The following is a 139,373-nucleotide window of genomic DNA, read 5'->3' as shown; positions in this document are numbered from 1 at the left end:
CATGAGAGGATCTAATTCATAACTAGATGCCCAAAAATCAAGGTTGTGTTTGGCTGAACTAGCAGATGATTTTGGCCTTTTGTTCAAAAACAATGAAATCAGTGTGAAATATTTGTATTTAGAAAATTTAAAAGATAAACCCCAATACTAAAGCAGACTCTAAACTAAATACTTGTTTACTTTAAACAAACTCACCCTGGGCCTGGTTTTTGGGTAGAGAGATGTGAAGTACTCCAAGAAGGAAATTGATGAGTTCTGGTACAAATCTTCTGGAGAAAGATACATATTCCAGGAACAAACAGCATACAAATAACCCTTTAATAACATCTTGCAATGTTGTAATCCGACACTGAAAGAAATAAAAAGAACAGAATATTCCTAATTAAAAGTCTATACATCACAAATACAGGATCTCCCAAAAAATATAAATTATTAACTACATTGTAAGCATTTGAAGTCTCTCTATAAAATTACAGCCTTTGATCTTTGATGACAACCACACTGGCTTTCCCTGGTCCTCAACTGAAGAATATCTGCAGAACTGAGTAACAGGTTTATCAGAACTCATTTAGCCACTAGAAGGTGCTAAACCACAAACAATAAATTCTTCAGAAATGAACCAGTGAAATAGAAGGCAACTTGGCAGCAATAGAACAATTAGCTCAAGACTTTTGAAACATATAAACAGGATATTAGGATAGAAAAATAAGGACATATTTTAACTCAATGCACTGCATTAGGTACATTTTCAAGGAAAACAAATACTGCCAATTTTTAAGTGAATAACCTCTCAAGTAAGAAGAAATGCAATATATGGAAAACAAACCACTAATGAATGATTTCAGATTGTATTCAGTCTGTTCTATTAGTCCCATGCAATTTACCATAGAAGGAATTCTTTTGTGACAGCTTGAAAATTTTAAGAGATATGGTTTTGTGAGTTGGACTATAGCCTGCTAGGGTGTTTTCCTCTTCACCCTTTCTTTCAATTACTATTGGTGGCTATACCAAACACAAAGCTGTCTTTGCAAGTACATTTCCACTATATACGTTAATGCTAACATACATCTTTGGAGCCTGAGGAAATAATAATAATAATAAAGAAATAATATATGTGATATTATATACTGAGGTACAACATCACAGACATACCTTAGTAAGTAGCTGACTCATGTACATAAAAGCAGGTGTTACAACAGGGTGCCAGAAGTCAGAAGTTGGAAACAGTAGAGATACAATTTTCAAATAAATAAGCTGAGAGCACATAAAACAGAATAAGGCAAAATATTGTTAAGACATCATTCCCAGGATCTTGACTTTATACATATGTAACTTTCGAATTAATAACTGCCACACAATAGTCAAAATATTCAAAAATACTACAATATACATAATTTTGAGAAATACAGTATGATACATGACCTATTTATTGAGACAACGGTTTAATTTAAGTGAAAAAAAGGAATATCCATTATGAGATACCCATTATAAGTCTAACACTGGATTGAGTGAGGCAGCTGAAAGAAGAACTAAGAAGGAACCCTGCCTACCAACCTCATTTACTCCATGAGACACCTGATCCCCTTCAGCTCAGCACAATCACACACTCTCACAAACACAGGAGCAAGTGGCCACACAGGACCAACAACACTTTTCAATCAGTGCTCAACACAGACAATGAAGTGACCAGAATCCTCAGGCACTGGCACACAAACAATTGCAGCCAAAAGAACTAAGCAGTAATTAGGTACACTTTTACTGAAGGGGACTTCAGAAAGCTACAAGTGACCTGCCAAGACCATATGGAAATGAAACATCAGCTGCAAGGTAATTATGAAAATTATTTAAGTGGATATTTACACAGTAAAGCATGGAAGTAAAGTTTTACTGCTTCCTCTCTGTTCCTCTTCAATTGTAAACAAATATTCTCCTGAAGTGTTTTGGTTACTAAACACTCTGAATTGCAGGCTAAGATAACAGTAGGCATATGAAAAGCCAACTAAGACAGCTGATCCATGGAATATTCATTCAAACAAGTGCTTTGAGAATACAAAGTGATATAATTCCACCCTAAAAGATAATGATGGCCTGAAACCTGGAAAAGTCCAGTGAAGGGAATGAAAGCCATAAGTGTGACTGGTGTTGTAAGGGTGACTGGTGTTGTAAGGGTGACAGTGACAAATTAAAAATAGAAGTTAAAAGTTCTCTACAATACATTTCCTGCAAAACCCAAAATATCCTGAATAAAGGCTCTTCAAAAGAACTCAATATATCTTCCAAGCTGTAAGAACCAAACCTCCAGTCTATTTTATATCAACAGTCTAATTATTCCATTAGGCAGCAGCAATTCATTAAGCTGACAGAAAACGAGTAGCTCCCTCTGAATTAGATTTATGGTTTGTCTTTGAAACTTTATTACTCCTTAAAAAATACTCATTTTCCATATGCTCCCTTCTTGAATTCTCCAACAGCCATTTACCTAAACACTGTAAAAGGAATCTGTTCACATTTAACATGGCAAGTGAGAATGGGATATTACCAATACAACAAGTCACTAATTTGGCCATTATCATATATAAAGTACTAAAAAATGTTGTATTTTTATATCCATAAAAATATTTCCTTGATTGGGTGTTTTTTGCTTTTGCTTTTTTAACCTAAGAGATATTGCAGAGATACTGCATTTCTATGGAGCACATTTTTAAAACATTTAAAACTTAACACAATTAAAGAAGTCACAACATAACTGGTAACATCACTTCTTCCTAAAACTACCTATTTAAGTTTCATCAGGAAAACAGTGTTCTGCTATGAAGACAGGAGGGACAATTTGAAGATCTTTTCCCCTTGTTAATTCCACAGTCAGACTTCTATTCTGAAAAATGTGTGCGTGTATTGTTTGTTTCTTAGGCATGGGTTTTTTTTGTTTTTGTGGGGGGTTTTGTAACAACTTATCTCCAGAAAGGCAATTTAAGATATTGAAAAGCCTAGAAAGTGATAGATGCTAATAATTTACTACATAATGTCATCTTGCCCTTATTACCATTCTGTACTAATGCAAACAGATTATCCCAGCAATATGTATTTGTTACCGTGTCTAAACCTGGAAATGTTGCACGGCCTTTGACTTCAATTACTTCTTCCAGATCATGTGCAGCATCTCGAAGGATAAACTTGATACTGTCACTGGCTGCCTCAGGAAACATCTGGCAAAGATTGTACAATGGCCTATTAACAAGAAACTTAAGTCATAATCAAGTTACACCACTGATGTTAGTAAAAAATTGATTTTTAAGCACCCATAGGAAGATTTCTTGTGTTCCACCTACATTGTAACAATAACAAATTGCCTGCAACAAATGTTTCTTTTTTAGAATATATACTATTACTGTAATACTTTAGTTTACAGAGACAGATAATTTTCATTAGGCCTTGTGAGAATCCTTGAGCTGTAGGTTTCTAAATCTTAGATAAAAAATAATGTTAGACTTTAAAATACACTCCTGTCTTGGTTTAGGGCAAATTTGGGAGGAAATTTCCAAAGAGATCCCTCCAGAAAGCAGATTCAAGCAGCCCCTCCCCCTACTGGTTTGGGAAAAGATTTCATAAATCCTTTGCTATGGTTATGACGTATCCTGCTGAATCTCCTAACTTCAGATATTACTGCAGTGAAGTATGCTGGCTTACACTAGACAGTCCACTATTCTAAACACTCTTAGGCAATATTAAACAACATGTAAGGCAGCAATGTGTTTAGCAAAATTATTACTGCAAACAAGAAAAAAAAAACCCAAACACAAAGTTAGATTAGTTCCCGGCCTATGGTTAGTGCCTACAGGCATATGCAGTCTGGAGCCTGCATCTGTTTGGTCTTCCAGTATTTTCAGTGAGATTTGTCTGCAGTGATATTAATCTATTCCAGCTGTAAAAGACAACCAAAACATATTTACTCTTTGGTACAAACCATGTGTGACAGTATCAATGGGTCATTCCTGATGAATGCAACAGAGCAATGAATGCTAATGCTGCATATAACAGATTTTTAAAAACTTACTGACTTTAGCATGAAATAAAAAACATATGCTGAAAACTACATGAAAGTAACTTCTTGAAAGAAAGCTATCCTCCAAAGTCAGACCAATCTTGTCTGGATGGAATCTCCAAGACCATCTGATGCAGCCCCCTGCTCAAAGCATGGCTAACTTCAAAGCTGGATCAGGCTGCTCATAGCTTGGTTGAGTTTTGTCCACCTTCATAACTTCTCTGGGAAATTAATTTTATTGTTCAGTACCTTTTCTGAGAAGGATTTTTTTCTTTACATCTAATTGCAATTTCCCTTGTTGCAGTCCTTGCCATTGACTCTTGTCCTTTGCTGTATACCTCTGAGACAAACTTGGCTCTTTTCACAGCCTAACTGCCTGTCAAGTACTTGAAGACAACAATGCCTGACAACTTCCTGCAAGGTGTTTAGTTGGAATTCCATATGAGCTTTCTATAACACTTTTAATTCCATTTTCATCTAGCTCCCTGAGTGAATTCACAGAACTACAACCTATGGAAAATACAGAGCTTGCAATAGAAGCTGCATTGTGTCACTGCAAAGCTGAAAATCCTTTATCAGCTGTCTAAATAACCTCCTATACAGAAATTTCATGTGTATATAGTATTACTTATCCACTACCCACAAAAAACATTTTGCAGATCAAAAAATACATTCTGAGGTTTCAAAAATCTTTTGGTACAATTAATAACAATTAATAATTAAAGTAACACATGAAACCAAGTTAAAGGCTGAGAGTTACCAGCTGCCAACAAGTTCTACAGAATATTTGAAACAAGCAACAAGTTAAATGCTTTACTCTAGGTAGATTTTCTCTTTAAACCCTGAAGAAGCCAAAGTCCACAGGATTTAATACTTACAGGACCAGTTTGTCAATTGCTCTGAGCTCTGGTAAATCCAGAGCTGCTAACTCTCCAATATATTCCAAAAGGAAGCCAAACAATTTCTGCAAGAAGCATAGTATGTTAAAATTATTAAGTATTTCTTCATTGTACATATTCTTAAACAGTAATACAGAGTAAAAAAATGAAGATTATCATGTTAATTCTACTGTTACTGACAACATAGAAGCATGTATATTTTATGCAGCTCCCTGAATACTTACTAAAACTTACTCTAGAATGAAAAGTTATTTTAAACATAAAACAAAACATACTTCCAACTTTGCTTTGTTTCCCACTGCAAGGCTTGGATGATTGCATTTTTGAATCCTCTCCAGTATAATAAGTTGTTGTTCTATTGTTCTTCCAGCCAATAAAGACTTAAATGTCTCACAGGACTCAGGAACTAGAAAATAAAAACAATACAAAAATCTCAAACTTACATCTTTAATTCAAGTGAATGTGCAACAGATTTCCAATCTGAAAATGCTATTGTTCAGAAAAAAGGAAACCATATATCTTTTAAATAATTACCTTTTAAACAGTAATAATATATCATATATGTAGCATTATTTCTATGAACACAAGTCATAAAATAACGTTTTTCAATGCTTAAAACTAATCTTAATCTTCTATTTACCACATATGCTGAGCAGCACAACTATGTTGACACAAAGCAGAATTAAACCTACACACATTTGCCAAAAATTTACCATAATACAGTTAGCTTTACCTTTAATTCACACCTAATTAGCTTTTGTATGACGAATATTAGAAAAAGTAACAATATGGCCACAAACAGAAAATTATTTTTAAAAAACCCCAAAAACCCAACAACCCTGGCATATATTTAGCCAACATGCTAAAAGACATCGTAACTAGCTGTGTTTCCTTGAGTTATTCTAGTATGACTGCTTTCTGGTTAAAGCAAATCTTGAATTCAATTCAAAAGGCTTTGAGTAGTAAATCATCTTCTGATGGAAGAACACAAGCACTTAAGGAAGTTGTTTGAAAGATTGTTTAATCTTGCAACAGATACTTTTGTTAGAGAAATCTACACTAGGACAATAGTTAGATGAATTATGTACTTAATATAAATGGATGTTTTGTGTACTACTTGAAACTTGTCTCCTCCTTCCTGCTAGGCCTGGACCCAAGACCAGTCAAATTTTGAGTGTCTCTACAATAATGCAATGTTACTTCACAGGGATTAAACTTCAGAATCCTGTCTCTCCAAGCATCTTCTGACAAAAATGTCAGCCCAAACACCAGAGAAACTGTAATATAGACCACAGAACACTGTTCTGGCTTCTTTTAGGTAAAACAGTAGCACTTTGGATGAGATAAACTGGTTACCTTCAAAAAGGAACACAGGTATTTTTATTTTACTTCCCTGTTTTTATCTTCCAATTCTGGTGCTGCTCAGAGGCACAGAAACTGCTCTGAGATGAAACAGATCTGGTTCCTACTTCTCCAAGCACAATTAGGTTTCCTCACTAAGAACAGTAGTTACTGGCTGCTCTTCAAATAGTAGAGGACAACTTTGAAGCACAACTTCATGAATGAATGTAAGGCCTACAGGACAGAGAAACTGACTAGTTGTTACAAGCCCCATGACAACAAGGGATCTCTGCATCAGTCAGTCCTTTACTTACCAGCAAATGTATAGGGAAGCTCTGATTTGGCAGCTTCTCTCTTTGGATCTAATTTCTCCACATTCTGTGGCTCATTTTCATTTGCCTTGTGTTTCTTCTCTTTTTTATTCCCTGCAGCTTCTTCTTCACTCTCAAGATCAGATTCAAGATCAGAGTGGCTATCTGCAGCACCATCCTCATCTTCACTTGCAGATTCTTCCTGACTTTCTTCTTCATTCTCATTATCTTCTTCCTCTCCTTCCCGCTCTTCTTCTTCCTCTCCTTCCTCCTCTTCTTCTTCCTCTCCTTCCTCCTCTTCTTTCTCCTCCTCAGTTTCAATATTAATTTTTCCATCCTGTCCATAGAGAAAACAAGCTAGTTAAAACACTGATAATGTGGCAGCACCCCACCACAATCACTATGCAAAGTTATTTTAAACATGCATGAAGAGAATTTGAGTCTTACTACCCTGACCAGGCAGCGAATGCCTGCAGTGCCAGCCAAGAAGGGATATCAGGGAGAGAACATACATATAGATATAAAAACGTTGGATATTTTCAAGAGGCTGTAAGAAACTGGAAGAAGAAGAGGGAGTATATGAGGAATAAAAGAAACCACACAGAAGGAAAACTAGCAGATAGAAACATTCTTTCTTTAAACATATTCCTTCTATCTGCTAAAACAGCATATCAGATACATATTTGGTCCCATCCTGACTTTATTAAACATCAGTTTAAATTCACATTCACAAATGGTATTCTCCCCTTCAAGGATAACAGCAGTTTCCTTGTTACTAGTGTATGAGAGGACAGAATCAGCACACATGTGCACCACAGTCAGGGTGACTTGTAATATCAGCTTTAAGGTTATGGTGCTCTGCCACCTTAATCAAATATATGTCAGAAATCTACTTATCTTTAGACTGAAATTTGGTGGAAGCTGTATCAATACAGTGAAAATTAAAAAACAAAACAAAAACACAAACCAATCCAGAGATGCTAAAGAGCCTCCTCTTCAACCCAGCAGGCCACTGGCAGAGAAGGCTACTCTAATACCAAGAATACCATCAGAAGACTTGACACTTCTAAGGCCACACAGAACACAGCATCCAGTTTTGAGTCTTCAAATACAATAAAAGAATTGATAAACTGCAGCAAGTTCAGCAGAAAGCCACCAAGACTACTGGGGGCTGGGGCACCTGCACTGTGAAGAGAGGGAGACCTGGGCTTATTTCGCCTGGATATGAAAAAAATGTCTTCACAGTAAGGGCAGTCATTGCACATCTCTCTGAGCAGCCTCCATTCTTGGAGATTTTCCAACAACAGACTGGATCTGAGTAAACTGGTGAATTCTGCAGTAAACTGCTGCTCAGAGCAGGAGGTTGGACTACATGTCTCCACAGAGACAACTTGCCAATTGTTTTCCCTAATCTTCTTTACAGAACTCTGAAAATTCAGAAATTTTAAATCTCACCTTGTAAGACAATAAACGTCTGTCATCTTTATCCAGGATAAAGCCATCAGCTAAATCATCCGCTGACATGTGGCTGGGCCTCTTTTTATTTGCCTCCTCATCTATTCCACGCATTCGACGTAATCGATCTGCCTGTGTTTCACAAGAATTACCACACACAGATGTGAGATATTTAGATCAATCAGGTAACTACACCAAAATGTAAGGCCTCTCAAACACAATAGCTAAGAAAACACAAGGAAAAAACAGTTAATTTGGATAACTCAAAAAGTAGGTGAAAAGAAAGAACCCAGCAATACGAGAAATTGTGGGCAAAAGCCGACAATGCTTTTTTTTTTTTTTTTTTTTTTTTTTTTTTGTTTGTTTGTTTGTTTGTTTGTTTGTTTGTTTTTTGTAGGGAGTACAGTCTGGTAAAAGCACACAGTCAATTGAATTAGCTTATTTAAAAGGCTTTTAAACTGGGTTAACCAGAAGCATTGTGTTCTCTTATTTTAAAATTTATGTCTTTTGCTTATGGGATATCATTACTAGAAAATAAAAGCTTCTAAAGTGTTTCAGGATTCTGCAGTGTTTATCTGTTTCACGCATGTGTAAAAGCTTGTAGTGAATGCAATCATATCCTAAAATTTTTGGGATACAGATAGAGCATCAAACTCCAAGACTGTAAGAGCAGAAAAGAAAAAAGTATCTCTCTGTTCTGCTATTAGATACTGAGCTGCTCTGATGTAATTTGAAGTACTGAATTCCCTACAGTCTTAAATGTGTTCTTAGTATATCAAAACAAAAAGAAAGAAAAAAAGAGTGAGACATTTACCAAATTATTCCATCTTCCCATAAGACTCAGAACTCCATGTAACAGAAATTCCATGTAACATTTCCCAAGACATTCCTAGCAAAGTAAAGCTATGCACATGCTACCACTGAAAGGCTCTTGCAACAGCAGAAGAAAACAATAAACGACTTGACCAGTGTATTAATTCTAATGCTGTGCAACATGATACGCCACTAACTTAGAAGCACCTCTCAACTCTGAATAATTTAAAACATTTAAAGGGTAATCAAAGTAACATTACATTTTTATTAAGGAAGATTGCCTCATTTCATAAACCTCCACAGTCACATATTAGGCCTATGGGGTTTCTTTTTTGTTTTAATATCAGATTACAAACACAAACAGAAGATTTCCTGAATTCACCTTCTGATGAACTGAGGTTTAGTACAGCCACTTACAATCTAAGGTCAAGCAATGAATTTCAGCAGTCACTCCCAAAAGACAGGCCCCAAACAAGCTCAGCCATAAATGGTATACCTCGAGCCTCTGGAGTCGGGCCTGCTCCTCTTTGGCCAATTCTTCTTCTGTCTTCAGCCTTTCTGAAGGTTTTGCTTTCATCTCAAATCCAAGTTCTCGAACAATCATATCATATTCATCAGGCTAAAGAAATATTTATGCAATTGTTTATTATCTTAAGTTTCATTATTCTGCTTTGCAGCTATCCCTCTGCCAGACTAACAGCTGAGCAATCAGACTGTTAAGATAAAAGGAAAGGATTGCTTCCAAAGCAAGCTGCAAGAACACTCAGAATTAAGACAAGGAATGATAAGAACAGTTGAAGAGAAATTCTCCTGGAATTTCCCCCTTCTTTACTTCAGTTACTCAGAACTGAAAAATGTGAGTATCTTAAATAATAACTCGATTACTTATTATTTAAAAAACCTTTCAAAATATTGTTTATTAACAAAACATAAACAGAAGTAATAAATTAATTAATTTATAATTTACAATTTACTTTACACATGAGATAAGCCTTTGCTAGTTCCCCACATAGAAGTCTAGATTAAAGAAAATAAAAAAGGATGCTGATATTCAATGAGCTTCAACATGCCAAGGAGCAACTTAAACACAAAAATCAATATACCAGTTTTAGTCCAGTATCTTCTGTTGTACTTTGAGATCAGTTTTAATGCTAATTAACTGATCTAATCACATGAAATTAATTAACTAAATAACTGAATTAATTAACTGAACTAATTAACTGATGTTATAAAATCTGGATTCTACTGCAAAACAACAAATGGAAATTCAAGATATTCTGCAAGATAATACACATTCCTAGAAGAAAAATAAAGAAGCTCAATACAATGCCTATTCTTAGATATTAAAGTTTATTTTCCTTAGTATAGAATATAAATGATAGAAAAACCATGAGACCATAAGATATCTGCTCTAAAGTAAATTATTTTCATTCCCTTTTTGAAAGGGACAGAGCCCAGTTTCAACAAGGAAATGTCTGCTGTCAAGTACAAGTTGTTTTAGCAAAGAAACGCTCCAAAGGCACTCAAAATAAGTCAGTGTTCCCAAAAATACTAACTTTTCAAGAAAATTTATTTGTGCTACAAATAAGCTGGAATCAAGAGTGTTGTTCAGTCTGCAACCTCCCTCTCACTTGGTAATTAAGGGAAAGCAATAACTAATTAAAATAAGAGAAATCATACAAAACTCTGTATTCCTCCAACTAATCAGTCTTTCCTAAAACTGGAGCACTCCTTCAATGTCAACTGAAGCAGCAAACATTTTGTTTTATGAAGTGATGAACTTGGCCTTATACCTCAGCAACCACAAGTCAAAACTACAAGTTACTAGAACCAAGGAAATTGATCTAGTCAAAACCTCACCTTGGGTTTTTCTACTTCTTTGTCTTTTCTCTCTGATTTTGGGGGTTTGCGAGTAATAAGGGTTTGGATTTCCTTCCAGTCTTTGTCAAGTTTTTCTGTCAGTTCTAAGGTACTTTCTCTCCGAGTTTGCCTCTCTTGCTAGAAAAATAAAACAAAAACAAATCAGCAGTTATCTTCAGGTGGACATGACATAGCATTAACAACTTACAACCAAAATGCTGTCTTTAACAAATGAATAATCTCAAATATTTAACATTTTGAACATTTTTTGTGGAAGAAGCAGTACAGACCTATGTTGAATGGCACAAGGGTTGGATTCAGAAACAGGTGTGAACACAACTGGAGATTTGGGGACACAAAAGAATAGTAGATATACGAGTTATATCTAAAATGCCTACAAAGTCAAGACTTATTCAAGGAGCTTGGAGTCCTCTCAGCTTCTTCCTTTGTTTTCTATGCCACTGTTATTCTATTCTGTAAATAGAGGAATGATGACAGCTTCTTAGTCATGCTTACTTATACTTCAGGGCTAAAAACTCACCTTTTCTTGTTTAGATTTGGCTATCATCTCTTCAATGAGTTCTTTCCTAGACTTAGGTTTTTCCTCTTCTTCATCTTGCTGCTCACTTGATACTTTTTTACGAAGGAGGCCTCCACCCCCTCCAAAGTGAGCAGCAGTTAATTCAGCTAGAAAAGAAAAAAGTAAGATGGGAATCTTTCAAATCCACACATGACTGCAAGAGTGCTGCTTGCTGCTGGGACAGTATCTCCCTATTCTTTCAGAATGGGAGCAATTTTAACTATTGAACCAATCATACATTAGTCCCATCCCTATGGGAATGGCCATACCAAAATAGATTCTGTCAGACACATAATTTACACTGACAAATACTTGGTATGAGGTAGGATCATGCTTTTTTCCAGTATTTATCCAACAGGAAGGTCCAAAGATGCAAGAAAGCAATCAGAAAACTCACACTTCACATTCTGGCCAAAGGGCTCAAAATCCAGTTACCTGTTTATACAGAAAAGCTCACAGAGTAAAGAAGCTTGCCAGCAGTATGTCTCATTTAACCCCTGCTAAAATCCAGGGAGCTGGTCTGTGTGTAGCTAAGAAGTAATTAAATCTGGTTTAAACATTCCAACTAAACATGATAATCTCTCTCACTGAGAGACAGTACTGAACAAATCATGTACATATTTACCAGTAATAAAATTACCAGTGAAACACCAGCTGGTACTTCTTACCTGATAGTGTTCCTCTTTCTTCTGTGTCACTGTCACTATCAACAATATCATTTAGTTTTTCAATTTCTGCCAAAGATTGGCCATAGTGAGTCAATTCCTCATCTTCATTAAGATTATAGATATTCTTCTTTCCATAATTTTGCTAAGAACAGTAAAACAAATCCATGAAATATCAAAAGATCTTTAGTTCCCAACAAAATAATACAGCCTTTAATTTTAGTGCTAGTTGAGGAGATTCTTATTCCAGTGTTTTGCTGAAACTTAACACTGGAATAAGAGCACTGCCAGACAAATATTTTCAGTCAAATGCATTTTAAGAGAAAGTGCGTCATGTCTCTCTTATACTAATGTACAAATGGACTAACTCAGGAAACCCAGGAAAGCTGAAGTTTTATCTATGTATCAGTGACATCCATTTTTAATTACTGCATTTCAGGCCTAATGAAACCTAGACTTCAACCTATAAAAATTGATGAGGCAGAAAGGATAGTACTGCACATTCAATTCACAGTACAGAATGACAGCAAGTCAGAGTTCTACTCAGCTACTGAATATACTTGATGGTAACCACCTTTTCCTACTGAAACTCCTAAAACAAAGCAGTCAAAGAAAACCAACTAATCAATGAATCTGCTTATCACTAGCTTTCTTGCATGTCAGTGCTCAAAGAAGTCTCTGCTTCTCTGTCTTGCAAAACTAAAAAGATTTAATGAAAAAATTTCTATTTCCACAAAAAGTTTCTTTTTTGTAAGTTCCAAACCTATAAAATCAAAAATTAAGCATTACTCTGCAAAACCCTTGATTAAGGGGGCGGTCCCAACCTAAAAATTCAATTCAAGTGTGCCTTGAGGTTATGTGTTTAGCTTTCTTTTGTTTGTCTTTTTTTTTTCTTTTTCAAATTGTTTACCTGTCTTTCCAGAGCAAATCGTCTGATCATCTTTTCCTCGGGAGTTATTTTGGTGTTATATTCACCAAAACGTTTATCTTTAAATACATTTGTCTTTTCTCTTTCTTTATATTCTTTCAGTAATGTTTGATTGCGCTAGAAGAAAAAAGACAAAAGGAGATAAAGTTAAAAGAACAGTATCTACTTCCAAAGTCAATGTAAAAAAGACTACATGGTATCCTGTAAACACAATAATCTTTATATTGCAAACACATCATAAATAATAATTTACCAGAATGCAATGAAAGAGAAAGAAAAATTAACATGAAACAAAGATGGGAACTCATACAATACATTCAGATTAAGTTCTCCTATAAGAACCCATCTGAAGATGAATTACATGGCATTTCACCTTAATTTTATCACATGCAAAACCTGTGCATTTACACTGAAGAATGGTGATACATCTCAAGCTTAGTAAACTAAAAATAACATATTAAAGAAAGCCAAAGAAGCCAGCAAAAGTCAGCTGAACTATTTTTGGTCATTTCATCCAAGACATAAAACCGCTGAGTGGATCCACACATCTAGCCCTGCGTCACTGTTGAGCATGGGAGGTCAAGCATCAAGTCAGTGAAAAGAAGCTTATCACAAGTATATGAGGCACTTACTATGTGCCCTACTTTTGGGACAGGTAAGGAGACAGGTTTACTTTCCAATGCCAGTGACATAACTCATGTCAAACATCTGATTTATCTTATAAAACAAACCTCCAATCCTAAAATATGATGTACAACATCAATGAAGTTTTCTAAAATCTTGACTAATAGTAATAAAATCTGAAAGCTAATTTATAATTTTATGCTGAAGATAGTATATAGTTTCTAAAGAAAGAAAATGTTGGCTCTGTTTGGGCTGAAGAAATATTCATTTAAAGCACATTAACTGATCCTTGCAGAAAGATACTGTGCCATTCATATTACCAGAAATTCACAAAGTGCTTCACTAAAGGAAAGGCTGTGTTTCCTACTCTAGACCTCTGCAGCCTCACTGAGCATTCACAATTTTCAGATGCTGCTGTAAATGACACTAAAACTCAGGCTTCATCTAATATTGTGCCAGTTCTACCTTCTATTTACTTCTTAAAGTAACCATATAAATATCATACAGTTGAGACACTGTATATGAACATTAATACCTCTTAACGCGTTTGGTACCAAAAAGCATTTCCGTGCTTTTTTTTTCTACTCAATTATTTGATTACTTCTCCTATTGATATAAAAGAAAATACTTAATACACCCCCTTTCACAATACACATAAAATCATAGACTCTCTCTTTGCTTTTGCTGCACTTGCTCTTCCAGTAAGTGTTTAAACAGTATGCATGTAGCATGTCAGAGAATCTCACAGATGTACTTTCAAATTACACTTTTTCTGCTTTAACTTATTTTACAGAGGTCTTAAATTCTTTGCTGATTTGTCTGAAGTGAAAGACCACTAAAAAGTCCAGTGTTTCACCCAAAAAAATGGTAGGCTGCTGGAATCCCAGCATAGTATGCATAGTATGACCCACTCTCCCTTATACATCACAGATTTTGGTCAAGTAGCTACTGATGACAACAGAGAAAGAAAAAGAGGCATTTTGAAAACGTCACAAGAGCTGAAGGTACAAAATTTACTCTTCTTAAATTGTATGGTCATACTCATGACAGCAGGGGAGAGATCCCAGCGTACTTCGACATTTAACCAGTGCACAAAAAAATCACACGCGTTTGTTTTCCAGATCAACAGCAGTTTCTTTGTAGCTACGCATTTCTCATTGCATCCCGACCTTATGCCCTTTCAATCTTTCACTATTACACCACCTACACAACATTAACGAGAAGCTTAACATCCTGTGACCACCAGAACTGACCAATGTGATGAACACGAACTCTGGTCCAGTACTTACTCGCCCGCACCACGGGCCCTTGTATTCTGGACCTGGGTAACTCGAGAAGAGAACCATTCCCACACAAGCAATAAGGAACACGTGTACTGCTGAACCCTGTGGGCTGCCCTGGCCGGAGCCATCCCCGAGCTCTCCATCACCCCCTGAGCATCCAGAGGTGACCGGCCATTCCTCCCGTGCTCAACAGAGGTGGCCGCTTATTCCACCTGAGAGGGCTCCGGCCTCATCATCTCCCCACATCCACAGACACCCTCCTTCCTCCCTGCTTCGGATGTCCTCTTACCTTCTTGATGGCCTTGGACCGTGACACACCAGGCAGCCCCACATCATTTTTGGTCTTCCTCCCCAGGATGTCAAACTTCTGCCTGTTGACTTTCACCTCAAAGGGGTTGCTCTTGACCACGGCCATCGCTGACTTCACGGGGCCCTTTGCTGTGGAGGGCACTGACACCTTTTTCTTCCGTTTCGCCGCCTTCCCCATCTCTGCTCCGGCCGCCAGTGGAGACGCGGTGGGGAGGCAGCGGCTCAGCCCTCAGTGTGCGGGGCAAAGACTGGAGGTGCGAACGGGGCGAGCAAAATGGCTCCCGGGGGGGCGCAAAACCCCCCGAATTCCCTCTTGGCCTGACACCTGCCCTCTGTGAGAGCCAGAGGGGCGTGGAGCGGAGGAGAGACCGCAAGAGAGGAGGAAGAGACAGAAAAAAGCAGCGCAGCCCCAACGCGCCCCTCAACCCTCCATGACCAGCAGCCCCACATGCGCACCGGCACCTTGGCACCTCTCGCGAGAGCTTTGCCCAAGTACCGCGATAGTTACCGCTCTGCTTCCCGCCCGCTTTGGGACAAGGCCGGGGAAGGTGTGGCGCACTACATATCCCAGCAGGCCCAGCGGACATCGCGCGCGTGTCCCCAGCGCACGCCACGCTCTGCCTGCTGGGACTTGCAGTCCCCGTAGCTGTGAGGGGGTGGCAGCGCAGGGGCGGTGCTGCCTGAGGCGGGCGGAGGAGCCATGGTCGGGGCGGGCGGGCGCTGCCTGCTCTCCGTCTCCGCCCTCGGGGAGGGGGAGCGCGGTGCCGGGGCGAGCAGCGGGTGATGGGGAAGAGGCGAGCGCAGTGCTGAGGTCCTCCGGGGCCGGATGAGCCGAGGCTTGGCGCCGCGGCGGTGGCGGGGCTGGAGGAGGGGGCGAAGGAGGCTGTAGGGGCGGCCCCCGCTCCGGCTGCCCTGAGGGGAAGGAGCCCCCGACCATGGAAATCGAGAACATCGTGGCCAACACGGTGCTGCTGAAAGCCCGGGAGGGTGAGAGCCGCGGGCGAGGCGAAGAGGGAGGAGAAGCGGGAGTTCGAGGCGGGGCGGGCTAAGGACGTATATCGGGGGAGGAAAAGGGTCTGAGGTGAGGGGGAAAGGGGCCCGCGAGGAGGGGGAGAGGAAGTGATGGAGGAGGAGAGGCTGGGAGGGAGGAGAGGCTGCCGGGCAGGGGGTCCGGGCGGGGCAGGGACCCTCGAGGGGGCGGCAGGAGCTCTCCCGGGGCGGCAGTGAGTCCCGGGCAGTGCCCTGAGGCACCTGCCCTGCTCCTCCCGCGGGATCTGTTCGGAGTTACTGCCTTGTGGCTTTGCTTCTGAAAAATCCGCCCCTTCCTCCCTTCCCTCTTGATTCTAATAGTGTTTTTACCGGATGTTTTAAAAAGGTCGTTAATCTGTAGTTCTCAGTTTGTTTATAAATATAAATGCGTATGGATATAAACGATAAAGTGACATAAATCTTCTCTGGAAAAACCTTGCACTCCATCTTGCTGAAATTCCTGCCTGCCTGTGAAAAACGTAGCTGTTGAATGCGACCTGTACTTTGTATTATCCTAATACATAAGTGTGCTGTTTTCCATTAGATTAGTATTTACAGTTTGACTCCCCAGAACACCTTGAGTTGAAGATTGCTCCCCCCAGCTAACAAACGTTTTGGGTAACGTTTAGATAATTAGTTTTAGTATAGCACGTGGTTGCTGTTTAAAAAAACATCCTGAACTAAGATCGTTCTACTGCTTTTCGTGTATATAACAGTCCATTAAATGGCCACTTGAAAGTCTCCCTGGATTACCAATGTACTTTGTGCAGAGTATATTTTTCAACTATGAAATGTGCATATTCTTTTTGGATTGGATCCTGCTTGTCTTAATTGCGTTGAGAAGTCCCATTAGTTAAGCTGGAGATGTTTAAAGTGAGTAAGAACAGCAGAATCTGCCTCTGTATGTTTTGCAAGTTCCTCCAACTCTAAATGGGTTTGGCACTTGCGCCATATGTGTATCCAGTTAAATTTGCCTTAAGCAGCAAGAGAGGAAAATCAGCTTTTTGACTTTGAAGTGGGGTTTAAAAAACAGAACAGTGATCACAATTTTGGGCCATTTTCCAACCGTAGCTGAAGAGACCACCTCAGACTAGAGGACATGTTTTGGCTGGTTTCACTGACAGTAACATGTCTGTGGTGGTGCTGCCTGAATTTGGAATTTGCATTGAAGTGATCTGAGAAATGAAGGGAAAGTGGAATCTGGCTCAAAACTTTACTGTGCCCAAACCCTCACCACAAAGAGCGGAGTGGTAATCTGCAGAGGCTTTTAAGTGGCTGCTTAATGTCAGGCTGCCTCTTTAGTTAAGGTTTCACTATGTTTAAAATAAATTATAGTGGTAGAACTGACCAAACAAGATATTTTAATGAACTAAACAAAAGTCTGAGAGCAGCTGATGTGAAGATCAGGTCTACCTGACGTGAAACTTAAAGGTGTAATGGGAATAATCTGTTTTTCTCTTTGTACCTTCAATTGGCCTGGGCTCTGTTGCGTAAGCATGCACAAAAATGTGAATTCTGGCTTTGAAACTCTAGAACCCCATTGATCAATTGGTAGAAGGTCATTTACCTTTTCATGTCTCAATCCCATGCATGGGGTACTTTTTATGTCACATTTTTCAAAACACTCATTAAAATGAAAGTAGTTTCTGTCTGTTGCATGCTCTGGCTGGTCTGGGAATGTCTGGTTTACTCCATCTGTCAAGACCATTCCATAAAATCCGTATCCCAGCTCTATTCTTATGTGCCTGAGAGATTGCAAGGCGATGGAATTTGCAAAGTTAAAGTGTGAGATAGATGCTTTCATATCTTCTTTGCTAAAAGGGCCTCACAACTGGGACAAAAGAGCAGACTTTCAAATTACTTTCCTTCCCACATTTCTATTATCACACTCTATAGTGTATGGAGAGGTGGGTTAGCATGGAAAAATGCAGAATTATTTCTTGTGGAAGAAAGTAATATCCAAAGCCAGTATACGCTAGCAGCTTCACTTATTTTCATGCATAGACTTTAGCCATGTCAGTAATCCTTTTTCTCAATGTGGGTGAGAGAAGGTGTTCACCTGGATAAACATGTGAGTTGTACAACCAAAGAAAATAACATGTAAACTACTGTGCTCTTATTCTTTCTATACAGTGCCTGTCAAAAGAAATCGGTGAGGCTTAATTATGGCTTGCATGGGTCAGTCTAACTTGAGACTCTTTCTGATGAAGATGAGGTAGTAAAAGGTTGCACCCTTGAACACATCTTACAAAGTCTTTTAATCCCTGAGATATGTCATTTTCATTTTGTAAATATAGAAACAATAAAAGATGAGTACCTGTCCACTTCTGGTGAAAGAGTATGGCACGTGCCTAATGGAAATTCAGAAATTCCCAATAAATAACACCAAATCTTACCTGAGCACGTAAACCAGCATTAACAATCAAAATCATGATCCCAGATTTGTACACATAATTATCTTCTAATTTTAGGTACTATAATACTTCTGGATGAGGATGTTGTTAGGATGTGAATATCATTGGGGTTTTACATTTGTAGGTGTGCAGAATCAGCACACCTTGAACAGTGAGGTTCATGTCTACCATTTAAATCTGATTTGATGCATAGAAAGTAAATTTGAACTGTGTTATTAGAGAGCAAGGAACTCAGATAAAATGAATCTTTTCTTGCTACTTTCTTCTCCTATACAATAAAAATAAGGTGCTATTGCTGTCTGTTTCTAGACTATCTACGTTGTTACTCAGTCGTACTGTTGATTTATTTCATTAGAGGTGTGAATTTTCTAATTCAATTTGCATGAGGATAACATCTGTTTATAGGAGTTCGCTAATGCAACTTTTCAGGTCATATGAAACCCCAGCTTCCCCCAGCCTCAAAACTTTTAAATTTTGTCTCTAAGAGGGTGTTCATAGCTTTTAATAAAACACTGTTTTAATAGAAGCCTGTCTCTTTTCATTGAAGACCTGTAGTGTCTCTGTAGCAACTGCAACACTTCTTCATGAAAAGAAGGGATCAGTATTCTTTATCTTTTTAAAGCCACTTGGTAAATAATCAAATGCCAGTTCTTTGCACATGTGGGTGTTGGTAACAACATAAGGTTCTTGAATGTAGCTACAACTAGAACATGATATGATAGCACAAAGTACCCTTTGGTATTTCATGGATGAAAGATTTAGGAGTCAGGAGCTGTACTGGGAGTTTTTCTCTCCTTGCCCAGTTTCTCAGTTGACCTGCTTGTGCTGAAAGCTGGCCTGTCCGTGGAGGGATTTGCCTTCAGATGAAATCTGCAGTGCACAGTGTTAACCCACAGGTTCCCTGTCCCTGGGCCCTGGATTAAGTGGCCTTCTGTGTCAGTCTTGCTCTTTCGTCTTGTACATATGTTACTTTTTGAGAGAAATTTGTATGTGGCAAAGAAAAAGTAAAAACTTCCTCTTAAGGTGAACCCAATGGTGGAACAAGCACTGGTGACTCAGTAGAAAAACAAGAGATTATAAAGCAAACTCAGAGTTGATCTTAAGAGTGCTGGAGTGCAGGAACTGAGATACAAAACCAGGTAAGTGTTAAGTGATAGTGTTGTATGAACTGAGATTGGAAGCTTTCACACCAGCTAGTCCATGTTCTTACTCAATTTGTGTGAAAGAGTAGTGTACAACAATATGTTTTCTAGTTGTGTACGAGAGCAGAGAAATTAACACATTCTTTTTTTTCCGGCAGAAAAATATTTGAAATTAGTTTCACTTGAAGGACATTGAAGAATTTGTCCCATAAATTGAGAGAAATAATAAATATAAACAAGGTTATTGTGAAAAACAAAAAAAAGTTCCCCCTCAATTTTTATTTTATATTCACTTTTCTCTTTATGTCTTCTGTTTTTACATCAGTCACTCTCAGTAAATCCTTTATCTCACATATAGTCTGTGATGTTGAGAAGGAAAGATATTAATCCCTGAATGTTTTAAACTGCTTAGGTGTCTTTCTTTTTTCATTACCTAAGGTAATAGTCTCAAAAAATACACCCAAAGGGTAGATGCATCATTCCTTTGAAGTCAGTAGCAGTTTTCTCCAGGTGAGGATCTATGCCAAGAGTATATTTTAAACATACCTGGTCCATTTGCATCCACTTTAAAATTCATTTATACTGCTATGACAGGAGCAGTTTGGGAATGAGAATTGGGTCTGCTGTTAGGCATATAATATTCTCTGTGTCGTGACTGATTTTGGCTAAATTATGGTCATGCCTCAAATAAATTTTCCCCCAGCTCTTGGTTGTATGGTTCTAGCCTGTGGTTGCAGAGTGGGTGAGGTAGTTTCCAGCTGGATCCATTAGCCAATATAGGCTATGAGGGTTTTTTAGTTGGTTTTTTTCTTATGTTGCTGGGTGTTTTGGGTTTGGGGTTTGCTTCCCAAACTTAGTTTTCGAAAGGATGGGTAAGCTTGTGCAGATTTGATAATTGCTAAGTGCTGTCCAAGGATGGGTTTAGAAGGAAGGAACCTTTCAGTAGCAGAATGTAATCACAGTTTGGCCTAAGTAATCCTGTAAGATACTTGTTTCGGAATAATTATCTTGATGATGTATTCTTCACAGAAAATAAGCAGTCTACTCAAATAGTGAGTTTTATCTGTCTGAACTTGAAAGCAATTGGAATAATTCTGCAAGCAAAATAAATCCTACTTTTGCTTGCAATATAAGATACTTCAGTGTAGTGTTGATGATTTTGTGTGTGTTTATAACTAGGAAGATAAGTCTATGGAGATTGCTCAAATCACTGTAGTTTGGCTATTGAACTAAACTAAATTCTTTAAATATTTCAGGGGTAGATTGAGTGGGAAAGTAAGGCACACTCATACCGAGAAAGTCCACCAGCAGCAAATATGAATTTTAACATGAGGGTGCTGAGAGTTTTTGTAGTTGCTTTCAATTGTTGTCAGTTCTTCCCTCGTTTTTCTCCTATGTTCTCTTGCACTCTTATTGCATTGTGCTTTAAATTGCCTGTAAACTCATTGTGGCAGGAAACATGTCTTCCTGTGTTTGTACAGAATTATGCACAATGCCTGCCTTTTTTGTCCTTTATTTAATGAACTGTAAGGAGAATGCATGTGGGCAAGTTGGATTCTTAAATAATTACATTTACTAAATAAACACATCATGAGAGGTCTAGTAATTGATACACACTGCTGCTTTGCTTATTTCAAATATGGCAATATTTGACAATAGAGGTTTCACAATGAGCTTAAAGGAATTTTATTTCTTTAATACTGTTGCACTCTTAGTGTACTATCATGTGAAAAAAAATCCTTGTTTGTTGACTGTAAAATTGCGGTGTTGGTGTTTTTTTCCCCTCCTAAACCCTGTTCATTGGCTGGTTGTAGATATCTCGAACTGTATACAGAGATGTTACATTGTTTGACTGTGAGAACAGATAAATAAACTTTAGTTCATATCGGTTAGAGTTACTTGAGTTGATACAAGCTTTCCATTCCACACCTAATTGGTGAAGTGCAGAGGCTGTGCAGAGCGTGTGCACTGGCATTCCTACTTGTGCACATGATCACTGGAGCTGCATAGAGAGCCCATGTGAAGAACCAGTTGTTCGAGTGGCTATAGCTGTGGGAACAATAAATGATTGTGCACATAAACGGCACAAATGTTCACGTAGAGAGCTGGCCTTTTAACTGCTTGCTGTGTTACTGCCTTAATAGTCAGATGAGCAAGAGCACTTGAGTATTACCTTGCTGAAGTCCAACTGCATGTACTTGAATCCAGGAGTGTGAGGACTATTATCTTATAAATGCCGTAACGATCTGTAATCTATAGATATCTTTTGTTTATTTATTGTAGTACTTGCATTTTTCTTTTGTTTGCATTCAGAAGTACCTTGGCCTTTGTAATGCTGGTGAGTTAGGTGCTAACCTTGTGCTGAAACCTGAGTTTCCAGCCAGGTGATTCTCCCAAGTTTACTGAAAACCGACCAGATTGTATTTATCATATGTCTGGGAAAAAAAACCCAACCCAAACAAACAACCTCCATAGAAAATGTTGCCACTCTGTTTAATGTCGTTGTTAAACTGTGGCCAGGCTTGAATTGATACAAGCTTGTACTTGTTGAAACTTGATACAAGTTGTATTTTGTCAAAAAAGACATCTGACATGCAGAATGGAGAAGGTTGTTGCGCATCCCCACAGCAGTACCTTGTGAGCTGTCTCTAGAACTAGAAGCATGACAGCCTTCCTCAAGTGATGGTATGTGTAAGCTTGTCTTCTAGTCTGAACTTGGTACTATTCCAGTGTTATGGTCTGATCTGAGGAGCTGAGGTATTAATTCCACACTGTTTTGTGTCTTGAAGGTGAATCTTACCCAATAAGGGCATAAAATCAAAATTTGTTACTCAATGGGCAATGTTTATAAATGTCTGTATAGCATAAGGCCATAGTTAAACAGGATTGTTTTGGGGTTTTTTTAGTGAAAGGTTTTAATCCTTATTGTGAGCGGTTTGAAGGAAAATATTCTGGAACTAGGAGAAGATTTGAATTCATGTGAGTTTTAAATCTATTAGGAAACTTGCCTGCTACTGCCTCTGCTGTGGGAAAGACATATTTTAAGGTAGTTTATGTACCTGGCTTTTTTTCATGTGTCTCAGTGTAGGTGACGTACAGCACGTGTATCAATTGTTTTGCATTTTTCCTTGAACCAATTGGTTTGATTTATACAATGAAAGCGTGCTGTAGGTTGTCATCTTGTTTCAGTCTTAGAGTTTCAGAGCTTATCTGGGTGTGGTCTAGTATGAATTTCTCAGCTGGTATCTGACAATCTGGTTTGTGGAATCAGTTTTGCAAGAATGAAGTTGTAGCAATCGTGCACCTTAGTGCTACAGAGTTGTGTGCTGTTCAGCCTCCCAGTGCTTCTCAGCCTCACATACACGATGCTTGCCCTGCACAGGCAGAAGAGCTGAGGCACAGAGGTCCCCAATAAACTCCATACCAGAATCTCAGTGTCAGTGCAGCAGCCAGTTAAGTAGGATTCTGCATGACAGAATCCACATTTTTTGTCTCAAGGAAAACTGATTTAATAATGTTTGGTGAACATTGTGCTCACTGAAATGACAGTCGGTCTGCAGATCAAGTCCACTAGGAAGACCTCTGTGCCTTGTGAGAAGTGCATCTGAGGACTTAAATCATATTCTTATTTCTTGACATAGGTTGTGGCCACAGCAATTTCAGTTTTTGCAATTAGTTGTGGTTTTACTGATGAATAAGCCAACTGCATTGCCTTACATAATTTTTTCAAATATTTCTCTGAAGATTAGAAAAAAAAAGTTGAAATAAAATATCTAAGTATTTTGCCTGTACAATATTCTAGTGCAGTGATCTAACTGAATTTAGTATGTATCTTTTTAAGAAGCAAAAATGGAGAAGGAGTTAAATGTTGAAATTGTTACTCTAAGAAGTAATTTGGGAAGAAGCAAAAGGTAAGGTTCTTGTGCACCTGAAAATGCAATTGAAATTTCTCCTCACTGTGATGGTGTATTGCTGCATTTACCCTTCTCTTTGTACAAAATGAGTCCCTTCAAGCTGGACATTTCTTTCAGCCATGATTCCATCTGAAAGAGGCAAAAGCATTAATTCATCTGAGCCCCAGAGGTCAACCAGAAAGCACCTTAACCTAATGGTTTTCTGGCTTTTCTGTTGGAAAGTGAACTGTTGGTCATTCTGAAAGAATTTTATCTGTAGTGTTTTAGAATGAGATTTTGAATAGAAGCTCTGAAATCAATATTAAGACACTTTCAAACCACAACTGTTATAATTTGATTTGATACTTCTTTTAAACTGCCTCAAATGGAAAAGGATTTTGCAATTAGAGAATAACATGACAAACAAATTGGCCTCTTGTCATAACTTTTACCAGAAATGGCTCTTTACATTACAGGGACCTACAGACTTTTACAGTGCATTTGCTGTAAATACAAGAACATTCAGTTCAGAGTTCAGAGTTTAGTTGATACTGCTAAGCACTTGATTCTTGTGTATCATTAATAAATTATATGTAGCCCTTATTGACTTCTGTAGGATGGTGAATGCAGTTGCACTCTAGCATGTGTTCTCTTTTTGTAAAATGAAGTTCATAATGGTCTCACTGTAAGTAACTGGCCAAATATTTGGGCAAAATATAGCACTTTTTGTGATGGACTTGAAGTAAAATGCACTAGTGATCCTCTCCTTGTTTTTTGGGTTGGGATGGGTTGGGTTTTTTCTTTGGCAGGGCTTCAGAACATGGTATTTTTTATATATATCACAGTCCATTTTGCATTTTCCAAACAGCATTGTGATATGAGTTTGGGATCAGTTTATCATTCTTGATCAGTACTGATTGTATGGTGTCTTGCACAAGTGACTCTTTCTGGGCAGTTTCTAACAGAAGAAATTTAACTTCTATGGACCTTGTAGCTTAGTGTAATGTTTGGTTACGTGGCTAAATGTGACACTTCTATGCGTTGTTTTTCATGATCACTAATCCATGCCCAGGCCTTGTTATTTAATGTATGTTATAGGCTATCTATGTTAATACTCCTTGATTTTCTTTGTGTTCAATTCTCTTAGAAGGGCTCTATGCTTTGTGTGATTTGATTTTTTTTCAAGCATATATTCATCTTCTTTTAAGATCAAAAGTATTTTGTTAAAATAGTGACAGGTTTTTTTTTTTTTTTAATGATGCTGGTAATTACAGCCTCATTGTTAGTTCTGGTACTGCTTGAAATATGGGATGGGAAGAAGATTCCATATTTTGTGTTCTAAAACTTTATAGAAGTCAAATGACCTCTAGAATGATTATTAAGGAAACAAAGTGCATAAGAAGTTTGGGGTTTTTTTAGAGAGTAGGTGTCAGTTCAAAGAATGTCCACACGCCAACATTTATAGGTGTTTTATTCCTTTTTTTTTTTACCTTTTTAGGGATACTAGAGTGTTTTGTTGCAGCAACCTAGTAAGATGTCAATATTCCTGTAAGCAAGGATAGTGTAAATTTGGTATGAACCAAAGTGCACTAAGCTGGGCCTAGTCTAACTGCATTGGTGGAATGGTTCAAGAAACTGTGTGTTTGAGTAAAGAGGCACTTTAAAAAATAGATATTTTGTTATTCTGAAGATGTTAGTTCCTTTTACCCTAACGATTTAATTCTGAAAGATTTGGTACCCATTGCTGCTTAGTTTCTATTCAGGTTACATTGGGTAACTCCCTTCCTTTTTGTCCCATTGTGGTTAGCAGTGTGTACTGCTTTGGTATGGTGAGAAAGCTTCTGTGCAGATTTTCTGCTGCTCTGTCATGTGGAAGTGCATCTGATTATATCACTTAAAAATCTTTTAAAATCTTTTGCAGCAATAAATTACTCTTCCACAGGAATGTTTTGGATCTGAAAGTGTATATATGTTCCTGTCTATCTGTGCTTTTTTGATAAGTATGCATATCTTCTGTAAATGAAATTGGCTAAGGTAATGTGCTGAAAGTCCAATGTAACAGAAAATGTTACAGATATATTTTTTTAGAAACTGATAAAAATACTGTGGTAGTTTTTTAGAGTTAATACTAATTCAACACCAGTGCCGTGAAATCTGAAGCAATGAAAATATCTAAATTTTATAACAGCTAAGTTCTTCCTGGTATGGCCTAGAGTAAATAGTGTGTATTTGGGCTATGCCCTCTCATTTATTAGTGGGGTCTACTCTTACTGTTATTACTGCCCTTAAAGAGAGAATATTTATGTATAACTTCATTATAAAAAATGTGTTTAACAACTTTGTTCCCCGTATTTTGTTACTCAACTTTCTTTTCTTCCATTCTTTGCCATAGTTGAGATAATTATCAAAAATTTTTTTTTGTTCCAATTTCAGTGTTCCAGTTTTGTTTGTGATTTTCAAAATACCTAGATATTTGTCTTTTCTCTGCAGAGACATTCTACATACACAGCCAAAATGTGAAATATTTGGCTTGGAAAAGACTTTACATGAAACATGAAAAAATGCACAAAAGTTCTTCTATATCACATTTGTTATTGGTTTGGATATTCTTGTAGATGGATTTCTTTCTAGGCATGAAAAGTTGTCTGACACATCTGTGTAGAACTGACCTAATTTCATGCTGCTCATGTTATGTTCTACTTTACTCTGACAGTATTGTGTTTTACATTATTCATATTTTCTTCTAGGCAAACGGAGTGGGCGTAGTAAAAAATGGAAAGAGATGCTGAAGTTGCCTCCTGTCAGTCACTGTGAGGGTATTCGGTGCTCCATTGGTGAGTGTCCTGTAGCATAAAGCTTCTCCTTTGAGAGAGAAGGGTAAGAGTTTTGTGCTGTTAATGGAAAGGATTCTGTCTTGCTTCTAAATGCTAAATAGCAAAAAAGAAAGTTATTAAACTTCTATTATGATAGAGAACTTATGAGAAAATAAAATTTATGAGATTAAAAACTGTATCACAACTCCTGGTTTGTTAAAGGAAACTGTTCCTAAAGAATATATTTACCTTGAATTAGAAAAAGAAATCACATTATAAATTGATGGTAATATATTTTATCCTTTTCCTTAATGTCTTGTAATAGTGTTTTTAACCTTTTGTGTTATCTTGTATACCCTCTTTCCAAACAATTTTGTTTGTTTTGGTATTGCAGTTTCACAGTATGGGGGCTTTCTGCACCCTAACCTAAATTAACCTCAAACATATATTTCAGTGTGTTTTTGGTAAATGGGATAGTCAATAGAACACAGATTTGATGAAGAGTGTTTCATTAGTCTTTGAGATTATTGCATATTTATAGTATCTTTGATAAATATGTTAATATAATTTCTTCATGTTTTAGTGATGTTTTTCTGACCTCAAATGGGAGTAATGACTATCCTACTAGAAAAATTAAAATAAAGATATTTAAATATATTTTTTTTTCCCCAGAAAGAGACTATAACCAGCTTTGTGACAAACAGCCAATAGGAAGACTTCTCTTCAGACAGTTCTGTGATTCCAGACCAGATTTGAAAAGATGCATTGAATTTCTGGATTCAGTGGTAAGCAGTGAGAAGTGAATGATGGTGATCAGTAGGCATTTGTTTATATATTCTTGTATGTAAATATTTGCTTTTTGTGCTGGTTTTACTAGGATAATTTTCTTCATTGTAGCTCATTTTGTGCTATATTTTGGATTTTAGACTGAGATTATGTTGGTAACAACGATGTTTTATTTCTTGGTGAACAGTGATTGCACAGTGTTAAAGCCTTTGTGTTCCTCATGCTGCCCTAAAAGTGAGGAGGTTGATGGTGCACAAGAAGATGGGAGTGGACACAGCCAGGACAGCTGAGTCCAAGGGATAGCCTATACCATACGGTGCTGTACTCAGCAATAAAAGCTGGGGAAAGAAAGAGGCAGGGGGGAAGTTACAATTTGCCAGCTAGCTGTTATATATGAGAATGAAGCCCTGCTTTTCTGGAAATGACTAAATATCTCCCTAGCAATGGGAAGAAATGAATGAATTTCTTACTTTGCTTTGCCTGTCAAACTGTCTTTATTTCAAGCTGCAAGATTTCTCACTTCTGACCTTCTGGTTATTAGTAGGGGGAATTGAGTGAGTGCCTGTATGGGGTTTAGCTGCCTGCTTGGTTTAAGAACCAACCATTTTATTAATTTTCTCTATACACCTCTGTTTCCTAATGCTGTGTACTTGAAAACAGTGTGATCTACTCTTTGCTGACTGTAAGGCTGTGATTTGTGGTCCATCCATGGGATGGATGTCATAAAACTGTCTCTGTTACTTAGAGGAAAATGTTTAGTGTTTACTGTAAAGTCTTTGCCATCTTGGTATGGTCAGAGCTACAGAAATGGGCATGATGGGAAAGAGAGAAGCAATTTTAGGAAGACGTGCTGCTTGGCTTCTAGAGCCTGAAAGGATGCCTGTATTATGAGTATTACTTGCTATACTCAGGCTTCAAAATGTTACAAACATAGACTTAAAAGTGTTGCAACTTGCATAGAAGCCCTAGGCTACACAGCATGTGTTAATTAAAAAAAATACAATGGAGATGGAAATTTAGAGAACCATTTATGGAAGGAGAAAAAACAATTTTTTGAGACTAATGGAAAAGATCTTGAAATATTTGCATCTTGATATCTAATGCTGAAGAACAAGGGGAGGAAGGAAGTGTGCCCACAGCTATATTTTGCAAAAAATCCTCAGCCCAAAACCCTTTGGGGAGGGGGAAAGTAATGAGAAGATTAGGCAGGCACAAAACAGCCCTTAAGAGGAGTGAATAAAAGCTCAGAGCTTTTGTTTCATTGTCCCTCACAGTTAATCCAAGAGCAATAAGATACAGTCTCAAACTGAGGTTACTGCTGAAAGAACAGGTTTTCTCATTCCAGCCATTTTTGCTCTTACATGCAGAGAACAAATGACCAAAGAAGATAGAAGTAGGGTAGTGCTGCTGCTTGCATGCATCCCAAACTACAATACTGGAATGCAAGATGGCTCTGGAAGAGGCAAGGTGTAAGGAACGTACATGGGATTATTGCTGTGCCTCCCATTTCACTCTATCTTCCCCTGTTGGAGTAAAAACTGAGGCACTAGATCAGCTAAAAAAGGAATTTGAGTGTCAAATAAGTGGAATTGTTTATATTTGTCAATGAATCTGGCATGCAATTGGGCTTATTCCCCAGGTGTGTTTCACTTTTGTGACTCTCAGGAGCTGTTTGAGCACCAAATTCCAGAGACTAGATTGACAGTTGGAGACTGAATTGATTGATAGGAAATCCAGAACAGTGGAGCTTTCATTCCTGAAGTGAATATAAACCAGAACCCTTAATGAGCGCCCTGCACTGACAGCTGTGGATGTGCCCTTAATGGTTACAACTTCTGCACACATTTCAATCCTTATATCTTAGATAAGGCGTAGCAGAATCTTTGGCAGCACAAAAGATAATGAATCTTAGACATGACTGTAAGGCAGGTGTGTCCTTGCTCTACAGGTGTCATTTTCAGGTAAAACTGCCTCTGATAAGTAGCTGTTTTTCACTAACTGAAAAATTTGAATTGTTTTGAAGTATGCAACCTATAATGTTGTGTGGATTGCAACACTTCTGTGAATTAACGAAGACTGGTGTAACTGAGATGATCTGATGTAAGGGATGGTTTCACAATTCATTTTTATTTTTTGTTTAACCTCCATTTGAAAAATCAGGGTGAAGAATTATTCTTGGGAATCATTGAAGCAAGATAACCTTTATTTAGTGTCTCTTATGATCTGAAACTAGCATCCTGTCTTGATCAAGGATGTGAGATAAAATATCTACTATCTCTTACAGATGGTTCCTGAGTTAGCCTGATTCCCTTTTGTGCACTTTAGCAAGCTTGTTCTTTTGGGGGCTGAGGGTTTTTTTTGTTGATATTCTTTGTAAGGCAATACAGGAAGCAAAAGCTGAGGCTATGTTTTCACCTTGTCTTTTACCAAGTTTAAAATTTTAAACTTTTAAATTTTTTTAAATTTTTTTAAATTGTTAAAGAAATTTTAGACTTTTGGAGAAAAAAAAACAATACCCCAAATGAAATGTCATAGCCTTAAAAACCTTGCATCTTAGTTAATAAAGTTTTATCATTCTTTTACATGAAGCAATGTGATGTCAGCAGTGTGGTTATTTCAGGAATCCAAAATCAAGTTAGTACCAGTACAATGTTGTCTACTGGTACTGAATACTGAGTCTGGTAAGCTCCAGTTCTTGGGAAGGTGTGACCTAAAAGTCTGGAGTCAGCTTGGTTTTACAGAAAGAAGAGTTGTGAAATAACTGAATGTAAGTGATGGAAGTTAAAGTGAGGAATTAGAGTTATCCGATCTAGTGACTCATTTCGCTAGCTAGGGACAGGGTTAGTCACATATGAAGGGAAATGGGTGAGAGCTCAAACTTCCCTGTAACTAACAGAATTATTTGGAAAGGCCTTCTCTCAAAATTCCTTTTAAATTACACTATCCACTTAAAATAGCATGCCTAACTATTTGTATTAAATTAGTGTTAAAGGTGCTAAGTACACTGCTAAACTTTATGTTGATAAACTTTTCTGACTTGCTCAGGTTGCTTTGCAGTTGCAGAAGAATTCCTTACCATAAGATTTTTTTTTTTTTTTTTTTTTTTTTTTTTTTTTTTTTTTTTTTTTTTTTTTGTGAAATTGAACAGCAGAAATAGTGGCTTGCATTTGGATTGGTGGATTTGAGTAGCATGCTGAAGTGGGTGATACCATAATGTCTAAGTAGAAAAAGTTGATGACTTAGTAGTGAGTCAGTGTGGATTAGTTGTCATTAATGGCAGAACTGGAAATCAGGGATTCTGTTATTTCCAGTACTCTGTGTGTGTGTTTGGTTCTTGAACTGGCATTTTTAGTGTTCTAGTTTTCTTTATAAAGATAAATAACTTCTGATCAGATCAATTACTTGTAATTTCCAATGATATTTCTAATGATTGTTGTCCCAATATGCCCAACTGTTGTTTGTTTGATACAGTCCTCCATTCTGGAAATCTGCCATGTATTCTTTATTCCTAGGTGCATGCATTTTCATCCTGAAATATGAAATAAGCTTTGATTGAGTTGGCTCAGCTAACAAACCTAATACGCGTTGCAGTTTGAGATTGCTCTCTTTTAATTCATCTTTCCCCAGATTTTGTGTTGTCTTTAACTGCTGTAACTTCTGATGTCTGCTTCTAGATTATTCCATAAAATTATTATTAGTAAGCAGTTCTTGGAGTTTTTCAGTAGTAGTATCTCTGTGGTGATTTGTTGGTTGTGGGTTTTTTCCATAAGTAGTGAGTTCTGGAGCTCCATTCAGCTGCCAGTTGTTTATCTGCAAAACACACTGTGTTGCACAATTCTTTTTCTACATCTCCGTACCAGATGTTACTAAGTCAAAAACTTTCAAAATTTATATCTACTTAGTTTTATTTTTTAACAAGAATGATGTTTTGTTTAGATCTCATTTATTATCTTGTAGAAAGTAGTCTTATCCTGTTTTTACCCAAAACTGTAGCAAAGAATAATACATGAAGGGAAAAAAGTACAGTGAAGAAAAAGCTGATTACTATACTCTTAATTATTTTCCATCTGGGTCATTCTGTCCTACAGTACCACATAAATACTATTTCATTGTAATTCATCTAGTTTAACCTCAAGGATGCAGTTTCTGTAATTGCATTTATACTAATTGTTAGGTTTTGTATGTTTTCCAAAGATTAACTTCCATATTCTTTGTTTTTTTTCCTTAGGACTGACTGTTCTTCATACGTTTCACTATATAGTCTTCTGTTCCTTTTACATTAGGAGTTTTGTATTATTCTTGATAAAATTTACCTATCATCATGTAAAAGATGCCAAGTGGCTCTGAACATAATATAATTTTCAATTCCATTCTCCAGGCAGAGTATGAGGTATCTTCAGATGAAAAGCGCATAGACTGTGGCCTCAAAGTTTTAGAGACGTACTTCACTAATGGGGTAAATATATTGCAAAAGATTTTCTCAAGTGTTTTGTAAGTGTCAGATAAATAGAGAGATCTAAGTGGTTGCATTGTTTTTAGTAAAGTGACTTTCAAACTTCATTGATCCCATTTTTTTCTTTCTGAGAGGTGTGCTGCCTTCTAAAATTCTGCTCAATCAACTTGAGCAGAAAACTTGACTGAGCTCTGCTTTTATAACAACTACAATTACAATTTTTTCTCCATTAAACACCTAAAGAAAACTTAAAAACAAATTAACTCAGGTTATTGTAGTCTGAAGTCTTTTAAACTCCTGCATAGAGTTTGCTGTAAATCTTCAAAATTGCTATAGGTTTTCACAAAGTGAAATGCTATTTTCTTCTGAAGCATTACTTTCAGTTTTCCCTGGTAATCATTAATAGCTGGTTTTTTTCATTTATCAAGAGTCTTTTTTTTGATATCCAGTGGAAGCTTTTCTGTGGGTATATAATTAGATATTTGCTTTTTATGAATAGATGCTCCTTCTGCTTCTCTTGCTTTGGCCATCTTATACAGAAGGTCTTGAAGGTGCCTTAAAACAGAATCTAAATTTGCCACATCTTTTTGAGAATTTCTTTGTGACTACCATAAATCACGTACATTTTTTAAAACACCCCAAATTTTTTTGGTCTGGTTTGAAATAGTTTCCTAGCCTGTGTTTGTGTCTTTCTCCTTTCCATCCTGCCAAGCCAAAGACGTGACTTGTTTTTTTGGTGATAGACTTATGGAAAGAAAAAGAAATTTGACTTATTGCCAAGTTTGTCCCCCCAGATACTGAAATAGTAGATAACTGAAAAAACTTTCAGTGCATTGTTCTGTAACAGGAAATAAATAAAAATTTCACTCAAATACAACTTTCTTGATTTTCTTAGTCAAACCATTCCTTTCTTTTTCCTGTATTAAAAATTTTAATTTATCTTTGAATACAAAACTTTTAGTTTTTCTGTTGATTTACATGCTTTCATTGTTGCTTTCCTTTCTTTTTTATTATGTTAAGTCTGCAGCACACTTGCCAGAAATACCTCAGGAAACAGTAAATGAATGTAAAGCAAGACTGGAAAAGAACCCTTCTAAGGATCTTTTCATGGACTGTACTAGGTAAGTTAAAATTGCCTAGTGCTAAATTAGAGAATTACAAGAGAAATTTGTGTGTTTCTAAGGAAAGTGAAAGATGAAATTGTTATACCCAGGAGTACCGAGTCTATGAAAGGAGTAAAGTAAAAAACTTGGAACAGATTTATTAAATCACATCCTTCAGTTGTGATTTAGATGTTTGACTTTTAAGAGCTTTAATGCTGCTTTTGCATAAAATCACACTGTTGTCTGCCACCAAGAACTCTGTAAGATAAATGGTATTTCTCTTTATTGTATTCTTTTTGAGTGACTCTCTTTCATGATGAAGGTACTCAGAAAAATATGAAGTTATAAGTTGAAACTTCAAAGGTTTCTGAGCAATGTTAGGTGTCTAAGGTTCTTGAAAATGGCTTTAACCGAGGCCGACACTTACGTGCCATTAAGATGGCTGATTAGAGGATCACTTGTGATAGTTAATATAAAACAGTACAACTTGGTTTTCTTCTGCAGTCATGAAGGGATATTTCACACAGTAGTAGGAAGGCTTTTCTTGGAGGGATGGTACATGTTTATGAGTGTTGAATGTTTTCTAAAGCCTTTATGTTTCTAATATTTCTGGTTCTTCGAGGCATGCTTGATCATGTCTGAAGGATGACTACAGGTTTTGTCACTGCTTGGGTCATCTCCCTGGCAACAGAAATAAGCATGCTATGTAACAAGCTGAGATTATGAGATTGAAAGGGCTGTGTGAGAACACCTTGTAAAACATGTCTCAAATGGAGTGTCTCATGTCGGTGATTCCCTTTCCCTTGTCCAATAAATACCTGACTACAGTTTGAATTACTTGTTTCTCTCCCTACCTCCATCTTGGTGTGTTTCTTTTAAGGGAATGATAAAGTGCTTGGTGTTCAAGGTTTGGTTATGGCATTTAGTACTTCAATTTCAAATCCTAGAAAAAACAATTATTTACCAGTCTCCAAAGAATGCATAAAACCTTGTAGATACTTTGAGGTCATATTTGCATGGTCATACATGCATAAAATAGCTGCTGAGAAGCTGATGTTTAAATGGGTTTGAAGATAATAAAAATGCAGAGGTCAAAGTGTCTAGTTCCTATAAGCAGCAGTAGTTTGGCCTTCACAAACGCATTGACAGAAACAGTTTTCTAGAACAGGCACTCACTCTGTGAGACATGTAGGTTAAAACCATTATAGAGCACACTGGCTATGTTTTTCTGCCTTTGTCTTCATCAATGTGTTTAAATATATGTCTGTAGATTGATAGCCCCTCCTGCTTCAACAACCTTTTCCAGAATAAGATGGATTTTATTTTTCTGTTTATTTTCCTGCTAGAATTGTCCATGAGTACCTAAGCAAAAGACCTTTTGAAGCTTACCAGGAGAGTATGTATTTTTCCCGTTTTTTACAGTGGAAATGGCTGGAAAAGTAAGTTTGTTTATAATGTTTGCATTGTAATTTAGCTTTGTTTTGTGGCAAATTTTGATTTTCATGCTGGAAATGCTGTAGACCTGAATGCTAAATGAGGCTGCCTGTCTAAGGAATCATGATCTGAAAGACAAGATGTAAAGGGTGGTGTTGATGGACAGCTAGAGAACCAATACTCCAATGGAACTGTGTCTGTAGCCTTAAGTAGTAATCTTAAGTCTTTAAGTGGTATATATGCAAATTCAGAAATGTTTGGCTGTCAGCTGTGCAGTGGAATACCAATCTTTCTTGGGACTACTATCAGCCCTTAGTTTCAAACTTGGTCTAGTTAGTGGTTAATAAGCAGATTAATCTAGTATTACAACCCACTGGGTGATTGTATAACTACTAGGTTTTTTAGGGTGTTACAGATATAGATCTAGTAACTACAAGATAGCAAGACTTATATATATACACACACACACACACACACATATATATATATATATATATATAAGAATCTAGTTTGGACTTTTAAATCAATACTAGATGAATGTCCAGACTCTTTCAGAAGGCTGAAATTGTTATAAATTGATTCAAATTCAGACCCCTGAGTAATGTGATCACATATTCAAACATGAAGGTGCTTGAGCACTGATCTTGTTGTAAGTTCCAATTATCCAATATCTTCATTTTATTGAAATGTAAAAGCCAATAAGAAAACTAGGGAAGTTACTCAAATTTTCAACTAAATGAACCTCCACTGTTGTCCTGAGAACAAAGCTGGAGTAACAGTGAGTGCTCATTTAAAGCAAAACACAGGAAACACTACCTTGTAATAGCCCTGCTCTGACACATTTAAGAGAGTTTTAGCACAGTGATCGACTTCCAGTTATCTGTTACTCCTCTTCTGCATCAATACCTTAACCGTTTGGCTCTTGAACTGCTCTTGCATGCCACAACTCTTTCTTTTGTGAAAAAAGTGAAATCAGAAGTGGTTTACCTTTTAAATGCCACGTTGTAAGCATGATCCCATTGAAATGCAGTCTGCATGTCAGCTAAGGGAGGCAATAGGAGGTGATAAATGGCCTGTGATGAGAACTCCTGAGGCTCTAAGTGGGTAGCAAAGGGCCGAGCTGACCAGCTTTTCTTCCTGCTATCGGCAGTGCCTGGTGACCACATGAGGGAGCCCATGTTTCTTAGCAGAAGAAATTAATTTGAAATTCAGCTTGTTATAGTGCCTCTGTCGTACTTCTACATGAAGTTAATGCAGCATTTGTTCAGAAATATGTCAGAACAGAGAGGAGAAAATGAAGACAAGATATCATGGTGGGGAAGGATTACTAACGTGTAATTCCTGTTGTAGTAATTGTTTCTTTCTGTTAATCAGGCAGCCAGTAACTAAACACACGTTTAGGCATTACCGAGTACTAGGCAAAGGTGGATTTGGAGAGGTGAGTACGGAAGTATCTTTCTGCGAGGCAGTTCTTAAGGAATTTTAGAAAAAGGAGAGTCTGTTTAACTCTTGTCTCTATGAATCTACATTTGACACATCACCTGGCAAGCTGTTGTCGATATAAACTGCTTTACTTTGTTAGTTTAAGCATTGTAGATCATGCACAAAGCTGCAGAGAACTTGTACTGACTGACAACAGTTGCTGCTATTTAGAAATTTCTTTTGGAAATGAGAATTTAGTTGCGATTTGCTAATTATGTAGAATATTCATGAACCGAATTTAAAATCTATAGATTTTATTAATTCTGTTTATAATTCATTGTACTGCCCAATACATATTTTAACCAGAGCCCTATATGGAAGGAGAGGGCGTGCTACTAAATTACTATTATGTTTCTCCTGTTCGATTGTGATGTGAATATTTGCCCTTAACACATACTAGGACACTTAACAGTGTTACTGGAGGCACTAACACAGGATCCACAGTTTGACTAGACTATTCAACCCCTGAAAGAAATGTGTTTGCCTCTGCATAATCACTTTTTATACTCCTGTTACAGTTTTTATGAACCTTTAAAGTTTTTCATGAGCAAAGGCTCTGTATTGATACTCACAGATGATAATTTTCTTAAAGCAGTTATGAGTTTGAAAACAAAATTAAATTTAATCTTCTGTAAAATAAAAATTCCAAAAAACCTCAAGCATCTGACACGCCATCCTTTTTGTAGGTGTGTGCCTGTCAAGTACGAGCAACAGGAAAAATGTATGCTTGCAAAAAGCTAGAAAAAAAGAGAATAAAGAAGAGGAAAGGAGAATCAATGGCTCTAAATGAAAAAAGAATTCTAGAAAAAGTGAATAGTAGGTTTGTAGTAAGTATCTGCTTCCAATCTATTTTCAGAAATTTATCTCATTTTGTTTGCCTCATTTCAGTCTCTTCCAGGAGTTTGTGGGCAAGACCCTTTGAGAACAATACTCTTGTTAAAAGTGATTTAGGTAGTGCATGACTGTAGAGAGAAATGATTGATAGAATAATAAATAAATTTTGTGTGTGATTGGGAATATTTCTGTGCACAGGGATTTTTCTTTGGTCTACCTTCATTCCTCGTAGCCAGAACATTAGGCTGTGTTTCAGCTTCCTAATGCCACTGAATCTTTGTCCTCTGTTTAATAATTGAGTTTTTATATTCTGAGGTATTTTCATAACATTTGTTACTCTGTTGCTGATATATTTTAAGATAAATATGACATTATAATAGTGTATTGGTTATGTTATATTGCTTTGTTGTGTACCAAGGCTTAAAAGAGGGATCTTGCATGTGAAACAATTAACTTTTTAATGGAATTTCCATGTAGTTGCAATCTTAGTTTTAATACCTAAACCTGATGATGTTTTTTAAATTATGGTCTGTTAGTAGCTCTAATTACTAAGCAGTGAAAGAAGTTAAAATGTTCAAAGATATACTAAGTAAAACTTCCAGGTAATATTTACTTTTTAATTGAAAAGTTATTTAAATGTTTTTTTCAAATACATTTTGCTTTGGTTTGACATCCATTTACTTTGAAATTTTGTATTGCTGTTCAGAGGATTTTAAAATAGCTGTTTTAGAGGATTGAGAAAGTTATTTATAAATACATATGTGTAAAATATGTATGTATGTATTTTCTGATAAGTTTTATGTATTAAAAAAACCCCTACTGTAGAATGCTTAAGAAGGAAGAAAAATTAAGAAAAAAATAAAATTCTAGAAAAATTAAGAACCTGCTGGCCAGATACATTAATATTTTAAACTATAGTAAATTGTGGTTTTTGTACAAATTTGCTGATGTTATTTTTTCACAAGGCTTCTGGGCTTAAATTGATTGAAACTGAATCCAGAGAGTATCTGAATTTATCCATAAATTACTAAAACAGTGAAATTTCTATTTTTCAGTAACATTTTTTTCAGCATATATAAACACTGTAAATCAATAATTGATCCAAGTTGAATTTGAAATTGCTTTATAAAATTGAGCATGAGTTATTCTCCTCTTGCTATCCAACGACGGTTTTTTATGCAACAGAGAAGATCTAGGTCTAGCATTTGCAGTAATCCTGGTTTTAAAGTGGGTAGATAACTTGTCATGCCACTGTCACAAGTACAGTCATAAATAGCTGAACACATCAGTTAAAACCACCAAATGGGAATCTATGCCTCGAGTAGCTGATTTCTATATTTATTTAGTTTTATTATTTGATATTGTGTTTACACTTCTGAAGGACGAGTTTGGATCTATCACTGAATTAAAGCAATTATTTACTTGTACTGCTCTAAAAATGCATTTAATTAGTAAAAAAAAAAAATCCTACTGATTTTTTTTTTAACCTAGCTTGCTTACCTAATGTAAGCTAAATACATATTTGAGTTCCATTGCTCTTAGTACAAGTTAGGTAATTTTGAAAATCCTGCCAGATGACCATCTATGTAGCATAGCTTTTACTGTTGAAAATTAATTTGTAACTGAAGCAGTTGAATTTGTAGTATATTACATTCTGTTAAATGGGAAGGGTTTTTTAAAATTCACAAGTCTACTTTAAAACTATAAATGCACTTTAAAAACTTTTACCTAAAATCTGAAAAAAAATTTGCTGCTTTGTCTTTGTCTATCAGCACCACACTTCAAGTACGGTGAGAAGAAAGGCTGTAAGGAGACGTACTGAATCTTTGCTGTTAGCAAGTTCTCAATCAGGGAAATATGCAGTTACTTGGGGTGGAGGCAGGGGTAGTACATATTTGATTTAAAATAATTTAAAATAATTCTCTAGAGCAGTTTTGGGTCTCATAGTTCAGGGAGGTGGTTTGGCAGTGCATAATTCCTGAGATACTAATAAAATAAGGAATATGCCTATACAACTGGACAAAGAGTATTACAGGTAACATGCAGCTGAGGACCATCACCAGTAATTGTATTTTCTGGGTGGAGCTCTGTGATATCTAAACAGATCTGCCACTAAGCTTTTGTGTTGTTTGTGTGGTTTGTGTACACAGGCTAACTACTCTGAATTCCTTTGTGTCTTCCAGTACTCTGCAAGAGTGATTTTCCACTTGTGTGTTTTGTTCTTTTTTGAAAAAGGATTCATAAGTTGATTGTACTGGAAAAAAGAGCTGTGAATTATTTTGAGGTTTATGAATGAATAATGGTTGTGTTCTCACCCTACCCTTTCTAGGTTAGTTTATCCTATACATATGAGACAAAAGATGCCCTGTGTTTAGTATTAACCATAATGAATGGAGGGGATCTAAAGTTTCACATATACAACATGGGAAATCCTGGCTTTGATGAAGAAAGGGCTATTTTCTATGCTGCAGAACTGTGCTGTGGTCTGGAGGATTTGCAGAGAGAGAGAATTGTTTACAGGTGAGTGTGATCTACAATTACCTGTACTTCTCCATGTTTCTTCAGCATTGAACATATTGTTTCCTACTAAAACAAGTTTGTATTTTAACTTTATAGGAAAGGAATAAGAAAAAATTGTTTAGTTGTCCTTTTCATGGCATATCCCTAGGAATATATCTTATGTCTTCTTGCTGTTGATTTAAGTCTTGATGCTTGATATATTTTAAAACAGCATAAAGTTGATTCAAAGTTTGTTTGTAAAATGAAATTAAACTATGATTTACATAGCAAATTAATTTATAATTTTGATAAATAAGTTTCAGTATGGGAGTATGGGGTTGTATTCCTGCCCATTCTAAAGTGATTCACAACAGGCTCTTAAAGTCCCTGGCTTGCATTGCATGTTACTCTCACAAGGGTAACAGCATAGTCATAGCCCATGTGAAAAGCTCCTTCTTCTGTTTTAATTTCAGATTCCTCCAACAAACTTATTATTGCCTTTGAATTAATGAAACTATCAGAAGCTTTGTGCGTGGCAATTGAGATTGTATGATTTTAATAACCCCTGGTATGCATTAATATTACAGAACTAGCAAAACAAACTTAGTTGTGGACCAAGAATTCTTTCTTTCTATTTCTGCTGTGTGACACCAAGTACCACTTGTTTCAAAGAATATTTAAAGTACAACTTCAGTATAATGAGTCTTAGTCTTTTCCCTTCCCAGCGTGGAAGACCAACACAGACACACAGAGTGGGAAGTGGCAGAACCAGTGTGAATCAGGCTTATGCTGGTGGTTGGGTATGGTTCCCTAGAGAATTTGGCCAATCTTGCAATATTACACAGTGTGTTTTGGCAGATACGTAGGAGGGAAGCAGGGGTGAGAGATTTCATCAGCTGCAAGCAGGTCATTTTATATTGCCCAAGTGAAAACAAAACTCATTGTTTAAAATACAAAATAACAACAACAACAAAAAAACAACACCAAACCAAATAAAAGACCCCAAACCACAGGCCTGTGTTTAGGCCCAACTTGTTAGCTGTTTACCTACAAGATGGCCTTCAAACATATGTCAAATCCTAGTGCTCTCCGGTTTTTTTAGCTCTGATCTCTCCTGTTTTCTCTGCTATTGTAATCTTACATTTAATGTCCATTTATTAACATTATGGGAATTGTCAAGACTTAAAAGCATGAGAAGCAGAGCATTTATGTGACTTATGCATACGGTTAATCTCCTAAGATAATGAAACTTTACCATGAATGCACATAATACATAACATCAATTTACCAATATTTGGGGAAAAAACCCTACTTAGATTTCTTCATGAACAGTTGTCTCTCATTTAGAATGTCAACTCTAGAGTCATTCTTCCTAAAATTTTTTCTTTCATGTTATTTAGTCTCTTCTTTTTTGTCACAACTGTATGTATAGATAAATAAATAAATAAATATATATATATGTATTGTTTTTAGTAATCTATTCCAATAACTTGTTCTTTTGCCAACTACTTGGTTTTGCATGTATATTTTGAGCTTATATTTATGGTAGAATAAATGTAAGAGACCATCTCAGTCCACATTCTTACTGATGCATACCACAAACACATATATATATAAAATAACATAAATTTTAAAAAAATTAACACTATACATTATAACTAACTATAGTGCACTATTATAAATAATATACATTATGCATTTCATACAGATTTTCATGCCTATTTATATGTATGTGTATCCTCAGGAGAATCTGCTAGGGGATAAATCCTAGAACAACTTTTGATTTATCTTCAATGACTCCCCAAATTTTCCTTGAGCAGGGGAAAATTCAAACATTCCGTTCAGTATTTTCTTTTGTTCTCAAAGCAAAAATGCACAAGGTGAAAAATTGCAATGCTGAATTTATTGCTCTTTTAATATTTCCTGAGTATTGTTATCATCTAGTAGTTATAAAATGTTGTTTGTGAAACTTGGATTTTTACAGTAAAGTATTAGGAAACTTCCAGAAAGTTATTGCAAAAAATTCTAACTAGGTGAAGTGTCTAGGAAGCTTTAAAAGTTGCATGTCCAAGTTAAAGAAATTGAGTTTGAATGGATGATATTAAGCCTGTGCTTAGTCTTGGGATTATTACTCTTTGTTGATTTCTGATACTTTGGGGTAAAATATAGGAAGGGGTCAGCATCAAACTGCAGCAAGCACTTGTGTTTTACCACTGGGGAGTTGTAAAGCTGATACTTCTCAGGAGAAATATTTTTCACTAATGAGCACAAATTTGAGTGTAAATGCTGGTTCTTTATATAAAAATTTTAGTGTTGTGTTGCCTTTGTTAATGTACATGGATTAAAGAGGTCAGGGAAAGTGGATCTTGAGTTTTGTGGTTAAACTATTTATATTGTAAGCTATCAACTTCACAGCTTTTTTTTTTGTTTATAGATGGAACTGGAAAAATTGCTTCAGTCAGAACCAAGAAGTCTTCTGTTGAATCTGTTGCACTTGAGGGCTAATAGTTTTGTCTTTGTTTAATTCACATTTCTGTTGTTTAATTTGTAGAGACTTGAAGCCTGAGAATATACTTCTTGATGACTGTGGTAAGTAAAAATAATTTTGAAATCAGGAATTACATCTCTAATTATTACCGTGCCAGAAATGTAAGGGATTTCTTCATGATGAAAGAGAACTCATTGATGAATCTTAATTTAGCAAAGAAAATACTGCGTTCCTTTTTAGAAAGTAGGGCGGATCTTTGGGGGTCCAACCATGATTAAGTTTGAAGGGTCAATTTTCTATCTTCAAATGGCTACTTTTCCCCTTTTGCTCTTCCTTTTCCCCCTCCTCTTGATTTAAGATCACTGAAACTTTTATTATGGATTTGTTTTGTTGGATTTTTCTTCTACTATGGAAACATGATTTGTTAGATGGAGGGGCAAGAATTTTACTTAGTAAACCAGAATGTTTATACAGTAAGAAGAAATCTGAAGTATTTCTGTTTTAACTTTTCAACTAAAAGAGATCTGATGGTCACTGATGTATATGTGGCTGGAAGAAATCAAGGAAGTACAAACAATATGAAGAAATGTTTGTAGTCTTCTGTTTGTCAAAAGCCAAATTAATTCTCTTTAATGACTTTGTATGCAAGTCATTACCAGAATCTTTTGAATTGGCTGGGGAACATGTGCAGGAATCCTCTTCTAAGCTGTGGATGAATATTACAAGTTTGTTCTTGTAACTGGTGAGCATTTTAGTTGAGGAAAAACTGTTTTTGAAGTCATTAAACACAGTAATTTTTTTCAAAGTCAGCATGTTCTGACTGATACATTTCAAAAAAGATTATGCTTGAGAGAAGTCACTTTCCATGAGCTAAAGCTTTGCTAGACATCAAATGCATTCTTTAATTTTTCTCTCCAGCAATGTCTTGGAAAAGCCGAAGGCTTCTTTGAGGAAAAATATACCCTTGCAGGACTGCATTAGAATGCTTCCTCTCTGCCAGGCATATTTTGATCTGGTTCCAGAGAGCACAGGATGCTAATTAGAAAATCGCTTCAGGAGCTCAGATCTTGCACTTGAAAAGGGGTTCATCAGATGTCAGGCAATACAAGAGCATCTGAATGTGTTTAAAATAGCATTTGCTGCTCCAAAGCATTTACTTATTTCTAACCAGTATATAGAGTGGTACTTGACTTTCTCCACTCTCTTTCTCTCTCTCTCCATCTCCTGATTATCTAACACATGTACATAAGAAATTAATGTGCTGTTAACTAATATTGATATTACAGAGGTTTTTGAATGTACAAAGGTTAATTGGGCACTGGAATGAGCTACCCAGAGAGGTGATGCAGTGTCCGCCCTTGGAGGCTTTCTAAATAAATATTTAAAAAGCCTTTGATACCTTGGGCTGCCTGCTTGCTCAGAAGGTTTTACTGGAGGCCTTCTGAAGTCCCTTTCAGCCTGAATAATTCTGTGAGTCTCTGCTGTTTCTGTAGACAACAGTATCTCTGTCCTTATAACCAGTATTAAAATAAGCATGGGTTTTGCTCTTTTTTTCTTTTTTGGCAATGAATGTTTCTACAAAATTGTTTTAGAATTGAATTGAAAATGTAATTGTCCTTCTGTCTAGACTTCCACATTTTTATTAAGAAATGTGTTTTAAAATACAATTCTTGCCTTGAAATGTACTGAATGTGCTTGAAACTGTTCATGAGTTTATCCAACAAAAATCTATAGGTGTCCATGGAAATGTGAGGGAGAGTAGGGTGGATTTATTCCCATTGCCCTGCTTGGACTGTGCATGACAAACTAGTCTATTGTCAGATGATCCTTCCGTTAGAGGTACAGCTGTAAAGACCATGTGTGATAGGGGAAGGTCATCAACTCAAGAAATTTAGCTGACAAAGTGCAATAGAGGCCGTTTTCCACTTAGGATTGATTCACGAGAAGAGGAAATCTCAGAATTGAACTGAGATGTTACAATATAAATAATTCTGAGTAGGTTATTGACTGGGCTGCTGTGGGTTTGGGGTGGGAGTGGGGTTATCAATTCCAAGTACTGGTGTTTAGCATTATGGGGGTACTTCATTGCAGGAAAACACCTCTCTCATTACAGGCTATAGTTTTCTCACATTTGGAATAAATTAGTTTAATTTTGAGGTTTCATTAAGAAGTCAGAAAGATAAGTGCTTGTGGTGGGCATAGAGAATGGAAAACCACTAGTATCTGATGCATAGATACAGCATCTGAAATGAGCATTTCTATTTGTCCAAGAACAGCAGCTTATGCCAAAGCTAAAAAATTAGAGTGCTTAAGAGCAATTTATTTTTGCATGACCTTCAGAAAATCAGTTATATCTATGCCTCTATTTCTTCACAATTTTAAGGAGGAGCTGAATAAAACACTTTTCTAGTTAAGTTAAAATGTTTTGATACTTTCCAGTGGGTTTTTTAATGAGCTGTACAATATAAATTTTTTTGTTTTAAAAGTTCTAATATTCCTTATTTTATTTTAACATAAATAGGACATATCAGGATTTCAGATCTTGGATTAGCTGTGCAGATTCCAGAAGGTGAAACTGTCCGAGGACGTGTTGGGACTGTTGGTTACATGGGTATGTAAAACATCCTTTGCTAGTTACATTTTACCAGAAAATTTGCTTCTGTGAATATAAGAACTGTATTAGCCTGGATTAGTTACTAGACATGTTATGGGAAGAAGAAAGGTTATAATATACATTTGTAGATGTTATTACTTAATTATAAGCCTACTGATAAACTTGAAAATTTAACTGAAAATTCTAGTTTTAGGCAGAACTTTAAGAAAGTACCTAATTTTTTCTGAGATGAAAAGAGGTTTATAGTCACAGGTAAACAGAGAAATTACTGTAACAATACATTTCTTTCCATGCTTTGTAAAACTTCATTCTCAGGGTTTTTTTTTTTTTTTCATTCTCTAAAGAATATTGGTTTTAAAGATTAAAGAAATTAAGTTTTTCTGTTGGATATAAACAGAGTTCTCACTGTAGAAATTAGTTTCTTCAAGGTACAGAGGAGTCACATAAACATGTCTGTACAGAGCCCAAAGAGAGTACCTGAGAGTTCTTCCAACCTACACAATTAGTCAATTTAAAGTGAAATGTTGTGGGTTTTTGTTTTGTAGCTCCAGAAGTGATCAAAAATGAAAAGTACACATTCAGTCCAGATTGGTGGGGTCTTGGCTGTTTGATTTATGAAATGATTGAAGGACAGTCTCCATTCAGGAAGCACAAGGAAAGAGTTAAACGGGATGAGATTGACCGGAGAGTAAAGGAAGACCAGGAAACATACTCGGACAAGTTTTCAGAGGAGGCAAAATCCATCTGCAGGATGGTGGGTGAAGAGACGTAGAGGTTTGAAAATTAAATTTCTAATCCTTTTAAAGAGACCAACTACTTTATTTTAAAATCTTGAAAATTTTTCAAAACTGGATTTCTTGAACCTTTCTTTAGCTCACATGAAAGTTTATGATTGTTCATGAACTGTTCAGTTATCAAACTTCAAGAATTCAGAACTTTTATCAAGATGAAGGAAAGCTGAACAAGTTGATTATTCATCACATGAATGAAATGGTCTAGTACTGCTTGGACCACTCGTAGTTATAGATGGAGTACAATAGCATGCTCAGCTTGGACACTGCATGGGAGCAAGTGGCTGAGTAGTACACCAGTTTCTTCACCTAAAACATTATCTACAAGATAATGGCTTTTTATTTTTTTCTATCTTGTCTGTTCTCAAATTTATACAGAAAACTTCACAAGTTTTCTATACTAGTTCGTGCAAGATATGTGCATTACTTAAGCCCATAGGAAAATATAGAAGTCTGTATTTCCTGAAAGAAAAGCCTGCTGCAGAGTCTGTACTGTAAAGTCTTCTCAACATGGCATCAATTAACATATTTTCTTATAACTTTGGGTATCGTGTGCTTTCACACAAATTATGTGCTTTCAGGGATTCTTTTCTCTATTGAAAATGTATTTGTTCCCAGAATGTTGTTTGGGTTTCCAGTTAATTTTGATACATGATAAATTTATCTAATAAGAGGCCAAGTAGTAAAATAAACTGATTGAAAGACATTTTATGTAGATATTTTGCTTTTAGTTGTGGGATTGTATCATGGATCAGCTTTTTTTCCATGTATCTGCAGTTACTTGCAAAGAATCCAGGGGAACGACTGGGTTGCACTGAAGGAGGAGCTGCTGTTGTAAAACAACATCCTATTTTCAAGAACATCAACTTCAAGAGGCTGGAAGCTAACATGTTAGAACCTCCATTCTTGCCAGATGTAAGTAGGTGAGACAGATTTGATTAGTATCTAAAGAGGCAAGAACTGTCATAATTCTATATTAGTAACCATATGAACTCCAGAGAAACCTTTAAAATTAGTTACATTGGTGGGAGAATGCCATTGGAGCTATTGATGACAACTAATTGTTTTGTGGTATTTCAACTGAGATCACAGAACAATTTAAAATAGTGATATTTCCCTAGGGAGCTTTGTAGCTGATTTCTTAGCCCTTAAAAGTCCACTTCCATTGCTCAGAGGCAGAAGAAATGAGGAATAGCTTTGAAGAAAGTACAGAGTTGAAAGGAAGGTGACAGAAATAAGTGAATTATGATAACCATTAAGAGATCCAGACAAGCTATTTCTGGCTTTGATATTTTTTTTCTGTTACTAGCAGGATGGATAGAATTGCTCAGGGGCCTTATGAAGAGAGTCTTTGTATTTCTGCTCCATAGAATAGTGTAATTTGGTGATCAGCAATGTGAAATGTAGAATTGCAGACATTTTGCTCCCTTTTGCTCATCTAGGAAAAGTAAAACCGAACTAAAAGTCCCCAAATCCAAAACTTTAATGAAGCAATCTTGTATTGTACTGCAGCCACGTGCCGTTTATTGTAAAGATGTCCTGGACATTGAGCAGTTCTCAACAGTAAAAGGAGTGAACCTGGATACCACAGATGATGACTTCTATTCCAAATTTGTGACGGGTTGTGTCTCAATCCCTTGGCAAAATGAGGTATGTCACATTTCATAGAAGATTATTTTCTTTAGTACAGCAGTATAGAATATTTAATAAAAGATATGATTTTCTCTAGGAGATATAAAGAGGTTTTTGCTTTAAACTTCTTTGCTGAGAGACTTCAGATTTTTTTTTTTTTCCCAAAAACATAAGCAACTCGCTAGAAACTGAGATCTATGGTAAATCTGCATAAACAAAGTCTGGCATCTTGTCATCATAGGCACAGCTTACAAAACAGTATTAGTATCAGTAGGACCACCTTTCCTTGTTTTTCAGTCACATGCTATTCAGTATTGCTGTTCACAGGAGAGGGATGGAATGGTATTCCAAGTGTTCAAAAGCAAATAGGTGCAGTGCAAGCTGTTTGTGTACGGCCTGTGTGTGTATCAATAGAGTATCCAAGTGACAGTAATACAGAATTGCAGACTCATCTTTTTCAAGGTTTTCAAAACAAACAGTTCAATATCAATTGAGTCAGACTTTCCCTTAAAAGTTTTTTTGTGTGCCTAGTGAATGAATATTCTAGTAGTCTGCATAGAGTACTAGAATTTTTCTGCCTCTGCATGGAATTCAAATCCTCTTTACTGTTTCAGCAAGAGCACTTAGTAACAATTACTTGAAATTGTAGTTCTTGTTGTGAATGCCTTCCCCCCCATTATAATTCTGAAATTACTATTGTCTTGAATTCTACTAGTGTCGTTTCTCTCCCAGTATGATTGCATTTTATTTAAAACTTGAACACAAAAAATGAGCAATTTTGGAACAATTTGGAGGAAGTAAAAAATACATCCCCTTTTGTTTTCCTTTTGCTTTTTTGCATAACATTTAGAAGGATATTTGAAAAGGTGTCATTTGACAGAAAATTTTCTCTGAGAAACAGTGAATCTTGGAGAAAGAAGTATTTCCTTTACTATGTTGTAATTCTGAACTTCAGAATATGATCTAGTCATTAAAAAATGCACTGCAGCTTAATAACTAACCCTGCAGAGAGGGATAAAGTTGGAAGTAGTTGTGGGATTCTTGTGATAGCAGTTCCTTCAAGAAAATACTGCAGATTTCATTGCACATTTGTGCTTATTTTTTCCTTTAATTCATGTTACTGAACTTTCCCTGAAATTTTTGTCTCTCAAGACTTTCTCTCACTAATCCCTAATTTACCCAGCGTCATGGTTTACAACAAAAGCAGGCTGCATTTCTTCTTACTGGTCTTTATGCCCTCTCTCCCTCTACAAGGTATATTCATTTGCCTGCCTACTGTTGTCACAGATGTGTACCACTTACTGGTAAATGCCAGCTGTACTTGGGCATTAGCCACTCCCTCCCTTCCGACCCTGCCTGTTGGTTACATTTTGGCATTCAGTCTTCCTGCTGTCCTTACTGTACCCAGTAATTGTGGTTTTATTTCTTTTGTTTCTGTGTACACAAAGATTATTTCAAAATCCCTTGCCTTCTCTCCAGAGACCCATATTCATTATATCTTCTTTTTTTCCTCCCATGTCATATTTATTAATTAACTTCAGTTCAAGGCATAGAGATATTACATTTTTTTGGCTGGACTGCTCTAAAATGAACAGAATACTGAAAATCTGTCTCTGGTTCTAAAAACTTCTCTTTATTGCATTATGAGCAGAAGAAAGGCAAGAATGAAAAAAAATCAAGGGAGCACCTGACACCTGTGTGAGTGCTCTCCTTGCTATTCTTGAGTTGGTTGAGTGCACAAGGAGAGTCAGTGTCAGCTTTGTGCTCCTTTTGGAGACAGTGTTGTAGTTTGGCTGATGAATTTTTCAGTGTTAGGAGTACCCAGCCAGAGTAAATAGATATTACCTGGAACTTGTTTGAGAGGCTTTTATGGATATTTCATTTATATTTCATATGTTTTGAAGATGATTGAAACGGGATGCTTTGAAGATATCAATGCATGTGAAACTGATGGTACTGTGTCACCAGACAGAGAGAAGTCTCCTAAGCCAAAGAGAGGCTTCTTTCACAGACTTTTTAGTGGAGAGGTAAGAGCATTTCTGTTCTTTCATAAGAAAATTAACTTCCATTCTTTTTTTAAAATCTGTGATAGGAAAACCAAGTTGTTCACTGCATAATAAAACTAATGAAATCTCTTTTGTTATGGCTTTGCCCCTCCACTGCCTTTCAGAAATTATGGCAATCCTTTATAATGCCAGGAAGCTTTCCTACCTCAGCATTCTCTCCTCCTCTAGTTACCTGGGAAAAAGGTAGTGGGTTCTGTTAAAAGCTGTGCTATAGATCTTCCTTTGCTAAAGAGGTTAATTTGGGTCTTGCTTTTTATATATTTTATCATCTTTTAATGAAAACTGTCTTCAGATAATAGAGGCCCTATGTAAAAACTAGTAATAAATGAGTTTATAAGCAAAAACATGCATATATCCAATAAATAAGTAAATAAGTAGAAATAGCCCCAAAATAAATGAGAAGCATCATGAAATAAAATATATTTGGCCATTTAATGCCTTCACCAAAACAAGCTAATAGATCTTTACATAGCTGGTAATGCACAGCCTTTTCTTACACACAGACTTCTACTCTTTAGTAAAATAATTTCTTGGTCAGAGAATTGAGTATTTACCACCTAGAAGACACATCATGTATTGTAATTGTCTATAGGATGTAAGAAATACACTGTTTGTAAAGGTTTGCAGTTGACAAATACAATTCTGCTTGCTCAGCGTGCCTGCACTTAGGGAGGAATTATCTAGAGGAACTATTTATGTAGTGAACACTTGGGTAGAAATTACTTTTGCTTTCAAGCAGAAATGGGATTTTAGAATTGCTAGGTGCATGTCATTAAGTAGCCACAGCAAGGCTGTGTATTAAAATTGCATGAAGAAATTTTTTGTCTTCAGCTGGCAGTTCACCTTTCTAAAATGGTACAATGCTAATGGAATGTATAATAGTACTGTCATTTTTAGTTCACCTTTTCAAATACACTTTTCCCCCACTTTGAATAATGGAATAGAAGGGATGGTTGAGTGTACTAATATTCTCACATAGCTAAAGTTAAAGCTTGTGTCTTTTCCAGCCAAAAATCAGCAATATTCATACTGTCCCAAGATATGGTTCTATGTATTGAGAAGAAATCCTAAAAAATTAATATGGTGTGAGAGTTTTCAGTTGGTTTTGAACTAATAGGACTGCAGTTAATTGTCTTGTGAAGTTAAAAGAAGGAAAGAACGTTAATTAAATTTTAACAACTTGAGATTTGGGGTTGAGATTGTGGATTCTTTTGAGTTTCCCAAAGCATTTAGTTAGGATGGAATAAAATGTGCTGGAAAAAGACTCATCCTCCCAGCCTTTCTGTGCCTCATATAACACACAAATAAACAATAGTGTTAGTTCTGCAGCTGAGTGGTCTGTTTGTCTTCTCTTGCAGGTCTGCTTTAAATCTGATTGCAGTGATGATGAGCAGGAGTCCTCCAGACTTTAAATCATTTTATGCTCCTCAGAAAGGATGAGCAAATGTTAAATGTTTTATATCTCTGTAGCAAATTGTATTATATATATTTTTTATCTGAGTTCAAGGATTTTTGTACATTTGTACTTCATTTGTTTTAAGATGTATATTTTCACTAAAGCTTAATTGTACAAAAAGCAATGAGTGCCATTTGAGTGAGTGTGTTTCTGTATGTATTTGATTTATCTTGATTTTTTTTTTCCCAGTGGAACGAATCTAGAAATACTAAAAGGATTTTAAAGCACAGAGATAACATCTATGGCATCACTGTAACTTGACTTTGTATGCTCCTGGTAAAACTCTTCTTGATCATTAGGATCTTTATTAGCAGTTTTCTTAACTGTAAAATTGCTATACTGATAAATTTGATAATTCTGGTATTATCCCGCAGCATGGCAGTGCTATTACCTAATGTATCTCTCAAGCAACTGCTAAGTAAAAAAAGGGATTCAGTGCACTGCACAGTGGTCATCTTTTAGGAATTGCTCTTTATTATCAGGCGCTGTAGAATCTCTTTCTGTGTTTCTGTATAAAGAGAACTTTCAACATTTTGCTTAATCCTGTAACAAGCTGAAGAATCCCATTCTTCTCTTTTCTACCCATCTTACACATCCTCTCCATAGACTGTCTCAGCATGAACCATACATGTCGACCTATCCCAAAATTTTATAATTATATTTTGAAAACTTTGTCTTTACTGAAAGGATTTCTTTTTATCTGTGGGGACACTGTTTTATTCTATTTTCTGTAAATTAAATTGTTTTAGGATGTTACATTTTTATAATAGGTTAAAAAACAAAGCATAGGCTCTTCTTACTTATGTCCTCTCTGCTTATGTTGTATAATATGCAATGTTCTAGGGTTGACAGTGATCACTGCCACTGGGGAAAGGGAAAGGTAGCATTAAGTATTGAATTTAATTATGTAAATATTTTTTTTCTTATAGTCTTTTAAAACAGAAACATTAAAACATGCCTTTAATGATTGCTTACTATAGATGTGGAGCTGGTATTGAAGTTTGTTATGATTACCTGATGTCCATTAGTAAAACTGACAAAAGCTGTTTGAGAGCTAGGCAAGCTTCCATTCATCTGGACTCACAGTAGGTCAGACCCTTCATTTTGTAAAGTTTCTAGTAAAACTATTAATCTGGGTATGAGAGCCAATTTAAAGAGCACATTTCATTAAGAGCCTCTTCTGTTTTCAAAATTGAATTGGGTACTTGAAATATAATGGAATGCCATTTGAGTTGGAGACATGATTTTAGTTTCATATTTTGTTGTGCAATCTGAATATTTGTCTCAATTGTGCATGCCTTTTTTTTTTCTTTCAAATTTCTGGGGCACCAACCAGACCACATATGTATTGTACACATAGAGCAACCGCACAGCCCTCCACCTCAAAAAGGCCTCTTTTGTTATCTGCAGACCCACTGCAAGAAACTTCAGCTGCTTCTGAGAAACTCACAAGATATATTTGATATTCAAGCCTATCATCAGGTTTTAATTCACAGTCTTTGGTCTCTAAAGACAAAGTTTTAATGGATTAGAATTTGAAAAAATTGGAAAACCAGTATGTTGCAGAACCCTGCTGGGCCTCATCTGGTGTCTCTCTGAAATTGTTCCTCTTGGCTACTGTGCCACAGAAATGAGGAATTAGACTGTTTTTCTGTGTTTTCAGTGCATTTTTCCTCCAGTCTAAAGCAGTACACAAGACAGCAAAATTACTCTTTTGGAGAGTACAAAGGGAGAAATTGGCAGAGGGTGAGAGAGTGTGAATGAATTACTGGAAGATGGTCTGATGTAATATTGAAGGGATGGGAGGCTTGACAGAAATATCTGAAGTGAGGGTGTTGGCTAGAACCATTATGTGTGAGACAATGAGCTGGCAGTCTGACCTGACTCTATTTTGTACTACAGCAATAGAAGAAGTCTAAAAAGATGGGAATGGAAAAATGGGGAAGTAACAAAAGTATTTTATAAATACCTATGTGATTGGAGAAGTCATAGTTTCTCTGATTAAGGGTTTGAATTTTTAAGGTCTTAGGTTTGCTATTCTGAGGCAAAGGTGTCTGTATAAACACCAGACATATAGGGTGACCAGCTGGATTTAATGTCTGTGTAGAGTAACAAAATTTGGGCAATAATACCACGGACACAAGCTGAATAATTTTTATGAAGAAAATACAGGAATTAGTTTTAATGAATCAGAAAAAAAATCTGAAAGTATTTATCATGTATTTCAAGTTTTCTTTCTGTATTGGATGGAGAGGAATCTTAACTTTAAAAAAAATAAAATCAACTTCTCTATTTTGGAGTGTTGAGACTTTACACATATTTTCCAGGAATCTGTGAAGAAAGAGGGCTAAATGAAGAGAAAAGGCAAATTGTTCCTAAGAAGTGGTTATTTATGTCTGCTTCTTTGGATGAAGGAGCTCCTTGTAAAAAAGTGAGGATTTGTTTGTTTTTATGAAGTCTTCCTTAGTTTAATTTCACAAGTTTTTTCTTAAGTTCAGAATAGTACTATTGAATTGTTTTTGAATGAGTACATGTTTGCAGAATTATGACCTAAATATTACGACCTAAATTCCATTGGGTTTGGGGTTTGATTTTTTATTTATTTTTTTTTTTGGTCAGTAGATTGGTTATTCCCCAGAAGGCTCAAGATGGCATTATTGTACTATAAATTTGTCCCTTTTGGTTACAAATACAAGCACATAATAATGACTAGATCTTATCTTATGTGGATCCCCTGAAAAGTTAGAAAAACCACGGAACTGGAAGGAGCAGCAATCAGCATAACTTAGGTCTTGAATTTTTTTAGGACAAAACTGGGACAAAGAAAGGGGGAAATAGCAGGTTATGTTTACTGATTATGTAGCCTTTTACTTCCAGGAAACTGTTGGGGTGGGATGGGGGAAGACAATGTAATTTATAGCAATTCAGCATGACTTCATTCTCTAGCCCCATGTGTTAGAAGGCTTTAATAACAGTGAGACAATCCAATGTTCTACTGGTGCAAGATTTGGAAAGACCTATGGAATTCCATGGAGTTATTTGCATGAGATCAACCTCCCTTTCCTGTGGTGTGTGTTTCCAAGCATTTGTGTATGTAAATCTTCATGTCTGCTTGTGCATACCTCAAACCTCTCTATTTAGCTCAAAATTCAGAAACTGTGAAGCAATGTACCAGTGTACCAGTGTCTTATTGGTTTACTCAATGCTTTTCAATGTTGTGACCAGCAGAATAGAATCTTCATGCCTCAGGGTTTTGGTTTTTTTCTATTAAAAAGCTGTCAGCTTCTCCCTGCCCCCTGAGGTGTGTTCATAATAGAGATGGTGTTTCTGGACTATAACAACAACAGAACTGTCTTAGCTGAAAAAATGAGCTCTTAAAACTGATAGTAAGTAGGGAAAAAACCTGAGTTATGTCTGTAACAACAAGAGCATGATTGACAAACCTTAGCTTTAACTAGTTCTTGTCTCTTTTTTTCCCCCAGATCATTCTTAATACAGTAGTCCTGAATGGTTTTGAGTATGAAAGAGAATTATCTCCAAATCAGAATAAAATTGTCTATTTAATAAATCAGTGATAGAAGCTATTAAAACCAACTAACAATCCATTCTTAGAATGCACTTCAATTATTTTTCAAACTACACTGGTGTAAGAATTTTTTCATTGCCATTTGTACAAGCAGAGAATACTTGTTACTAAAACATGAGGAAAAGTAATATTTTTCTATAGTTTACAAGTTAGCATTATACAGATTTAACTTTGGAATTATTATCTTCATTTTAATATAGATTTTCAGAAAACACTTCTCTTTAGGAAGAGAAATTTGAATTACTGGAAAGCATCTTTAAGCTGAAGTCATATTTACTTTGATTTTAATTATTCGCCTGGCTTATTTTGGTGATGATGATGTCTCTTCTGCTGAATGAACAATTCTTTTTTATTTCATAATTGTTCTTGTGGTGTAACTTAAGTTTTGCACATGAGACGTAGGTAACTTTTTTCCACAATCCAGTTGTGTCCAAAACACCAGAATTCTTTCCAAGCATAGGAAGCTGACTGTTAAATGTGATGTGTTAGTTCCAGCATCTCCAAACCACTAACTGTTCTTGTGTGAGCTGTTTTCCTGGATGTTCTAGCATTGTAATTCCTGAAATAAAAGCAAAACACTGCCACATATCTCAACCACATGTATTACTGTCTAATGTGATTTATTTACCATATCTATTGTGGTAGCTGGGGTAGAAAAAAAGAAAATTGTAATTTAAAAAAAAAATTCTGATTTCTTGAAGCAGAAAAAATTTATTGCAGAGTGTTAAGTTTTTTACCAATATAGGATTGTTGAACCCAGGAAAAACTGCTGTACTGGCTCAGTTGATACCTTATCTCATGGTCTGGATCTAGATTTCTGCGTAAATTTCCACATGAGAAGACAGAATTATCGGGATGGGCTGTTTTTCATTAGCACATTTATTGTAATTTTATAACATGAGTTGAAGGACAAAGCCCCCAAATGCTCTACAAAAGAGCTTCAAATGAAATGACCTTAAAACGATAGAGACAACCATGCTGTGACATATTGCAGATTATCCGTGCATATGCCAAACCACATGGGCCAGCAGTCTCATGGAGTAGTACCAATTACCTGCTGAATTGTTCGTGGAAATGCAGAAATGCTGGCCAAAGTGGGACTTCAGGCTAGGCTGAAAAATACTCTTACCATGCTCATTTTAAAAATAATTAATCAAGAGGTGATGTTAGAGCCAAGGTAAGAGCATGTTTCTTTTTCTCTGGAGGCTGAGATTAATTATTTATCATCCCCTAAATTTCAGATAATCTTTTAGGTATGCACTCTTAATTGGAACTTCATTTTTCTTTGAGGTAACACCGACTTTACAAAAATGCTTGTTCTCTAATCTTGCCTTGCTTTTCCTTGCCCCTTGCCTGGTTTCCACCGCTGTATTTTTGCCAGTGCGGGTGTTCGTGGGGCAGATCAGTAACATGATACACGCAAAAACACGGATCCGTCAGTTTGGACTGGGAGAACCCACCGATAAGGTATTTACCAAAGAAAAACCTGATACCCTGAGTTACCTTCCAGTTATCTCAGATCACAGTTAATGAGCCTCTCAGTGCCGAGAGAGCTCGGAAGGACAGGGAGAACAAAGAGCAGTGAGCTTGTGGGCAGGCACAGCCCTGGCGCTCCTGCGGTGAGTCAGCAGCCCACGGGGGACTGGCACTTTGATCGAAAGCTTCAAAACAGCCTTGTAAGGGCTGGCTTGGTTGGTGGCTTGTTTAATCTTTTTACTGCGCTTAATTTTTTTTTCAAAGTGTAGAGTGGCACATGCACAGAGTGTGCAGCATTTCAACTCTGCTGTCATCTTTTATCATGTATCATTTGCTAAATGAAAAATTCATGATCATCCACATGTTCCAGAGAAACGTTTCTGCAAGTTTTATCATAAAATAATCTGGAAAGATACTGGTTTGACCTTAAAAGCTCACTTTTTGTAGCACTTCTAGAAGGAAATAAGGTTTTGCTTTAAGTTAAGTTGCTTTTAGGACTAAGGATAGGTTTCCTTTCAGAGGACTGTTGCAAGTAGCTTGTCTTTTATTAACATGCTAATTAAGTTTACTGGCAGAGCACTGTTCTAATGAATATTAGGCAGAAATGCAATCCATTACTTCTGTTGGCCTAAACATTCAGAGACATGAGCTTTGCTTCATTTCTTCACGTCTGCTAACAAATAACCAAGTTGAATTACTGGAAATCTATATTCTTAGAAGTTCCAAGAGCTGGTCTCTATTTTTATTGCTGGAACCAGTTTCATGTGTGTGAGATGAGTTGTAACTGCCAGTTCTTATCAGCTGTCATTTAAAGTCTGTATTAACAAGTAGATATATTAAAATCAGTGGTTGCAATTGGAAACTTCACGATACTGTTGATGTTTTTCCAAGTGTTTACTAATCGAATCAATGATTTAAATATTCTATAGTCTGTCTTGTACCCTGTATGTTTAATACGTATCCTCTGATAAAGCAAGTCCACACTCCGGAGAGGAGCGCTGAAAGGCCAGCAGGTACGCTGCCAAGTTTTAAGTGTCCTGCTCCTGTGAGAGTCTCTCTACAGCCTAAAATAAAACCCGAGTGCCGGCAGCGCCTTTGGCCGCCACTTGTGCTGCGGGGGCTGGCGCGTTACCCGCTGCGCGCCCGTGACGTGCGGGCACAGAGCGGGGGCTCTGGCCGTGCTGGGGCGGTCCGTGCGGTGCTGAGAACGCGGCTCCCGCGGGGCAGTGCCAGGTACTGCCAGAGGCTCCCGGGGCCGGACCCCACCGCGGCAGCGCTGCCACCCCCGGCCCTGCCCGGCCGTGCCCAGAGCCGAGCGCGGCACCGCGGCCTCCTGGGCACCGCCGCTGCCGGCAGGGGGCGCCGCAAAGCAGGGGAAGGGCGGAACCTTGTTCTGATTGGCCAGTGCACCCGTCGCTCTCGCTGCTGCTCCGCCCCTTCAGTGGTCCGCGTGCCCCTGTGTGTTCATAGGTGGAGGCGCGCGGGCGCCAGGCCGGGGTGCCGACTGCGCATGCGCGCCCGAGCAGCGGGCCGGTCCCCTCTCCGGGAGGGGCGGGGCAGCCCCGGGGGCGGGGTGCGCGCGCTGGGGCCGACGGGACGGATCCAAGATGGCGGCGGGGCGGACGGAAGGCATCAGCGGCCCCGAGAGGCGCCCGCCCCATTCATCGCGGCTGTGACCGGCCCGGGCCCGCGAGAGCGCCGGCAGAGCGCCGGGAGCGAGCCTGGGGCAGCGCCAGCGGCAGCGCGACAGCTCTCGAACCTGCCAGGCGGCCGTGACAGGGCGGGTCGGAGCGCGGGCCGGTGCCGCCGGCGCGGGCGGAGCGGACATGGCCACCATGGAGAAGCTGACGAAGGCCTTCGAGTCGTTGCGCTCCTTCCAACAGCAGCAGGGCCCGGCTGCCCTCCCCGAGGAGCCGCTCCAGAGACCGTGAGTGCCCCGCGCCCGGGGCTGGGGGGCTCCCGACGCGCACCCCGCCCGGCCCTGGTCTGGTCCCGCGGGGCCCCGAGCCGCGCCCCGGCCCTTGGAAGGCGGCAGCTCCCGCAGACCTGTCGGGATCCTGCTGTCGGTTCTCTGCTGAAGTTCAGTGGAGTAACTTTTGGGGCAAGTGCGTTTGAAAACGCATCAGTGCGGGAAATGAACGGGAGGTACAGCAATCCTGTGTGGGTTTCACAGGCTGGTTCTAGGAAGGAAAACCTTATTTTCAGCTAGTACACTGCTGCAAAGAATACAAAAACCCTTAAGCATAGTTTGAATGAAGCACTGCTTTCAGCATTTTCTCTTCTGATAACTGCTGAAGTGCTTTTATTGCGACATTGTTTTTCTCTGTTTGATGCTTTTTGCATGAGTGTCTTTTCTCGGAACACTCTCCAGCTGATTGTACAGCTTACTTGAAATGAGGATTCAAGGCTGAGCAAGAGAATTTTCTTCTTCTCTATAATTCATTTTTCATATCTTTAAGTGTTGATTGTTGTTCAGTCAGATTTCTTCTTTCTTATCAGAACTGTGCCCTGAAAGTTCATGTTGAAGTTAAAAACAGGTTTTGGTGTTTGTGAATTGAAAATTTAAATAGAGTTGAAGTCTGAGCGCTGATACTTTCAGAAGGAGTTGTGACAAGTTCATTTAAAGTCTTGTGTGTCATATGCTGCACAGAGACCTAAGAGGGGTTAGTTAAAATATTTCTAATATCTTTTTCCTTTCTTGGATGTAAGGAATAAATGCGTTAGATCCGTGAGCTGTTCAGGTTTTCCTTTGGGGGCCATTACTGGGTGGACCAGGGCAAGGAGCTGTTCAGTACCACGGTGCTGCCCCTTGTGTTTGCATCCTCTAAAACCTGCTCTTATTGAGCAGGTGTGGAGGCAGTAAGGTTTTTACAGGATAAAGACATGAGTCACACTAATACTTTCTCTCCTGCTGCTGGGGAGAAGCAGAAGGGTTGAGGAGTAGGTAACTTCTAACTTGGCAGTGTCCTGTGGTGTTGGCAGAGGAAGGGAAGCAGTGGCACTGGGCTTTTGGCCACCTGCTCCCACTGCACATTTTGGTCCTGCTGCCAACTAAATTATCATGGTTGGTGCTGTTTCTCTTTGGGGAGTGTTGTCTCAAACAATCACAATGCATTTTCACACTTTTGATGCTTAATAGGAGAAAAACTAATCTTCTTCATGAGCTAGTTGTTTTTAGGTGCCTTACTGATCTGCAGGGACTAATTGCTCTGTTTTGTGCATTTTTTTTTTTTGCTAGTACTTTGTGTGGCATGGATGAACATCTATTTCCAGTCTTTCCTATCTGCTGTTCATGTTTCTGTCTTGAAAGTTACTGGTGAGAGAGGTCATGGTATTTCAAGAGAAAATCCTTAAAACTATTTGTGATGTTTGCTGAGGGGTATTATCCTTGGTTGGATGGTCTAAATTTAGGCATATTCTACTGTAAACATTAAAAAATTAGTGTTGGAATTGTCCTCGTTGACTTTACTTTGTGTTTAAAAATAGGCTGTTTTCAGAAAGCTGATAGGATTGTATGCCCCCAGGAACTGTACAAATTCAGTGACAGCATTGAGCCTCATAAAAGCCAGTGAAAAGCTATTGTGGCAGCCTTTGCTGAGGCTTCCCAGACTTTCAGTGAAGTAGCAGGTGACGTATTGAATGAAATTCACAATACTATCTGCCTTTATTTTTTCTTCTTTGTAGTAAACTCGAAAAGAAAATTGACTGTGCTTGGGGAGAAGTGTTCATTGTTGTTGTGGTTCTATGTAAATAACACTTAAATCTCTTGTAGTTCTGTGTAGTAAGTTCTTATCAACCTACTGAGGACTGTCTTCTGCTATGAAATGTTTTAAGATCAGATTGGGGTAGAGAAGAATTAATTGTTTACCCAGAAGGTATCTATGTATTCCTTCACTTTATTGTAAGACAGTGACTCCAGAACTTTAGATAATACTGATATCCTGTCTTTTTTATTAAAATATTAATAAAATCCAAGCTTATATATCAAGAAGATAAGAGCTTTTTCTGTTTCAAGAGATTTTAATTAGCTATAATCATGTGTAATGCTTGCATTATGCCTTAAAGTCAGATGTCAGTCTCTGGTACTCTCTTTCTTATCTCTTGTTGGGGCTTTTTTCCCATCTGTGTAAACTTAACTTGATCTCTCTGTCATATTGCTTCTATACACTTCTGCTAAGGTAACTAATTTTATTCCTTATATTTTTGCAGATTTTTCAGACTCTTTATATTTTGTTAGAAATGGGATGTTTTGCTTTGGATTGCAAAGCTCCCACTAACTTAAAGGTTTACTAGTATAGTATAAAAATTTGGAGTTTGATTTGCGAATACTAAAGTGGATTCTTTACATGTTCTTTTGTCAATTTATTCTAATAGTCACTTACTGTAATTGTTTTCCATTTTTTTTGCATTTGATTCTAACCATTACCTTTGCAGCAGAAGGTATTCAAAAGCCCAAGCAATATACTTTTTTCTATACTCTTCAGTTTTTCTGTGTCTTTTATGTTTGACTGAAGCTGTCGTCATTGGTTTGATCAATGCTATATGGAGACCTAGCATTAATTTTTTGTTTTACTGAAGATCACACAAACTGCAATGATATTGACTATTGACCTGCTTGTCAGAAGTAGTTCCTTGATGGTTTTTTGGCATTACTATGTCTAGGATTTATAGTAGACCAGTTCTAGTTAATTTGACAGTCCATCACTGGATTGTTACTACACCTTGTTTCCAGTGTCCCCCATATTTGGACTGAGTTTATTCCTTGATCTGCTCATATTTCTATTTGTTATTAAAAGAATAGTTTTTAGTTTCTGTTACTTTTCTGTTACTTTTGTCAGGATTAATGTCAAATGATTTGGTTTGGCACTTTTTTCTTAACACTGGCTCAGCTTTAGAATTTCTGTACTCTTCACATATTCTGAATTTCAAGGTCTAATAAAAATTACCATTGGTGAGCTACATCTCCCTGTAGTCAGCTCATCTGGACTCAGAGGGCAAAATTATCTGGGCTTGCTGGTTTTCTTAAGTTGTTTGTTAATCTTCCTGGTCTGTAGAGGTACACAGGAGATTAAACTCCTCTGTATGTGAGATGGAGCTTTCCTGTTGATAACTGCTGCTTCCAGTATCTCTTGCCTTCTGTTAATCATCAGATGTGTGTGATTGATTCATCAAATGTGTGATGCTGTTGTTGCCCCCCTGGGTGTGCTGATCAGCAGTTTGCCTGTGGACTTTATGATACTTCTGAATAGAGCTTTGTTTGGTTTTTTAAACTAAAAAATCATGTGTTTTCTCTCTAGATCCTGTTCTGTTTCCCTTCTTCCTCTGTAGGACAGAAAAAATGTGCATGTACATAATTACATTAAGTGTTTTTCTTTGGCCTTTCATTTCTTTAAATTATTTTTTTGGAAGTTGTATTTTCTCTAGCCAAGTAACTTTGAAGTTACTTATTTCAGTAAGGTGTAGATTATGTGTTAGTGGAGCTCTCTGTTTACAGAAATTTGTCCAAGAGATTGGTCTCTGCTAGTCTGAGTGGTATTGAACACCACTGCCTGCCTTGCTCAGAGTTATATTATATGTAGATAATAGAAAACTTTGTTCTGGAAGTAGTTTTTGTCAGCAGTATTTTCAATATGTCTTGTATCTGAAATAGTGAGCTTATGGGCAAGTTCAGATGTGCCTATTCTATTTTTGGGTTTAATATGTACTGAAAATGGTGCTTGTAAGAGATTGGGACTGCTGGGTAAAATTAGTGTGAAAGTTGAAATGTTTGAATTGTTTTCTGAGGTGCCTGCTTACATTGGTGGTGCTGACGTTGCAGAATCAGTTGGACATCTTGGACAGTATTTGATGTTTTTTTAGAGATGATCTGAAATGCTGCTAAAGACTCTGGCACTTTTTCAAGATAGAGAGAAAGAAAGACATTGTGTATCTAGAATAAATTCAGATTGTCTGCTCATATTCTGCCAGTGTCTTCAGTCCAGGAAGAGTTCCTCTTTGCTGTTTAGCTTGCCTAAATGAAATGCTGCCAAACTGTAACAGAAAAGATGGCTTAAAGTTCTGAAAGTAGAAAGTATTTCTGTGGTGAGATAAGATTTTCTTTGTGAGAAAAACTGAAATCTTTTTGAACATTGAATCCTTTCTGAACACAGACTTTTGAACCCCTCACTTCACCATGATGGAAGAAAAGGCACAGGGGTACTGGCAAACAATTACTTTTTTCCAAAACCTCTAGTATTATTTGAGCTGAAGTTCCTAAATAATGCAGTGTAGCTCTTTAAAAGTACTTGTCTAACACTATATTTTGAGTTAGCTGAATGTAATGTGCTTATTGGCTACTTGCTGTTGGCCCTTGATGTTGTGTTACTGTTATTAATGTAACTCAAGGCTGTTCGCATTGTTTTCCAACTTCTAGTTCAGAAACATTGTTTTGCTATTTCATGATTTTTGCTATTTTTTACTGAGAGAATTTCATACTAAAAATGATCAGTTTTCACTTGGAAAACAAAAGGGAAGATTCTCTGTGAATGTGAGTGAATAAGCTGGTAATTCTTCATTGAAGCAGACTCAGGACAGATTCCTTTGAGTTGGTGGTTTTGCTCCAGTAATGCTACTGGTTAATTATTTTAAAGTAACATCTGCTTTCCTAGAGGTGATTCTGTGTCAGTAAAGTGAGGAGTAGGAGAGACTTAAATAAAATTTTGCAGTCAGAGTTGGGAGTCTGTCTCGCTCTCTTTTTTCAGTTCCTTTATTGGGGGTGGAGCAGGGAAGAGCTGCTATTCCAAGAGTTTGTATCACGTTGAAGTGAATGTTAAACACATTTTGCAAAGGAGAAGCTTTTCATATTGTGCTCTCTGTTGTTTGTAGATACACATTCTTTGTTTCTGTGCACTTTGTTGTCTTTATTGTACACTCAGCTTGGTCTTTCCTGGGCTATACCAAGTGTTACTGTAGGAATGTTCTTCTCAACGAGCAGACTGTGCCTAGGGCTTTGCTGTTTTTGTAATTACCTTTGGAGGAATGTAGTGTATGATAGCATTGCTTTGTCATCCTTTGCAGTCCAGATGCAAAATGGTCCATTTAGTAGAACTTGAAGCTTCAAGACATTGGCAGACAAAAAAGTCTAAGGTGATATTATGTGGGAGGAGGATCTTTTTGTTCTCATGGCTTCTTGTCTCTGACCTTTTTCTTTCTATCAGTTTCTTTTATTTTTGTTCTAGGACTGCCTAATTTTTTTTTCCATCCTTTCACTTTACTCTTCTTCATTCTTCAGTTTTCATTCCCAAGCGTTTTCTCAGTGAAAGTTATGGAATTAATGTGATATTCCCTGTTAAGTGATTCGTTCTTCACTCTTTTTCCAAGTTTATTTTTCTCCTTTGCTTGTGTGCCCGTGTGCTCTCAGCAGCAGCTGCAGGTGAAGTCCTGGGTCTGCAGGTAGTTGGTTACAGCTATTCATGGAGTGACCAAGTGCAAATGCATCTTTTTCTTCTTTAATAGTTAGACACTACTTTAGCAAGAGTGTTTGAATGGTCACTTTTGAACTCTTGTCTCACACTCATTATCATTGTGTTCTTCCTTTAGAAAGAAAGAACTTTCAGCTACCAAGAAAGATCGAGTGAATCATTGTCTAACAATATGTGAAAACATAGTTGCTCAGTCGCTAAGGTAAGGCAATGTCTTTATTGATTATTTATTAGTGTCTTAAACTCATTAGGATAAATAATCACTTTGGACTGTTAGTAGTTGGGAGAATTTCTTATAATGGCTCGTTTGAAATGCTGGGCTTCTATTTAAAACTGAAATGGCATGGGTTTTTTCTTAACCGACTCAAAATGTGAGGATTATTTCTTGGTGGAGTGGGCACTTGCCTTCTACAGAGAAACTTAGGAGCAAATACCTTACCAGGTTACGGAGGAAAGAGTTGGGAAATGATTCCCCAGCTCCTAATGAAGTGCTTTAGTACACTGAAGGTCTTCTCTTGTATATGTGTGTATAGTATATATGTAATTGAATTATAAAGCCCTTTCAAAAACATAAATGGTGGTCATTTTCATAATGCACATTGTAATTTTCTAATGTTTGTTTATTTAGAAATTCCCCAGAATTTCAGAAACTACTGGGCATTGCTATGGAACTCTTTCTCCTCTGCAGTGAGGATGCAGAATCTGATGTCCGGATGGTTGCAGATGAATGCCTTAATAAAGTTATTAAAGTAAGAGCTTTCACTATTAGATTTTGTCTCTTCCTGATGCAATGTCCTGTCTGAATTCACATTATGTTCATTTAGTTGCCTTTCTTACTGTTGTTAATATCTAATAATGTAAGAGGCTAGGTAAGCTTCTTTACAAAATTCTATATGTGCTCTCTCGCTCTTAGGAGAAGTTTTTATGCCCAGATCAATATATTTAACTTTAACTTGTCTTAGGTAATTCATTGTTCTGATCTATTTTTGTCTTCAACTATTCATTAACTCTATTCTCTTCAAGTTAACCAAAACAGGAATGTGGGCTTTTCTGAAATCGTTGTGTGGGAGGAATACTCCTATTATTGTTCTGTAAACATAAAGATACTTAGAATGAGGAAAGGTAAAATATTATTTAAAAACTGATTGAAAGGTAGTATGATTTGCTGAGACTTAGAGATTTCAGGCAGTAATTAGAATAAATATGGTGTTCTGGAGTTTGTTTATTCCAGCATTCATAGGAGGTCACACAGGGTCTGAATCTTGATTCAAAGTATCTTAAAATGAACTTTTTGAGTAATTTATGGAAGCTGCAGCTTCCACAACAGACTTGTCTTCACTTCCCTTTTTTTGTGTTTGTTTTTTTTTCTGAAATAATTCAACTTTAAGACACAGTTATGTAGCTGCATAAATAATCTAGTTGATGTGAAGTTTAAGTGCTTTAGAAATATGCAAATTATAATTTTATTTTGCATGAAGGGGTGTGTAGAAAAAAAGAAAACTACGCATTGATACTGAATTAGTTAAGTTTTGGGGATTGAGCAGGCTGAAAGCTGAATGGAGAAAGCTATTGTAGTGTGTTCTCTAATGAGAGGGAATGAGGAAGTGTGAGTTTCTTGCTTTTTTGTTTTGCCCAATAACACTTTGCTCTTTTCATTTTGATTTGAATGTTTTTCTGATTGAGAGAGAGCACTCTACAAGATACATTCATTATTATTTAACTCAATTTGCTTTAAAAGCATCTCCAAAACAGTTGTAAAGAATGTAAGAGTATTTCCTACTTTCCACAAAACATTTATATAGGCTTGGTATAAATTTTACCTCATAGACTCTCTATTTAATATTGTTGTTTTCTGGCATGTTTCAGGGTTTTTCAACTTGAAAAATCTTTTTTTTTCCCCAAATGTTTGTGTGGTTTTGTTTTTGAGATTAAAGTGATTTTAAATGATGTTATCTTCTATCAGTAAGTATTAAACTTGCCAGTTGGTCTCAGCTCTGAAGTGGTAACAGTTGTAATACTCCACACACATGGATGTATCAGACAGTTATGGAAGCTGGGTGTACTTTATTTTCCATTTCTATGCTTTATGTTGTGTGGAAGCAATTTTGCAATTTAGGCAGACACTTGTGTATAAATGCAGAAATAAAAAGATGTCCAGTTTTATTTTTGGTTGTGCAAGTACCAATGATGCTTGTGGTAAGCAGAACAGAGGTCTTGGGCACCTAAGCTTGCATTTTAGTCCAAGTTCAGCTTTTTTTAGTATCTCAGGCATTTTAAGAGGCTAATTCTTTTGACAGTGTGATACTTTGTAGCTTCTGTTGAAATAAAAGACTATAGATGTTAGCATTACCTGTGTAACTGTGTGTGTCTGGAGTTTATGCTCATTACTATCCCTAGAAAACTAGGCTGAGCACGTAACTTTAGATAAACACTCTGTAAGTCATCTTCAAGTAATGCTACACTTACTTGTCAGAGTCTCAAAGACAGCATAAATGGCTCAAAATTTTAATAACTTTGGTGATGCTTTTAAAAGAAAAAAATACCAAGTTGGGACTTTGCAGGTTTCTATGGGTAAGGTTAAACTGTTTGAAGCTGATGCACGATGTTATAGAGTTCTCTGTACTAATGATACTGCTTAATGGGACTGTTCACACAGATTGCAGTATAATTGGTCTCAGTAATTGGAATTTATTATTGTAGCAGTTTAGAGCTGACTGTGCTTTTTTCCAATTGGGATAACATTATAGATTCTATCCTACTAAAAATATAGCTATACACTAACAAAGAATTCCTCCAGTTGGGTGTGTTATAAGGACAACTTAGCCTTGAAGCCAAATAATAGCTGAGGACTTTTTGTCTTGCTTGACATCTTCATGTATATAGGGGCAGTGAACTTCTCATAAAAATTAACTTTTGTAAAGTAGATCCTACTTGCTGTCATCCTGGCACCTGCAGTGTATAGTTGGGTGCTTATGTTAACAAAAAAAAACAACCCAGGTAAGATTTTCCTGGGAAAGGCAGCGCCATTGTATTGTAACAGCTGGTGTAATTGGGGTGAATGGAATTTTGGAGCATACAGTTTTAGACTGGGGAAATCATGCTCTGGAGGAGCCACAGACGCTCCACTGGCTGTGCTTAAGCAGTTGTGGCTTCTAGCTCAGAAGGTGCCATCAGATTTTGTAGTCATCATGAGTAATCCTGTGAAAATGTGAGTTTAATGGTTGGTGGTCAGGAAGGCAGTTAGAAAATTAGAAAGAAAGAAATTATTGGGCAAAGAATAAAAAATTAACTGGATTTCAGCCAAGGCTGCAGGTTTGAACTAAAGTGCATGCTCTGTTGCTGTATGCTTGACTGGATTCTGGGATGTGACAGTTCTGATATGCACAGCTCCTTGTGGTGTGGGTACTAACTGAGTACAGAAAATAGCCTGATTCGTGGAACAGAGGCTTTTCAGGGGCTGTTAAAGGTAATGGTACAAATACAGCTTCAGTTTGAGAAATAGTAGAAGCCTACTTGGCAGTAAGGGAGTGCAGCAAGGAGTGCCTTTTGCTGCTTGTGAATGCTATTCTTGTGTTTTAATATTCTGTTCATGAATACCTGTTCCTGGTGATTGCCAGAAAGCACAATAGGTTGGCTCTGCTTGTAGGCTGATCCCATATGGCCTTTTGCTGGTAGAGTTAGTAAGACAGTCAGTATTAACTGCAAATAACTGTTAGAGTTTGTGGAGTTTTTTCGCATTTGTGTGAAGGATAAAGGTGTCTCTTCTCAGCATTTATCACTTTCTTGTTTATACATCAAATATAGGGGCCATTACATAGTACAGTGCCTTGCTTGAAACTATTTTACTGCAAGTGTAAAATTTTTCCTGTAAAGTACCTCCCTTCTGATACAGTATGTTCTCAACGCATTTTATTGCAGGCTTTGATGGATTCCAATCTTCCCAGGTTACAGTTGGAACTGTATAAAGAGATTAAAAAGGTGAGTGATTTTTCTTTCATGTTCTTCTGAAATGTGGTATTTAGTATGTGTTCTAGTGTATTGGAATGCAGCATTAGAGTAAACTAGTAGTTTGTCTTTTAAGATTAAGGTCCAAGCTTCACTTTAGAAGGATTTGTGACTGTTTTAATGTATTATTTTACTGAATTTCCCACTATTGTCCACATTGTTTAGATTTAACCACTCCTGAAAGCTCATTTGGCAGAAAATGTATGAGCATTTGGTTTGAACAGCAGTTTGAGTTAACCTTAGTGACTCCCCACCCATAGGAATAAGGCATATTCATGATGTTTGCTTTGCTGACTAAGCTGGAAAGAGTAACTCAAACCAAAAGGGTGATGAAAAGTAGATGGAAGACAGTGACATTCTTAATTGACACAACCTCATCGAGAATTAAGGCTTGAAGTAACCTGATACAACTACTTTATGTACTTTGCATACTTTTTGTATGATGTGTACTTACAGCTTCTTACAGAGGCATAGGGAAAATTACTGAAGCATCTCCAGGTATCAAAAGCTACAATTTAATTATGTCCACAGGAAGAAATTTAGTAATAGCCTTTTTGAAGTTTGTGACTGCAGAAGAGAAATACTGTATGAAATGCTGTGTTTAGTTCTGTATCACTGAAATTGTCTCTTGCATCTATGAACATGTAATCAGGCTTGTATAGACAGAAAATATAGGTGTTACTTGTCAAACAGTAATGATGCTGGGTTTTTTTTTTTGTTTTGGGGGGAATGATAGAACTCTAGAAGATAAGTCACAAAACCAATGTGCATAGCTTTTCTTCTGTTAAATGTAGGGCCATGTATGGATATCTTACTGTATTTATGTAGCTTAATGTCATGCACTATTTTTGAGGGTATGGAAATGGACGTTAATTAACAGAGAACAGCCTACATGTAAATTACTCTGAAGCTTCTGCACATTTATAAACAGGTGTAGGAGGATATGTTTTGTTGTTCAGTTGGTGTGTACTTCTTGAAAGGTGCTCTTGGATTCCTGACAGGTGAGAGAGTGGTAGCGTGTGCAAAAGGAGCAGCCAGCAGACTGAATTTTGTTTGTGCATCAGGATCACTTTAGAAGCCATGCCACAATCTGTTGTTTGGCTGTGAACCTGAGAAGTGCATGTTCTGTAATTCAGATGCAAGTATTTTTTACTTACCATGCTAACAAGGCCACAAGCCTTTGATATACCAGCTGGAGAAATTAATAAAGAAATGACAGTTTTTGAACATCTCAGTTTTGTCTTCAGGGGATCCAATTTGAGAAGCATTTTGGTTGGGTTTGAACTACATTAGGTAGACAGCCTCCTTGGCATCTATTGACTTCTATAGTTTTCTATAGTTCCAACAACATTAAGGAATTGTACTACATCCCTAGACATTAATGTAAGGGCATTCTGGTTCAAGTCAGGTGCTCAGCTGAAGGTGTCAGTCCAGTCAAATAGATAGCAAACTTCAGCAGTCAATCCATTGTGAAGTGCTACAGATCAATATGTTGATTTTTCCTTTGGTGCACTCAGAAGCTGAATGTTGTTTATTTGCATATCTTAACTGCTGTCAATTTTATGCTGTATTTATATCTCTGCAAGTGTTCAGTGATTTTCAGACTCTCATATCATCAGTGTTTCTTTGTTGGCTGATGCCTTTCACTGTGGTATTTTAAGCAGATTTCAGCAGAGCGCAGATCTCAGACACTTCCTTTTCTTTTGTGGTCTTCCTTATTATTCATTTTGGATTACTCAGAAAACTCCTAAAACCAGCTAGAAAAAATGAAGGTAGTCATGGAACTGGCTTGATTTCCTTTTGGCTAAGAGAAATTTATGATTTCCACACACCTTGTATTTTTATCTGTTTAAGTAAAAGCTACACTATTGTATATTGTATATTTTAGGCAGTTTTTTGTAGGAAATGGTTTTGCATGATAAAATGTGATAGTTATATACTTTGTCTAGAATGGTGCTTCAAGAAGTCTGCGTGCTGCACTCTGGAGATTTGCTGAGCTTGCCCATCTAGTTCGACCTCAAAAGTGCAGGTAAACACTTTCTAATAATGAACTGTCGAAGAACCTTTAAAAAAATACAGATGTAACAAAATGTTACTGTTTGGAAGTTTTAAGTTTATAATTAGGAGGTTGGAGGAACTGCTATCACCTTATTCTCTCTGAATTTATTTCATCAGTGTGTTTTTTAAATGGAGTTTTAGTTCTATTGTATACGTTACTGTAAGGGGGAAAAACTGGTGAAGATAATGACTTCTATTTAAGTGTATTCTTGTCTTGAGTTCTGAAGATTCTTCTTTTTTTCATGTGTTCTGTGTAGCTAACAGATACATTTTTGTATGATTCAATAACACCACACAACTCGAGTATGAAGTAAAAATACTTAGAAGGGTACAGTTTTCTGATCACAAATTGGTTTTTCTCCTGTGCCATCCTTAGGCCGTATTTGGTGAACCTTTTGCCCTGTCTAACACGGATAAGTAAGAGAACCGAAGAATCGGTACAAGAGACGCTGGCTGCAGCAATACCCAAAATCATGGCAGCCTTCGGCAATTTTGCAAATGACAATGAGATTAAGGTACCTTTCTTTACCCTGTTAGTTCCCCCTGCTGTATCCCAAAGCATGGTGGGTTATCAGCCTTACCAGATGATGGTACAGAAAGCAGTGTTACAGCTGCATGTCTGAAGTAAGGCAGTAGTTGCCTTCACTTAATGTGCATGCAATAATGTTTTGAATAAATGAAAAATACATTTGCTGGCTCCTTAGTTCATTTCTGGTAAAAAGTTAAGTAAGATGTCTTTGTTTTTAGGTTTTGTTGAAGGCTTTCATAGCTAATCTTAAATCCAGTTCCCCCACTATCCGTCGAACAGCAGCAGGATCAGCAGTAAGCATCTGTCAACATTCACGAAGAACACAGTATTTTTATGCCTGGTTATTGAATGTGCTTTTAGGTAAGATTCAGGGCAAAAAAAAAATTTGCTTTTGGTGTAAGTAACATTACATTTTTCCATGTAAGCATATATGTGAAAGGTTTTAAGGTAAAGGAAGGATACTTAGACTACCAGCTATACTGCTGATGCTTGCACTATCTGGTGTTAAGTGGAAGATACTTCTAAAGCTATTTGTCTCTCTCAGTGTGCAGTGCTAATAAGTAATATTGAAAAGAAGTAGCTGAGGCTTGGGAAGCAAGTAGCTTGTTGGAAGTAAGGAGGTTTAAGGATTCTGGGTGAACTTGTGCAGCGTCAGGAGTCAAAAGACTTGTATGATCCATCAGCTTGGTTGCTAGTGCATCAGGTCTGAGGTGGAGGGTACCCTGCTGTGCTCTGGGCCATGATCAGATGCCCTATGACCTTTCTTAGAAGGACCAACATGTAGATTCTGTTATAATTTAGAGCAGAAATGGAGTGTTTTGTAATATAAACTACACAACTTTATATCCATATTTTGGCACTTTGCTTCTATATTTCTTCACCTGAGAAGTTTGCATGATCTTCGGGTTGTTTTGCAAGTCATGATGAGAGGCATCTCTGGGTTTCAGTGGAAACTTGCCTTCAGTTTTGTCACTGACAAGGGGTTCTTTACTATGTAGACTGTATTGAAAAGGAGAGATAAGGAAGACCAACAAATACATAAGGTGTTACCATGTTAGCCTTGCTGCTTTCAAGAAGTGTGAAAAATTCAAGTGCTATATTGTGACTTTCTTCCCTCTGAAGCGATGTGTGATAATGTCCTTGGCAATGATGCTAAATTCAAACAGAAACACGAATGGGAACTCCAAGAATTGATTCTGATTTTTTTTCTCCTCCCAGGATAGAAGGTTGGGTTTTCTTCCACAACTTAGATTAGTTTGTAATATGCTTTGGGGTCAGCTGTGATTAGCAGGTAGGTGTGTAGAAGAAGGTTCCCAAAACAGGGCAAAGTGCAAATAACTTCCATTAGGATAGTACATCTGTGAGCAAGGGAATTACACTTGGGTGTAAGCTGTCAAGTGGAGAGAGGAGGCAGGTGAGAGGAGCAAGAGAATCTACATAATTTGGTGAATGCTTCAACTATTACAAAAAAAAAATAAAAAATTCTTGTGTTTTTGTGGAGTAAAAAGAGGTAGGAGGGTCCTCTGATCATTCTCCCATGTTGCTTAATTGATTGTCAGTAGTATAAAGTACATATTTTCAAATGTTTCTACATTTGGAAAGCACTCTTAAGTTGCTGCTAGGTTTTGGTTGTTCTGTTTTGCTGGGTTTTTTATTTAAAGAAGCTATTATAAGGACTACATGAAATAACATTTGTGTTGAAACTAACCACTGTCAGTAAGTCAGTAAGTTATTTGGCCACTTCATTTCTTCCCTCAGGCTTGTTGGTTCCTGTAGAAGATGATCGTCCAACTCTTTTAATTCTGGGTGTTTTACTTACACTAAGGTATCTCATACCTTTATTGCAACAACAAGTAAAAGATACCAGCCTGAAAGGCAGTTTTGGTGTAACAAGGAAAGAAACAGAGATTTCACCTTCACCAGAACAACTTATACAGGTAAAATATGAATAATAACCCTTACCTGAAGAGTACTGATTGGGAGAAAAATAAATCAAGTCTTGATCCAGCATTATCTCATACTGAACACTCTGAATTTTCAAATTCCTGTTTATTTTGATAAATGATAGTTGGTCCAGTGACAGGAATTGTTGATAAGTAATCTGAGAAAAATGAATCAGCAGTACTTGTTATGTGTGCCCAGAGGAGCCAAAAAATTCTTATTGGTGCCTTTGATATGATCCTTACTTTTGTAACAAGAAAAAGGAACAACAGACTTCTACCAAAAAGGCAGTTAAATGGCTACAATTGATTGACATTTCCCGCTTGGAAGATTGAGGTAAAGATCAGATATACAAAGCATCAGTTAATCTTAATTCATTGCTGAAACTTGATTTTGGATAGGATAAGACACACAATATGTTCTGTCTTCATAGAGACTTACTCCAGTACTCTGCTGGCTTTTAGGTTTATGAACTGACTCTGCACTATACCCAGCATCAGGACCATAATGTTGTGACAGGAGCTTTAGAATTGCTCCAGCAGCTGTTTAGAACACCCCCCCCTGAACTGCTCCATGCCCTGACTGCCTGTGGGGGCATTGCTCAGGTCAGTGTATCCAAAGATGAACCTGCCAGCAGGAGCCGCAGTGGAAGCATTGTGGAACTTATAGGTAAGCTCTGCTTTTGGTTCTTGAGTAAAAGGAAATGAACATACATCATCAGCTCTAGTTCTCAGTGTTAGCAAAAGCATGAAGGTTAAATGAAATATATGAAGCTATGCATGGCATTCTTATTTCCCCAGGTACTGTAGTTCTTTCCCTTCTTCTTTTAAGTGGATATACATTCATTGATTAATGATAAGCTTCAGAGGTTTGTTTCTTTACAGTTTGTATTGATTTTTTCTTTTGTTACACAAAGCAAGTTAAATATGGTGGCTTTTTTTTAACCCATGAAATGGATGTTGTTCTCACCAGTCATCTGACAATTGATACTCATAAAAGCAGATCTAATCATAATTTGTATTAACTGAGAGCTTGTTGCTGAATACCAAAACCAGCATGAAATTAAAGCATGACTTAAGCTTATCCTTAACTGTTAAAATCAGCTATCAGCTTTCTTGTCTGTGGAGTGCATGTTCTTGAAATTCTCTTAACTGCTACATACCTGTTTCCAAAGAATCAGTCTTGATTGGACTTTTGTGAGGAGTCTGTATTGAACTAATGGATTCAGCCAATATTGCTGCTTCTGGAAGTAAATTATTAGCTGGAAGCAATCATAGCAGGGAAATTTAGTAACACCTATTGGAAGCAAACTACACACAAGTGGCACAGAATGTTAAAAGTAATTTGGTGGCGAATGATCAAAAAACCTTAGACTTCAAAAGCAGCAAGTTTGCTATTTCTTCCTGGCTTTGGTTTTTGTTTGGATTTTTTGTAAATTTTCTTTTTGTTTTATTTCCCATTTGTGGCTATTAGAATTCCTTCATGATTTCATTAGCTCTGTCTTTGCCCTGATGTGTTACTTTCTGTGATTTGCAGCTGGAGGGGGGTCTTCATGCAGCCCTGTTCTTGCAAGAAAGCATAAAGGTGATTATTTTTGAAAACAAATCTTTAATTGCATTCCTTCCTGATTTTTTGGGGTTGTTTTTTTTTCCCCCTCCCCACTTCATTGTCTTGCTGAACTTGGGTCTTCATTCACAATTGCTTGTGTTATCAGCTGAGCTTATAAATAATGCTCTTTATAAATAATGAAAGAATTCTGATGCAATTTCTGATATTGCAATCAAGATATTCTAAAATCACTTAAAGCAATATAATTTTATTTTTGCTGTAGTTCACTGGCAAAGTTATGTTGATGATTATTGATGCAGTTTTAACTGCTTAAGAGCACATGGAAAAATAGTCTCTTTGAACAGGGCATTCTTTTTTTCCTTGTAATTCTTAACCATTAATATAACTTGCAAAATAGTTAACTTTGCTGGTTTTGTTAGGCCTATTTTTCTCTCTGTAATTCCCTAATGCATGTGTATGTTTGCATGCTTCAATATGATGCTTTTTTATTTCTTTTTCTGTTCTTGATGATTAATTCTATACATTTTTGTCTTGCTATGTATATTTTCATTTCTTTCTTTAATAGGTAATTCATTTAACAGGGTTTTAAAGAATACAGTCTTCTCTGAAGCATTCTTTTCCCAGTTTGTGCATGACAAAATTCAATTGTATGTTTGCAGTTTGATTAAAACCAGTCGTATTTCTATGACAGAATCAATCTAGGTACAGCTGTGTAACATTTTCATCACCTGCAAAATGCTGTGCAACTGTGTGAGTGCAGTCACTGCAAGCATTAGTAAGCAAGAGATGTGCAATGCTGAAGAGAAAAACTTCAAGGGAAAGTAGTTTAAGACCAAATGAGATTATATGAACTTGAAGGACCATTACAGCGTATACTTATTCCAAATACGTCCTTCAATCTTTATGTGCAAGGAATCTCATAATGCTTAAATAACCTTATCAGTATGCTTTAAGAGTATACCAAAATGTAAAGTAGTGGTTAAAGCTGAATGAAACAGTGCTTACAGATGCAGTTATTGTTTGTAGTTTAGAAAGGAGAGATTGAAAGAATGGGTGTCTGAAAGTAGATATTGCTCCAGCATCCAAAGGTAAGAACAGAATGCAACAAATTGGAATAACAACGCATATCACATATAAATAAAAAATGGTAAATTGTCATTTAGGTTTTTGTCTTGTTGTTAGTCTTCAGTGTAACTTTGAAGTATTAATGATAGTGTAAATTCACTTAAAGTTCTTGTTAAAACACTAATCTTTCTTTCACTTTGTGAGAAAACATATATGAGTCATCAGCTTTCATCCTTTTTCAAGATTATGGTGTGAAGATTTTGTGGTCTAAACAGTGGCATGAACAATTTGAAGAAACTCCTTGACAATTTTGTGCTTTGTACAGGTTTATTTTCAGATTGTGAGTTGTTTCTTTCTTGCTGCTCTCTGTTGTTGAAAGGAGGGAAAATCCAAGCCTATTCCGACTTCCTCCTTGAGGTCATTTTGCAGTCATATAGAGTAGTGGGCAATGGATGGGGCTTCTCAAACTATAATGCTCCTTTGTGTGTTGGGGTGTAAACTGAGGCTGATCTACAGAAATCTCTGTTTCACATTTTTGTAGTCTTGCTGCATCAGACCAGCTTCAGTTCTGAGCAGCTGGCCTGCACTGGTTTATGTTTCAACTTCAGAAGATTATTTGCAAAAAAGACTGAAAATTCCTTTTGAAATCAGAACCTGTGTTTTGAAAGCAACTTAACTGGATATTTGTCTTATCAAATAGAGGAAAAGTATCCTGCTATATGTGTTATATACTCATTGAATACATTTAAGCACGCAAAACCTAATGTGCCTAATAACTGGTTTTCTGTGTTCTTATTCTTTCACTTACTTTTAGAAGTGATCAGCCATGGAAAGCAGAACATCCTGGTTTGTTTCAGTGGGTGTAAATGTAAAAAATAATAGAGAAGAATATATTATATTTTGTGCTTTTTGTTGGGAACTCCCAGCAGGATTTTACTCATTCATTCATAGGAGTGTGTAGTTCTCAATTACTGTCATTTTGCATAGAAGGTATATGGAAATACCATGTTTCATTTTCTGCCTTACTTACAGGTATGAGTATCATAAATCATGCTTTTCAGAGGAAGACAATTTTACAGTGGTGCTGCTATGTATGAAAGCAGTAGAGGAAAAGAAATTAATACTAAAGTATATTAATGCTTTTTTTACCTCCAGTTAACTTGAATAAGGTACAAAGGTATTCACCCAAAGTTATCCTAACGTTAGTTTCTTGCATTATGAGTCTTAGACTACCAGTGCAGCTTGATAGTTAAAGCAAAATGGTCCTTCTCACAGCAGTTACTCTGAATCCCTCTGTCTCTGCAAGGGACTTGCAACATCTGGAAGGATGGGCTTAGCAGCTCCCTCTGCCCTCCTTGTGCAGACTTTTCAGTGCAGTTGTGTCCTAGGTTGTCCAGGCAGTGTCCATCTGCAGGTATCTTTCCACTGGCTGCAATTTAAGTAGATAATGCTCTGTGAGTAAGAGAACTCTGTGGTGGTTGGGTTATGTTAGATGGGGTTCTCAAGTTTCTTAGGGCAAAAGCATCTCTGAAGATTTTTTTTGTCTTTGTAATCCTTAGCTCTCAGTGGTTGTCCATGATTCAGCACCCTGTCCCACCTGTGTTGTCTTGTGCTTCTAGTCTGCACTGCTCTTTCCCCTGGACTTTTTCCATTATGTTATCTTTGAGTTCCAAGCAGCCTTTGATTATTTTTGTAGCCTTAAGGAGGAGGAGGTTATTTATTCTATTACTTGTGGTGCATTAATGCCCTTCAGAGTTGAGGGCAGACATCCAGATGTTAGGTATCCAGTCCTTAGGAATAGCACATACGTGATGAAATTAGAGGGATCCTCAATGTAGTCCACAAAAATAAACTAGAAGTTGTAAGTTGTAGGTAGTTTCCTGAATGGTTGCACTGGTAAATGAAATTACTTAACTCTATTTCCTTGTCACTGCTGCCTGTTTTTTTTCTCCTGTACTAGTGAGGCACTGGATGTGGATGTGCACTTTATTCATTCCATTCTTCCTTTCGTCTGTTGCCTGTCATAGCTATGAAAAATTCCTTGGATAAACTTTTAAAAAACAGATTTCACATCTGACTTAAGCTGTTCAAACATTTTAAGCTGACTATAGTTTTTGAAAACTAAAGGTTTTTCTTATATCACTTCTCAGGTAAAGTACTTCTTGGTGAAGAAGAAGGTTTGGATGATGATTCTGAAACCCGATCTGATGTCAGCACGGCTTCATTTACAGGTATATGCCTTCAGCAGTGCAGTCAGCAAATACATTCTGTTACTGCTCTGTGCAAAATATGTAAGTGATATGTTATGGTGGTGAGGAAGTGTATGGGCATTCAAAAGACATGGTAAACAAAACTGAAACCATGATTACTGCTGAGTGTAAAACTGGATGAAGTTGACTGCATTCTTTTTTAATGGGAGTTACTGGTAGAGATGGGGTGGCATATTTAGGAGATGCCTATTTTCCTACGTATAGCTTAACTGTTTAATTACACACTTTCCTTAGCCTAGTTTAATATGTGGTTTAGCCTGTGTATTCATGTTGAGAGTGAAACATAAATTCAAGCCCTGGATTGACTCATAAATGCCTGTGTTTTGCAGCTTCTGTGAAGGGTGAGATAACCAGTGAACTGGCATCTTCATCAGGTGTGTCGACAGCTGGGTCGGTGGGGAGCTCCACTGCTGATCCCACGGGACACGACATCATCACGGAGCAGCCCCGCTCCCAGCACACGCTGCAGTCAGACTCTGTGGACCTGGCAGGCTGTGATCTGACAAGTACAGCTACTGAAGGGGAGGATGATGAGGTGCTCAGTCGAAGCTCCAGCCAGATCAGTGCCGTCCAGTCAGATGCCACTATGGATTTGAATGATGGCACACAGGCTTCCTCACCAATTAGTGATAGCTCTCAGACTACTACAGAAGGTCCAGACTCTGCTGTAACCCCTTCAGACAGTTCTGAAATTGTAAGTGTGCAGCGGGCAGAGGGGGGATCTCCTTCTACTGAGGGGCCCGACATATCTCAGAGCTCTTCCATGGAGGGCCCAGACTTGGATTTGTCTCCGTTCTCGTCTTCTACTTTTCAATCCTCAGCTAGTAACAGTGGAAAGGTCAGCAGCTCACACCTCTATTGGAGAGCTTGACCTCCTTTTAACACTTTCACTTCAGCAATAATGAGAAACTACAAAGCTGTAATCACTGTGTTCTCTGAGTAGGTCATGTGAAGGCATTACAGATTTTGCTCACTGAAAGAATGGCAATATCAAAGTCTTGACACAAATATATCCTTTTAGTAGTATATCCTTAATTTTGTATAGATATAGTAATAATTGTTTTTGTGCAGGAGGGTTAATGGAAGTGTTAAAGGGTGAACAGTTTGTTTGGAATGATAAAGGAATATTTTTGGAACACAGTGCTTCACACTGCCTTCACTTCTGCCTGTGCTTTTACACTTGGCAGCATAACTAATCTTTTTTTATTCCTTTTTGTTGCATCTTAAAGATTTCTCCTACAAAGGGGAAATACTGCATGATTTACAAATGTAGCAGTTACATATCTAATAAACACCTGAAATGTGCATAACGTTTATCTGTTTTAAGGCCCTTGTCTCTATTGGGCTGTTGTATTGTGAGGTTGTAATAAAAACAGCAAAAATATAATTACTGGGAGCCAGAGCAGAAGATTCAAAAGGAGGAAAATTTAGAACTTCTTAAGACTTTTTCAAACATTATCAAAATTTTGATTCTAGTTTTTTGATAGTAATTTGGAAGAGTAATAGTCTCTTGGAACTACAGAAAATACTAAATTTATAATCGTGCTAAACAAGTACTTCTGCAAGTGTGAGGAATGAAGAGCCAAAGGAGTGATGATAATTGCTCTCTGAATTAAATGAAAGCAGTGCAAAGGCCAAAGTGAGCAGGCATTTATTGACAAGGTGTGTGTATTGGCACAATGTGTTTATGCAAATTCTTGTCAGATGTTCCATATGTCAGTTGGCATACAGTTTACAAGCAGTAACTACATGTAAAATTATCCTTTCATAATTGACAGACTAAGTGGTTGTCCGAGTTACTGACACACAAGCTTTTTAATGAACAATTTCCAGGTACTTATAAAGACAGGAAGTAACTGAAGAAGTGTCTTATTTTCTGATAAAATTAATGAAATTGTTTGGTTTTTTTACTTTACTGTCATTGATCATTATGATTAATTTTCATTGTTATTTTTCCATATACCTACTGCCAATATATTGACTTGGTTCCAAGAGCCAAACTCTCTTCCAGATGAGTCCATTTTAGTAGTCTCTGATTTTGAATGAAGAAATTAAAATACTTTGAACTTATTTGCCCTTTCTTGTCCTACACAGTGTGTTCTCTGTTTGACTTCACATATCCAGGACAAGTGAGGTTAATGGTGGAGATTGACTGCAGGGCCAAGTTGTGTTTGTGGCAGTAAAGGTGTTGGTTGTGATTTGTAACTGCTGAGAGAGAGACATTTGTGATGAGAGGGCAAGGGGAGCTGCAGGGGACTGAGTGTTTTACTTGGTTCCTGTTGGTATCCAAGTTCATGGCTCAGCTGGGAGACTCAGATGGAGCTGTGGCCTTCAATAGCCCCAGAGCTGCAGGAGGAGGGGAAGTGCTTTGGGTCTGACATGCAGCTGGACATTAATATTTATCAGGCTCATATTTGCTTTCAGACTACTTCTAGATTACTAACACTGCATGTTTCAAAGTTAATACTCTGTGTAAAGATAAATTATTTTAAGTCCTGTCCTTGCACTGTGTAGGTTTTGGAGGGTGCTGAAGGACAGTATTCTGGAATGCAAATTGGGCAGCTACAGGATGAGGAAGATGAAGCTGCAAATGTTCTCCAAGATGATTCATCAGAGTCCTTCAGAAATTCTTCTCTTGGTATGTTGATAAATACAGGGGTGGGCCAGACTGGTGACACCATTAAGAAAGGTGTTCAGGTGCATCTTCACATCCAAGGGAGTGAAGCCTCACATAATGGATATGAAAAACAGATAAGTAGATGGATATGTAAAATAGGGAATATATTTCAACACTTGTGATCAATCACTTGTTTTGATCACTGCTAATTTATTTTTAATGTTTGTATAACTAAGTTTAATTAAAATGCTTTTAGTTTGCTTCTGAAATGGTATTTCATGAATTGCCTTTTTCTAAAGCTCTTCAACAGTCTCACCTGCTGAAAACCATGAGCCATAGTAGGCAGCCTTCTGATAGCAGTGTGGATCGATTCACATCAAAAGAAGATTCAGCAGATGCTGGTGATCATGAGAACAAGGTGAGAAGTAGTCACAGTGGTCAGTTTTAAAGTTCAAAACAAGTTTAAAAAAATCAAAAATTACAGTTATAATGAAGTAAATTAGTGGTAAATATGGGAAACCTGCATGTCTGATGTATCTCGTTATAGGTCAAAGTAACTCAGGTTGCATAGAGAATCTGAGTTACAGCCTGAATTTCATTTAACATAAGGTGAATACATAAGTATTGATTTCTTAAATGCAATCATCAGCAAAGCCATACCAGAACACCCTTCTGAGACCACAAACCCTTTTTGTCTGTGCATTAGTAGGCTACATTGATACTTTCTACTTGAAATATCTTTATGCTGATTGTTACCTGTGTAGGTAACTTCATGATCTCCTCAGAGGTTAGTCTTGGAGTCTTGTGCCATTCTAACTGCAAGTTACTGATTTCCTCTTACATTTTTTTTTACTTTATCTTTGGATCTTGTTCTGAGCTGGGGAAAAAGTTTCATTTGAGGCAGGCAGAATTAGATAAGCTTGGACTACTGGGGAATTCTAAATGTGAAACTACTGAAAACTGTCAGTCTTCTTTGGAAGCAAGTTAGAAATAATATGCTTTTCTTACAAAGTTTTTAAAGTAGAATTGCAACAAGTGGTTTAGCATGCTCTTCAGATACAAACAGCAAGGTAGTTTAGGAAAATCGACAATATTTTTAATAAAACTGTTATAATTTCTCTAATAAAACTGAACCAATTCTGATACTGGTAATAAACTTCTCCAAAGCATTACATTTGGAGGCCTTTCTTTGGAATATGTATTAACATACATATGAATATTGTATATTCATTTTGTATTAAACCTTTATGCATTTGAGGATGTGCAATATTTCTACATCGTGTGCTAATATTTTATTTCAACTGAAGAATAATTTTTCTCTGTATAAACGTTGTGATTTGCCTTCAATAGCCCTCCAGGGTGAAGGGGGACATTGGGCACTATACTGACAGGGACTGTGCTCCTTTGGTGCACTGTGTCAGGCTGCTGTCAGCTTCCTTCCTGCTCACTGGGGACAAAGGAGGTACGTTTGTCTTTGGGCTTCTTTGGTTCTCTGTGTCTCCCAATGTAGACAGTTGGAAATGTGACCACTTTGCTCTTGTCTTGTTTTTGATCTCACTTTATTGGAAGTATTGGACTTTTTCTGTGGCAGTGCCTAAGCACCACATCTACATTTTTTTAAAAATACATCCAGGGATGGGGACTTTAACACATTCCTGTCATAGTATGACTGATTTTAAATGCTTGTTTTTTTTTCCTTTTCTAAATTCTTATTTGTTCACGTGTCCATATAATATATTGTTTTTGGAAAGAGATGAGCTAGAATTATGTTATGGCTGTATTTGAATATTTCAAGCATATTTCAAATACAGTTCATTTGAGGAAAACAAAAAAGCAGTTTGTATATCGCTGCTGCCTCTGATAAACTGAAACTGCTTGCTCTCCCTTCATATTTTTGTGCAGGCTAAGCTATTTTATTTTATATAGTGTTATTCATTAAATTTAAAACAATTCAGGAAGATTTTAAATACCTTCCTTTTAATAGTTTTTGTTTCTTTCCCACAGCTTTAGTTCCTGATAGAGATGTGAGAGTCAGTGTAAAAGCCTTGGCAGTAAGTTGTGTTGGAGCAGCTGTTGCACTTCACCCTGAGTCTTTCTTCAGCAAACTGTATAAAACACCTCTGGAGGCAATGGGAGAAGAGTATGGTATGTTACAGTTCACATATTCTGTTTTAATAGTGTGTTTGGGTTTTAAAATAAGTGAGCATTTCAGCATCTATGCTGGAAACTCCAAACCCAGTTTAGTATTTGTGAACAAATACTGCAAAAATTGGAATGAACATGCTGTGTGCATGTGGTGAGGTATATTTTTTGTACTAAGATTTGAATTTGAGCGGATGAGCTTGGAGAACTTCTGACAAGTTCAAGCTATTTTAAAACAATGACTATGTAGAAGGGGTTTATTTTACAAATGCTTTCTTCCAAATTAATTTAGTCCATCTTATAGATGATTTTTAAGCCATTAGGTTCATTTTTGCAAATGAATCACAGGGGTCTGTAGTGTGCAGCTGATATGATACATTGACCAAAATGCTGCTTCTATTTCCCTGGAGCATTTTGTGTACAATTGAAATAAATCACTAGTGTTTTTATGTATGTGAGTATTGATCTGAATGGTGCAATTGATGTGTAGATAGCATTCACAGAAAGGGATCTCAGAAGGGGAGAACTATGGTGGGCATATTTTAGATGTGCTAGTATTAATTGTCCAATAGTTGAGACCTCCAATGTGACATTTTTGTGAATCAGTAAAGTCTAATACTAGTATTTTTAAAATAAAGTAGTTGTAACTTATTTTCTTAGAGGAGCAATATGTATCGGACATTCTGAACTATATTGACCATGGAGATCCCCAGATTAGAGGAGCTACTGCCATTCTCTGTGGAACAATTGTTAACTCCATTCTGATTAAATCCCGCTTTGATGTGGAAAAATGGCTCATAAATGTCAGAAGCTCAACAGGTAACATTTTATCTTATGGGTGTTTTTTGTCTTTTAATGTAACATTGCAATGTTTCATTGCTCAGTTTTTTTATATTTTTTTTAGGAAATCTCTTTTCCTTGATAGACTGCATACCTCTGTTACAGAAAACATTGAAAGATGAGTCCTCTGTTACATGCAAACTGGCTTGTACAGCTGTGAGGGTAAGCAGTAGGAATTTATTTGCACCACCACAGATCACAGGTTTGTGATTCATTACTGGGGTGCTGCTATTCACAGATGTCTAAACATGGAGCATAAAATTATTTCTTCCTGGATAACTTTATTGGCACAGAAAATAATTATGTGGTATAATGTGTAGCATTATAATCTAATCATGATGTTTCTCATAACAAATATACTAGTATGAGCTTTAATGTTACTTTAACCAACAAAAGGCTGAGTGCATTAGAGAGAAAGGTTACCTAGGCTAAACAGGGGAGTGTGAACATATAACACCTGGTTGTAGCCTGTATTTGGAGAACAAAAATGAAATGTGAGAAATGACTACTAAAATAGTGATTATATTCTGAAATAATAATTTTTAAAAGTGGGAAAGTATCAGGAAAGCAAGTGGTTCAAATTGGGTGAAAGATCCCTCAGGCAATTGTTGAAATAGAGATGACAGCTGAATTGGTGAGTGGAACTTAGAGTATGTGAATTTTATTTCTGTAATAAAATTTGTGGAAGGTGTTTGGTGAAAAAGCAGAGGAGTGAAGGAGTGAGCATTCTTTGAGGGTTTTTCCAATAAAGTAGAACATGGACAAATTGGAGGTTGAGGGAAATTCTTTTATCAATGAGAGGCAGAGGATGGGTGACTATTGCAGCTAAAAGACCAGTGAGGCAAAGCATAAATTTTAGTAAAATGTGGATAGTTTGTGTATGGAAATTATGGTTTTATATGCAAAGAGGTGGGGCTTGTGATACAGCTGAGGGAAGGAAATCCAGGTAGGTAAATGAGGCTGTCTTTTTAACTTTCTGTTCAGCAGTCTTATGTTTGTGTGTAGTGATTTCATGTGTGATTACACTTGTGGTAATGGCTTTTTAGAAGACTTCATCAGAATTGTTCAGTTCAGGCAACTTAGTACTAGACAACTGACTCTTGCTTTTTCTCAGTATATAGTGTGGCCTGACTTCATACATTTTGGCAGAGATTTTCTAAGCCTTTTGGGTTGTTAATCCTCAAACGAGAAAGTACATTTTTTGTAGTTAAATCATGGAAGTGTGGAGTTCTGTAACTTTTTCCAAAGGTCACACATTGTGCCTATAGTTGAACATTCAAATATGGAGGTATGACTCTCTCAAAAACTTTGGAAATCAGAACCAGGTGTTTAAAAGTACCATGTGGAAATTAGGAGACTGTTTCTGAACAGGTGAGAATGTAGTGCTTGTGGTGTTTAAGCCCTGTGAGCCCTCCTTTAGAAGATTGCCCTCTGATCTGTGAGGCCTGCATTCCTCTCCAGAGGTTAATTTCAGCAGCAAGTTTTAGCAGTTCATATAGAGATGGTGTTCTGGCTTCTCAGGGTACTAGCTCTGGTGCTTATCCTAGCTCTTATGCAGTAACTTTTTTTAGTATTCTAAAGAAAACAGTTGTTTTTTTGATGACTTTCATTCTGCTTTTCAGAGAATCTCTTCTGTAATATAACTGAAAGTTGTTTTTTTCTTCTCAGCATTGCATCATGAGCTTATGCAGTAGCAGTTACAGTGAACTAGGTTTGCAATTGATTGTTGACCTCCTTACTCTGAAGAACAGCTCATATTGGCTCGTGAGGACAGAACTTCTGGAAACACTGGCAGAGGTAGATTTTCGGTGAGTGTATTTTTCCATGGGTGTAGTAGCTGAAGCGTGGAGAAGTATAGGAAACTGTAACTGCAGTGGTGCCATTGCTTCTGAAGCATTAATGAGTTTCATATAACTAATTCAGATCAATCAGTCCTGTATGAATTCCATTCTGACTGCACAACCAAGCCCAATCCTAGTAATACCATATTGAAGTTTTTAGTTCATTGGTCTATTTTATAAAGTCTTCTATAAATGTGCGATCAGAGAGGGACCACATAATTTGGAGTCTAACTTAGTTTTTCTGTGTTAAAAGTTTTGTGTGTTTTTAAAGAGAAAGTCCCTGACTTGTCCTTTGTTGTCAGCTCTCTGTAGTCACTAAATTTCTGTTAATACTGAAACAAATGTGACTTGTTCTTTTTCTTCTATTCTCTCATTCTCTTTTGGTTCTTGCAAGCTGAAAGACAAAAGATTTTTATAGGAAAATTCTTCAGGTTATCCTTATAATACAAAAGTGGACTCTTTATGTATAGTGGGTTTGGAATGAGTTACTGTCTTTTCAAAATTGTCTGATGATTCTGAGCAAGGGGAAAAATACAATTATAATCATTTAAAGAATGTTTTTTTTAAATGGAAAGACTATTTTTCTTCAGTTACACTAGCCAGATAGTAGGTTAGCAAATAGCTTACCTTTTCTAAAGGTTGCAAAAAGTGTTTACTACTTATATTTTCCCTATAAACAAAAAGAACCCTCAGAGCAGTGAAGGGAGAAATAACACAAAGTGTTAACTAATGTACTCTAAATTCTATTTTGTTATAGGCTAGTCAACTTCTTGGAAGGAAAAACTGAGAGCTTGCACAGAGGTATTCATCATTATACTGGTGTAAGTAAATTATTTAATCAGTATATTGTGTTTCTGGATTAAGGTACCAGTGCAGTGTCATCACCTTGTTTTTAAATTCTGTCAGTGCTGATGGCTGTTGTATTTTTTGTGTAAATAGACTCATGTTCTAAAACTTACTACAATTGGGAATAAACTTACTATGGAGATTCAGATATCTTTGTTTTCCCTGGTGTGTTTGTGTGCTTTGTGGCTTGTTCTTTTTAAAAGTTAAAAAAATTTGATATTTGTGTAGTTAGAGAATGTGATTGGAAATGTTAAGGTAAAGATGGTCTTGCAGGCTTGTATGACAGATGAAATCTCACTTGTTAACTCTCTTTTAACAATATGGTCAAATGATGAAAGTGGTCAGTGAACTTTATTTAATGCGCTAATTTATTTTCTAGCTATTAAAGCTTCAGGAGAGAGTACTTGAAAATGTTGTAATAAGTCTGCTTGGAGATGAAGATCCAAGAGTGAGACACGTGGCTTCAGCTTCATTAGTGAGGTATTGGTGACATTTTTATTTATAGGAAAAGAAAATTAGTTTAGAAAGATATTTGCATATTGATGTGTGCCTATAACTAAAATAATCACACGGTGTTTTTAATATACAAATATATACATATATATATTTGTTCAAAAGAGAGATTATAAACAAATGCATCTTTGTGGTACCTGAAACATGCATCATTCTGACTCATCTGGCAGTTGTACTTTGCTTTCTATTAGCAATCCAATTACATTAAATTATGTTCTGAGGGTATTACGTTGTATTACATTCTGAGAGACACTTTCAGTTTCAGCTTCTTCAGAAGATTTTTCTTCATGCTGAAGTGGTTTGTTCAGTATCCTGGCAGTGTCTGATGGACTTAAAATGTTGCAGTTCTACTACTCCCAACCATTGCAGTTTTCACATGATCATACACAATGTATCTTAAAACTTTTGTGCTTACTAATCATAGTGCAGCAGCTAATTTTGTTTGCAAAGCAGATGTTTGCTGTTACCTACTACAATTACAGTTGCTGTTCAGACAAATGCACCAAACGGTAAGGGTTAGTTGGTAATTTATTTACTGGAATTGAAAGACCTAAATTTTGTGTTTAAAGAAGTTAAGAGCATGTAATACTGAATTCCTGGTATATTTTATTATCAGAGGAGCTTCTTTCTTAGTTTTTTCATACTATTAAATGCTGTCCATTCCTAGTAACAAATAAAGGACAACAAAACTTTTAGAAGTTACAGCATTTAAAACTCTTTATATTGCCAAAGCAGCTCAGCAGAGGAATCATGAACAGTTGCATCATAGAGCTTGTTGCTTTTATTAAGGGACTTGATTCTGAAATGAAGTTATTTTACTAACAAGTGGCTATTTTATTAACATTAAGTGGTAACAAGTCAATGTTTTTTTCTATCTTCATGCTGACTTAGTGACAGGAGGTGTATTAAAATTGGAAAGGACTTAACCTGCCCAAGAAAGCTACTACAAGCTTGCAGAAACCCCCTGAAATATCCAAAATGGATAATCATTGGAAGTACTCTCACTGAGATTACAAAAACATATGTACAATAGCTTTTCACTTTTACATAAGCTGAAAATATCGTTATTCAAGAAGTCTGGATTTGATTTTATGTTTAGGTTTTGCTGCATAGAAATCAGATAGTAAAAAGTTCTTCTTTTCTGGTAAAAAATTAGTTCTCAGTTGATATAGATTCTCATGGGGAAAATATTTGTGGAGATCAGGGAACAGTAGGATAGAGTAATCTGTGTAAGTGTTTGTTGTAGTATGTATGGGGCGGAATCTCCAGAAAAGACTTTGTTGTTTTAATACTGTATGTCTGGAGCAGTTACTTTGTCCTGACTTGAGCTCCTTGATTGTAATGAAGAGCAGCTATTTAAAGCTTAATTCAGTTGAATGAATTCAGCTTAATGAATTTTGGTAACAGCTTTTATTTACAATTTGATATGTGTAATTAGCATATGTAGCTTGCTGAACTGTATGTTAAATTTAATTTAAACTGTGTGTTAAATAATAACTGAATAAAAAATTTTCTTTTTGATGCTTAATTTTCTTTCAGGCTTGTTCCAAAGCTGTTTTATAACTGTGATCAAGGACAGGCTGACCCAGTTGTGGCAGTAGCACGAGACCAAAGCAGTGTCCACCTGAAACTCCTCATGCATGAAACACAGCCCCCATCTCACTTTGCAGTGAGCACTATCACCAGGTGTGTTACCTGTCTGGCCTTGCTTCAAAAGGAATGGAGACACAAATTTCACTTTGCAATGTCTAGGATTATAGTTAAATCCTGCAAATCCATGTGCTTATAAATTCCTTTTCTCATCTGTAGGAGCACCTGTAGTAGGTTTAAGCTCCACAGAAACCAACTCATGTTCAAAGAATACACTGAGTTACCAGTGATGTGCTCACACACTGAGAGTCCTTGTTTTGAGATAGTTTCTTTTCTTATCCTGAAGTCACCCTACTTGTCCATTAAATTGTAAAACCGGTTGCAGCTTTTCAAGCTAATTGTATTTATTACTCTTCTTTAGGTATGTTGATCGAGATTTAGAACTCTCCACATCCTATTTAATGATTGTAGTTGCAGAAGGCTGTACTCCCTTTAGAATTTAAAAATAAATTCTAGTTTTGATAGTGTGATCTTGTATTTTTGCTGCCAACTGTACTTTTTCTGTCCTTTAGACAGTATGAGTTGCTTATATTTGTAGGGGTTATTGGCTTCTATCAGTTTGTCATTTGAATTTTTAATTATATACCTTCTGGTACATGATCTTGATCTTGTCACTTAAGATATATACTATAGTATGGAACCATAGAACTTTGTGGATCCAGTAGCTTTTTCTGCAGCAATAATCCAAAGTTTGTGAGAATGCAAAAATGTTGCATGGATTTGAACAACAGCAAAGACTAATGTTAAATTGGTGGTCATTTCTCAAGTATCAAGTTAGATATTGATAGTTGAGCTATTTTTCTGTTTGTTAACCAAGAGGTTTTATTTATAAATTAGATAGCATTTAGTAATACAACCCCAAAATATTACAATAATAGATGGTATTTAGACTGTTCTCTGGTTTGGTATGTTACAAGCATGCTGTGAAATACATAATAGTAATTTAAGCTTAAGTATATAAGTAATAAAATTAATAATTTTTGATAGGGATGAGAATTTTTAAGTACATGTTTTAGTGGGTATAAATATTTTTATTTCAGAACATACAGAGGTTACAATATGTTGCAAAGTCCAACAGATGTCACTATGGAAAACAACCTTTCAAGGGTTATTGCAGCAATTTCCCATGCATTGACAATATCCACTACAAGAGCACTTACGGTGAGTTTTCTTACCTGAGTTTTTGTACATACGAGTTTCTTTCAGTTTTCTCGCTATGGTGGCTGACTTTTTCCTGTGTTACATGCTTACTTTGTTTTTTATGATTTCCTAACTATATTTGGATCTGCAGCTTTTGTGCTGTGACAGTGGCAGTAGCAATAGATTTAATTCTCACTCTTAAGAGTGTTGGTAACTCTTCCTGTGGTGAAACTAATTCAATTCTTCATGTTTACTTCTCAGTTTGGCTGCTGTGAAGCTTTGTGTCTTCTCTCTACAACATTTCCAGTCTGCACCTGGAGTGTGGGATGGCACTGTGGGTATGTTCCCTTTTTTTGTTAATTGAGCTTCTGAAAGTCATGTTTGCAAAACAGAAGTGGACTTACTTAGGCATTGGAAGTCCTGGTTTAGGTATATGCTGTTAAGCTTATCTTAGCAGTTCTTTAAGAACTTCATACAGAATACAGAAGGTTATAACCTCAGGTTGTCAGGGTTTAAGTGCCAGCATTTGTTATCCCTGGAACCATGGTGTCTGTCACAGGGATTGGCTGCAACTGTTCTTCTAGAAAGATACAGTCAGCATCTATGAAATATGACATAGGAGAAAATATTCCGTGCTTTTGAAAGGATGTTTATCTTTGGGATATTGTACTTTGTAGTAACTCTTTAAAATTGGAACATTAAAATTTTCGTCTTGGTTTCAAGTCTGTGTTGAAAAATGGTGGGCCAACAAAGCAGGTTCATCTTGGCTTCTATAATAGTGTCAGATGCATTTAAATTGTTCTCACTTGGCACACTGAGTGGGAACAGCAAATTGGGTATCTATAATACTTAAGTGCTAATATAGGTAATACATGATAGTCCCAAATTACTTACATTCTGAAGAGTTTCTTCAGGTTGAGAATATACAGGTGGCAGCCTAAAACCTTTTATTTTGCCTCTAATTATTAGTGCTGTGCCATATGAGCAGTAAAATTAGCTACTGGAGATGTGCACTAGTGGAGCTGTTTGGTTTTTAAATAGATTTAACATAATTTGTATTGATTTTTTTTTTTTGTTTTTTGTTGCTATCACTGTGTCTCTTGCTCTATTCAGTTGGAAAATTTGATCTTATTTTAAAACCAAAACTCAAACCCAAAAAAACAAGCATCCCTCAAGCTTTTCTTGACAACAGACCCTTGCATCCCTTGCTGGCCCTAAGTGTGGTGTGCTCTGTATATGTAGTGTAAAAGATGTATTCCAGTGGTAACAAGTGAAGTAATTCAGGAAGTGAGCAGTACTTAGCTGAAAAATAAGATCAAAAATCTTCTCTTCTGCAAGTTAAAAATGCTTGCTCTTTTAAAGATATATCTAATATTTGTAAGTGATCCAATGACATAGCCTTTGTGCTTTCTTCTGATTCCTTCTTCACAAATTTTTGGCCAGTGTTTATACTAATTTATTTTGTAATTTTATTTTTGTGGAATGGTAGACACATTTATTGTTCTGGATAATAAGAATATAATAACATGTATAGTAACATGAGAATTTTTGCCAAAATTCCTTCCTATCTTAAGTATTGTTGTTCTTATGATTAAGAAGTTACTGGAACTGCTGCATTCCAACTCTGTACAGCTCAACATAGATTAAGTCATGGATTTCTAACTGTATGTGAAGTAAATAACAGTTGCATTGAAAATACTTTACAAAAACCAAAGGAAGGCACTGTAGCTTTATCCAAATAATAGATATACTTAGTGTCAATTTAATTTCCAGAAATTCCTGTAGTTTTGTTAGACCAGAGTAACTATATTAGAAGATTTTAATTATTTCAAATGAAAAAATATTTTGAAAGATTTCCAGATCCCCTTTATTTAGAGGTTACATAAGGTCTTTTCCTGAAAGAAACTGAAGTATTTAGGTCTTAAGCTTTTGAGTGATGTGTGTAATTCACAGATGTCTGCCAGACATCCTCTGGTAATCTCTCCTCTTTCTTAAACGTGGCTTCTGTGGGAAAATCTGATCTTATAATTATTGTCAAGGAAAATAGAGAATGCAGCAGAAAACTACAATCTTGGGTAGTGTTCACACAAAAAATATACAGGATTTGATGGAGTGCAATTGTTTAATTAATTTGTTGTCATTCTAAAACTATGTTTTGCATTGCAATACAACAGCTAATATCTCCCATCCCTACATTGCATATGCACAAGATTTAACTGAAGATAGTTCAGGACTGTAGTGGTTAGCACATAAATACAGAATTCTTCAGTTTATCAGTAGATGTCACTAGAGCCTTGATAATTGCTTTTAAAAAGAAGCTAATGACTCTTAAAGAAATCAGACTATTGTCAGGTCTCTGCTACAAATTGCTTTTTGAAGTTGTATTGAAGTGTTAAATGTGTATTTCTGTAGTACAGATTTCATTTCATTAGATTGGCCATCTACTTGACTGTTGGTTTTCTCAAGACTTTTAATTTGCCAAAAGAGGGGAAAAAAGGTCTTGACATTCCAAAATTAAACTTCCAGTGTTTCCCAGCCAAGTTCTTCAGATGAAGCTCAGAAGGGCTGCACCATTGGTATGGCTGGCTTGGTCCTGTCTCTCCTTTCATCAGCATGGTTCCCACTGGACCTCTCAGCACACCAGGATGCTTTGATTTTGACTGGAAACTTGCTTGCAGGTAAGGCAGGACAAGAGAAGTAGGATTGTCCTAATACTTTTACCATTAGGATTAGAGGGGCCATATCTCACTCTATTCTCATTGTATGCCATGAAAAACTTGTAAGATGAGCAGAAGAAATAAAGAAGAAACTTGCACCCAGGGAGGTTGAAAAGAAACTGCCTCTTTATAGCTAAGTTATAAATTCCCTCCAATTACCCAAGGCCATGCTTAGTACAAGCTGGGTACAAAGAACTCAAATTTTGTTGGTTTTAAACTGTGCAGCTGCTCCTGGCTTTGAAACTCTGATTGAATTTCTGTTCATATAGAGACGATAACTGTATCCGCCTTCAAATTTTCTGGTGCTTAATTCCAAGTTTTGTGTTTTATTTCCTGAAATTGCAGCAAGTGCTCCCAAGTGCTTAAAGAATCCCTGGAGTGCTGAAGAAGATGCAAACCAAGGTGCTGCAAAGCAGGAGGAGCCCTGGCCAGCTCTGGCAGATCGAGCTCTTGTCGCTTTAGTAGAGCAGCTCTTTTCTCATCTGCTGAAGGTCATTAATATTTGTGCACATGTGATGGATGATGTTGCTCCTGGTCCAGCAGTAAAGGTATATGTTAAATTTTTTTTTTTTAATTACGTGACTTAAATATTGTTGTGCTATATATGCAAACCACCACAAAACCTCTTCACATTTTAGAGTCGATACAGGTGAGTATCTAGTTCCTTGATAGTGACTCCACTCTGTCTAGTAATGCAAGTACCATGAAAAAAATGCATATTTTTCTTCACATAACAGGTTTTTCTTTAGTTCTTACCCTAAATTACCCTAAATTTTGAGTCTTTTATTCCTGCTGACTCCACTTGGAACATTAATTCAGTGAAAAGTATATAGAGTACATGGAGTATTGGATTGCATACTCTGGGAAATGTGCAGACTTCTGGGTTGGTTGACTGGTTGTAATGCACTGAGCTCCTTTTGGGACTAAAAATAACTTTTATCTTCTGAATATCCTGTAAAATATTTTGACTTCTGAAACAGCTTTTATGAGGTACTTCCAGGTTTGGGGCTTTTAGAGATTTTTTTTGAGGCATATACATTTAGAGACTGATTTAGAAACTGTAAGACATTATTGTTAAGATCAGCCATTTCTTCATATTTTAAAAACGTTTGAATATAATTTTGACACTCCTTTATCTGGAATCAAAAGGAGCTGTAGTCATTGAGCTCTAATTTCATCTCATTGGCTTATGCTGAAGCTGAAAATTTCCTCTCATTGGCCTATGCTGAAGCTGAAAATAAAGTGGGCAATCTATTGAACTATTTCCTTTTCACACAGGAAATTCATGTCCTGAACCTGAAACATTTCTATTTAACTGAATCAAGGGGAGTTTAAACAAAAGAATATGCTTGTATTCGTGTAGAAGAAAAGCTACTTGTGCTTAAAAAACTAATAAAGCTTCTTTTAATTCTAGGCAGCATTACCTTCTCTTACAAACCCACCTTCTCTTAGTCCAATTCGGAGAAAGGGGAAAGAGAGGGAGCCTGTGGAACAGGCATCTGTGCCAATGAGCCCTAAAAAGAGTGGTGAAGCAAGTCCAGGTAGGCACATCACTCCTCTTAACCCTTCCATCTACCTGCCCCACACTGTGTGGTTATGGCAGAGAGAAGAAATAAAACTGAGTAACTTTTCTGGGGTTTCAGTTCAAGAGGCTGGCAGGGTACTGCATTGGTGGAAAGGCAGCTGTGGGTGGGAGCTTCTTTACTATTTTGGTTTTTATTGACTGTAAGCTGAAAATTAACTGTACTTTACAGATCCAAAGCACTGCTGAATCCTTTTCCTCACTTTTTCTGAATCTACTCAGCTATTGACTAAGGAAATTTTTGCATGTGTGTTACTTAAAAGAATTTAAATGTTGCTTTCCAGCTTTTGGCAGGAGTGACTTACATTGCTTTTGGAAATTTGGAGATTCTGAATCTTGAAACTTTTTCTTTCCTTAGTAATGAGTTAATTCTGTTTTGTAAATTGTACAACTACTTCAGTGCTAAGCCCTCTGGGTTAATTTCTCTCAACACAGCAGGCTGCATGGTTGGAATGCTGTTCATTTTCCAGTTGTGCACAATGTGTTTCTGTAGTTTGTAATATACATGTGGATTGAAAAAACTATGCTGTTTAATAAAGCAGATGTGGTAAATTATATTGTGTACATGTCATGAGCAACCCAGAAAAGGCATATTGTGCTAATCCTATAATATTCTTTTAAGCTTCTAGGCAAACTGATGCTGCAGGACCTGTTCCAACAAGTAAATCGTCTTCAGTAGGAAGCTTTTATCATCTTCCATCATACCTGAAGTTATATGATGTCTTGAAAGCAACCCATGCTAATTATAAGGTACTGCATGCTATTGTTTGATTGGACTGCAGCGGGGTTGGATAATCACTTTGTTTCTTTCAAACAGTCTGTGCCTCTGTCAGCTCACTTGTTTACCTGTGTAAACAGCTTATACACACAAAAAAATAATTTAAAGAAAGACAATGACTACCAGCCATAAAAACAAAAACTGGCCAAATAAGAACCCGTGATAGACGTCACCCTGTTGTTTCTCTGCTGTCATTATTGCTGATACCAGATGACTCTTTGCTGGCTTGGCGATGCTGGATAAATCCCCAAATCTGTTCTCTTTGCACTTTATTCCGGGATGGGGAAGCTTTTTCCTCGTTAGTTCAGGTAACAGAAGATGCATTCCCTAGCGAGTTGGTCATCTGATGTGTACACTTCAAGGACTGTTCTTATTGCACCTACTGTGTTTATCAGAAATGCCTCATCTGACTCGGTTGTTTTTCAGTGTCCTAGGCCTTCCTCAAGCAGGAAGATCCCTTTTTTTTTCTTAGTCAAAATGGAGCCTTGTCTTTCCAGCAATGCATAAGGCAGTCTAAGATTTCAGTGATGTTGATTGAAATACACTGAAATTTTATACAAAAGATCATTTTGTGTCAATACCCACTTCTTCCAGTAATTTGTATCTCCTTGTTGAGTAATTGTTAAGGAAAAATATGGGTTGTTTTCTGGGAACAGGTTACTTTGGATCTCCAGAACACTAATGAGAAGTTTGGATGTTTCTTACGGTCTGCCTTAGATGTTCTCTCTCAAATCTTGGAACTTGCTACTCTTCAGGACATTGGAAAGGTATAAGACTTGTTTTTGCTTTTGTAGTTAACTTGTCCAATATCCATAGTCCTACCTGGGAGAGAGCGCTTATCACTGATTTCAAAACTGCTACTCTTCCAAGAGGCAGTAGTCCTAGAATGTTGTGCTATTTCAAAGTTGAAGAAAATGCTAAAGTAGATTCTCCAGGTTAAATTGCTGATGTTGAAAACTGGATTATTTTTTTACTTTTTAAATTTCATGTGGGAATTTTTCTTCCCAGCCAAATGGTTTGCCTTCAGTCATTCCCTAAATTCATGTGTTTAAATATACTGAATGTCAGAAGACTTATTGCCCTCCTCCCTCTCCTTTGTCTTGATTTTTTTTTTTTTTTCTCCTTAACTGTGGTGTTAGACATTGTAGTATTTTAAGATTAGGAGGAAAATGTTGAATTTTTATTTCTTTATGTAATTCCATGATTTCCCTTAAATTAGTGTAGTTTTATTTAGTACAAAAACCTGTGCTACTGACCCATTTTCACAGTAATGTTATATATAATGGAGAAAAACGCAATTTAATGCACTTGTTTTTTGATTTTCTAGTGCGTAGAAGAAATTTTGGGATATCTAAAATCCTGTTTCAACAGAGAGCCAACAATGGCAACAGTGTGTGTACAGCAGGTAAGGAGTTATTTTTTTATGTGTTATGTGAATGCTAATCCTTATGTTCTTTGGCTTTCTGTTGGATACTAAGAGTGGCCATGATTTTAAGGGAAGTGGTATGTAGAGGCATTGGCCCAGGTAGTGCAAGCAGAGCATATTTTCTTTCGTTTTCATTACTCATTCTGTAACTTGATACACTGAATAATGTAGTTTCTTCTTGAACTGCTTCCAGTTCGCAGAACTATCTTAGCTAATGTTCAGAAAACAAGCTTGTACCTTTCCAAAAGTGTTCTTTAGACAGTTTACTATATCAAAAAACCCTAGAAAGCAAAGAACTGACTGCCTTAGCAATCGATTTTTGCAGACTTCCATTTAAATATTTAGATTTAAGTCCTCAAAGGTAAATTATGGTGAGAGACAAGTCAAGGCTTTTTTTCCTGAAATGTTAACTTTTCTTCTTTTCCTTCCAATTTTTTTCTGTAGTTATTGAAAACGCTGTTTGGGACAAATCTGGCTTCTCAGTACGATGGCTTGTCTTCAAACCCCAACAAAGCTCAAGGCAAAGCTCAGCGCTTGGGCTCCTCCAGTCTGAGACCTGGTCTCTACCACTATTGCTTCATGGCCCCCTACACACACTTCACACAGGCCCTTGCTGATGCCAGTCTGAGGAACATGGTTCAGGCTGAGCAGGAGCACGATGCTTCAGGGTAACTTCCTTCCTTACATCCTAATGTTAACTTGAACTAGAGTCTATTCTTAGTGTTTTTCATAACTGTGAGAATCGTTGTGGTGCTGTGTAAGTTGAAAATACAGACTTAAGCACAGTAATTCATCTTGGTGAGGACATCCTGAATGCATTTATCGCTAATGTGTTTTCCAAAGCAAAGTTAAGTCATTAAAATGGATGTCATTTAAGTTTTTTAAAAGCATAATACTTTTAAATGCTTGTACTTTATTAATTTATTAATACAGCAGATAGTCATTATGTTAAAGGAAAGGCAGAAGGATAACTAAGCAAAGACTAGAAAATCTTTCTCTGATCAACGTGTATTGTAGGTTGTCTCTGCTCTTTGGTTTTACTAAGATTCTTGAAGCAGTCAAGTAGGTTAAGAGAAGCTGGCATTGGCAGAATAAAATGCATCTAAGGATAGTATATTTGTTGTATTTTTTTTAACGTGTCTGGGTTTCTTTTTCTTTTGTAACAGATGGTTTGATGTGCTGCAGAAAGTTTCTACACAGCTGAAAACCAGCATTTCCAGTGCAGCAAAACATCGTGCTGATAAGGTACTTGTATCTCTGTTCTCCTGAAAGAGCTGTACCTTAGATGTAAAACATATTTTCTCCTTTTAAAACTAATTTGGCTTTGAATCAGAGACGTGTTCAGATGTTAGATTACTTTAAAATCTCTCTATTACAGAATGCTATTCACAATCACATTCGTTTATTTGAACCCCTTGTCATAAAAGCATTGAAACAATACACAACAACAACGTCAGTACAGCTGCAGAGACAAGTTCTAGACTTGCTTGCTCAACTGGTTCAGCTGCGAGTTAACTACTGTCTTCTGGATTCAGATCAGGTTGGTACCTCACCACATTTGCAAATTGTCATACAGCAATCTCACCAGCAGACAATTAACATCTGCAGCAAGAGTATTTCCAGCAGTCCATTCATGGTACTGTAAGTGAAAACAAAGACTGAAAGGAGGGTGAGAATCAATTTCTTAACCCCCCAGCCACAAATAGCTTCAGACTTCTGGGGATTTTTTGCATTTAAATGACTTTTTGAGTTCTGCAACAACTATATAAGAACTGCTCATGAGATTGACTTTAGGAATAAAAAGATGTAGACAATACTTCAAAACTTCACTTACAAATGGAAATACCTTTTTCCATACCGAGAATATGGACTTCCTTTTGACTGATAATGAGCATCGTGATTGACAACTATTGTTTGATGTTAATGGCAATAAGGAGAGCTAGTAACAAATACAGTAGTCTGTAGTTGTGCACAGAAGCAGTGAATTTGTAGCATAAAATTAAAGTGGTTTACTTATAAGTGTTTTATTTACTACAGTTATTTTCAGGTTTATAAATGAATGTGGCTTGCAATACTGAAGTTTTCTGTAAGTTCATAAAGAGATAATTCTTTTAAATGCATAAGTACTTTGGATTTAATTTGGTTTAGATTTTTCTCTGATTCTTGACTTCTTGACTGTAATACCTCAAATACTGTATTCCATGAGTGAAAGATGAAGATGTACTTAAAAACATACTGACTGCTATAAGTTCATGCAAGCTGTTATAAGCTTCAGCAGGTTTCTCCATCTTCTGTAACTGCAGAGGGAACATTTCATAATGTAGTGCAAATGATTTTCATTGCCTGTCTACAACTGTCAAAATGGTTTCAAATGGAAATTAATGTCTGTTCTGATGCACACTTTTCTCTCTCTTTAGGTGTTTATTGGATTTGTGCTAAAGCAGTTTGAATACATTGAAGTAGGACAGTTCAGGTATGAAATTGGCAAAGATCCTTTGAACAATGAGGGTTTGCAACTGTCTTGTTTTCAAAGACAGATTAGTGATGTATCACAAGTATTGATTAGATTTGCTGGTTATTTCTGCCTTATGGGAAAGGGAGAGTTCTCTCCTGGGCAATGTGGTCATTTATTCTCTGGCTCCAGTGGTAACTCTTTCAGATATTTTAGGTTCCGTGTGACTGAAGAAGTCAGGAAGTAGCATGGAAAATAATAATAATCTGCAACTGTATTGTTTTGTTTCTCCATTTTGGTATTGTAAACCCATTCCTTTGGGCCTCCCCTGCCAAAGAAAAGCTTCCAGAAATCACATCTCATTGCTAGATGCAATTGCTTAAGGGGGAACTGTTTCTTCCTATTGTGGATTCAAAGTGAATTCATGTGTACTTCGGTCATCTGGTTCACATTGTGTAGGACCTAATAGATCATAAGCAAGGCAGTGACATTTTTGCTGTCAGTTATTTCTGTTTTTTCTCACACTTGAGTTTAAATAAAGAGAAGTTGTTCTTTTGCTCTTCTACAGAAACAATCTAGACAGTATGTTATAATATTAGTAACTGTAAGAGTCAAAGCTTGAAATAAATCCCTGGGGAAAAAGCCCATTGTATAGAACAAGGCACAGAAATTACGGAAGTATTGTATGAAACCAGAACAATATATTCTTCAAAAAAACCTGGACTGTGAAAAGATTAGTTTTACTGAACAAAGCTGTGCAATTCAAATTTGACACTTTAATTTTTTGTTTTATTTTCAGGGAATCTGAAGCAATTATTCCTAATATCTTCTTTTTCCTGGTGTTGCTGTCTTATGAGCGATATCATTCCAAACAAATAATTGGAATTCCCAAGATCATTCAGCTTTGTGATGGTATCATGGCCAGTGGGAGGAAAGCTGTTACACATGGTAATTCTGAAAAGGAAAAAAAAAAAGACATTGACACTTATTAGTAATAGTTCGGAATAAATCCAGTGGTTACTAATAAGCTATAGAAAACTGTTATCATACTGAGTGTTCCAGAGAACTCTAACTCTTAACTCTTATTTCAATCTCGTGAAATACTTCTCACTTAATTTCTTCAGGTAATTTATTATATCATACTAACATTGCTGCCTCACATTTTGCATTGTTCATAATTGCAACAAAGCTTTTATTTGAATCTTTATTGAGTAATAAGTTCACAACTTAGCAGTATGTGCAAGACTTTGATTTTAATTTTTGGTCCACTTCCCTTTCCTTCCCCTTTCACCCTTTAAATAGAAGTGCATCTCTCATACTTTCCAGTGATTCTGTTGAGAAATACTTTATAGATATATATATATTTTTTTAGCTCTGTGAGAATGGGCAAATGTGTCCATAATTTAAATTTTCTACAAGAAGTAAAATAATAGCCATCAATATGCATGATAAATACAGGGTTTATCGGTTTTTAGGTATGGGTAAAACCTTTAATGAACTGGAACCCAGTTTACTTTCAGTAACTGAACTGTTAATTCAAGAAATCACTATTTAGGAGTGATTTGTCTCATACTAAAACAAGTACATCTCATTTCAGCAATACCAGCTCTGCAACCCATCGTTCATGATCTCTTTGTGTTAAGAGGAACAAATAAAGCTGATGCTGGAAAAGAGCTGGAAACTCAGAAGGAGGTTGTAGTCTCAATGCTGCTGAGACTTATCCAGTACCATCAGGTAGGAGAGAAGGATGAAGGGTTCCTCTTTGTATGTGAAAGGGTAACATTGCTATGCCTGCTAAAAGTGCCTCGGGCAATATTAATGATTTTCTATACAGAACTGGAATAGCTGTACTCTGTGGTATCTTTTCTTATAGAGAGAGTATGCAAAGATATGGGAAAGGTTCTGCACTACAAATCACTATTTCAGGTCAAGTAACATATGTGTAGAATTTTTTAGTCAAGCCTAGAAAACAAAGCACTAAAAAGCTCTGGTTAGGGTCATGATCTTGGCTGTGTTGCAGACAGAATAAACAGAAGGTTGGTGGAAGAGAAGAAACTTAAAAGAATGGGAATAAAATGAAAAAGGAGGCAAGTTTAAAATTAGGAAAGATGCTGCATGGAGATGATTTAGGTAATGCTGTACCATAACAGTATCTTGAATAACACTTGAGCAAGGTAATGACACTGGTAATTAGGTATTTGTTATGACTTACTACTTTTGACCCAGACTTTACAGGTTTGGAAAACATGTTTCTGCTTTGTAGGAGTGTAAGAATGACTTTCATCAATACAGTTTGTTTTAAAGAAAAACATAAAAGTAATTTTTAGAGAAGTGTCATGATCAACATGGGATCTTACTGCTTATTCAGGTGCTTAACAAACCTAATGTGCCTTTCTTTCATAATGTGAAAATGCAGTTCTAGTGTATGCTAATGTAAGCACTATATTTTCTGAAAAAAGTCAGTACATCTTGTCAAAATAATTTGTTAGAACTGCGTGTTCAGATTGGAGTAATTTTGTGTATCCATATTTTCTTTTGAATTTGTAGTTTTATAATCATAAAATGACTAATATAACTATATGAAATGACACTCTGTAGACACATGATGTGAAATAGTGAATAACTTTGTGTTACATAAGGTACTGCAATTGCTGGCAGATCCCTTCTGACACACTTAACCTATTAAAGACCACCCATGCACTGCTCTTCCCACACCATCCCATTTGTAGTTCTTATTCTGCCCTGTTCTGCTGGTGCAATATGTATAAACCAACCCTGGGCTGTTCTGTTGTTCTGGGATGGTCTGCAGTGGTTTCCCTGGACATTTGAGAGGTTCCAAGAACTGCAGCCTTCAACTTTTTTTCTGTTACAACTGGAGCTGCCACCCACAGAGCTCCAGAGTTCAGTCTTTCAGCCTGGAATCACTCCTGTCTCCTCTCTCCTGAGAAAGTCTTTTGGGAAGAAAGTCAGCTGGGAATCTCCCTCTCTCTAATCTGAACTACCTGAATTGCCTTTACAAGTACTCTGACTTGTTTCCTGAAACAGATTCTTCTCTCCCCCTTCCCAGTCCATATATTACAATTCTTGCTTGCTGTGTCTCTTGTCTGCCTTCACAGTGTGGTCTCTACAACCTATAACACATCCAGCAACCAGAAGTGCTCCTTGCTTGGAGTGCTCCATTATGTTGTCTCTTAAGACTTTTATATGAAAGTGACAGGTGAATGAGCCCCATAAAGATGTCTGTTTTGTTTCCTTGACCAAATTTAAACTTTATTGGATCTAGAGTCAAGATAGAGTATGCATATTGAAAATGGCTCTTTCTTCCTCCCCTTTTTGTTGAATAAGTGGTGTGATATTTAGAATTATGATTCTTTTTCCAGTTGTTTGAGTAGTCTTTTGACAAATACCATTTAAAAAGTACAAAGCAAACATTTCTTTTTTCTAGTTTATAAAAGAGACTGGAAAATTCTTTTAAAACCACCAGCAAAAAACTTCTAACTAAGAACAGGCTTTTAACCTGAAGATGATGTTTTAAAAATGTTGTGTGATTTCTTGTGGGGTTTTTTTTCCGTTTTGTCTTTTTGATAGATGGCTGAAATGTTCTTTCCTACTATGATATTACTCAAATATTTTTTGTTTCTATGGATGTTTACTTACTTTTTTTTACTTTTCCTCAGGTGCTGGAAATGTTCATCTTGGTATTGCAACAGTGTCATAAAGAAAATGAAGACAAATGGAAGAGATTGTCACGGCAAATAGCTGACATCATTCTCCCAATGCTTGCAAAACAACAGGTGGTTATCTGATTATTTTAATTCTATAAACACCTTAAATAATTGCTGTAATGTAGCGTCTATTGTATTGTAATACAATACTATACTGTAGTGTAATTGCTATCAGTAGTGGCTTTGAGTATTTCATTTTTCCTTTTTTTATATGAAGACAAATTTTCTTGAAATTGCGATTGCCATATCTGGAAAAAACAACTGCTGCAAAGTAAACTTAAGTCTTTGAAGTGATGAAGTTTATATTTAAGTGCATGAAGTATGTACCTCATGCATTTAAATATGCAGTATGTTTAAGACTGTCTCCAGAGGAAGGTCATTCTGTTTCTCTTAGACACATGATTATATGAGAACACTTACTAAATGATGTGAAGATTGTCCCATGTTCACAGAATGTCAGAATTATTTTTTTCTTGGGTGTTTTGGGTCTAATTGCAGACCAGATTACTCAAAGTCCCATCCAACCTGGCAGTGAACACTCCAGGAATGGGTCAGCCTGTTCCAGCACCCTACCACCGTCACAGTAACAAATTCCTCCCTAATATAAATCCACCCTCTTTCAGTGTAAAGCCATTCCCCTTTGTCCTTTCACATTGTACCTATGGAAAAAGTCCCTCTCCACTTCTCTTGTAGCCCCTTTAGGTTCTGGAAGGTGCTGTTAAGAGCCTTCTCCAGGTGGAACAACCCGAGCTCTCCCAGTTTGTCTTCACAGCAGAGGTGCTCTAGTCCCAGATATTCTTTGCTCCGTGATGGCAGTTTCCCAATCTTGTGAGAAGATCTCATGGTTGGGAAGAGCTGGCAGGATCAGACAACAGTTTTAGAGCAGAGCTGAAATGCTGACAAAGTGAAAGTGCTGTTGTTTTGTGACTGCACATGATCATCTTCCAAATTATTTAATCAGGATAGGGTCATCTAGATTTGTAGTTGTCCTTTGCTTTTTGCAGTTGATTGCTTTATAATTTATCTAAAAAACTGTTCAAGTAAGCTGTCGTACCTCTGTTGCATTAATATCACTGTAGCTATTCACTTTTCTGATGATTAGGTTTCATTTCTCCTAGTTACCTGCTTAAGTTTAATCGTGACCAGCATTGCAGTCTATAAATAAACCTGGTAGGATGTGCAGGGAGGAGAAAAGTCTCTAAATTTTATGACAAGTCAGTCTTCTGGTCTCAATTCTCTGCATAAAGCCTATTTCTCCAAATGAAATAAATGTGGTGTGCACATTGGGTTTCATATGACAGACTTTTGTCCATATTCTCAAAATACATGTGTAGTAAGGCCTGCAACGAAACTTAAATTTATTTTTCATAGCTTTTGATTGCTCTGAATTTTGTGCTGTAAAGAGTAGCTTTATTAAACACAGGTTGTTATAGAGATGTTTAAATCATGGAGTGTTAATTTTGTGTTGAAGTTACCTTTAGTGGATGGTTAGAAATTAGTTTTGTGTTTTTCTTTTACAGATGCATATAGACTCTCATGATGCTTTGGGAGTATTGAACACTTTGTTTGAAATTTTGGCCCCTTCATCCCTTCGCCCGGTGGACATGCTTTTAAGGAGTATGTTTGTTACTCCTAAAACAATGGTAAGCCACTGTTTTCAAAGAAGAGAGAATCTGGTATTTTTCATGCAAAACAAATGAGAATGTGTTTCTCTTCAATAATTTGCTAAGTGATGTTAAAGTACCAGGAGCAGAATTTGGGAACAAATTGGCTAGAACTAATCTGATTTTCCAACTGGGAGCACTTGATACAGAAGTGTTCTTCTTATGAGTTACTTTCCTTCATTTTGTATGTTGAGGATCAGGAATGTAAATGAAGGTACTGTTCCAATAAAATAGAATCCAATTTAATAGGTAAACTACATTTTTCTTTTACAAGTATTAGGACTGCTTTTATAGCTGAGTGATTGTTTATCAGTGAATATGAGCTTGACAGTTACTACAGGAATAGCATTTTGTAAGATCTGAATTTATTTCTGGTTTGCTCCATTCTCAAAAGGGTCTGATTTTTACAAGTTAATGAAAATGCTAATTTTTAAATGCCTTTCTATGTTGTGTCATTTAACTTCAAAAGAATTCAGTCTTCTGTATTTCTGTGTTTGTGTTAGGCATCAGTGAGCACTGTCCAGCTGTGGATTTCTGGAATTTTAGCTATCCTTAGAGTTCTGATTTCACAGTCAACAGAAGACATTGTTCTATCCCGTATACAAGAGCTTTCCTTCTCACCATATTTGATTTCATGTCAAGCAATCAACAGACTGAGATGTGGAGAAAATAACATGTCCACACCAGAGGATCTCACTGAGGTCAAACAGGTGAAATACCCACCTGAAGAGACATTTTCCAGGTACACTGTCTTTTGAATAACTTGGGGAAAGGTAAATAGTTCTGAGAAATCACAAATACATTGGGCAGTGTTTAACACATACAAAACTTTGTCTGAATGGAATCAAGTCCGTTAATGAATTGATATGAGACAAGTGTGTGTGGAGGAAGGAATAGTGAGATGGACAGAGATGGAGAAGTTGAGCAAATTTTAGTAGGACTTTGAATTGTTCTGGTACCTGTGAAGAAATGGGTGAATCTTGGACTTACTAAAACCAGGTCCAGAAACTTCACTGCTTTCCTTCCTTTCTGTGTGGGGACTGAATGATGAAACAGTCCTTTTTAAGTGGAAGCCCAGATTCTGTTTTATAAATTTGGCAGCAGTGGGATTCAAATCTATGGAGTTAGTCCTGCTCTTTTTTTTCTTTTTTTTTAAGACCCAGCTTTGTCTAGTTGGCTTCCCAGGTTGATGTCCTTGGACACTGTCAAACTTTAGGCAAAAGAAGTGTGCAGAGATGGCAGCAGTATTATGTTGACATAATGTTTGTCATTAAGGCATAATGTTTTAATGTGTGGAGGGAGGCATTTGAAAAAGCTGTTTATTTAAGCAAATAACATTTTACCTAAGTAGGGAACTTCAGATAGGAATAGACTGCTGTTTCATGTCATTCAGGTCACTCTCAGGGTGATAGGTGGAAGGAAGAGGGTCTTCTGGACACCCATACTCTGGCCTTATGTCCAACACCAGTGATATTACTAATGGATTAATGGTTATGGCCAGGAGCAAAGATGGCTTTCCTCAAAAGCCCTCTTTTGCTGTTTCTTTTGACACCACACATTGTCCCAGCTGGAGGTTTGATAAAGAACCTGTGTAGTAGAGTGTGGATAGATGAGGTGAGGTAAACAGGTGAATTACTGTGATTTGCTGAATCACCCCTGCTCAGCTGAGCTGTGGTAACTCTCACAGATTGTTTTTAGCTCGATTTAGCTCAGCTTCTTTAGCAAATCACCGTAAAGACACCACAGCATTCTGAGTATTTGCTTTGTAAGTGAGTTGGGCCAGCATATGAATGCTACTGTGACTGTAGCTGATGAGAGATAATCTAGATTTAATATGTAATTGTTGAAGTGCTTGTGATTATATAGCATCCTATTTGTTTTAAGCTAACCTGTTCTGTAGCATTTCATTTAGTATGTTATTTAGGATGAATGGACAAGAGCTTCATATTTTATTTTTCAAATCGAAGTTTCATAGGCTAACCTCACCTTTTTCTGAAAGATTGATAGTTTTCCTATTGATTGTATATGTGTTTCTTTCAAGATTCTTACTACAACTGGTTGGCATTCTACTGGAAGATATTGTTACTAAGCAGTTAAAAGTGGACATGAATGAGCAGCAGCATACTTTCTACTGCCAAGAGCTGGGCACACTGCTTATGTGCTTAATACATATCTTCAAATCAGGTAATACTTGGAATGTTGCCCATGTCATAGCATGCAGTGGTAGAATGGGTTTTAAATTCCTAGACAACTCATCAATGCATTGAAGTACTGAGAAGGAATATGTAAGTGCTGAAGATGTTATATCTTACTCCGTGTAGAGAACTTACCAAACATGGTGCTCATGCATGCAGCATGTATTTTACACATTTCTTCTCTCTTTGTGGAACAAAATGTAAGTAGTGACTCTTCATCTCTCCTTTTAAATGTCTAAAATTTTTCAGTACAAAAACCACAAAGCATTCCAAATTTGTGGCTATTTTCTCACGTTTTTTCTCAGTTTGCAGGTTGGTTGGTATGTCTAGCTTAAAATACTGAATCACAGACCACTAGCTCAGACTCATGACAAGGCAGGTTCCTGGGTTTTGCCTAATTAATAAAAATATATAAAACAAACAAGCAAAAAACCCTCAACAAACCAAACAAAAAACTAATCTACCAAAAGCAGAAAACCAGGAAAGGTAGCACTTTTCCAGCTAGCTGATTCCAAGTTCCTTTCTTCAGGTTTGGAAATTTTCCCTTAGGTTTTCTTCTGCTGGATATCCAATATCTACCCCTTTGTTAATTCCTTAGTCCATAGCTTGATTCCTTAGCCTTATATTTTGAATAGTGGTACTATCTTGCCTTTCTTTTATTTTTTCATTGCTTCAAGTGCCGTTTTTGCCTTCTGATTTTCAGCTTGCAGCTGGAATGCAACCTTGGTTTACTCTTAGTTGTCTGCAATTAAAAGGTCTTGGCAGAAGTCTCTGGTTCTTCATAGGCTTCCTTGCAGACATGGGAGAAGGAACTCTGTGTTCTGTTGCCTTGGTGTGTAAAATGGGAGTCCTCTAAACCAAGGTTCTTGGTGCAAAAACTCCAGGAGTGTGTGTGAAAAAGCACAAAATTATTCTTTGTTTTAGGTGTGCTTTACGGCCCAGAACACTGGATATACAGAGTGACAGTTCTCATGTGTCTTTTATAGTAATAATTTGAATATGTTTTTAAACTATTTAATTATATGCAATTATGTAATTATAATGGTATTTATTTTAATTATATATTAATTTATGTTTAGGAGAAATATCTGAATCAAATACTATAACAAATAACTTACACTAGGATGTTTTGGCATAAAGTGATTAAATAGTGTCAAGCCAGGAGCAGTGAAATCAGAAAATGAAGCAGATGATTGAAATTGGGGCAGTGGATTTTTCCACAGTGGGAGCTGGAGATAGTTGAAAGGAAGGCTCAACTAGTTCTGTGGCTGTGACTGGCTTCCAGGCTGCACTGGGAGTCTTGCCAGGAATTATGTAGAAATTTTCATGCAAAATTAAATTTAGATATTAAAATACCCATACAGAGCATTGGGTTGTATGGATTATATTATCTCTAGAAATTATTTTAATGTAAAACTACAAATAACTTCAGGTATTACCACTACTACCTGTATGGTGTAACAGAGTAAAAGTTCTTCAGACAGGCTGTATTTTCATGTCATAACATATTGATTTAGGTTGAGGATTAACTAACTGCCTGAATTTATAATACTTTTCTTTTGTTGAGTTAGAACCTCCATAATTATTTTCTCTTTAAGTTATGTTCTCCTAACTATGGGTGTAGCTTACAGCAATTTGTGTCTGGAAATACAGGGTGTATTCTGTCATTTCTAACCACTGTTCTGCTTGGATGTTTTGTCTTTTCGTTGCAGTTTTTTCAAAATGCGAGCATTGCTGACTCCTGTGTTTCCAGCTGTAGGAAGCTACTAGATTATAAGTGAACATTCTCAATGTGTTCCTTTGAAGTTAGAAATAAAAGGCATGGACAAAGTAAAAAGATGAGCATGCAGTAGCTTTTATGACTGTAGGAAGTCACTAGATGGTGTAGTTTCTGCACATGCATGGAGCTGCTTTGGAAACAGAGATTTGAGACTCAGCTATTTTTCCCATTTTTTGCTATTTACATTGTGTATTTGTCAGTCCTGGGAGCAGCTTAAATTGGTCCACATGGCTGTGGAATTTACAGCTTCATTCTTCTGTATGTCTGGCAAGGAAAGCAAGTAACACTGCAGATTTCCTTCATTATTCTGATTAGCTCTTGGTTTCTAACTGACTCTGAAAAAACTTCTTTTTCCCCTGACCTTATATTCTCATAGAAACTCAAAAAGGCTTATACCTTTAGGCAACTTTCCTTGTTTTCCCACCATTTTCTAATTTCTTTTTTCCAACCTTTGTTTTGGCATACAAACATAGAATCAGCAAATCAGAAAGCAAAATTCTGCTTTTTTGCTGAGTGTTCCATTTTCAGGGTAATGGCAGAAATACCTAATTTTTGCACTTTGGAAATTGGATGAAAGAGAATAAATTTAGTTTCAGCTAAATGTGTTTGGAAAGCCATCCTCTGAAGTAGAGTACTTGTAGGTATTTTTCCTTAACATTCAGAGTAGTAGTTACCTTAGGTTCCTAAGTAGAACATATGTGTTTTAATTTATTAACTAACTAACCCTGATCCACAGGGTGACAATTTTAAATTTAATGAAGGTTTTCATGTATCAGATTAATGAGAATTGTCATTAAACCTGTCTAAACATTATTTATTGAGTCTGAGAGCTGTTAATTTCTGGTTTACACACTGCCCTTGGACAAACTTCTTCACTTGCCTTAAATTTGTAAAACTGCTGGTAGTTTACCTTTCTTGCAGGAATTCTACCCTGAATAATTTTAAAACTTCATAATTCAGACTAGTGCTTTGTTACTCTAACATGGTTTTATTGCTTTCAGGGATGTTTAGAAGAATCACAGCTGCAGCCACCAGACTTTTTACAGGAGATGGATCTGATGGTAGTTTCTATACACTTGAAAGTCTGAGTGATCTTGTTCAGTCCATGATTCCCACTCATCCTTCTTTAGTTCTCCTCTGGTGTCACATCTTGCTTCTTGTCAATTATACCAACTACAACTGGTGGTCAGAAGTGCATCAAACCCCAAAGTAAGTTTTGGTTTTGTTCCCTAGTAGTGTGTTTCATATAATTATATTTTCTAAAATCATTAAAACAATCCAGCTGCTTTCTGCAAGCCTGTCAGCCCATTGAATGGTGCTGCTTGGACTATGAAATGTAGTTCTGCGTTTACTGTATGTGTGTACATATTGTCTGTTCTGATATTGGTGTGACTTCCAAACTAAGGAAATGTGTCCTGAACTCAAGTTGCTCCTCAGAAGACCTGCTAGGTAATCTCTCCACTTCTAAGGCAAGAAAGCTTCATCTGTGTACTACTTTTTATTAAAACTGTGTAAATAAGTATAGCAAAATATTCAGTGTTTCATGTTTATATGGAGACCTCATATTTCACTTTCTAGGAAATAACCAGCCAGTGGAGATGATGGGCACTGTTGTGTTTGTGACAATATAATCTGATAATGTAACTATAGCTGTAGCTACAGGATTATCTGTTCTCAGTGGGTCTGTTGCTAAATGTTGTCAAAACACGGTATTAGCACCATGCTAGTTCATTAGCATCAAGCGCTGTAATAGCCTCACTTAACACTAGTTGTCTGAAATTTGGGGATTGGTTCTAAAATGAGTACTCTTGGTCTGAAGTTAGTTTGTCCCACCTGTCAGGCACTGGAGTGATTTTTCCTCTGGTGGACAAGGAAGGGTCCTCCTGTAAAGGGTGGGTATTCCTCTGTGTTAGCTGTAGAGGGAGGTGAACAAATCACTTGAGAGACTTTTTTGGTGCTTGTGCAGTGAGTGTTGGGCAGACTCATCTTGTTCTACAACTGAAGTGCATCAATACTTTCACAATTGTGAGATTCTTGCTTCAGTTCAACCTTAGATATTAAAATAGATTAATCTAATTTGTGGAAATATGGAATTACCAGGATTATGAGCAAAGCAGAGTGACTATGTGGGCATTGGAAAAGGCTGTCTAGGGAAGGGTGGAATCACCATCCCTGGAAATGTTGAAAAGGTGTGTGAATGTGGCACTGTTCAGCATATGCCTTAGTGGTGAGCCATGATGTGGTGCTAGGTTAAAGGTTGGATTTGATGATCTTACAGGGAACTTTGATGATTCTATCAACTTAAATAGCAGTAATTTACTTTTAAAAAAATTTACCGGTATCATCTCTTTTCTGGGTTGGGCATCACTTTTAATCTGACACTAGAATAAGTGCTCAAGAACACTGGTTTGGTTTGAGAAGAAAATACAGTAGTAGGTTCTATTATTCTACCAGAGATGCAACAGTCCATGTTTTTCTTTTAAATAATTCATTTAGTTCTTTAGATTGTCTGAAGAAGTAATAAGCAGTACTGTAATTGCTAAAAAATAAAGATCTCATGGAAAGCAAAGTGTCTATTTCAAGGAAGTGTAATGTTTGAGTGAAGTTTACAGGAAAAGACATGTCATGTAAGGTCATGGGTAGGATACTCTAAGCACTTTGGATGTTTATGTTTCAGTAGCCATACTAAGAAAACAGTAACAACATATAATGTACTTTTTGCAGGCGACACAGCCTTTCTACTACTAAATTGCTTAGCCCTCATATATCTGGAGACAGCGATGAAACTGACTTGGAGTCTAAGCGTGGCATGTGCAATCGTGAGATAGTGAGAAGAGGAGCACTCATTCTCTTTTGTGACTACGTTGTGAGTTTCAGATTATGACTTTTATAACTACAGTCATTTATTACTGATGTGTTAACTGAAAAGTGAAGCATGTTAAGTGAAAAATGAAGATCTGTGAAACTAGTAAATTTTATTTTCAGATGGTGCTTCTGTAAGCTTAGATATGACCTCATTTGGCATTGTTTTCTCTTCTGAACTGAGAGTTCTCTTGGCTTGTAAAGTTTATCTGGTGGGCAACAGAATTACCTTCTGGGTATCACATCCCTGACTTGGGAGGTGCTTTGAGCACACTAAGTAGTTCCAGACTTCCCAGCATCAATAGCAGTGCACAGTGTCCAGGAGACAGTAAAGTTCCATCTCTACACTGTAGAAAAGAGGTTTTACATTAACATTTAAAATTCCATTTTGGTTCTCCAGTGAGAACAATTTCTGTGGCTTTGGCTTCTTGCTGCCTCAGTATTAGAGTTTTAGTTCATTGGGAGCTTTTGAAGTGAATCTTCAGTAAGAGGAGGTATTGCACTTGGCTTTGCACCTCAGATCAGTTTTGAGGTAAGGAAACTACATTCCTTTCAGGTTCAACTCAACAGCAAGCTGTGTTTGAGAAGCACTTAAAATACTAATGGACAGTCACTAGAGTCAGATTAAAGGTTGTCCAAGGTAAAATCCTCCAAAACCTCTTTACTGAGGTACTGTGCAGACTCTCAGCATTGCCTGGTTAACTCTACTGATATTTTCATATTGCATTCTACTGCTTATTGACATACACAAGCTTTTAGAAGTTTGGCATTAAATATTGACAGATCTCTTTGGATTTGCATTTCAAAAATTCTTCATTTTGTGTTAAAGGCCAGTAGTAATAAAAAATCTTTAAGAAGTCTAAATGAAAATCACATTTTACAAGACAATTCTGTGTGCATGTTTATTTCACTAAAAGCAGCATCTTTGAATCAGCCTTCTCAATTTACTTGTTTCTAACCTGATTTTCAGTGTTTTAGAAAAATAGGTTGCATTTTCATGATAAATACCTTAATTTGCAATTAGAGCAAAACATTTGGAAAAGTTATCATGTGAAAATAATGATGGTGGTATTAAGATGTAGACACTTTATGCCATTATTTCAAAATAGCTACCAAAATTATATATGAGAAGCTTCATGTTATGTCATGTTTAGTAATTGAAATCTTAACATTGATGTTACTAAAATCAGATTTTAATTTTTTCCCCTTAAGTGTCAAAACCTACATGATTCAGAGCACCTGACCTGGCTTATTGTGAATCATGTTCAAGACTTGATTAATCTGTCCCATGAGCCTCCGGTACAAGATTTTATCAGTGCTGTTCACAGGAATTCAGCAGCCAGTGGTCTCTTCATCCAGGCCATTCAGTCACGGTGTGAGAATCTTGCAGCTGTAAGTTTAACTTTTCGACTTCTTGTAAAGAATAAAGTCACTTCATGTCAGTGTAAGTTTAACTGATAAGTATGCAAAGTTTGACATTTCTGGGTCATTTATCAACTTGTAATTTTATTTTTAAAGTCACTTACTTAAAAATGCAAGCAGTGAACCTTATATTAGCAACTTCAGTATTAGATGTGTTCCAGTCCATCAAGTGGAGATGTTTAAGGTGCTTTTCTTCCTTCATAGATATTATCCCACATAATCAATATCTGATGGGTAAATTAAAGCTGTAACTTTCAACTTTGATTTCATTGCCTTAGTAGTATACATAGCACACTAATTATAGAGGCAGGAGTAGGAACCACTCCATCTTCTTAGGCCCTGGCAGTATGAAAATAATTTTTGAGCTCATGCCTTCCTCATTGATCTCTTCTGAAAGTTGTAGCCACTTGGTGAGGGAAAAATCACTGAGAAATTCAGGCTATTATTTCTGTTTTATTATTGTAGTTTTCAAGTTAAAAGGTGTGGGTGATGTTTTTTTGGGGTGTAATGTTGTATGTTTCTCTGCTATTCATGGGAAATGTCATTTGCTGGACTTTCTCTAGAGATAATTGTGGGAGACAATTGTGTTTAATATCATAATAATGCAGAGATAATTGTGCAGCCTGCACCCTGAGTAGCTCCAGTGCTGTTTCCTATCTCTTTTCATTGTCTCTGTGCAAATCTAGGCCAGCTTTAAAGTTACATGATATTAGTCTGGGCTTCAGTAGCAGAGAATCCACAGACATGTGTTTAAATGGAAGATGTAATCACTGTGTGAAGTGCTTGGTGATTATCAGGAAAGATACTAAAATTAAAATAGCTGGTATTAACAGACTGCTCTAAACCAAGATTGGTTTCGTGAGTCAAACTGGTTTTTATTTGTGTTTCTCCCTTTAGAATATTAGTGCTGAATTGGTGCTCATATTAAAAAAAATATAAGAAATTAAAAAAATTATTCACACCCCTTTTGATCCTGAGTTGCTACTGCTGTTTTTTAAGATATGCTCAGAAAATTCCCAAGGATTATCTGAATTTCTGTACTGTCACATGTCTTCACTATGTACATGTTCCTGCCTTCTTCCAAAAAGAGTTGGAAGCTTCTCACTGCGTTCAAAGCTTTTTGCAATTTTACTTAAATATGTAGCTTTTTTTCCCCTGAAAGTTTTGCTCTCTGTTTTGCTTACTTTTTTAGGAGTAAGCTTTTACAGTTACACATCAAACAATTGGGTGTTCATATTAATTAAATAACCCAGTAACTCATTCACACAGAGATGATTGTATTGATCAGGTAGTTGTCTGCTCTAAGATTTTTCTGAGTGTCTTTACCTTTAAGATCTTTGTATTCTAAATATAAAGTAATTTTTTTGTCTGTTTCTCTGTTTTGTGGTGTTTTAACATCTAGCCCACAACTCTGAAGAAGACGTTGCAGTGCTTGGAGGGAATCCACCTGAGCCAGTCGGGGGCTGTGCTGACGCTGTACGTGGACAAGCTGCTGTGCACTCCCTTCCGGGTGCTGGCTCGCATGGTGGACACGCTGGCCTGCCGCCGCGTGGAAATGCTGCTGGCAGCAACGCTGCAGGTACACACCCATCCCTGCCTGGGAAGCACTTTGGCTAGTACCAGCCTTATCAAAAGCAATGGTTTAAAGTACATCAAAATATGATTAAGTGTTTTCATTTGGCACATTTTTTTATTTATGTCTTCGTTTGAAAGACAGATGTCTGCTAAGAAAGGCAGGAGCCTCTCTTGAAATGGAAAATGTAAACCCCCTCCCACCAAATTATTATAATTTTGAAATTAAGAGGCTCTCAGGCAAAGATATGGGAATAGGAATAACAGTTCTTTACTAGGAAAAAAAAACAAGTACAATAATACAAAAGGAAAAAAAGAACCAGAACACTGGCAGAGTCAGAATACCACCTGACACCCTGTCAGGGTGTTGGTAGCAGTCCCATTAAATGGTGGCTGCAGTCCTCCTGAAGTTACAGACGTGGTACAGTTGAAGTAGTGCTCCTGTAGAAGGGTGCAGTTTTCCTCCAAAGGTCCAGTGATGATGTAGAAGGGTATGGTTTTTCTCTGGAATCCAGTGGAAAAAAGCTGCTCTGATGTTCCAAATCTCAGATTTTATCTAGCTAGAAAATGCTTGGCTCCTCCCTCTGGCTGGAGCATCTCCCAATGGGATGATGTAATTTTATCAGCAACACAGTGGGACTCTATGGCCCATTAAAAGCTGATATCTTGCTGGAGGAAGGATGGGTTGTGGAAAAGATAAGGAACACTGCCCCATCTGTTTTTAACAGCTGGCCCATTAACAGAAGATGTCTCCCACGGAGATAAAGATCACTGCCTCACCTATCAACAGACAGTGATAGAATACATACTTTTGGTCACATCCTGTATTGCAGCCCAAGACAATTTAGTATATCGATATGTAAATGTTTATTTGACTCTATCTGCCTCTAATTTTGTTAATCTGGTAAAAGTATTTTCGGGGATTTTACATATATCTGATCTGTAAAATTCTTGTTATTTTTTGATACAGAATAGCACTGCTCAGTTACCAGTTGAAGAACTGGATAGAATTCAGGAGTACCTTCAAAACAGTGGATTAGCAGCAAGGTAAATAATACCATTAAAATGTCAAACTAAGTAATGTTCTAATACAAATCATGTTAACTCAGTTTTCCATCACTGGGGCTTTTTTCCTGGAGGTCAGATTTTCGGGTTGGTTTTGGGGGTAAACAGGGAATAAAGCCTCTCATAAGATGCTGGTGTGCTCTGGCCCAAGGGGCAGTTGTGTTGGCTGTGTTGAGTTTGCAGTAAGAACTACTTAAGAACTAAAGCAAGCTCTGGAGGATTGTGTCAAATTCTCTTTCCTGCATTCCACAGAGTATTTAACTTTTGAGAGACAGCAGCTGCAAGTTAAATTCTTAACAAAATCTATTTTACTAAAGCCAACTTTATTTTCCTCAAATTTGCAAAATATTGTCAGTTCATGCTAAGTGGGTTTGGGACTTGTTTATTTCTTTGTTTGTTTTTGTCCTCCTAGATAACTCTGTGTTAAAAGTTTTAGCTGTTTAGTTTCCTGGCTGTTTAAACTGCTGATATAAAAAGGAGGAAATTACACATTTTTTGAAAAACTTCTGTTTGATGTTGGAAGGATCCTTATTTACTTCTCTTGTCATTGCTGTTTGAAGTTAATATTTAAATAAGTAGGGAAAAGAATCCAAAGTGTGAGACTGCAGTAGATCAGTAGTAGTATGTGCCTACATAGGTAATGTTCTATTTGATTAAAAAAAAAACCACCTCAAAAAATTACTTTGTGCAAGTTATTGATAATAGTAGTGGAATTTAAAAGAAAACCCAAACAAAAAAACCTGTACCAAAATGGAAAAAAAAAATCTCTGACAGTGGCATAAATCCAGAAACTGGACTTTTTAGTATATTGAGGATCATTTTTTAAAAACAGAAGTATAGTTTTAGTGGATTTTTGATTATCATGTATTAATTTTTTTTTCTTGTACTCAAATAATCTGTATACTGACTTGGATTTGCTGGATAAAGAAAGCTGTATATTAAGCTTAAATATATCACAGTTTTTAACACTAAATTAATCTGAAATCTTTATTTGTTGGTGGTGCTGTGTTAATTAATTTTGGCCTCTGATACCCAGAGAAAATTTGCATCATATGACTTCATGTATCTAACAAAAAACTGAAGACTCTACTGCTTTTCTGCCCTGGGATTGGGATTGAGTTACTGGATATCTTTCTATTTTTACATTATTTACAAAACAAAGCCTTCTGCTGATGTGTTCTTCTGTTTTCAGACACCAAAGACTCTACTCGCTCTTGGATAGGTTTCGTCTTATGGTAGCACCAGACACAACCAGTCCTTCACCTCTGGTTACCTCACACCCACTAGATGGAGAAGACCAACCAGCTTTAGAGAATGTAGTTCTAGACAAAGTAAGATTATGTTTAGAAAGAGTCACTAGAAATGCCTTGGCTATAAACAAGCTTTATTCCTTACAAAATATTTAAATGCAGCTTATTTTTACTATGCAGTTAATACGCTCAGGATTGTTATATTGTGTCTTAAATATAGATCAGTGATAAATTTCATGGGTGTTGGCTGACTGTTGAACTTAGGATGGATAATTAGCACAAACATAGATGTTTGTTATATTTGACAGTGCTGTGAAAAATTTACAAAGTTTGGCTTCTTTGCTCAGCTTTAATGGAAAGATTTATATGTAGTTCAGTAGAGACAGAAAAATAATCTTGTTTTCTTGATGTGTTTTACTACAGTTATTAATTTTATTCTTTTGCTGAAAGTTGTTGGCTGTCTCTTGGAAATCAAACATTGCTTGTTCAGTTTTTCCTTCTCAGCTTTAAATTACTTTCAAAGAACAGTCAAGAATACTGAACTGTTTCTGTCTTTTGTGAACTTAAACGTGTTTATTTCAAAGTGAAGTGGAAGGCTATGAGCAAGTCTTGGGGCCTTCTGTGTCTTCTTTTTTTCTACTTTGTCCCATGGTACTAATAATTTCTTCTTTTTATCCCTCCATGTTCTACAGTGAAACACAGCAATAAGAAACATATGTAACTGAGATAACAAAAATTATTTGATTAGCTGATAGTTTGGACGAGTCTGAGCAGTCATTGGCTTAGAGGAGACATTGAAACCTACTTGGAGAGCTGGAGACAATGCTGTGCCCAGAAACCATTTGCCCATAGCTTTGTCTTCAAATGACCCCAAAAATCTCCTTTGTCTGTCACTGTAAATTGTAAACAAATGTAGTTTTTTATGCTTTCCTCCACAACTTCTGCATATTTCACAGAATCATAGAATATCTTACATTGGAAGGGATTCATAAGGATCAGTGAGTCCAACTCTCTGCATCTTGCAGAGCTACCTAAAAATAAATTCTGTGACTAATAGCATTGTCCAGATGCTCCTTGAATTTGACAGGTTTAGTTGTGTTCTAATTAATTAATTAATGTCAGCAAATTTATTTGAATCTTTGAATACTTAGATATATAATACAATATATTATATTTATTATTTATTATATTACATTTTATTTATTTATTTACTCATTTGTTCATTTATTTATTTGAATATTTGAACAGTTTTCTTTCTTGATTATAGTATTATTTTTTCTGTTATTACTGTTACATTTGTGTGACTGCTGAATATTCCATACATTTTTTCTAGGTAGTCTGCTCAGCTTTAGAATCCTAATAGAAGTACCTGCACTATATATTAAGATTCATTTTTCCTCATTTCCCATCCAGACTTTATGGAAATAGTCAACTTGTCACTGATTATTTAAGATGTTCCATTTTCATTCACCAGTTGTTTGTTTTGCTTTGCTTTTTAATTTGAGGGGGTCTTTTATATTAATGCAGCCTATGGATGTCTTAGACATCCAGTGCTAATGAGCAGTTCTCCCTCTGCCCCTCATATACTATGTTATTTCCTGAAAACAAGTATGTAATAAATGTCCTTTTTTGATCATTAAGGACTGGTACGTGTCACTAGTGCGGTCTCAGTGTTACATCAAGTCTGACTCAGCACTGATGGAAGGAGCAGAGCTGGTAAATAGGATTCCTCAGCCTGACCTGAACTCCTTCATGACCAGCAAGGTAACGTCTTTGTCAGAGGAAGAGGATGGAATTAGTTCAAGTGTTCCTATTGGTAGCGTTCATAGATAATATTCTGAAGTATTTACATTCTTAAATATAAACAATTCAAATTTGTATAATACTGATACTGATAATCTATGCTGATAATACTAATTCAATTAATTTTAGGAACTAAAATAGTAGATACTTGTGTAAAACAGTGGATGCCTGTATCTAGCAGTGTTGCTACTAGTAACTTACTAGTAGCACAGATTGGGTAGATAGAGTGAAAGCAAAGGTTTATTTATGTATTGCAATCAGAATAATCCAGTTTTACCGTGTTACATAATCTTGTTTTGCCATACAGTCTCTTCTGAGGCCAACTGTTTCTGTAACCTCTTCAATATCTGTGCTGGATGACTTGTAGTAAGCCAGGAACAGGCCACAGGCAGTAAATCTGGCATAAAGGACAACTTATATCTAAGAATGTCTTTTGTTCAAATTCTCACAATGATATTTGCTGCTGGTATGCAGAAATAATTGTGGGGAAGCTGTTTCTAAAAAGATACTTGACTAGTTTGTTTGAAAACTTATTACTTGAATATTCCTTGTATATATGTTATCGTTAAGCTTTATTCACACATTGTCCTGAAAATTTGGCATAAGCATATTGATTTTTCTTTCCAATATGGTACTGGTTGAAATTTAAATTTCAATGTGTGTTTAGCCAATGTGAGCTAAACCATATTATTACACCACAGCAGAGCAGAGGTGCTAATAATAAATTAATTAATCAATAAACTGTAAATTTGCCACCACATTAGTATGTTAGAATAATACTACCAGATACTTAGTTTCATGTTAAAAGCAATTTCTTTTTATTTTCTGTTTGATTTCAGGAACTCAACCTAAGCTTGCTAGCACCTTGTTTAAGCCTTGGCATGAATGAGATCTCAAGGGAGCAGAAGAGCAGCCTGTTTGAAACAGCTCGGAGGGTAACTCTGGATCATGTGTCTTCTGCTGTACAAAACCTTCCAGCCAACCACCAGGTTTTTCAGCCACTATTGCCAACTGAGCCATCAGCCTACTGGAAAAAACTAAGCGATATCTTTGGTAATAGAAATAATGATCTTTTAAAGTTTATTCTCCCCTCTGCAAAGATACTTTACAGATGTCTTGTGAATACATGAACTTACTATTTAAAAAAAAAATTAAAAAAAATCAAGATATCTGGCATAAAAGTGCTTATGAAATAATTCTGAAAAACATTTATTGAAGGGAAAAAAATTCAAACTGCTAGATTTCATCCAGTCTTATTTTATAGGAGATGAGGTGATGTATCAGTCTATGATGACACTTTGTCGTGCACTGGCTCAGTATTTGTTGTTACTCTCAAAACTACCAGCTGGTCTCCGTGTTCCTCCTGACAAAGAGGATGATATCCTGAAATTCATGGTGATGTCAGTAGAGGTAAGAAACTACACCATAATTAAAGATGTGATGAAATGTTGGGAGAGGGAACAGCTCTCTTGAACTGATCACCAGGGCAATAAAAAGCTGTCTTAACTGTAGAAATTCTTTCAGTGTTTTTTTGTGTTTGTCTTGGGCTAGTAAATCAGATTTGGGCTGTGGGACAAGGACAGCTTTATACAAGGAGAGGTTGATTGACTGGTGGAATGATGCTGGCATTTGGGAGAGCAGGTCCTGCACTGATTTTTGTGACACTTAATAAACAGTATATAAATGTCATGATTTTCTTGTACTTAACATAAATAGTGTTCTCTCAGGAAAAAAACAATACTATTTGCTACTAAAACTTTACATTTTGCTGAGTTAAAAAAAAAAGTCAACTTTGGTTAGAAGTTGTTCTGTTGTGAGAATTTGCTGTTAATGGGAAACTTCTCTTTTTGTACAGGCACTATCATGGCATTTAGTGCATGACCAGATTCCATTGAGTGTAGATCTTCAAGCTGCTCTGGATTGCTGCTGTCTGACATTGCAGCAGCCTAGTCTCTGGAATTTGCTGTCTTCTGCAGCTCATGTGACATATGCTTGCTCCTTAATTAACTGCATTAGATTTATCATAGAAGCAGGTGAGTACAGTTTGATCAGCTAGGAGAAAAATTTAGTTAATAGATTGCCAGTCATCATTGGTCAAATGCTGCATGTATGGAATATTCCCTTTGAGTCCTTATTAATTATTTGTTTGACAAATTTAGTTTTTACTACTTTAATTTTCTGTTTAAAATTTAGTGTTTACTTTGAACTTGGCAAATGCCTTGGATATGTCAAACATTTGACTACTGTGTGGTGTTGATTAAAAAAATAAAATATGAAATAAGTAATAGCTGTATCATTCAAATGTTTTTCTCCAATTCAGTTGCTGTGGAACCTGGTAATCAACTTCTGAGTCCTGAAAGGAAGAATACTTCAAAACCTTTAAGTGAGGGGGAAATTGACTCAAATGTACAGAGTAAGTAAACAGTGAATTTCCCTTCTGCCCTATGCTTTCATTGAAGAAATATTTTTAGGTACCCTTTCCATTTCTATTATTTTTAACAATGAAAGTTCATCTGAGACCTTATTTAAATTTTAGTAATTGTCTATAAAATATAGATTGCCATATTTTGACAGGTATAGTTTGATTTTTTTTTTGCTAGTTACACATTAATACACAATTTTCTTTTGGAGGGGATTCTGTTAGCTGTGCAGCGTGCTACAGACTGAGCTTTTTAAAGCGTGGGATTTTAAATTTTTAAAATTTCATTGTATGTGTCCTTATTGTGGTTTTGTCCTTTTTAATTAACATACTCTTTTATTAAGAATTTTTTGTGTTTCTGTCTTTAACATTATTTGTCTTTTGAGTAGATTCATAAAATCAAATTTCTTTCTCTCCCAACAAAGAAACAAAATACATTATTGCAGCATGTGACATGATAGCTGAGATGGTGGAATGTCTACAGACTGTCTTGTCACTGGGGCACAAAAGAAACAGCAGCATCCCTGCATTTCTCACTCCTGTCCTCAAGAACATCATCATCAGTTTAGCAAGGCTGCCTCTAGTGAACAGCTACACCAGAGTACCTCCTTTGGTATGTTTATTATGCTTTGCGTTCAGGACTATAAAAGTTATTGAAAATTTTGAAAATGAATCATAGTGTTGCATTTTAAGTTCTTCAACAGTAGGACTTCAACCTTAAGCTGGTTTAATCAGTCAGTTTTTCATTTTGAACACTGACTAACATCATGTGCAAGGCCATTTCTCTGTCTTTCAGTACTCTGTTTTTGAGGGGATGTCGAAACACAAGAATTTTTTTGTTGAAACTTCTTTGCCCCCTCTTTGGTGTATCAGTATGCTTCTTCAGGCATCAATAGTATGTGTACTGTCCTCCTTGAATTCAGTTTCAGCATCAGTTCTGCACAATCTCTGAACTGAAATATGTGACAGGAACTTACTTGCTTCTATATCTAAACTTGGACCATAAAACTGGATAATTAATTTACAGTGGGAAGTATGATGGAAAAAACCCTAAAATAAGAAATATGGTGTACATTGTGTGTAAGTTTTGTTAGATGTTCCATCTTCCATTGAGTATTTTTCTATTTGGAGAACTCCATTTATTTACTGATGTTTTGTTGCCTTTGAATGGTGCCTATATATTTATATTTGTATTTGTATTTGTATTTGTATTTGTAATTATATTTATATTTGTATTTGTATTTATATTATTTATATTTATATTTATATTTATCTGTAAACTTTCATTATATTTCTTTAGGTGTGGAAATTAGGCTGGTCACCAAAGCCTTCAGGTGACTTCGGCACAGTTTTTCCTGAAATCCCAGTAGAATTTCTACAAGAAAAGGAAATCTTTAAGGAGTTCATCTATCGCATTAATACACTTGGTATGTAGAAAATTAAATGAATACTCTTGGCTCTTACTGGGCATTTACCTGTGTTTTGAAATTACTGAATAACTGTGTCTAAACCTGTTTGCTTTCTTTTGTTGCTTGTGTGGAAGGCAGATAATATTTCAGAGCAGGTTAGTAATTGTGCTGCAGTAATTCTTACATTTTGTTCAATGAAGAGAATAAGTTATAGAAATAAAGCCAAAAGTTATTCCAGCTCATGGAGATTTCAGTGTGCTTGTGCAGAATGGCCACTTGGTTTTCTGCAGCATACACTTGACAGCATGTTTGGGAATATTTTTCTTCCCCCCACTTTTTTCTATTAATGCATAGTATAAAATCCTCTGATAAGATAGCTCTGTAACCTGCCTTCAGCTCAGATATCAGATATTTGGGTTGGACTAGAAGATCTTGAAAGAATCCTTCCAACCTTAACCATTCTATGAGTGTATTTAGCAGAGCTTCCAGTTCTCTCCACCCTCTTGGATCTGAAAGAGAGAAGCTGCAGTGTTGTTCTCTGCCATTCCCATCCACATCTAGTAGATCACAGAATAAGCTGAATTGTAAGGGACCCACAAGGATCATTGTCCCAGTTCCTGGCCCTGCACAGCACCATCTCCAGAAGTCACACCATGGCCCTGAGAGTATTGTCCAAACACTTACTAAAATCTGTCGGGCTTGGTGCTGTGACTGTTTCCCTGGGGAGCCTGTTCCATTATAAAAAACGCCAAAATGAATAGGAAATTGTATGAAACTAGATCTGTGGAAACAATGTACCTTTTTTTAATGCTGTTTCTTGTTTAGCTTTGTGTTGAGACATCAATGGCTATCTCTGAGTGTTTCCATAGGATGGATCAGCCGTACTCAGTTTGAAGAGACTTGGGCTACTTTGCTTGGTGTGCTTGTAACTCAGCCCATTGTAATGGACCAAGAGGAGAGCCAGCAAGAGGTAATGTCATTCATTGTACTTTTTAAATGAAATTTTGCTTAAACCAATAAAAGTGTTCCTGTTAATAAAACTGTAAAGCAGAAAAGAAGTGACTAACATTAAGGAATTTTTTCTATTTTGTATTTATTTTTTCTCATACCCTGGTGAGTTCAGACACATCCATCTTCTGGCTTAAAGCCTCTGCAAGCTTGCAAATAGTGAGGAAAAAAATTAATGAAGCTGTTTCAGCTCTTTATTAGTACATCACTCAACACAATTTCTTTGTTTTTTTTTTTGGTAAGATGCTTAACTAGAAATTAATTGACCTGAAGATGCATGTTCATGTATCCTGCTCCCACTTATAGACTGTATATTAGATATCTGGGCTTTTAGCTTAGATAGATGTTCAAAATTTAGTGGAGAGCATTTGGGGATCTGAGCTGAAGATGTTTATAGCAGAATTTGTGTCCAATTTATATACCAAAATGTGTGTATTTATATACCAATTCCTATACCAAATATTTCTGTCCAAAGAAATAAGAATAGCAATAAAACTGGGCCTGGGGCTGAGAGAGCTGAAGGTGTTTAGTTTCAGGAAGAGGAGGCTTAGGGGATCCTCATCACTCTCCAGAACTACCTGAAAGAATGGTGTAGCCAGGTGGGGATTCATCTTGTCTGCCATCTCTCAAGTGACCTCCTTAAATTGCTCCAGAGGAGGTTCAGATTGGATATTAGGAAAAGAATTTTCACTGAAAGAGGGGGTAGGCATTGGAATAAGTTTCTCAGGGAGGTGGTAGAGTCACTAGTGTTCAGAAGGGGTCTGGATGTGATTATGATGGTGCTGCATTAATGGTTATACTGGGTGGTCTCTGAAGGTCTCTATCAACCTTGATGATTCTGTGAAAACTCAAAATGAGTGAACTTGGCTATCATGAAAGAGATTTTCCCTCTTCAGCTGTCTTAACCTGCTAGAAAACTGATTTTACTAGATTCTAGTTCTTTGACCTGAAAGGTTATTTTCCTAGGCTTCTTCATGGTCCTGATGGTAGGTGCAGAGCCTAAAGTAGTTTAAAGAATTGAGAGTGCAAACTGTGGGTCCTGAGTAGCAGACAAAGGACTTTGCTTCCTTTGCTTCCCTTGCTTCCTAGGTGTCAGATTTCAAAAAGGAATAGCGAATCATCACTCCTCTTTCCTGGGCTAGCATTTTCTGTTAGTTACACAGACTTGGACAACTTGGATTGACTGTTTTCTGCTTAGTGGCACGCTGGGTTAGACTTAGGGCAATCTAGCTATTGGTTGTTCCTTATTTGTCATGTAGAGAGTACTTGTGGAGCAAGAATATTATCGCTCCCTTGCTTTCCAAGCAGACCAGTATGTTCAAAATTGCAAATATTTTAGGTGCTGTCGTAAATTTCAGTATGTTAATATTTTCTGAAAGAAAAATAAATTTTTTTGAAAATTGAACATTAGTTACCATCTTACATCTTCTGAAAAGAATCAAATGCTTTTGTGATCTGATGCTCTGTTTCAACAACTAATGGGTAGCTGCAAAGAAAGAAGCTAAACACTTTTTAAAAAGTTCCAAAATGGACATCTTGAAGTTTTAATGCTGTTGGGACAAGAAAGGATGCATGCAGAGTGACTGATGAGAAGGATGTTACTGCTGCAGTCAGTGCCTTGTGTGCATTATGTCACATAGACTTCTGGATGGAAAGAAGAGTAGATGTCAGTCTTATTAATGATAATTTAGTGAAACCTGACAAACTGATATTCAGAGCTTTGGGGATTTTTTTTTTTTTTTTAACAATTCAAATTACAGTGAGTTCATTTTACAGGAAGATACAGAGAGGACCCAAATCAATGTTCTTGCAGTACAAGCCATAACCTCCCTGGTGCTGAGTGCAATGACCATACCTGTTGCAGGCAATCCAGCAGTTAGCTGTTTGGAGCAGCAGCCCCGCAACAAAGCTGTAAAAGCTCTGGACACAAGGTATTTGTTTTCACTTGTTTTCAAATGCATAAGACTTGTGGTTAATACATAATGACAGTTGCTTAGTCTAATTGTAGCAAAAATACATGTAGATTGTGTTTTCTAAATAAGAGTATGTATGGATGGCTCTATTTACATAGATGTTGCATTGTGAACCTGCTGACTTAAAAGATTATCTGAAAAAGATAACAACTTAAAATCTAGCAAACAGTGTGCAGAACATATTTTTCAACAGTTTTATTTCCCTGATACTGAAAATAGGCATAGACACAACATTGCAGATGTGCAAGCCAGACTTGCAGAAAACTGTTAAAGGAAAAATCTGCTGAAATTGATTTCTCTTGGGCTTTTAGGTTTGGGAGGAAGCTAAGTGTTATCAGGGGAATTGTTGAACAGGAAATTCAGGCAATGGTGTCTAAGAGAGATAATATTGCTACTCATCACTTATACCAAGCTTGGGATCCTGTTCCATCACTTTCTCCTGCTACTACAGGTAAGTAAGTGACTCTTTGTGGGGAGAAGGGGAGAGTGACTTCCTTTTGCATTTAAAAGATAGAAAAGGTACTCTCAGAAAAATTGGAAATCCAGTTTGCAGGAAATTAAGCCATTTTCACATGTGCTTTGTAACACAGTTTTAAAAATTTCATCTTCTGTTTTGTTACAGGTGCTCTTATCAGCCATGAAAAACTCTTACTGCAGATCAATACTGAACGAGAAATAGGAGATATGGATTATAAACTGGGACAGGTTTGTTAAAAGCTCAAAAACTTAATTTTTATTACATTTCTTCCAGTTCTGAAAAATTAGTTAAGAAGTCTTGCTTGGCATCAGGTAGAAACTAAAAGCTCTGAGTGATGCAGGGTTGGTCATAACTGGGTGTCTCCTCAGTCAGAAGACTGTGTCTTGCCTGTCATTTAAATGGAAAATATATTTGGCTTCTAAGATTTTTCTAGGATGACTATTGGGATGTTAAGTGCACTTCTTTGCTATTTTTCTCTTTTGTGTGTATTGCAAGGTCTCTATACACTCCATATGGTTAGGAAATAATATCACTCCCTTGAGAGAAGAAGAGTGGGGTGAGGATGAAGAAGATGAGAACGATGTACCTGCTCCTTCCTCACCACCAACCTCTCCTGTCAACACCAGGTATCCTACTTTTTCTGTCTCTTTTGATTCATAGGTAAGGTTTTATTTCTTAATGTTGAGTTCAGTAAGCTGGGTTTATAAATTGGATGTTGGTAAATAACTGTATTATTTCAAATCATACATTTAGCAAGGCTTAAGAATATCTCTTTTAACACTTGTTTATTGTTCCATGCAGGAAACACCGGGCTGGTGTAGATATCCATTCTTGTTCTCAGTTCTTGCTTGAACTTTACAGTCAGTGGATATTGCCATCCAACCCCAGCAAGAGAACACCAGTCATTTTGATCAGTGAAGTGGTGCGATCAGTAAGTCTGAATTATTATTCAGAGTTGTAAATGAGGATGTTGCCAAGTGTTCAGAGCTAATCAGAATTTATAAAGCATCTTTTAACATATAGAACACACAGAATTTTCTTGACAGTGCTATTCTGTGGGTACTACAGAAACATAACTTGTGCAACTACAGCATTATATGATTTAAGCTATATAAGTGTCTGGATTGCAAATTCTGCTGCTATATTGCAAATGTTTTATTGTTACTTAATGTCAGTTGATATTTTACTTGACTGCTTGCTAAAGCAAGATTTTCTTATCCTATCCCTTTGTAAGAAAATGAAGATGGAACAACAATGTATTTGAGAATTAAGTTGATTATTAAGTGTAGAAGCAAAACCAAAGGTGTGGAATGTGTCTTGATGGCCGTTATTCACTATCATTCTTATGACTTAAAATGAAACTACCCTTGCAAGAGAAGTATGTGTTGTGTGTTTTGGGATGGTTTAGAACATTGTAAATAGCAGTGTTTATTCATGTCCCAGAGTTATTTACTATAGTGGCTTTGATTTTGTAAATCTTTTGGTGAAAAGGACCTCTTGGAGGTCATTACTATCAAAGATGAATGGTGGAATTAGTTCTGGTCAACAATAGTTAATAGTTATTTCAGACCCTTGAATAAATGTTCACACATTTAATAGATAATTGAGGAATCTTTTGCACAATTATAACAGAAGGAAGAGTCAGTTTTTTGACTGTCGGCTAATGGGATTTTTTCATATTCAATTTTAATTTCCATGCAGCTTCTGGCAGTGTCAGACTTATTTACAGAAAGGAATCAGTTTGAGATGATGTACACAACACTGACAGAGTTGCGAAAGGTGCATCCATCAGAAGATGAGATTCTTGTACAGTATTTGATACCAGCTACTTGTAAAGCTGCTGCTGTTCTTGGAATGGTAAGAAATTCTCAGAAAGTTACTGCAAATTCATGAGTGTTTAGGTTAACTTGGCTTCTGCTGCAAAACCTGGTGTACTAGGTAAAAGTGTATCTCTAAGAATATCCTTTAGCTGATCTGAATGGCTGTAAGAATAAGGATATGTATTCTGGGCCTTCACAGTTCACAAACATTATCTCCAATTGCCATGCATTTAAACAGAAGTGTTGTTTGATTTTTTTTTTTTTTTTTTTTTTTAAGACGCAATAAAAGCACATAATTTCATGTGCTTTTTGGTTTGTCTTATTCAGTTCAGTGTTGCCTTTGGCCTGGACTCCTCATTTGTTACCTTTCAGGTCAGAAATGAGGACTTGTGGAATAACTGTTGCTAGATTTATATTACTGGTGAATGTCAGTAATCTCATGGGAGGCTGGGACAGTGCATGTGATGAATATATAGCCCCAGATAGTCAGGTACCCCTTTTCTTTCCCTCACTCTTCCCTCTACTGCATCATTCTGTCTTGAAATGTGTAGACCAGTAGTACTTTCCAGTGTACATTTCAGAGTGGAGTTATTTTGGAAAAAATATTTACAAATCATTTTGGAAGGAGCTAGCACTTCTAGAAGCTCTGAGATTAATATAAAGCTCTATGGGTAGTAGTAATAAAATAAATATTGAAAAGATTTTAGGTTGGGGCTTTCAGTAGCTATTGCAGCAGCAACTGTGCAAGGGAAGGATGGGAAGGTGATGCCAAACAGAAATAGTTTTAGAGATCAGCTTATTCTGACTAGGCTGTAATTTCCTACTCAGTGAGCTAATAACACGTTCTCACAAGCAAACAGCTGAATATAACAGCTTGGTGGGACTTAAAAAACAAGAAGTTGATTTCCGTCAAGAGTTGCTTGTTGTTTTGTGCTCAGTTGTATAGAAAATCTGCTTGAAAAGAGCAACTAGAGAGCAGATACTGTCCTAAACTGGCCTGTATCTTAGATACTTCATGAGTAAAGGGACAAGGTAGATCAAATAATTTCTACTAATTACTTAGATAGTAAGGAAAAGACTTTCAAAAACTAAAATTCAGAATGGATTTTGCATGTTTCAATAAGTTGTGGTGTTTGATAACAGAGAGGGAAGTATCTGATATGAGCTTGACCTGTGAATACTGAACAGAAAATTGTGGAATCATTTAGGTTGGAAAAGACCCTTAAAATCATTGAGTCCAACTGTTGACCTAACTAAACCATTTCCCTAAAGATGGAGCCTAAGGAGGCCCAGGGGGGTCCCTATGACCGTCTACAGCTTCTTAAAGATTATAGCAAAGTAAAGGTCAGTCTCTTCTGTCAGGTGACAGGACAAGAGGAAATGGCTTCAGGTTGTGCCAGAGGAGGTTTGGGCTGGCTGTTAGGAAGAATTTCTTCCTAATGGAAGGGTGGTTAAGCATTGGAACAGGCTGCCCAGGGAAGTGATAGAGTCACCATCCCTGGAGGTGCTCAAGAAATGACTGGACATGATACTCAGTGCTGTGGTTTAGTTGACATGGTGGTGCTTGGTGGAAGGCTGGAGTCCAGACTTGGAGTCTTCCAAGTATTTCTGAATGACAGGACTTGCCAGTATTTAAACCAGGGTTGACTTCTAATGAATACTCTTGTTGGATGTATTAGGATAAAGCTGTGGCTGAACCAGTAAGTCGACTGCTGGAATCAACCCTAAGAAGCACCCATATGCCAAGTCGGATTGGAGCTCTGCATGGAATTCTTTATATCCTTGAGTGTGACTTGCTCGACGAGACAGCAAAGCAGCTCATTCCAATTATCAGCGAGTATCTGCTCTCCAATCTGAGAGGAGTAGCACAGTAAGATTCTTCTCTCTTTCCCCCTGGCTCCAAACTGCTGTGTGTTTATGTGTGAACAAAAGGGCTCTCTGTTGTTGGCGGTTGCCAGTACATTTTAGAGCAGGATGTTGTATCAAGCAGGTTTTGGCATTTTCATTGAAAATATCATCCAATTTTAGGTTTAATTTACAGAGTGAAATGATATTTGAGGGTGAGAAAACTTTTTGATGCTACAGGCTTTTTCTGTCTTTGGTAAACCGTCTTACTTAAACCTTATTTTTCTGTCATTTTCATGATAATGTTCACTTACGGCATCTCAGCAATACTTTCTGTGATTTTAAAAAGGGCTTACATTTCATGTTCAAAAATACTTTGTATTTCTAGAAATTGTTTATAGTGTCTCTGTTTGTGTTCTAAACAACTTTGGTGTGACCACTGGTGTTTTTGCTCATTTGCAGTTGTGTGAATATCCATAACCAAGAGCACATTTTGGTAATGTGTGCAGCTGCTTTCTATTTGATTGAGAATTACCCACTTGATGTAGGGCCTGAGTTCTCTGCAGGAATTATACAGGTATGTTGTGATGTCTCCAGCCAGGGGTGGTTGTGTAACCTGAGATCACCACATAGCTGTCTTTAACACTGAACTTGAGTGCAACTGTAGGTATGCTCTTGGGTTTAGTTTCATCATTTTTTGTTAATACCTGATGCAATTCTGTACTGTGTGGTGCTAGAAGATAACCTAAATACACCTCAAAACCAAGTAGTAGGCTTTTTTGCTTTATTTCAGATGTGTGGAGTCATGGTGTCTGGAAGTGATGAATCAACACCATCCATTATTTATCACTGTGTCCTGAGAGGATTGGAGAGACTGCTCCTTTCAGAGCAGCTTTCCAGGCTGGACAGTGAGTCTCTGGTTAAACTGAGTGTTGACAGGGTGAATGTGCAGAGCCCCCACCGAGCAATGGCAGCCCTGGGATTAATGCTGACTTGCATGTACACAGGTATTTTTGATACTTCTGATTTGCTGGGAGACTGGCTTACTAACAATGCTAATTTTCTTAATTTATTTTTGTTACCAAAAGTAAAAGAAGTGTATTTTAACATCCACAGTGAACTTGTAACAAATTATTTTGGTTTAGGAAAGGAAAAGATCAGCCCCAGCCGTATCCCAGATGCAAATCCTGGTGCTCCTGACAGTGAATCTGTGATTGTCGCCATGGAACGAGTATCTGTCCTTTTTGATAGGTAAGAGGACAAAATGTGTAAATGGGGCTCTGGGAGGGAAATGATTGTGTTTGTCACTGTGTGGTCACTTCTCTGTTTGACAGTTCTTACAGTTAATTAATGATGTTTCTTTACTTACTATTGCATAAAAGTTATGCTCTTGGTATGTATACACAGTAACACTGGTGGAATTGCTGAAGGCAGCACAAATGTGCAGGAATGTAAATGAAAACCAGACAAGTCCTAGCTGATACTATGTGTTGCACAAACCATAATACTTCATAAATGTATTTCCAGCTCCCTTCAGGTCAAACTCTTAAGCGCTTTTCAGGATGTCTTCTACATAATCAAAGATGTAAGTCTAGTTTACAGGAAATAATCTTTCAAACCACCCTAAGAGTTTAAAACCTTTTCCCCCCCTTCCCCCCTCACAAGAGTTGCTCTTTCTGAGGCTGTTAAGTAATTGCAGTGGAAGGATACAGTAAACTTCTGTACTCACATGGAACTCATTAATGGGAACATTTCAAAACCACTATTTTGATCTGACAATCTCAAGCTGTCTTAAGTGAGTATAGCATGTTAGATTTTGTGTAGTAGTTTGTGGGTAATGGTTTACATTTTTTAAAGTGTTCAGTGGTTTTTCCATAAAACTGGAGGAGGGTTTCACTTCTGCACTTGGTGAGAACAGAACTAGAGCAGTGCTTGAGTGTTTTTGAATATATCACTCTGAAGAGCTGGCAAAACAAATGTGACTACTACCAGCAAAAAATAACTTTTGCAGGGAAGAATCACATGATGGTAACTTGATCTTGATGCATCAACAGATGCAGCCTTTACTAGAAAGACTTTCCAATTAGTGTTATTTAAACAAAATTGTAGGTTGGAATGTATTTTCCTTACTTTACACAGCAATGCAACTTACTTTTCTTGTTTGAAAAGCTGGTCATTTTGATATTGAATAAAAAAATGTCAAGATGTTGTGAATGAAAACTAGTGTTCTGCTTATAAATGGTCTTTTCTCTGATAGCTAGGAGGAGTGATCTACCTGTCCTTTTTTGTTCTTGCTTAGTTTTTTTCAGCATTCCTGCTGGTAAGTCTCATCTCTGATGCAATTCCAGACCTTCAATAAATGTGACTATTTAAAAAACAGAAGGGGAGAGTGTGGGGTAAGGACACGCCTGTAACAGCTTCTGGCAGCTTTGAGAGACCTCTTTAGGTAGTCTGTTATTAAGATTGTATGAAGATTCAGATTCATCAGTGCTGAGAACTTGCCTACTCGATGAAAGTAAAACGTTCTTTCCATTGCCAATTAAATTGGAAAAGAACAAGATTTGTATTGAAATTCAATCATAAAATATTGAATTTTTTATTATTTTCAGGATCAGGAAGGGATTTCCTTTTGAAGCTCGAGTAGTGGCTCGGATTCTTCCACAGTTCCTTGATGATTTCTTCCCCCCACAAGATGTAATGAACAAAGTCATTGGAGAATTTCTGTCCAATCAGCAACCATACCCACAGTTCATGGCAACAGTAGTTTATAAGGTAGTATGGATACATTTATTTCTTTAAATGTTTCAGAAGATTTCTAAAATAATTGAAGCTCTGCTGAAGGGCCATATACCACTTTTGTTAATTAGATCTAACAAACCAGTCCCAGTGATTGAGCTGTCCTGCTTTGGCTTCCAGGCAGTATTGAGGGCTAGAATTGCCATGTCACCTAGAGGCCAAAGCTCACAGCAGGACAGTTCAGTCACTGATAATGAGAAAATAAAGAGAAAATTAGTGGTTGTGATCCTGGTGCTCAGATTCTAGATCTGAGTGAGCCATCACTTTGTGAACCCAACAGGCAAGCCCTTGTGCCTCAGCTGAACTTCTTGGCTTGTGCATCACTGGAGAGAGCATGTCCATGTGCACATGTGATCTGTAAAAAACAGAGACACCACACAACTTGTATGTTTCTGTAAGATTACTTCAGTTTGGTTCATTTGTCATGAGTTCAGTTCACTAATTCACTAGATTCAGAGTTGTCTCCAGGAATCCAGTTTGTGACCCTCAGAGCTTTGTAGCCACAGAGACCCTTTACAAGAGAAACAACTTTTTCCCATATCCATCCACCATGTCTTTATTCTGTGTACAATATTTTGCAGGTGTTCCAGACACTGCATAGCACTGGACAATCCTCGATGGTCCGTGACTGGGTGATGCTCTCTCTCTCTAATTTCACACAAAGGACACCTGTGGCAATGGCAATGTGGAGTCTTTCCTGTTTTTTTGTCAGTGCTTCCACCAGTCAATGGATTTCAGCAATGTATCCTAAAAAGATTGAATGTGTTCCATTTCTGGGTAATTATAGTGTAAAGCCTTGAAGAATAAGTGCACAAGTGTAAGACACAAAAAAGACAGTTTTACTGCAGATAGTAATGGTGTATATTGCTTTGTGCTGTTGGTGCCTTGGGTTTGTGGAAAAAAAAGAGAACATCTAAACAGATTATAAGAACAAAGTTATCTAAAACTACTGCTTTAAGACCTTCCTTTTGACTGTGCAAGATGATTGAGAAAGTCCGTACTTTGAAGGACTTTTAAAAAAAGCCTCACCAAGATAGTATTGCTGTGACCTTTAAAAGCTTTGCTCTGTATTCCTTTTGCAAGATAAAATATATTGAAAGAAGCCAACAAACTCAAAATCAAGGGAATTATCCTCTGCATACAAACTGTATTTTGCAGTTATCCCCCTGGCTGTGTACTGTAGTAACAGTGAGCTTGGCAGTAGAATTGGCAAAATAAATTGGAACTGACAAAAGATATATCTAGATATAGGTGTATATATAAATATAGACAGATAGACAGATATGGTATTAGTGCTGGGTTTATTTAAAAAACAAACAAACCCCTGAAACAAGCAGAACAATAACTGGTGCATTTTGTCTCCAGACAAAAAAGTGGCCATTTGTCATGTTTGAAATGTCCTAATGACTCTCAATCACAGCAGTGCTCTTTGGCTCTCAGCAGTTGCTGATTGCATTGTTTGCTCCAATGGATAAAGAAAACTATTGCTAGCTTGAAATTAATTTCTGAGGATAAGAAATTCTTTGATGTTAATGAAGAAATAGGACTCATGTAGTAGCAGTTAATTGCCAAATGACAGTATTTTGCACTTGAATGTCGTTGGTGAACATAAGAATAAACTGTTTTAATGGAGTGTTTGAACTGCTAAACCAAAAGAGGAGCAATGTCTGTCATTTTATGACCTTAACTTCTATTTCAGTCTTCCTCATATTATCAGCAGAATGGGAAAATCAGAGCAAGTGGATGTTAACATCTTCTGTTTGGTGGCCATAGACTTCTACCGACACCAGATCGATGAAGAATTGGATCGGAGAGCCTTCCAGTCGGTGTTTGAGGTGGTAGCCTCTCCAGGAACCCCATACCATCGCCTACTGACTTGTTTGCAAAATGTCCACAAGGTCACAGCATGTTGAACATCCTGATGTGTAGTGGAACTGCATGACTAGTGTTGGAATATGGATTATGAAGAATGCAAGATCAAGAAAATCCCTGGGGTTGCATTTGTGATAAATACGGACCTATCAGTTTTCCTTCCAGCATAGACAAGTGCTCTGCAGCACTGGAAATCACCTGAGAAGTCAAGTGTAGTTGTTGTTGACACCAAGCACCTCTAAGTGGAATGAAGTATGTCAGTGTTTTTCAAGTGATGTTGGGGAGCACACATCCTAGCTGTAAAATATGAGCTAGTACGACATTCAGGGTAGCTGGTGTTCCTCTTCTTCCCAATATGCAGCTGAAGCCACTGTGGTACAGCTAGTCAGACACTGACAGACTTATTGCAACCTGCAGTCATTAGCCAACTTCATAGTTCTATGTACCTGTATATACTGTTGTGCAGTACAGAATAGAATTTGTTTCCTAATGTCTCTCCCAAACAAGGAAAAGAGAAAATGGCTTTTATGATTTTACACTTCCAGCATGTGATTTCTCTCTCTGGACTTTCTGATATCCAGTGGTGTATGTGTTGGTGATACCAGAGATATAGTGCACATACGTAACCACACATTTTTCTTTTTTCTTCTCAGGATTTCAAATTTGAGTACAGTATATCAGTGAAAGAAATTTTAACTTAAATATTTCTATATTATGTACAGTATGTAAAATTGTAAGATGTGTGGTGCATGAGCTGTGCTGTAATTGGAGATGAACAAAAGCCATGCTACTGAATGTCTTGACATCTGTATTGTCCTCATTTTTTTTCCTCGTGCTTGAATTCATGTTTCTTTTGGAAATCCATCTTAATGTACAGATTACATCTTGTTTTGCATCTCACTTTTTCTTAAAGTGCTTTAAAACTGGAATATGTTGATTAATTTGTCTTGAGAAACTGTACTAAGGAGGCATTCTTGTGATCCACTTTACTGTAGCTTCTTTTAAATTCCTTTATTTTGAGACATGATGGTAAAAAAAGAGGACTAGTCACTCTGGATCAGGATTTAGATACTTAAGAAACTGCTCTTATTTGCTGCACAGCATTTTGGGAGACAAAATGGTGCAAGTTCCCCAGTAGTCAACAACCATTTTACCTTTCCTAACTGAGACCATGGAGTCATCTGGACCACTCTCATGAAAACAAATATATGGTAGCAGTAAAGAATCAGAAGGCTGCTGTGGTCTACATTGGGACTGGCTAAAGTGTTAGATTACACAACCTCTTTTATTACCTGTTGTATCCATAATGCTTTAGACACAAACACAAATATCCATGAATTTCAGGACACTACACAGGGCCAGATTAACTTTTACTCACCACCCAGGGAATGCCGTTGATTCCGAAGCTTTACATGAGGAAATCTAGCACAGCATTTGTCTTTAGTTGTATTTAAGTCTTTCATTATAGAGAAATGATACCTTGGTTCTCAGTCAGATCCTGTGTTTAACCTCACTTCATTTTCTTATCACGCCTTTTGGTGACACTTGGAAAAATGAGATAGTGTTGTCAGGAGGAGCATGTACTGTATGTATTTCTGTATATAATGTATATGTTGAAATTATACACATGTGACAACATTTAATGTATACAGATGTGTATATTTGTATTTATTAAACCCATGTATTTAAACTAATTCCAATCTAGACCAAAAATTGTTGCTTCTGCCCGTAAATTGATTACAAAGGAATTGTCCACTGGTGTCGTTTCCTTTTAGAAACTGGTAGAGGAAATTGATAGTATGGGCAGTAGAAACAACTGTAGATGTTGCAGTATTTAGCTCTCTACAGGTCTTATTACCTAGAGCAATTATTTCTGTCCTTAGATGGGTTACTCTTCCTTGGGCCACAGCACTGTGGTGATTTTTAAAAGAAACTGAACAGGATTTCAGAAAAAAGGTTTAATAGAATAGATACTATTTGAAAGTTTTTGAGTTCTATTGGAAATTATCTTAATTCTGATAAAAGTCTAATTCCAGGCAGTGAGATATAATGCCCTGTGTTTGCATAAGGGGTAGTATAGATCACTCTTCCCTTTTGTAATCACCAATAATCGTTTTGTACTGTAAACCCACACACCAGTCAGTTTTTGTATGATATATAGTTTAAGTGAAGATATTTTTGTAAGCTATTTTCCAGAATTTAAAATAGATTTTAATATATTTTTTAAGCATATCAGGTTAGTCAAATTCTCATCATCTAACAGTATATGTTGTGGTATGAAACTGTTAAATTCTTCATAACTTTAAGCTCCTCATGATTAACACAAGACCAGCTGGTTACTTTACCTTGGGATCACAGGAGCTAGACCCTTTGTGAAACTTTCCAAACCAGCTTGGGACTTGCTATAGAATCTTTCAAGCCAGTGAAGAAATACATTGAATTAAGCAGTCAACACAGCTGGGTGAAAAACATTAGATGTGACAGATTCCCATTCCAAATGCCTCTTGCCAGCCTTAGAGCAAATATTTGCATTACCTGTTTCAAGACAAGCTCTAGAACTGATCCACCCAGTTCTAACTTCACACAGATTCACTGGTAGTAATAACTTCATCTGTTTTAACCTCTCTTTGAGATTTGTTGTAGTGTATATACCTCCTGTAATGTGTCCTAAGTGTCTAAAGAAGGGCACCTCCTCTTAGGAAATTCTCTGTGACCTGAAGGAGTTGTAGCTTAAGGGTCTTCCTAGTGAGAGAGCACACTGCAGTAGTGCTTCAGTTCAGTCATTTCACTGCAGCACACTTTCCTGCCTTCTTCCTAGACATTCTTTCCACACCCTCATTTCTTTTGGAATGAAATCATACTCAAAATCACTCCTGTCTGCTTTTAGTGACATGAGCCATGAGGTGTGCCATAGGGGCAGTAACAGTAGAACAGTGGCCATTAAGGGATTCTGATGTTGGATTTAAAGGAAATACAAATACTGCTTATCTTTTGAGATTGATTCTATGCAAGATTTTATTTCACAGGGTGTTTTTAACTTGCTGTAAACAGAAAGCTAATTCTGAAAATCAGGCTGTTCATTTTTTTCATTGAGATCAGGGTAGAAATGTGTTTGGTCTTAAGATGTACATTTGGTGTCCTGGCTTAACAAAGCAGATACCATCTTTAATGTGCTTTGCAGTGAAAGGGGCTTCTTTGCAGCCTTACAAGATGAGAGGTATGGCATGACTGGGAGCATATTGAGACAGATTAATATTTAAAACTTCAGTTACAATTCAGTTGTCAAAGAAACTACATTACTGAATCTATAATGTGGCCCTCCCCTAAGAACACTGTATGCCAGCCAACTTGTTATAAATAGCTTTTGGACCAGCTACTCACTGGCCCATTAAATAAAGTTTGCTTTGTGTTTCATTTCAGCATGCCCCCTCCCTTGCACTGAGTGAGGAGTTGTAACTGACAACTTATTGTAAACCAGTTCTTATTTGCAGGATTCTAAGTATTTTCTTTAGTATTTATGTTGTTTTCCAGTTGCAATTGAATGTGAGTTTATTTAAATCTTCTCTGCAGTGCATACTCAGATGTCAATTCTTGCCTAGAGCATCTAGTAAATGACTGTGTGTTACTTTTGCTTTGGTAGGAATGCCTTCTTAGCACCAAGACATTGCTTGTTTTTTAACCACCAGCAGCATTCCGAAAGCACTGAGTAATGAGTGAAAAGATTTAGGTTAAATGAAGGGGGAAACAAGTGGAACCTTTTGGGTTAAAAGTAATTTGTTGGTATTTAGTAGATTTGCCTTAAAAGCATTCTGTCTTGCCATTCTCCTTTTTCAATGGCTGTTAACCATATAGCAGATAAGGAGGTTATGTCAAAAACACTGCAAAGACAGCTCTCCAGGAGCAGCAGACCTGGTTTGTCTTAATATTTTGTGGAGCTGTCAGGGCTGAGCATTTATGCTTCCATAATAAAAGAAATTTTAGGGTGTAATGAGCAATAAATAATAGCAATAAGCAGTTTAATTAAATTCAATCATTCAGGATCTTACCCAGTGGTTGAAAGGGATGGGACGAGACGGGGAACGGGAACTAATTGAGTACATTCGTTGCATAAATCAGATTTTTCCATGTACAATCCCAACTGAACCTTCTACTAAAGGTAGAAATCAATTGAGTGACAATGGTAGGTGCTTTGCTCTTTTAAAACAGTTTTGGTTATAAGGACACAATTGATGAAAGTTAAAATAGGGCACATACTTTGCTAGTTTTTAAGAAATTTGAGTATTTTAAAGTGAAAACAAGCTGCTGTAAAAACTAGAGTAAGCAATGTAGCAAGATTTTGGGAAAATTAATTATGTTAATTTAACCTAATACAGAGATTTTGGGTGAACTCTTTGTGCATGCTACCTAAGTATCCATTTAAAAATCTTGAGAATCCCACAGTCATACCCAGGGAGCTTCTAATGTATATCAAGTTTTTAGCTGCATTCAGGTAACTGGGTATAAATGCTGCAGAGCATTTGTGAAGCATGTGCTGCTTTTGTCATGTGCATTTTGTGTGAGCTTATCATTCCCATCAGTCCATGTATACACACCATCAAGTTGGATAAACTTGACAAGGATAAGGTAACGCACCCTGTGGTGGGGTATAGTTTGAGGGCAATGATGAGCAAAAGCTTGGAGCCCCAACTTGAAAATCAATTGTACTCAAGGGAAAAGGAAAGCATATAATTTTAGATGTATGTTTAAGAAAAATGCTGAAAATACTGCACATTGAAACTAAAAGAGAAAATAAAATGCAACTATTACTGTAAGCGATTTTTCTCTGGTTATTTAAAAAAAAAAGAGCTTGATGCATTTTTACTAGAGTTTTTCCCCAGTATATTTTCTTTTCAGCAGCTATCAAATACTAAGTATTATTAAGATATGCAAGAATATTTGAACTCTCTGTAAATGTAGCTATGCTGCACAATCACTATATTGTTTGCAATTAACCAAGAACTCTCACAGTTGAGCTTTTAATTGTATCTAATAGTCGTGCTTGCCAAAACTTCTCTGGGATTCTAGATGAGATCAGAAAAGGCAAAATTTAACTGTACAGCTGTATTTGTGAATGAGAGTGTATTTATCTGCAGCAGTCCTGGGGAGGGATAATGTTACACAGGAGAAGAAATGGTTTAACTTGCTGAAGCTTGGTTTCCCAGCTGTTGGGCTTGCATCTTAAAAGAAATTTCTGGGTGGTCCTGCTGCTGAACACTAGAGAATCTCTTGCAGTACTCAACAGCTCAGAGACATCTTGTTTTGATTAACTTTGCAGCACTTGGCTGTTCCCTGGAAACTCTGGCATAAAGTTGGAAGTAGTAGCTTAATGTAGAAAGCACGTGCTGGTCTTGTCCTTAGTCAAAGTAACTTTTTTACATCTTGTTTTTCCTTGTCGGTGTTGGTGTGACTGATCCGCCGCTGTGTCACCTTTAGTGTAGCTGTGGAGCTGAGGGACAGAACTGGGCTGTGGTAAGTGCCTTTGTCTGCAGAGCTGGAGAGTTGGAGTAATAAAGTCTTCATCTTTTTGTCACTCAGAGAAGAAAAACCATTTAATTTCTGGAAATATTACCCCTAAAGATGAATTGCCAGACAGAGGGAGATTAAGCATTGCACTTAGTTAGACTAGAACTTTTGGATTTACTAGAACTTTTTCGCTTTCCCCACTGCCTTTCCTCTCCTGTATAGGTATTGTGCTTTTTTTCCTACTTTTTGGGCAGTGCAGCTGTAAAGAGTATTGCAGCCATCATTTGGGAACTGGCAGGGCTCCAACCCAGTTACAAAACAAAAAGCTTTAATTGCCTGTAGAATTCAACATAATTATACCATAAGTTTTGCATAACTGTTTGAAGAGATGAAAAGATTTGTAACTTGTAGGTTTCTTAAAAAGTTGGAAGTAGGAACATGAAAAAGTTCCTACAGTTTATATAGAATGTTATCTTCAGAGTGAGCCAAACCTTCTGCTCTTCTATTGCAGCCGTAATTCTGCCTTAATTTTGTTTCTGATCTTTCCCATGGTGTACACATCCAAGTACGGCAGAGCAGTCCCTTACCCCAGGTGCTGTTTTCGTATCCTTCAAGTTGCAAAAGTCGTGGGTAGATTTTGATCAAGTGCAACCTGATTGTTTTACCTCATTATTTACATTTTAGAGTTCTTTCAGCCAGGCTGCAGTGTTTGGGCTCCAAGCAAAATGCATCCCTGAGGGCTGGGTTTGACCATGCACTAGATGCCCACAGAGCTGTGAGCCAGATTAAGTCAGACCATTTAAATACAAGGTTTTTGCTAATCTAGCTCATCTTGAATTACATGCACTGTAAAACTTCAAGTCAATGTTGAAATAACTCCAAATTAGAATCTTAGTCTTTTCTACCCCTTTCTTCCCCTGAGGAAGAGGCACTAAGTGTGTTTTCATCCATGTCTTGTTAAATGGCTCTAGGATTGAAGCATCTGTCTTGTCCAATGGAAAGGCAAGTGTAAAGATTGCTAACTTAACTTTTCTTGGTGTGTCTTATTAATGTTGATATTTCAAATACCATCTTTGGCATTTGATTTAACATCTATGAAAATAGCACAATTCATTGTTTAACTTTTATTTCAGGCAAGTTTGGGCAGATACTCTTTTAATTACACTTTGTTCATAGTAATTTTTCTTTGCTGCCTTAACTGCTTCAAACTAGCACTGTTTTAAATGAACACTGAATGCTGCAGATCTGGGAGGTATTTTTAAGTGCTTTTGAGGCTTCTGATCCTTCCATGTCTTGGTAATGTGGCTTAAGCTCATTCCTTTTCCTCCTGTCTTCTTTCCTCTGCCTTGGCTGCCTGAGTAAATATTTCACCTGTTGAATGTTTTACCATAAAAGTTGTATGTCATCAATAGATTGGTACATGACTAAGTAACAGAGGATAAGACTGAGTGATCCAAAGTACCTGGAGTTTATCTGGGAGTCCTGAAGAACTGAATCTTTAGAAGGGGACAAATCTGCAACGTTTTTGCTACCTAATATAGCAATCTAAGAATGTTATTCAGATGTTTATCTTCATCAGTACCAAAATCAAATGCTTTCACAAATGATGTTTCAATCTGTACTTTTGCTGCTTTACTGCTTTTGTGGTTGTCTTGGGGATGGTTCTATCTGTATTCACTGAAGCAGCATATTTATATACTGCAGATACTTTAATGTGAGCTTGTGGATAATACCTGTTCCCATTGCAGTGTGATCTGATAATATTTAAAAAAAAAGTGAGAAATGTGATCTGGCAACTGGGAAATTTGCAGGCAGCACTAGCAGTAGTAGTGAAAGGACCTGCTGCTTCAGAAAACATTATCTGGGACCAAGTCACATTATCAGTGATAAAGAGAGACTTGTATTATGCTGACAGGTTAATTTTCCAGCTCTCCCACTGGCCTACTGAGGGGTTTGAGAGTGTCCCTGCGTGGGAAAGATACAGCAAACCTGGTCTGATTCGAGTTGAGTTGTCTCAGATGACAGGATTAAGCAAACTATGTTTCTTAGATCCATAAAAATCCCAACTGCATTTTATACCTTTGGAAATGATTATGAATCCAGGGGTGATGATGGAGTGTTGTAACAAGTCCTGTTCTCGTGTTACACTTGAAAAGATTGCTGCACCATGTGTACTGGTGGAAGTATGAGTTCATTGCAGTGAGACTTAAGAGTGCCCAAAGTTTTTGTTGATGGGTTAAATATCGTCAAAGTGGTTATTAATTATTAACTTAGTGAGGTCTGGCTCTCCTTTGTCTGTGCTGCTTTTGTTCTCAGTTTGACTTCATTAACTCTAGATGAAATATAAATGCCAGTCCCAAACTAACAATGA

At 36.8% G+C, this 139,373-nt stretch overlaps 3 protein-coding genes across 4 annotated transcripts; 2 read left to right on the top strand and 1 right to left on the bottom strand.

Annotated features, from left to right (window-relative positions):
* Positions 1–72: 72 nt before the first annotated feature.
* NOP14 (NOP14 nucleolar protein) lies at positions 73–15,606 on the bottom strand. The gene is made up of 13 exons (XM_056490514.1): positions 15,091–15,606; positions 12,877–13,011; positions 11,970–12,111; positions 11,263–11,408; positions 10,722–10,859; positions 9,358–9,480; positions 8,049–8,180; positions 6,597–6,930; positions 5,217–5,347; positions 4,921–5,006; positions 3,093–3,228; positions 1,153–1,254; positions 73–349 (listed from the first exon to the last, which is right to left on the bottom strand). The coding sequence occupies exons 1-13, from the start codon at positions 15,286–15,288 to the stop codon at positions 182–184; spliced, it is 1,971 nt and encodes a 656-aa protein (XP_056346489.1). The 5' UTR covers positions 15,289–15,606; the 3' UTR covers positions 73–181.
* A 254-nt stretch (positions 15,607–15,860) lies between these two features.
* GRK4 (G protein-coupled receptor kinase 4) lies at positions 15,861–54,218 on the top strand. Its single transcript, XM_056490265.1, has 16 exons — positions 15,861–16,097; positions 26,336–26,422; positions 27,074–27,186; positions 31,566–31,643; positions 32,661–32,761; positions 34,090–34,182; positions 35,552–35,615; positions 36,346–36,486; positions 38,823–39,013; positions 41,544–41,581; positions 44,002–44,091; positions 44,640–44,848; positions 45,663–45,800; positions 46,398–46,535; positions 48,422–48,544; positions 49,942–54,218. The coding sequence occupies exons 1-16, from the start codon at positions 16,046–16,048 to the stop codon at positions 49,993–49,995; spliced, it is 1,710 nt and encodes a 569-aa protein (XP_056346240.1). The 5' UTR covers positions 15,861–16,045; the 3' UTR covers positions 49,996–54,218.
* A 2,484-nt stretch (positions 54,219–56,702) lies between these two features.
* Positions 56,703–136,311, top strand: HTT (huntingtin). 2 transcript variants are annotated; one of them, XM_056489565.1, is made up of 66 exons: positions 56,703–57,028; positions 62,680–62,763; positions 63,190–63,310; positions 66,480–66,539; positions 68,516–68,595; positions 69,001–69,139; positions 69,372–69,513; positions 70,912–71,090; positions 71,559–71,763; positions 75,879–75,959; positions 76,373–76,692; positions 78,513–78,636; positions 78,915–79,033; positions 79,966–80,077; positions 80,620–80,760; positions 81,418–81,576; positions 81,662–81,759; positions 83,266–83,405; positions 84,196–84,259; positions 84,664–84,764; positions 86,337–86,483; positions 87,488–87,608; positions 87,849–87,925; positions 90,114–90,265; positions 90,650–90,852; positions 91,719–91,845; positions 92,509–92,636; positions 93,321–93,431; positions 93,992–94,069; positions 94,535–94,758; positions 95,257–95,335; positions 95,469–95,630; positions 96,508–96,563; positions 97,342–97,490; positions 98,140–98,276; positions 100,220–100,336; positions 101,788–101,910; positions 102,435–102,673; positions 103,973–104,115; positions 106,908–107,115; positions 108,631–108,772; positions 109,981–110,160; positions 111,593–111,769; positions 112,733–112,809; positions 114,020–114,158; positions 115,719–115,841; positions 116,720–116,933; positions 117,145–117,290; positions 117,736–117,913; positions 118,201–118,293; positions 118,725–118,912; positions 119,600–119,726; positions 120,578–120,678; positions 122,493–122,647; positions 123,001–123,140; positions 123,312–123,394; positions 123,663–123,793; positions 123,969–124,098; positions 124,869–125,024; positions 126,667–126,857; positions 127,295–127,409; positions 127,626–127,839; positions 127,978–128,083; positions 129,442–129,604; positions 130,210–130,370; positions 131,328–136,311. In XM_056489565.1, exons 1-66 carry the CDS (start codon positions 56,928–56,930, stop codon positions 131,539–131,541), a joined length of 9,195 nt encoding a protein of 3,064 aa, XP_056345540.1. In that variant the 5' UTR covers positions 56,703–56,927; the 3' UTR covers positions 131,542–136,311. The 2 variants fall into 2 exon arrangements, with proteins under 2 accessions (XP_056345540.1, XP_056345538.1); XM_056489563.1 differs by having other exon boundaries at positions 76,328–76,692.
* Positions 136,312–139,373: the final 3,062 nt, after the last annotated feature.

Source organism: Oenanthe melanoleuca, chromosome 4 (assembly GCF_029582105.1).
Source record: "Oenanthe melanoleuca isolate GR-GAL-2019-014 chromosome 4, OMel1.0, whole genome shotgun sequence".
NCBI classification, from domain to species: Eukaryota; Metazoa; Chordata; class Aves; order Passeriformes; family Muscicapidae; genus Oenanthe; species Oenanthe melanoleuca.
Note: the sequence above shows the minus strand (reverse complement) of the source record. Positions and strands in the feature narration are given on the sequence as shown.

Coding starts and splice junctions, on each gene's coding strand:
- NOP14 (XM_056490514.1), bottom strand. CDS start 15,288: ATGGGGAAGGCGGCGAAACGGAAGAAAAAGGTGTCAGTGCCCTCCACA. Junction 5,348..6,596: donor GCTTCCCTATACATTTGCTG/GTAAGTAAAGGA, acceptor TTTATTTTCTAG/TTCCTGAGTCCTGTGAGACA. Junction 350..1,152: donor TGAGTCAGCTACTTACTAAG/GTATGTCTGTGA, acceptor TATTTCTTTCAG/TGTCGGATTACAACATTGCA.
- GRK4 (XM_056490265.1), top strand. CDS start 16,046: ATGGAAATCGAGAACATCGTGGCCAACACGGTGCTGCTGAAAGCCCGG. Junction 35,616..36,345: donor GCAAAGGTGGATTTGGAGAG/GTGAGTACGGAA, acceptor TCCTTTTTGTAG/GTGTGTGCCTGTCAAGTACG. Junction 45,801..46,397: donor AACCTCCATTCTTGCCAGAT/GTAAGTAGGTGA, acceptor ATTGTACTGCAG/CCACGTGCCGTTTATTGTAA.
- HTT (XM_056489563.1), top strand. CDS start 56,928: ATGGCCACCATGGAGAAGCTGACGAAGGCCTTCGAGTCGTTGCGCTCC. Junction 100,337..101,787: donor CAATGCTTGCAAAACAACAG/GTGGTTATCTGA, acceptor TTTCTTTTACAG/ATGCATATAGACTCTCATGA. Junction 123,794..123,968: donor ACCTCTCCTGTCAACACCAG/GTATCCTACTTT, acceptor TGTTCCATGCAG/GAAACACCGGGCTGGTGTAG.